General features: G+C 37.7%; 2 protein-coding genes across 6 annotated transcripts; both read left to right on the top strand.

The window, feature by feature from the left end:
• The first annotated feature begins 11,748 nt into the window (after positions 1-11,748).
• Positions 11,749-30,949, top strand: LOC133547255 (zinc finger protein 271-like). Its single transcript, XM_061893023.1, has 2 exons — positions 11,749-12,246; positions 27,352-30,949. The coding sequence occupies exons 1-2, from the start codon at positions 12,072-12,074 to the stop codon at positions 29,877-29,879; spliced, it is 2,703 nt and encodes a 900-aa protein (XP_061749007.1). The 5' UTR covers positions 11,749-12,071; the 3' UTR covers positions 29,880-30,949.
• Positions 30,950-51,746: 20,797 nt separating this feature from the next.
• Positions 51,747-112,454, top strand: LOC133547256 (oocyte zinc finger protein XlCOF6-like). 5 transcript variants are annotated; one of them, XM_061893024.1, is made up of 3 exons: positions 51,747-52,191; positions 94,153-94,371; positions 110,635-112,454. In XM_061893024.1, exons 1-3 carry the CDS (start codon positions 52,077-52,079, stop codon positions 112,416-112,418), a joined length of 2,118 nt encoding a protein of 705 aa, XP_061749008.1. In that variant the 5' UTR covers positions 51,747-52,076; the 3' UTR covers positions 112,419-112,454. The 5 variants fall into 5 exon arrangements, with proteins under 5 accessions (XP_061749008.1, XP_061749012.1, XP_061749011.1 ...); XM_061893028.1 differs by lacking the exons at positions 94,153-94,371; positions 110,635-112,454 and adding exons at positions 64,959-65,100; positions 80,858-81,943; XM_061893027.1 differs by lacking the exons at positions 94,153-94,371; positions 110,635-112,454 and adding exons at positions 64,959-65,100; positions 80,855-81,943.
• The last annotated feature ends 31,725 nt before the right edge of the window (positions 112,455-144,179 follow it).

The raw sequence follows: 144,179 nt of genomic DNA, 5'->3' as shown, positions 1-144,179 counted from the left end.
CCTCGCCGTGTTTGGTTCGCGCGCAGTGTTGTCAGATCTCGCGAGAGAAATAAGTAAGCAGCTATTTTCCAAATCTCGCGAGAGAAATAAGTAAAACCAGCTTTCCGCCACCGGTAAAAATATTTTATTATATACTATTGTCACAACCACTGGCTTGTTAGTGGCTGTAACATTAAGGGAGACCACACCGATTTGTACATTTTAGCCAACAGATCTTTTATTTACAACATGTATCAGTGATCAGTAATGTGAATTAACCAAGGAATGTATCAGTAAATGAGTGTTGTCCCAAAAGGGTGCAAGTGTGGTGCTAATCCCGGCCGTCGTTGCCGTGACCATACGGTCACCAAACGAATGTGCCTGTGGGACGAGAGAGAGAGAGAGAGAGAGAGAGAGCATGAGAGAGAGAGCATGCTGATGGTAGGCCTTTTATAGGCCGCCCAATCAGCAGCCCTCTGAGATGTTGCACGTCTTCACAGACCAGCTCCACCTGCGGGTCGGAGGACCAAAGTGCCCCAAACACTAACCGGCAGCAACCGACAGCTCCACCTGCGGGTCGGAGGACCAAAGTGCCCCAAACACTAACCGGCAGAGCCGGGCATGACATCCCCCCCCTTAAAAACAGAGACCCGTGTTAACTGGGTCTCTGAAGCACCATCAAAAAATAGAAAACCAAAACCTACAGTAGCCCCAGTAGCTATATTCTAGTCCCACTGACGCACCTCCCCTCCACCCCAGACCAACCAGAACCCAAACCATCCCAAACACCCTCCTTACCCTCCGACCTTCCCTGCACCCAGCAAATCCTGGTACCCGGACAGCGACCTTTAAGGGAAACAGAGAAAAACCGCAGGTTAGGAGTGAGTGGAGATGATTAGACCTCCTGGTCCAGAGCCCGAGAGAGCGCATCAGCCATTACATTTTCCACCCCGCGAATATGGCGGATCAACAGGTGGAATGGCTGCAGAAACAGTGCCCAGCGCAACAGGCGCTGGTTGGTGGACCCTTTGAAAGACTGTAGAAAAGTGAGAGGGTTGTGATCTGAGTAGACCACAATTGGATGGAGACCCCCTCCCACATAGACTTCAAAGTGTTGCAATGCCCAAATCAATGCTAATGCTTCCTTTTCAATCACTGAATAATTAAATTGGTATTTGTTGAATTTTTTTGAAAAATAGCAAACCGGTCTGGCTACTCCATCATCATCAGCCTGCAGGAGGACCGCACCTGCTCCCACCTGGCTTGCATCCACCTCCAGCTGGAATGGCAGATCCAGTTTGGGTGCAGCCAGGACCGGAGCTGATGTTAACAAAAGCTTTGCATTCTGGAAAGCCTGCTGACACTCCTCCGACCAAATGAATTTGGCGCCACCCTTCAACAAATTGGTCAGAGGAGATACAACAGTTGAAAAATTGCAGCAAAAATTGCGGTAGTACCCGATCATACCCAAAAAGCGCATAAGTTCTTTCTTCGTCGCCGGCACAGGGAAATTATCAATAGCTGCCACCTTTGCGTTAACGGGCCGCACCATCCCCTGGCCGACTACTTTACCCAAATAGACGACTGTGGCACGCGCAAACTCGCATTTCGCTAAATTTACTGTGAGGTTTGCTGCCACCAACCTCTGGAAAAGCGCTCGAATGCGAGCCAAATGTTCGTCCCAACTGTCTGAATGACAAACGGCGTCGTCCAAATAAACCGCGCACCCCTGCAGCCCCCCAACGACCCTATTCATGAGCCGTTGGAAGGTTGCAGGAGCATTCCGCAAACCGAAGCTCATTCGAGTATACGAGTACAAACCGGAAGAGGTAATGAATGCAGATATCTCCTGCGCTCTCTGCGTCAAAGGCACTTGATAGTAACCTTTCAATAAATCAAATTTGCTGACATAACGAGCACTCCCAACCTGATCCACACAGTCCTCGATACGTGGCAATGGAAAAGAATCTGGTCTAGTCACAGCATTTACTTTCCTATAATCCGTACAGAATCTATAGGTGTTATCTGACTTTTTCACCAGTAGACATGGCGATGCCCAACTGGAGTAAGATGGCTTGGCGAGACCATGATCAAGCAGATACTGCACACTGTCCTCCATACTCTTCTGTTTATCGGGAGCCACTCGATAAAATCTTTGTCGTATTGGGCGGGCCCCCTGTGTGTCAATGTCATGTTCAATTAGTGTGGTACAGGTTGGAGTGTCGGAAAACAAAGGCAAAAACTCAAAAATCAAATCCGACAACTGTTTACGCTGTACCTCACTTAAATGACCGAGGAGACTATCTAGCTCCTTTAACTGCTGAGTATTATCTAAGCGCCCGTGTAACACTGAATCATCAGGTGCGCGCACGTCATCCCAAGCTGCCACCTCCGGCCAGTTGAGCGGTTCCCCAACCCCAACGGCTAGACCCACTGGACTCGCAGCAATCCCACCCGCCTTGTCGGAACCTGCAGAGTGGTAAGGCTTGAGTAAATTCACATGACACAGTTGCTGTGATCGTTTACGATCAGGAGTTGACAGTAAATAATTGAGATCTGACACTTGGCTCATAACCGTAAATGGACCAGAGTATTTTGCTGTAAATGGTGACCCCGGAATGGGCAGCAAAGCTAAAACTTGATCACCTGGATTGAAAACTCTGATCTTCGCTTTACGGTCATAACGCAGCTTCATTTTCACCTGAGCTTTAGTCAAATGCTCGGTTGCTTCTTTCCATGCAAGCAACAGCCTACGACGAAAACCATCTACATACTCAGTGAAACTGACGGGAGTGTTCTGCAGATCCAGATTGGCATTTAAAACAGACAGTGAGGTCCGGACTTTGTGGCCAAAGACTAGGTCATTTGGACTAAAACCAGTGCTTTCTTGAACTACACCACGCGCAGACAACAAGAGCCATGGCAACGCCTCCTCCCAATCTCTCCGCATCTCAACACAGTAAGCGCGCAAGAGAGACTTCAACGTGGCATGCCAGCGCTCCAATGCCCCCTGACTCTGTGCGTGATACGCGCTGCTCAAATTGTGCTTCACCTGCATCGACTTCAACGCTGCAGCAAATGTTCTGGAGGTAAAGTTAGACCCTCTGTCGCTCTGAATTACCTTCGGAATGCCAAAGACAGAAATGAATTTAGACAAACATTTCAATATTGACCTTGTGGTAATTGTTCTCAAGGCATACGCTGCTGGATACCGAGTGGCCTGGCACATGATGGTAAAGAGGTACACACAACCAGATTTCGAAGGGGGTAGTGGACCTACACAATCAATAATGAGATGCTCAAATGGTGTGCCAACAGACGGAATAGGTTGAAGTGGTGCAGGTTTAATGGGAGTACTCTGTTTCGCAACCTGGCAAACATGACATGCTTTGACAAATCTAGATACATGGCGTTTCATCCGTGGCCAGTAAAAATGTTCCAAAAGACGTCGGTAGGTTTTCTTAACTCCAAAATGCCCAGACTCTGCTCCATGGGCTGTTCTCAAAATCAAATCACGGTATTTGTCAGGTACCATCACTTGAATCACCTGACCTGCCACTTCAGGATCAACACCTGGCAACCACGTATGCAGCAAAACGCCATTCTGAATGAAGTAACCCATCGTTGGATCAGTAGAAGCTAAGGCAAAATATTTCTCAAAGCTCTGATCATTCTTTTGTGCCTCAATTAAATCTTGACATGACAGAGGTTCGGGCAGCTCAGGAACAAAAATAGGCACAGATTTGGACACATCCGACGATTGCGCCTGCGTGCGAGACATTACTTTACTTTACCATGCTATCCATACTTGACCCGGACAGATTTCCACTAATCTTACCTTCTGACATTAGTTTCAAACGATCCTGTTCAATTTTAATTTTCTCAAGCTGTACTGTAAGGTCCATTTCACCTTTTTTCAAATCCATTTCTTTTTCAAATTTGAGTCTCTCCATATCTGCTTGCTGTTGCAATCCTCGTTCTAATTTGATTTTTTCCAGTTCAAAAAGACGTTCTTTCTCCTTAGCCTGTTGCGCCCACTCAAATTCAAGTGCCTTCATCTCTCTTTGTTGCTCAAAAGTCAGTATGCCTACCCTCTCTGACTGCATAGGCTCTGACATACCCTTCACATGAGCGTCACCACCTTTTCCTGAAGGCAAAATGCTCTGCTCACACAAAAACTCGTGAATGGAGTCACGCAAGGGTCCCTTCTTACCAGCTCTAATGGCTGATGACAATTCCATGCCATACTTTTCTGCCAATTGCAACAACTGTTCCTTATTAAGGGCAAACAACAATTTTTCAGATGGTGCTTCCACAAAAGCCTCCATCCTGCTCAACCCAGGCCGTCAGTACCAATCTGGCTACTGTACCAAACCAACAATGAAACTACTGAAAAAACAACCCAACCAAAAACTAGCTCTAATTACGCTAGGCTCTCTCTCTCCAACCAATCTAACCAGGTCTCTAAAACATTACAGTTATGTTAACACAGCAAACTAACCTCGGAGCATCCCCCTAAACATTTTCCCCCCACTAGACTAATCTATTTTCACACAGAGCCCGAGGACGAGGATCATTTACTCACCAATACCTGTGGAGACGTACCATCCCGACAAAGCCGATTCAGCCGTTTCTCCAAGGCGGTGCCCTCGCCCAGGCTCTGTGACAGCAGGAACCTAGAACCCGTACTAGATGGGGATAAAGGCGACAGCTCCTAAGAGGCTGAATGCAATGCTACAAACTGCAATGAAACTCAACCAAGATGGCTGGAACAAACAATTCAGTGTCTACCTACACTTGCACGGTCAAACAAAGCCTCAAAAGTACAAATCAGCAGATCCCCCAATTAACTAACTGATAACAGGCCCCAACTGACTATCAGCAGTACACAATTAGTAACTCAGCTCTACTCACCTTCCTACGCTCCAAAAGCCAGTAGAAGGAATACTCAATACAAAGAGCTCTACGCACCTTCCTACGCTGCCATAGCCAGTAGAAGGAATTACCATAGCCTAAAGTTACTACCAAAGATCGGACAAGCCCCCATATGTCACAACCACTGGCTTGTTAGTGGCTGTAACATTAAGGGAGACCACACCGATTTGTACATTTTAGCCAACAGATCTTTTATTTACAACATGTATCAGTGATCAGTAATGTGAATTAACCAAGGAATGTATCAGTAAATGAGTGTTGTCCCAAAAGGGTGCAAGTGTGGTGCTAATCCCGGCCGTCGTTGCCGTGACCATACGGTCACCAAACGAATGTGCCTGTGGGACGAGAGAGAGAGAGAGAAAGAGAGAGAGCATGAGAGGGAGAGCATGCTGATGGGAGGCCTTTTATAGGCCGCCCAATCAGCAGCCCTCTGAGATGTTGCACGTCTTCACAGACCAGCTCCACCTGCGGGTCGGAGGACCAAAGTGCCCCAAACACTAACCGGCAGCAACCGACAGCTCCACCTGCGGGTCGGAGGACCAAAGTGCCCCAAACACTAACCGGCAGAGCCGGGCATGACACTATTTACTTATTATGAAAATAAAAGTAAAATTGTCCATTTCAAATTTTCATAGTAAAGACATAAAACTTATTTCTGTAAAAAAAATTCAATATTTAAAAATGTATTCAAACAACAGTAGCATAAGGAATGACAAAAAAGAAACAAAATTAATATTACATTAATGATATTATTTTTGTTTTTGATGTTAATCGTTTTTATAATGTAATTTAGAATGTGGGAGGTTTTCATGTTCTTTTCAAATTTCCTTTGAATAGAATAGAATAGAATATAGTTTTATTGTCATTATTGCAGTGAACAGGTTCAAAGAACAACGAAATTGGAGCAGATCCCCAAAGGTGCATGTACAATATGGTAATATAAATAGTACAAAAAAAAGGTAGATAGAAATAAGAGATGTATCTATATATGTATATATATCCACACAGATGCATACATGCATGCATATGAATATATATACACACATGCATATAACATTATTGCTTATTACAGTCCGAAAAAATTGAAAGAAATTAAAAACATGACACATGAGGACATGAAGGACATATTGTGCTACTATGGCTCTTGGGTAAAAGCTGATTTTTAGTGAATTTGTACCAGCTTTTAGCACCCTATACCGCCTGCCCGAGGGTGGCATTATATATATTATATCCATCTATCGATCGATCGATAGATAGATAGATGGATCTATCTCTCTTTCCATTTTCTACCGCTTATTCCCTTTTGGGGTTGCGGGGGGTGGGGCTGGGAGGGGGGGTGCTGGTGCCTATCTCAGCTACAATTGGGCGGAAGGCGGCGTACACCCTGGACAAGTCCCCACCTTATCGCAGGACCAACACAGATAGACAGACAACATTCACACTCACACTCACACACACACTAGGGCCAATTTAGTGTTGCCAATCAACCTATCGCCAGGTGCATGTCTTTGGAGGTGGGAGGGGCCTATCCCCAGGTGCATGTCTTTGGAGGTGGGAGGAAGCCGGAGTACCTGGAGGGAACCCACGCATTCACGGGGAGGACATGCAAACTCCACACAGAAAAATCCCGAGCCCGGGATTGAACCCTGACTACTCAGGACTTTCGTATTGTGACACAGACGCACTAACCCCTCTTCCACCGTGCTGCCAGATATAGATGTATAGATATAATATATGTAATGCCAATTGAAATTTAAAGAGGACATGAAAACCTCCCACATTCTAAAATACATTATGAAAACAAATGATCATCAAAAACAAAAATAATATCATAAGTGTAATATTTATTTTGTTTCTTTTTTTCTTTCCTTATGCTACTGTTGTTTCAATACATTGTTAAATATCTGAATATTTTTACGAAAATAAGTTGTATGTCTTTGTTTTGAAAATTTAAAATGGAAAATGTAGATCATTTGGTGAAATGACAGTTTTGTTGTTGTTTGTGGTTACCCGTAGGAAGAACTGTGCCGAGCTGCATGAATAAGTTGGCTTTAATTAAGACTTCAGCAGGACAGTAATTGTACATACGCACTGCATGAGAGGGTGGTAGTAACTGACTCCTCGATGTGCACACCCTGGTGGTGTGTTCGAGAATTACAACATGAAAACAGCTGCAAGAAACAAAATCTCTACAAAAAATGCTGCAAGTCAAAGCCACAGAGTCAGTCCAAGTTTACCACAAACAAGTGCTATGGACAGTCTGTGCATGATGTGACAGTGGATCAACACAGCCAAAGTGAAAATGACACATTCTACGTGGATGGCTTGGAAATAGAAAATTGCATTGACTCTGTAAATCCACAACAAAGAGACCAAGATGAAGGATTTGTCACAGTGTGCATAAACGACATGCCAACCGAAATGAAAGTGGATACAGGTGCTAAATGCAATGTAATGTCACTGAAGACTTTCAATAGAGTAAACAGCGGCGTGAAACTCACCAAACAACACAGAAGTACAAATTTGGTTGCTTACGGAGGAGCCAAAATCGAGACACAAGGTGAAGCTACGCTGACATGCTTTTTAAAGGGACAGCGCCACTTACTGCCATTTTTCACAGTGGATAGAATGTGACATCACTGTTGGGCTTCCGTGCATGCCTGCGTACGGGGCTAGTCGAGTTGAGTCCCGATGTGCACCATGTCACCACAGAGAACACTGGAGAGTTCAGCGCACGGATCCTCACACAATACCAAGATATTTTCAGTGAAGAGCTCGGAGAACTACCAGTTGTTTACACAATGACAGTGGACCCCAATGTGCCGCCAGTTGGTAGGCCGGCCCACCGCATCCCAGTAGCGATGCAAGACTGTGTGAAAGCTGAACTTAAACGCATGGAAAGCATAGACGTTATTACTTCAGTCACCGAACCAACAGCTTGGGTGTCATCCATGGTCGCTTGGCACACAAAAGTCAAATCAGAAATCAGATTGTGCATCAACCCCAAAGATTTAAAGGCCTACTGAAATGAGATTTTCTTATTTAAACGGGGATAGCAGGTCCAATCTATGTGTCATACTTGATCATTTCGCGATACTGCCATATTTTTGCTGAAAGGATTTAGTAGAGAACATCCACGATAAATTTCGCAACTGTCGGTGCTAAGAGAAAAGCCAGAAGTCGCAGACGATGACGTCACATGTTTGATGGCTCCTCACATCTTCACATTGTTTTTAATGGGAGCCTCCAACAAAAAGTGCTATTCGGACCGAGAAAACAACAATTTCCCCATTAATTTGAGCGAGGATGAAAGATTTGTGTTTGAGGATATTGATAGCGACGGACTAGAAAAAATAATTTTAAAAAAAGTTTTAAAAAAAAAACGTGATTGCATTGGGACGGATTCCGAAGTTTTTTGACATATTTACTAGGTTAATTCTAGGAAATCCCTTATCTTTCTATTGTGTTGCTAGTGTTTTAGTGAGTTAAATAGTACCTGATAGTCGGAAGTGTGTCTCCACGACTGTCTTGACGCGCAGTGTCTCAGGGGAGTTGACGGCATCTATGGATGGCACAAGCTCAGCTTTTTTCCGGTAAGAACTATCTTTTTAACCACAATTTTCTCACCGAAACCTGCTGGTTGACGTGTGGTCGGGATCCATGTTCTCTTGACCGCGCTCTGATCCACAGGAAAGTTTCAGCTCCAGGAATTTTAAACAAGGAATCACCGTGTGTTTGTGTGGCTAAAGGCTAAAGCTTCCCAACTCCATCTTTCTACTGTGACTTCTCCAATATTAATTGAACAAATTGCAAAAGATTCAGCAACACAGATGTCCAAAAAAACTGTATAATTATGCCGTAAAAGCAGACGACTTTTAGCTGTGTGTGTGTGCAGCGCTCATACTTCCTAAAAACCTGTGACGTCTTGCGTACACGTCATCATTACACAACGTTTCGAAGACGAAACTCCCGGGAAATTTAAAATTGCAATTTAGTAAACCAAAAAGGCCGTATTGGCATGTGTTGCAATGTTAATATTTCATCATTGATATATAAACTATCAGACTGCGTGGTGGGTAGTAGTGGCTTTCAGTAGGCCTTTAAATGAAGCACTAAAACGGCCCCACCACCCCATGAGAAGTGTGGAGGAGGTAGCAGCACAAATGTTTTCAGTGCTAGATGCAAAAAATTCATTCTGGCAGATCCGCCTGGACAAGAAGTCCTCAATGAAGACAACATTCAGTACTCCTTTTGGACGTTACTGATTCCTTCGCATGCCTTTCGGCATTAACTCAGCAAGCAAAGTATTCCAACGCACAATGGATCAGCTCTTTGCTGGATATCCATTCTCAGTCATTGTCGATGACATCATCATCGGAAGCCAAAAAAGGTGCTAGAACGTGTGAAGGAAATAAACCTCAAACTCAACATGCAGAAATGCAAATTTCGACTTGACCAAGTAAACTACGTTGGTCATATCTTCAGAAGTAAAGGTTTGAAAGCTGACCCCTCCAAAACTGCTGCCATCACAGACATGCCAGTCCCCACAGATGTCACTTCACTTCAACGTTTCCTGGGAATGGTTAACTATCTTGGCAAGCACATTCCAAACCTCAGTGACATCGCAACGCCACTGAGGAAGCTGACTCACAAAGAGACCGCATGGTGCTGGTTCCAGCAACACCAAGATGCTTTCGACCGCCTGAAAGCATGTCTCTCCTTTCCACCAGTATTGGCCTACTAAGATGTCAAAGAGCCAGTCAGGCTGACCTGTGAGGCGTCATGCTTTGGACTAGGAGCTGCCTCATGCAAAATGGAAGGCCAGTAGCCTTTGCATCCCGCGCCCTTACAGAAACAGAAAGTCAATACCCTCAAATTGAGAAGGAGCTTCTAGCTGTTGTGTTTGCATGCACCAAGTTCAGAGACTATGTGTATGGCAAGGCCACCACAGTAGAAACTGACCACCAATCGTTGGGGACTATCTTGAAGAAACCAATTCACAATGCCCCGGCCCGTCTTCAGCGGATGCTGCTACGCTTGCAAAGCTATGACATAAGCCTAATCTACAAAAAAGGAAAGCACATGTACTTGGCTGACACTCTTTCAAGAGCCCCTAATGCAACAGACAGTGAGAGCCCATCTGATAGTAGTTCTTTCGACGTCATGTCTGTGAGCTACATTTCTACAGCCCGCCTGGAAGAGCTCAAGAAGCACATGGAGGAGGTTGAAGTAATGCAGACTCAGTGTAGTTATCCAGCGTGGATGGCCTGCCAGAAAGACTCAGCTGCAGCCTGCCATTGAAGTTTTCTTCCCCTACAGAGACAAACTCACTGTGGAAGATGGAATTGTCATGAAAGGGCAGAAAGCAGTCATTCCAACGTCACTACAAAAGAGTACATTAAGATTGTACACAAAGGTCACCCAGGCATTGAAGCAACCAAACGCAGAGCAAGAGGTATCATCTTTTGGCCATCAATGTCACGAGACATCACTAAAGAACTACTTTTTTGCACAGTGTGCAGCAGCACAAAACCACATCAGCAGAAAGAACCACTTCATCTCCATCCAGTTCCAGACCTTCCGTGGTCACAGTTGCTACAGACATTTTTGAATGGCGTGGACAACACTACCAGGTGATAGTTAATTCCTATTCTAGATGTTTGAAATTGACCTTCTACAAAACATCACAGCGACAGTTGTAATTTCCAAAATGAAATAACATTTTTCATTGCACGGTACACCACACACACTGCTATCTGACAATGCAAGACAGTACAAGTGTGAGCAATTCAGGAAATTTGCTGAGGAGCGGGACTTCATCCACACCACCAGTAGCCCAGAGTTTCCCAAGTCGAATGGACATGCGGAAAGAGCTGTCAGGAGTGACAAGCAACTGATGGAGAAATCCCACCGGGACAAACCTTTTTTTTTTCTTTTTTTTTTTTTCTTCTTTGTCATGAAAAAGGGACGTTTTGTCATGAAAAAGGGAGTTTTTTGTGGTTGGTGCACTAGTTGTAAGTGTATATTGTGTTTTTATGTTGATTTAATAAAAAAAAACAAAAAAACATTATTATTATTATTTTTTTTTTTAATAAAAAATTCTTCCGCGGCCCGGTGGTTGGGGACCACTGTTCTAATGTACATACTTGTTCTTATGCTATCTGAACTCACTATGTTCTCTGCTGTCTGTACATATCCTACTTAGTAAGACCTACACTGTTTCAATGTCCACATTTCTCTGTTGATGCAATTGTTGATGACTGAAGTACTGATATCAACCAAAGCTCCTCATCCCACCCCCAGATTGTAAATAATGTAAATAATTAATTGTATATACTATGAGTATTAACCTGTGTGATGACTGTATTATGCTGATAGTATATATTTGTACCATGAATTGATTAACATGGACCCCGACTTAAACAAGTTGAAAACTTATTGGGGTGTTACCATTTAGTGGTCAATTGTACGGAATATGTACTGTACTGTGCAATCTACTAATAAAAGTATCAATCAATCAATCAATCAAAAATTATATTTCAAATATATAAACCGTATTTTACTTTAAATCATATATGTATGAAAATAATTAACTTGTACTGTTTTCAATGCACTTATTGTATTGTCTGTCTAATTGTAATAAATGCAGACGAGGCGTGTTCAACGTTGACTCACACAGCGTGCTCATAACCACATTCTAGCTGTCTGCATGGTGACATACGACACCACTTCACGGGGCTACCGCGCATGCTCGTCACTACTGTTGCATGCTGGGTAGTGTAGTTCTTATACTCCCTAGCTCAAAACATCACAACTATGACTCTTTGGCCCCGCCCCTACGGACGCATGCTTGGAAGACATGCGCTTTGCGGCAAAGTCCTCCTTTTCTCCACACACGCTTCTAAGCCTCGGCACATCTCCTCACATCGCTACTAACTACACTTTATTCATCCTCCGTGTCAGGGTAAACTCCACTCGTCTCAGCCAAATTTGGAGATTATTAGGCCCGTTTAGCTTGATAGTTGTTTGAGCGCGCCAATTAGCTTAGCATGCTAGTTAGCTTAGCTTGTTAGCCGCTAACAAAGAGACGCGGATTTGATCAACACATCGCTTAGTTAAGCTCAAGTGTGAGTGTAAAGTGTTGTGATTGTGTGAAAATGTGCGAAAGAACGATAGCAAAGTATGAGGAAGAACTTTGTTGTGTGAAAATGTGTGAAAGAACGATAGCAGAGTACAAAGAGGAACTTTCTCGTACAAAAGAAGAGAACGAGAGACTACGTCAACTATTGGAGGCTGTTTTCAAGAAACCTCAAGTTGTGTTACACAGAACAGGTTTGTTGACTTCTTACTCTCACATTTTTACTAACTTTATATTTCATCATGAACATGACGTGTTTGCAGCAGTCATTTCCATTAGATCAGGGGTGTCCAAACTTTTTCCACAGAGGGCCGAACACGGAAAAATGTAAGCATGCAGGGGCCATTTTTATATTTTTGATTTTCAAACCATAACAAAATATATGAATTTTTTTTTTAATCCTTAGGGCTCCTGGGGAGCATAAAGGGTCTCAGTCACTAAAATGTTAAAAAAAAGGTCAAAGTATTATTATTTTTTTTAATTTAATGCTTACAGTAAATCTCTATATCAACTTGAGGTTGATATAAAGTAAAACAAATAAGGTTTTGTGCCTTTTCAGTCAAAGACAACTTGTTTTTTCATCGTAAAACTGAAATATGCAGTATTTAGATAGATAGATAGTACTTTATTGATTCCTTCAGGAGAGTTCCTTTATTTAGCAATTCAAGCCCTCAAAGATCAATAATGCAGGACATCATTGATTTTAATTATTTAATATTTTTGAGTAATCACAGTGAAAAGTTAAATAAAATCCTACTAACGGTGGCAGAGGGGTTAGTGCGTCTGCCTCACAATACGAAGGTCCTGCAGTCCTGGGTTCAAATCCAGGCTCGGGATCTTTCTGTGTGGAGTTTGCATGTTCTCCCCGTGAATGCGTGGGTTCCCTGCGGGTACTCCGGCTTCCTCCCACTTCCAAAGACATGCACCTGGGGATAGGTTGATTGGCAACACTAAATGGGCCCTAGTGTGTGAATGTGAGTGTGAATGTTGTCTGTCTATCTGTGTTGGCCCTGCGATGAGGTGGCGACTTGTCCAGGGTGTACCCCGCCTTCCGCCCGATTGTAGCTGAGATAGGCGCCAGCGCCCCCCGCGACCCCGAACGGGAATAAGCGGCAGAAAATGGATGGATGGATGGATAAATATATTTGAGATCCGAAAGGTTCCCCACTCATAAAGTGATTCATTTTTATTAGATTTTTTTTTTTTTACTTTTAACACTTAAATTTAAAGATAAACTTCGGATATATCTGTCGATTTTAAGTTTGAACTATTATTTTGTGTATTTTATGTTCTTTTGTCCAAATTTTGATCTTTTTATATGGCAACCACACAACATATGCAATATTTTTCTACATAAAACATGGAAAAAAAAAAAAAATAAAGACACAAGGAAAAAAAAACTGCCTGCATGGCAGCTTTGTGTCAACATTGCCACGTTTTCTCATTATATTTCACCTCATTCCACTTTTTTTAAATGTGTTTTTGAATTTTTGCAATACTATCAATTTTGCAATTTTTGCAGAATGTGTGGCGGGTGGGTAAACGATTAGCTGCGGGCCGCAAATGGCCCCCAGGCCGCACTTTGGACACCCCTGCATTAGATAATGTCCAAATAGAGGTGATTTGGCACACTTATAATTAAAAAAACAAAAATAATGTTGTTTTTCATCAGATATGTAGTAGTATTGTATACGTCAGTGGTTCTCAAACTTTTTTTGTCATCCCCCACTTTGGACAAGGGGGAGTTTTCAAGCCCCACCTGCCCCCATCGCCACAACAGAACGCTAATGGGGCGGCATAGCTCGGTTGGTAGAGCAGCCGTGCCAGCAACTTGAGGGTTGCAGGTTCGATTCCCGCTTCCGCCATCCTAGTCACTGCCGTTGTGTCCTTGGGCAAGACACTTTACCCACCTGCTCCCAGTGCCACCCACACTGGTTTAAATGTAACTTAGATATTGGGTTTCACTATGTGTGTCACTAGAGAAAAGCGCTATATAAATATAATTCACTAATGCCAAGCTTAACATTTTCAAATGTATTGAACATCAAGTAACATTCATGTCAGGGTTTCCCACACATTCATTTATTTGTGGCGGCTCGCCACGAAAGAATTACGGCCGCCACAAATAAAAAATAAAAAAACATTTTCGGCTTTTGACTCGCTTGACCGCTCATAAAAGCAGTGGGACTCTGTCTGTGAATGGAGCTTGTAGTTACATATTATGTAAATATGATATAAATATGTACATAAAGTGATGTAATTATATTCCAACTCCGCGCTCTTCTTGGTCATTGCCGCCGCAAGAATATAATAATGAAAAAATGTTTTTAAGTGAAATTCCCTCCCGTTCCTCGCGCCCCACCTGTCATGTCTCTATTCCCCACAGGTGGGGCCCGCCCCACACTTTGAGAAACGCTGGTATATGTGGACGGGGGCCCTGCTTTGGTAATAATGTGTACCCCTCTCAGAGATCATATTTAGTTCCACTTCCAACATTCACATGATGGAAAATAAGATGAGATGGTAAAACGTGAACAGTTGTGGAACCTTTTTACTCGGGGGGTGACGGGATCTCGTTGGAAGCGCGATGTATGAGCAGACGCCGTTTAGGTAAAACAAAAAGGTGTCTGCCAATTTAGTTTACAATGTCATTACGTCAGTAGTTGTCAAACTTTTTTAACCAAGTACCACCTCAGAAAATACTTGGATTTCCAAGTACCACCATCATGAACAGCATTAAAATACAGTAGCATAGTAGGCCTTAATTATTCATTAAAAACAAGGAGGACACATTATTTAACGAGTATATTCAATAATTTTAAATACTGTTGCATTACACACAGTTTGAACAGTAACACTGTGTTTGCATGTAGGAATTGATTGAATGATTGATTGATACTTTTATTAGTAGATTGCACAGTTCGGTACATATTCCGTACAATTGAACACCCGAATAAGTTTTTCAACTTGTTTAAGTCGGGGTCCACGTTAATCAATTCATGTTACAAAATGAATTGATTGGAAAATAAAAGACTGTACTTAAATATTACATAGTGCACACTAGATAGATTCTGGTGCGCACCAGATAGTTTCTAGGATGCAGCTTCCTCAGTTGACCTCTGACCTGGTCCACAAAGATGACTAATGTCTGGTGGAGGAGTAGGGGGTTGCAACCATGGCTGGGGGGGAGAAGACGAGGGGGTGGCTGCGATGAGGAAAGGGCTAAAAAGGCAGTAAAAACTTTTTAAACAAAGTGTTTGCTCGTGACGTTTTTTTGAAATTTGTAGGTATATTCTTGCTATCGTTTTCAGAAGGTATAATATTGTGTTTCAGAGATATGCTTTGACATTTTTGCCGATGACATCTATTAAACAAGACAAGGAGCAAAGAAATCAAACACAGACAGGATTCAATTTAGCTCATGAGGAGAAACGTCTGGGCTGCAACTTCGTACAGTTTCCCACCACGCTCTGACGAGGGAGTTCCACGCGTCCTCTTTCCTTTGGGGCTTTTCTGATTACATAGCTTCAGATGTTTCTAAAGGGAGGGGGGTCGTAAATGGCTGTCGCACTCGATCATAAACAGTTCAAAGAAAAGGTGCCTTGTGCTGCGTCAGGTCTGCTCCCTCTCCGCTTTGTAGCTCTCGGGTCAAGAAAAGGTCTCCTGTGGCTGTCAATAGATCAAAGAAACCGACACCTTCATGTTGCATCCCATCGCAGATAGTGGAGTTTTACAAGCCTTTTGTTTGATAAGATGAAAGACAGCTTTGGGTGTTCTCGCAGGGGACCTGAATTCAATGGAAAACAAAGTTGTTTTATAACTTATATACAATTATTCTGACAATTTTGTTATTATTGTTGATATTATCTGGAATCGATTATTGGTCGCAGTAAAGTAGCAAATTGGGTAGTTTTTAGCTCTAAATGGGGTATTTCAACAAGTAAACAGTACAGTAGGTACTAGGTTTATACATGTGTAATGCCCATAAGGGTATTCCAGTACAATATGCCGAGATGAGATGTGTAAATATCAAAATATTACTTGAAATCAATTTTTGGCAGCAGTAAAGTGGTTGTTTTGGTATATATTAGCTTTGTAAAGGGTATTTCTACAAGTATACAGTAGGTAATTGATTTATATATATGTCATGCCCATAAGAGTATTTAGTAAAATATGCAGAGATGAGATGTGTCAGTATCAAAATATCACTTAAAATACATTTTTGGCAGCAGTAAAGTGGCCATTTGGGTAGATATTTGCTCTAAAAATGGTATTTCAACAAGTAAACGGTACAGTAGGTACTTGATTTTGATACATGTAATGCTCATAAGGGTATTTTAGTAAACTATGCAGAGATGAGATTTGTCAGTATCAAAATATTACTTGAAATCAAATTTTGGCAGCAGCAGAGTGGTTGTTTTGGTATATTTTAGCTTTGTAAAGGGTATTTCTACAAGTATACAGTACAGTAGGTACTTTATTTATATATATATGTAATGTCCATAAGAGTATTCTAGTAAAATATGCAGAGATGAGATGTGTCAATATCAAAATATTACTTAAAATACATTTTTGGCAGCAACAAAGTGGCCATTTGGGCAGATATTTGCTCTAAAAAGGGTATTTCAACAAGTAAACAGTACAGTAGGTACTTGATATTGATATATGTAATGCTCATAAGGGTATTCTAGTAAAATGCGTGTGTGTAAATATGCGATGTGTAAATATCAAAATATTACATCAGATCACTTTTTGATTGAAGATTCAAGATAGTTTATTGTCATATGTACAGTTAAACAGACAGTTTGCCGTACAATGAAAATCTTACTTTGCTAGTCCACCCTTCAACAAGTCACACTGTACTTAGCTAAAAATAAAAAATAAAAATGTATATACAAGGCACAGTAAGTAACATAACATTATTGCACATTCTGATTGACAGTCAACAGTATAAATATGGAGGTGACCTTGGGTCACAGCAGCAGTTAAAGTGTCTTTAGTGATCAACGGTGAAACGTGTCTACAGTGATGGTTCACAGTTAGGGGGTGGTCAAGGTAGCTGTCTTTTGTTCAAAAAGACAAAAGTAAAAACGGGGAGTTGGAGGGCGCTAGCATTCACAAGCCTGATGGCCTGTGGGAAGAAACTGTTTGTCAGTCTGGTAGTCCTGGATTTCAGGCTCCTGTATGGTCTGCCTGATGGTAGGAGGCTGAAGAGACTGTGTACTGTCCTTGATGATGTTGTGTGCTCTCCTGGTGGCCCTGGTAGACTACATGTCCTGTAGTGAGGGGAAGGCTGCTCCTGATATGTACTGAGCAGTTTTAATCACTCGCTGGAGTGCCTTCCTGTCCTTAGCAGTGCAGTTTCCATACCAGACCGTGATTGAGCTGGTAAGGACACTCTCAACCGTACTTCTATAGAAGTTGCTGAGAATTTTGGGTGGCATGCCAAATTTTCTCAGCCTTCTTAGGAAGTACAGTCGCTGCTGGGCTTTCTTTATTGTTTGTTGGGTGTTGTGATCCCAGGTGAGGTCCTCGCTGATGTGGGTCCCGGGGAATTTACAGGTTTTCACCCTGTCCACCTTTGTCCCCCCTATGTACAGAGGTGTGTACTGTGCACTCCTTCTCCATGGGTCAATAATCATCTCCTTGGTCTTGTCTGTGTTCAAGAAGAGATTATTATCCTGACACCAGGCCACCAGTTCCGCTACCTCCCTTCTGTACACTGCCTCAGATCCCCCGGTGATCAGTCCGACGACCGTAGTATCCTCTGCTAACTTGATGATAGTGGTCTTGTTCTGGGAGGCCACACAGTCGTGTGTGAAGAGGGTGTACAATAGGGGGCTCAGCACGCAGCCTTGGGGGGTCCCAATGCTTAGAACTTTTGTGCCTGATGTCTGGTTGCTGATTCTGACTGACTGGGGCCGGTTTGTGAGAAAGTTCAGGACCCAGTCACAGAGAGTTGGTGTCAGACAAACAGTGAGGAGTTTAGCAGTGAGTTTTTGTGGGATGACCGTGTTAAAAGTAGAGCTGTAGTCGATGAATAATAGCCTGGCATAGGTGTCCTTGCCCTCTACGTGGGTGAGGGTGGTGTGGATGACAGGGTTGACTTCATCCTCAGTGGACCGGTTCTGCCGGTAGGCAAACTGTAGAGCAGGGGTCACCAACGCGGTGACCGCGGGCACCGGTCACCTGTAAGGACCAGATAAGTCGCCCGCTGGCCTTTTCGAAAAATAGCTCAAATAGCAGCACTTACCAGTGAGCCGCCTCTATTTTCTAAATTGTATTTATTTAATAGCAAGCTGGTCTCGCTTTGCTTGACCTTTTTAATTCTAAGAGAGACAAAACTCAAATAGAATTTAAAAAATCCAAGAAAATATTTTAAAGACTTGGTCTTCACTTGTTTAAATACATTCATTTTTATTTTTTATTTGCTTCCTATAACTTTCAGAAAGACAATTCTAGAGAAAATATACAACCTTAAAATTGATTTTAGGATTTTTAAACACATTCACCTTTTTACCTTTTAAATTCCTTCCTCTTCTTTCCTGACAATTTAAATAAATGTTCAAGTTTTTTTTTTTATTGTAAATAATTTTTATTGTCTGTATTGTATTGTGTTGTAAATATTCATGTTTGAAATAAACTAAAGAAAGAAAGAAAGAAAATAGGAATAATAAATACTTTTTAATTTAATTCTTCATTTTAGCTTCTGTTTTTTCGACGAAGAATATTTGTGAAATATTTCTTCAAACTTATTATGATTAAAATTCAAAAAAATTATTCTGGCAAATCTAGAAAATCTGTAGAATCAATTTTAAATCTTATTTCAAATTCTTTCGAATTTCTTTTAAAATGTTTGATCTAGAAAATCTAGAAGAAATAACGATTTGTCTTTGTTAGAAATATAGCTTGGTCCAATTTGTTATATATTCTAACAAAGTGCAGATTGGATTTTAACCTATTCAAAACATGTCATCAAAACTCTAAAATTAATATTAATCAGGAAAAATGACTAATGATGTAACATAAATAATTTTTTTAATTTTTTCAAAAAGATTTAAATTAGCTAGTTTTTCTCTTCCTTTTTTTTTGTTTGAATTTTGAATTTCAAAGAGTCGAAATTGAAGATAAACTATGTTTCAAAGTTTAATTTTCATTTTTTTCGTATTTTCTCTTCTTTTAAACCGTTCAATTAAGTGTTTTTTCACAATTTATTCTCTACAAAAAAACTTTCCGTGAAAGGAAAAAAAAGTTAGGACGGAATGACTGACAGAAATACCCATTTATATATATATTTATATATATATATATATATATATATAGATTTATATATTAAAGGTAAATTGAGCAAATTGTCTATTTGTGGCAATTTATTTAAGTGTGTATCAAACTGGTAGCCCTTCGCATTGATCAGTACCCAAGAAGTAGCTCTTGGTTTCAAAAAGGTTGGTGACCCCTGCTGTAGAGGGTCCAGTGTGTCTGGGATGGTCTTCTTGATGTGTGACATGACTATCCTCTGGAAGCACTTCATCACTATTGGGGTGAGTGCAACAGACAGGTCACAGTGTTTTTCTTTGGCAGGGGCACGATGGTGGTGGTCTTGAAGCAGGTGGGCACAACAGCTTGTGTTAGTGACAAGTTGTATATGTCAGCAAGTACGTCAGCCAGCTCTGATGAACACACCCTGAGGGCCTGGCCAGGGGTGTTGTCTGGGCCGGCTGTCTTCCGTGGGTTTGTTTTCTTCAGAACTGTACGTACCTCTGCTGTTGTCATAGTGAGCGGTGGGTCCTGCGTGGGCTCCGTGGTCAGAACCCCTCTCTGTTAGTTGGTGTTGAGGATCTCGAAGCGGGCGTAGAACTCATTCAGCTCATCTGGCAGTGATTGTTGGCTGTTTGTGACCCCCCTGCTCCCCTGCTTGTAGTCTGTGATGTGTTGCAGGCCTTGCCACATGCGCCGGGAATCTGTGTTGAAGTGGAATCCCTCCAGCTTTTGTCTGCATTGTCCCTTGGCCTCGCTGATGGATTTACACATGTCATGTCTGGCCTTCTTGTAGTCCTCAGCATTGCCTGAGACAAATGCAGTGGAGCGGGCATGTAGCTTGGACCGAACATTAATCCAGGGTTTTTGGTTTGGGTATATCTTGTATTGTTTTTGGGGAACAATGTTTTCCACACACGTACTGATGTAGCCAGTTACACCGGAAGCATGTTCCTCTATGTCAGGGGTCGGGAACCTTTTTGGCTGAGAGAGCCATTTAAGCAAAATATTTTAAAATGTATTTCCGTGAGAGCCATATAATATTTTTTAACACTGAATACAACAAAATGTCTGCATTATTAAGTAAGATCAACATTTATAGAGTATAATATGTGACAAACTCGCATGGCAGCAGTAGTAGTGGCACCAAGATGCAGGAACCAGGAGAGCGAAGAACAGGTAAGATGAGGAACGCGCAAGACAAGCAGAAATAGAAACATGCTGATTGGCAGCAGGTGTGGACCGGCGGCCAACCAACAGCAGGTAAGGGGAAAAAACACAGCGCTCAGCGGTACAAACAGGAAATGGAAACAAAATAAGAGCACTGATGGAAAGTAAATACAAAACAAAGAAGCACGAACAGAAATGAAGTGACAGATCTTCACACAATAAGTCTCTTATTCTTTTTTAATAAAAGTTTCATTCGGAAGCTCACCGATGATAAATAAAATGCTTCTTACCATTAATGCGACTTCTTGAACAGGTGCGGTAGAAAACAGATGGATGGATTAAAATGTATGAAGTGAAGTGAAGAGAATTATATTTATTTAGCGCTTTTCTCTAGTGACTCAAAGCGCTTTACATAGTGAAACTCATTATCTAAGTTACATTTAAACCAGTGTGGGCGGGCACTGCGAGCAGGTGGGTAAAGTGTCTTGCCCAAGGACACAATGACAGTGACTAGGATGGCGGAAGCGGGGATCAAACCTGCAACCCTCAAGTTGCTGGCACAGCCACTGTATCAACCGAGCCATGCCGCCCCTAATACTGATTTTAAAAGATTCACAGCACAAGACAGAGAAAAAAAGACAAGTAAAATCGTTAAACGTTGACAATCCCTTATATTCCTTAGAACTGACCCATATATTCAAATGCAAATGACAGGTATGATTATTTTGTTGATTTTAAATTCTTAAAATCTGCCTGGAATATTTGTCCTCTATTCTGTTTACAATCATACGGAGCCCCTAAAGGGAGATGGATGTTTTGCGAGATCTTGCAATACTTTGGTATGAGAATGTTTTATATTTTGAACGTTATTTTTAACACTGTGATTACCAGCGGAATTATTCATTACTTATCATGCTAAGCAATGTCAGCTAAGATTTATCTAAGAGCCAGATGCAGTCATCAAAATAGCCACATCTGGCTCTAGAGCCATAGGTTCCCTACCCCTGCTCTAAATACACAGTACCATCATCCCTCTGAGCAGCAGTTTTGAACATGTCCCAGTCTGTACTCCCAAAGCAGTCCTGAAGCACTAGTTCAGTGTCTTCATTCCAAACTTGAACAGTTTTACTCACTGGGGGGGCTTGCTTGAGACGCTGTCTGTACGCTGGATATAGAAAAGCTGAGATGTGATCAGATAGTCCAAAGTGTGGTCTGGGTACAGCCTTGTAGGCTCCCCTCACGTTGCAGTACACCTGGTCCAGGGTGTTTATCTCCCTCGTAGTAAAGTTCACATATTGATGGTATTTTGGGAGGACACTCTTTAGGTGGTTAAAATCCCCAGCTGCCGTGAACGCAGCATCAGGGTGTGCGGTCTCTTGTTTACTGATGACGTCATGCAGCAGCTTCTGGGATGCTGTCCAAAAGCCAGGTTTCCGTGTAAATAAGAGCACAGCATTCTCTCAGTTCACGTTGGGATGTAGTCCTGGTTCTCAGCTCATCCAGCTTGTTGTCGAGTGAGCGCACGTTAGCTAGCAGCAAGCTAGGTAGTGGTGGTTGTGTAGCTCTAGCCTTTAGCCTAGCATGTAGCCCCGCCGTCTTGTTGTTGTTGTTTTGTGGTTAGCTGGCTCTCGTCGTAGCAGAAAGTTGAAGTCCGTCAGACTATAAGTGACCTCTCAGTGAGCTTTTCCAATGTCCAGAAGTGCATCTCTGTTTTATCTCAGTGTTGCGTGCAAAAACTTTGCATTTAGGATGCAAATTAGTACTACAAACCCCGTTTCCATATGAGTTGGGAAATGGTGTTAGATGTAAATATAAACGGAATACAATGATTTGCAAATCATTTTCAAGCCATATTCAGTTGAATATGCTACAAAGACAACATATTTGATGTTCAAACTGATAAACTTTTTTTTTTATGCACATAATCATTACCTTTAGAATTTGATGCCAGCAACACATGACAAAGAAGTTGGGAAAGGTGGTAATGAATACGGATTAAGTTGAGGAATGCTCATCAAACACTTATTTGGAACATCCCACAGGTGTGCAGGCTCATTGGGAACAGGTGGGTGCCATGATTGGGTATAAAAGCTGTTTCCGTGAAATGTTAAGTAATTCACAAACAAGGATTGGTAGAGTGTCATCATTTTGTAAGCAAATTGTCGAACAGTTTTAGAACAACATTTCTCAACAAGCTATTGCAAGGAATTTAGGGTTTTACCATCTACGGTCCGTAAAATCATCAAAAGGTTCAGAGAATCTGGGGAAATCACTGCACATAAGCGATGATATTACGGACCTTCGATCCCTTAGGCCAGGGGTCGGGAACCTTTTTAGCTGAGAGAGCCATACAAGCCAAATATTTTAAAAGTATTTCTGTGAGAGCCATATAATATTTTTTTTAAGACTGAATACAACTATTATTCTATCTTATTTCAATTATTGTGCAGAAATATTGGGAAATACATATCATATCAACATAATGCTTTTATTTCACAGAAACGAGCAATTTGTATAATTTTTAAAGTACGATATAGCGACCACACAAAACCACTTCATTAGGTCACAATTACTAAAACTAAAAGACATTGTAGAATTGAATAGTCTATTAATGATGTTCAAAGCGAGAAATACAATTCTTCCAAAGGACGTACAAAAGTTGTGTGTTCACATCTGGAGATGAGAACCACAGAAGGCCGTATGACTTTAAACATCCAAGAGTGCCAACAAATTTGAAACAAATGTGCTTGTCTGTTGTTGCTGTGAAAGCATGATATTCTCTAAACAAAGACTTAAAAAGCTGTGAGAATACCTTTGTTTTTAAAAAGTTATAAAAAGAGAAAACTGGAATTATATCAAACTGAATTTTGATTTAGATTGGACGTGTCATTGTGAAAATACTTAAAGGAAAATTGAAAAGTATGTTGGAGTTCGGGTGTTGTTGGAGGGAACAGTTATAAAGTCATCGAAAATAATTGGTGTTAAAAAGGGGGGCAGATAAATATAAGAATATTATTCTTCCATCTGCTCCTTTCTGATCATGGAAATGTATAAGAAACAAAAAAAACAATGAAAGTGTCAATTGTACGTGGCTTGTATATATGCATTTTAATGAAAGGAATAACAATAAATGATGATGATGCATTCATTTTTAAGTAAGTCCAACATTTTTTTGAGTATAATAAGTCTCTTATTATTTTTAATAACATTGTTATTCTGAAGCTAACCAACAATAAATAAAATACTTCTTACCATTAATGCGACTTCTTGAACAGGTGCGGTAGAAACCGGATGGATGGATTAAAATGCATGAAAATATTTTATATTTTGAACGTTATTTTTGACACTATGATTACCGGCAGAATTATTCATTACTTACCATGTTTAGCAATGTCAGCTAAGATTTATCTGAGAGCCAGGTGCAGTCATCAAAAGAGCCACATCTGGCTCTAGAGCCATAGGTTCCCTACCCCTGCCTTAGGCGGTACTGCATAAAAAACTGACATCAGTGTGTAAAGGATATCACCACAGGGCCCCCTGGAACACTTCATAAAACCACAGTCAGTAACTACAGTTGGTCGCTACATCTGTAAGTGCAAGTTAAAACTCTACTATGCAAAGCCAAACCCATTTACCAACAACACCCTGAAACACCGCCGGCTTGGCTGGGCCCGAGCTCATCTAAGATGGACTGATGCAAAGTGGAAAAGTGTTCTGTGGTCTGACGAGTCTTCATTTCAGATTATATTTGGAAACTGTGGATGTGGTGTACTCCGGAACAAAGAGGAAAATAACCATCCGGATTGTTATTGGCGCAAAGTTGAAAAGCCAGCATGTGTGATGGTATGGGGGTGTATTAGTGTCCAATGCATGGGTAACTTACACATGTGTGATGGTATGGGGGTGTATTAGTGTCCAATGCATGGGTAACTTACACATGTGTGATGGTATGGGGGTGTATTAGTGCCCAAGGCATGGGTAACTTACACATCTGTGAAGGCACCATTAATGCTGAATGGTCCATACAGGTTTTGGAGCAACATATGTTGTCATCCAAGCAACGTTATCATGGATGCCCCTGCTTATTTCAGCAAAACAATGCCAAGCCACGTGTTACAACAGCGTGGCTTTGTAGTGAAATAGTGCATGTACTAGACTGGCCTGCCTGCAGTCCAGACATGTCTCCCATGGAAAATGTGTGGCGCATTATGAAGTGTAAAATACGACAACAAGACCCCGGACTGGGCTTCACGGTGGAAGAAGGGTTAGTGCGTCTGCCTCACAATACGAAGGTCCTGTAGTCTTGGGTTCAATCCCAGGCTCTGGATCTTTCTGTGTGGAGTTTGCATGTTCTCCCCGTGAATGCGTGGTTTCCCTCCGGGTACTCCGGCTTCCTCCTACTTCCAAAGACATGCACCTGGGGATAGGTTGATTGGCAACACTAAATGGTCCCTAGTGTGTGAATGTGAGTGTGAATGTTGTCTGTCTATCTGTGTTGGCCCTGCCATGAGGTGGAGACTTGTCCGGGATGTCCCACGCCTTCCACCCGATTGTGGCTGAGATGGGTGCCGGCGACCCCAAAAGGGAATAAGCGGTGGGAAATGGATGGATGGAAGACCCCGGACTGTTGAACGACTGAAGCTCTACATAAAACTAGAATGGGAAAGAATTCCACTTTCAAAGCTTCAACAATTAGTTTCCTCAGTTCCCAAACGTTTATTGAGTGTTGTTAAAAGAAAAGGTGATGTAACACAGTGGTGAACATGCCCTTTCCCAACTACTTTGGCACGTGTTGCAGCCATGAAATTCTAAGTTAATTATTATTTGCAACAAAAAAAAAAAGTTTATGAGTTTGAACATCAAATATTTTGTCTTTGTAGCATATTCAACTGAATATGGCTTGAAAAGGATTTGCAAATCATTGTATTCTGTTTATATTTACATCTAACACAATTTCCCAACTCATATGGAAACGGGGTTTGCATAATAAATAAAAAACGTAAATGTTGTCAGGAGGACGACGTAAAGACGTCAGTCACGGGGGGGGCGCCATCTTGAAAAAAAGTCATTGTTGATATAATATGCCTTATTTTTTTGTGAAGTTCAGTGATTATTGACTAGATTATTACTTTGGGAATGTGAGAGAAGAGTTGTGGTCTTGTGAGAATTGTCTGCATTCACACACAATTCCTTGAACAATTGCCTCATCTACTTATTATTATTATTATTATTATTATTATTAAATGTAGCTTACCATATTGCTGAAAGTTTTAACTTCCCCTTGGGGATTAATAAAGTACCGTATTTCCTTGAATTGCCGCCGGGGCGCTAATTAATGTAAAACCTCTTCTCACTCCGGCACTTACCAAAGGCATGCGGTGTATTTAGGCCTGCGCTTAAAAATTTGAGTGTGATGTAAGGATACATCATGAAAAGCACATTTAATAAAAAAAAGTTATTATGGTCTTACCTTTACTTATAAATGATGTCTATGCGCAGCTCCTTCTGATCAAAAGCATCGATAACTTGTTTATAGAAGTCTTCCTTATCTTTCTTCAGTTTTAAAAGTCTCTCTGTCTCGATGGAGATCTTCCATTATTACCTCCTGCTTCGATTGAAAGTCCAGTTTAGAAAACTGTTTTATTTTAGATATATGTAATCCTCCATGTTAAAAGTGCAAGCGAGAGGAAAAAATAAACACACGCTGCTCACTCTTGCTGCTTGTTGTCACTTCTTCTGCAGCCAAGTAGTCGCAAGAAGGATCACTAGCGCCCTCTACCACCAGGAGGCGGGAGTCATTTAATGACTCATATTTGACACACGCAGCTACGGTATATTAATAAAACATAGCTGCTTACTGTTCTTTTTAGCATCTTCAACAGCTTGGACCTTAAACCCTACTGAATAGCTCTTAATCGTCTTCCCTTTATGCGATTTCAAATGATTGAAATCAGCCTCCTCCATTTTGAAAATGATGACAGGTGAAGTGTCACTCGTGACGTGACAAGTTTGACCCGACGGGAATTGTAGGCATATGCTAATTATTTGGCGAAACGAGTTTGACCCGGCTTTAATCCTGAGCCGGCGGTAATGCTAAGCATGCGCTAATTAGTTTGCGAAACGTGTTTGACCCGGCAGTAATTCTAGGCAGGTGCATACTATATACCCGGCGGCAATTCAAGGAAATACGGTCTGTCTGATACTGATTCTGATTGAATGTGTGGACTGCATGAATGATGCCTTCTCAGTTCTCACTCTAACGCAATTTGAATGTCTAGAAACACACTAAATTAATATAATCCATTATTACTAATATTAATAAGGTTAAAAAGTTATCTTTTGAAGGTGTAGTCAGTAATCTGATTACTTCTTCCCAGTTTAACTGTGGTGACACTATCTAAATGAAAGCAAAACAGATGTCTTCTTTCTTGGCCAACATGTTGACTGTGCTCATGGTTCTTTTATAACAGACATGTCTCTTAAGATGAATAGGAAAATGACTAATTATTGTCCACCAGCAGGGGGAGCTCATCACTAGTACTACTGTGTGGAAGCTGGCATGTGGTACATTATTTCCTGTGTGTGTATGACTTATTCAGAGGGAGAACAGCACACTTTTACGTATGGCGTCTACCATTAAGGATTGCAGGAATGACTTTTAGGATGTTTTTATATGAATAAGGAGGATTGGATGTTGGCCTGGGAAGGTATTCCCCTGAAGGTCTTCTGCATGTGTCAGCTGGAAGTACCCTGACTGCTGTGAGGGGAAACTGATGAGATTGTGAAATCATTTCTTGGTGTAGGACAATGTCTCATGTGATTGAGCAAAGCTGGACTTTTCTGAAGAATGTTTGTTTTCTCCTGTTCCACAGACCTCAATAAAGAACATCTTCCTCATGAGCAGGAAGAAGAGCCACAGCCCCACCACATTAAAGAGGAAAAAGAGGTACCACATTCCCAACACATTAAAGACGGAGGAGAGGACCCACAGCCCCCCCACAATAAAGCGAAACATGAGACGCCACAGACCCATAATGTTAAACTGACCCTTCACAATAAAAGGCAAGCGGAGGACCCACTGATCTTACACATCAAAAATGAAGAGGAGGACCCACTGACCCCTCACTTTAAGGAGCAAGAGAACCTGCTGACCCCTCACATTAAAAAGGAAGAGGAGGACCCACTGACACCCTACTTTAAAGAGGAAGAGGAGGACCAAGAGCCGCCGCACATTAGAGAGGAAGAGGAGGAAGAGGGCATCAGTCAGCCTAAATGGTTGGAGGAGTTCCCAGTGACTGGTGTCCCTGTGAAGAGTGAAGATGATGAGGTGAAAGGTGAAAGTGAGGAGAGGGGAGGGGGGGAGCCTCCAAGCAGCAGCTCAACACAACACATGACAACAGAAGCTGATGGAGACCACTGTGGAGGATCACAAGCAGACAAGCTCTTAGCTCCACTATCAGATAGTGAGGACACAACGTCACACTCTCCTGACACTGATGATGAAGACTCTAAAGATGATAAGACATGTCACACTGACAACACTCACTTCACATCTTCTCACTCTCACAAAACTTTTAAATACCATTGTAGTCTGAAAAGACACATGAGAACACACACTGGAGAAAAACCTTTTTCTTGCTCAGAATGTAGTAAAGGTTTTACACGAAGTCAACATTTGAAAGTACACATGAGAACACACACCAGTGAAAAACCTTTTTCTTGTTCAACCTGTGGTAAAGGTTTTACACAAAGTCAACATTTGAAAGTACACATGAGAACACACACTGGTGAAAAACCTTTTTCCTGTTCAATCTGTAGTAAAGGTTTTACACGAAGTCAGAGTTTGAAAGAACACATGAGAACACACACTGGTGAAAAACCTTTTTCCTGTTCAAACTGTGGTAGAGGTTTTACACGAAGTCAGAGTTTGAAAGAACACATGAGAATACACACTGGTGAAAAACCTTTTTCCTGTTCAATCTGTGGTAAAGGTTTTACACATACTAACAAATGGAAAAGACACATGAGAATACACACTGAGGAAAAACCTTTTTCCTGTTCAACCTGTGGTAAAGGTTTTACACGAAGTCAGGGTTTGAAAGAACACATGAGAATACACACTGGTGAAAAACCTTTTTCCTGTTCAACCTGTGGTAGAGGTTTTACACGAAGTCAGAGTTTGAAAGAACACATGAGAATACACACTGGTGAAAAACCTTTTTCCTGTTCAATCTGTAGTAAAGGTTTTACACGAAGTCAGAGTTTGAAAGAACACATGAGAACACACACTGGTGAAAAACCTTTTTCCTGTTCAAACTGTGGTAGAGGTTTTACACGAAGTCAGAGTTTGAAAGAACACATGAGAATACACACTGGTGAAAAACCTTTTTCCTGTTCAATCTGTGGTAAAGGTTTTACACATACTAACAAATGGAAAAGACACATGAGAATACACACTGAGGAAAAACCTTTTTCCTGTTCAACCTGTGGTAAAGGTTTTACACGAAGTCAGGGTTTGAAAGAACACATGAGAATACACACTGGTGAAAAACCTTTTTCCTGTTCAACCTGTGGTAAAGGTTTTACAGTAGGTCAGAGTTTGAAAGTACACATGAGAACACACACTGGTGAAAAACCTTTTTCCTGTTCAACCTGTGGTAAAGGTTTTACACACAGTAGCAAATTGAAAAGACACATGAGAATACACACTGGTGAAAAACCTTTTTCCTGTTCAATCTGTAGTAAAGGTTTTACACGAAGTCAGAGTTTGAAAGAACACATGAGAACACACACTGGTGAAAAACCTTTTTCCTGTTCAAACTGTGGTAGAGGTTTTACACGAAGTCAGAGTTTGAAAGAACACATGAGAATACACACTGGTGAAAAACCTTTTTCCTGTTCAATCTGTGGTAAAGGTTTTACACATACTAACAAATGGAAAAGACACATGAGAATACACACTGAGGAAAAACCTTTTTCCTGTTCAACCTGTGGTAAAGGTTTTACAGAAAGTCAGAGTTTGAAAGTACACATGAGAACACACACTGGTGAAACACCTTTTTCCTGTTCAACCTGTGGTAAAGGTTTTACAGTAGGTCAGAGTTTGAAAGTACACATGAGAACACACACTGGTGAAAAACCTTTTTCCTGTTCAACCTGTGGTAAAGGTTTTAGACACAGTCAGAGTTTGAAAGTACACATGAGAACACACACTGGTGAAAAATCACATTCCTGTTCAATCTGCAACAGAAGCTTTAGTGAGCGATCAACCCTTGTAAGACACATGAGAAAACACCCAGGAGAGAAAGTGTTGAGTTGCAGTGTGTGTGGTGAAAGATTGTCTTCTAAGTACCAGTGTAAGAAACACAAGTGTGCCGGTGAGAACAGCAGCAGCAAATGAAACTGCAGGATTTGAAATAAACTGTCCAGACTTTCATTTTGACTTTCTAACAACATCAGCACATATAACATGTGTGACATTGTTGTTTGTCTAACAATCTTTTTAATATGATCTTTACATTTATAGATTACATAGTTTGAAATATAAAAGTATTACATATTTGTACTTGTAATTGTTGATAACCCCATAGATTATCACCTTTATATGATATACATATGTACTGGTTCACATCTGAAACATCTTCTGGACCACTTCAGGAAGCATATTATTATTTACTTTATACATCATTTGAACAGTTGTCTTTTATACAATTTTAAAATGTGTGACTTTATGAATCATTTGTTGGGTCTCTGTAATCCATGTTATTAATAATCTTCATTACTCTCTTTTGTAATAAGATGATTGTGTTGTGATTATTTTATATGTATGTCCCCAGACCTTTATGCAATATAAAAGTGAGAGAAAATGGCTGAATTGTTTGAGGAAGGATTTATTTTGTTTTTGTTTTTTTTACAAACTGACATTTGTGGATAAAACAAAAATTCCCATTAATGGGTTTCAATTTTTTTTTAATGTATGTATTCTTTTTAAACATCCACAAAACTATATCGACATGAATCAAAGTTCAGAGTGTCAGTAAAAAGCTAATATTGTACATCATCCCACAGATATTTACTTTGCATTCTGTTGGAGCCAAATTTCTTTATTTGTTTATTTAGTTTTTATTTAGTTTTCTGTAATTGATTGCTGGCCTCAGTTGATGCTGAATTTCCTTTTCGGCAGATTGCTCCGCCCACTTCCTCTTGAGAACCAGGAGATGTTGACAGGGATGGGACCGTTGCTATGGTGCGGTTGCTATGGTAACGTCATTTAATTGGGTTCAGGTGGGAACACTGGAGGGGCGACTGCATGGAGGACACAAACTGTTTACAAGCTTGCTGTGTGTGGTCAGGTCTCACTGCTGTGACAATGTTGCATCCAAGTCAAGGTCAGCATACTTTATGTTCTACAGCCTACATGTCATTTCAGTTTGATAGCCAAAAATAAACTGATTGTCATATCCAAACATATTTCCACAGTACTGGACATTGAATCATTTGCACGCTACTACAACTCAACATGTACTACTATCATAAGTCAACTTAACTACTACCATAACTCAACCTGTACTACTATCATAAGTCAACTTAACTACTACCATAACTCAACCTGTACTACTATCATAAGTCAACTTAACTACTACCATAACTCAACCTGTACTACTATCATAAGTCAACTTAACTACTACCATAACTCAACCTGTACTACTATCATAAGTCAACTTAACTACTACCACAACCTGTACTACTATCATAAGTCAACTTAACTACGACCATAACTCAACCTGTACTACTATCATAAGTCAACTTAACGACTACCATAACTCAACCTGTACTACTATCATAAGTCAACTTAACTACTACCATAACTCAACCTGCACTACTATCATAAGTCAACTTAACTACTACCATAACTCAACCTGTACTACTATCATAAGTCAACTTAACTACTACCACAACCTGTACTACTATCATAAGTCAACTTAACTACGACCATAACTCAACCTGTACTACTATCATAAGTCAACTTAACTACTACCATAACTCAACCTGTACTACTATCATAAGTCAACTTAACTACTACCATAACTCAACCTGTACTACTATCATAAGTCAACTTAACTACTACCATAACTCAACCTGTACTACTATCATAAGTCAACTTAACTACTACCATAACTCAACCTGTACTACTATCATAAGTCAACTTAACTACTACCATAACTCAACCTGTACTACTATCATAAGTCAACTTAACTACTACCATAACTCAACCTGTACTACTATCATAAGTCAACTTAACTACTACCATAACTCAACCTGTACTACTATCATAAGTCAACTTAACTACTACCATAACTCAACCTGTACTACTATCATAAGTCAACTTAACTACTACCATAACTCAACATGTACTACTATCATAAGTCAACTTAACTACTACCATAACTCAACCTGTACTACTATCATAAGTCAACTTAACTACTACCATAACTCAACCTGTACTACTATCATAAGTCAACTTAACTACTACCATAACTCAACATGTACTACTATCATAAGTCAACTTAACTACTACCATAACTCAACCTGTACTACTATCATAAGTCAACTTAACTACTACCATAACTCAACCTGTACTACTATCATAAGTCAACTTAACTACTACCATAACTCAACCTGTACTACTATCATAAGTCAACTTAACTACTACCATAACTCAACCTGTACTACTATCATAAGTCAACTTAACTACTACCACAACCTGTACTACTATCATAAGTCAACTTAACTACGACCATAACTCAACCTGTACTACTATCATAAGTCAACTTAACTACTACCATAACTCAACCTGTACTACTATCATAAGTCAACTTAACTACGACCATAACTCAACCTGTACTACTATCATAAGTCAACTTAACTACGATCATAACTCAACCTGTACTACTATCATAAGTCAACTTAACTACTACCATAACTCAACCTGTACTACTATCATAAGTCAACTTAACGACTACCATAACTCAACATGTACTACTATCATAAGTCAACTTAACTACTACCATAACTCAACCTGTACTACTATCATAAGTCAACTTAACTACTACCATAACTCAACCTGTACTACTATCATAAGTCAACTTAACTACTACCATAACTCAACCTGTACTACTATCATAAGTCAACTTAACTACTACCATAACTCAACCTGTACTACTATCATAAGTCAACTTAACTACTACCATAACTCAACCTGTACTACTATCATAAGTCAACTTAACTACTACCATAACTCAACCTGTACTACTATCATAAGTCAACTTAACTACGACCATAACTCAACCTGTACTACTATCATAAGTCAACTTAACTACTACCATAACTCAACCTGTACTACTATCATAAGTCAACTTAACTACTACCATAACTCAACCTGTACTACTATCATAAGTCAACTTAACTACTACCATAACTCAACCTGTACTACTATCATAAGTCAACTTAACTACTACCATAACTCAACCTGTACTACTATCATAAGTCAACTTAACTACGACCATAACTCAACCTGTACTACTATCATAAGTCAACTTAACTACTACCATAACTCAACCTGTACTACTATCATAAGTCAACTTAACTACTACCATAACTCAACCTGTACTACTATCATAAGTCAACTTAACTACTACCATAACTCAACCTGTACTACTATCATAAGTCAACTTAACTACTACCATAACTCAACCTGTACTACTATCATAAGTCAACTTAACTACTACCATAACTCAACATGTACTACTATCATAAGTCAACTTAACTACTACCATAACTCAACCTGTACTACTATCATAAGTAAACTTAACTACGACCATAACTCAACCTGTACTACTATCATAAGTCAACTTAACTACTACCATAACTCAACCTGTACTACTATCATAAGTCAACTTAACTACTACCATAACTCAACCTGTACTACTATCATAAGTCAACATAACTACTACCATAACTCAACCTGTACTACTATCATAAGTCAACTTAACTACGACCATAACTCAACCTGTACTACTATCATAAGTCAACTTAACTACTACCATAACTCAACCTGTACTACTATCATAAGTCAACTTAACTACGACCATAACTCAACCTGTACTACTATCATAAGTCAACTTAACTACTACCATAACTCAACCTGTACTACTATCATAAGTCAACTTAACTACTACCATAACTCAACCTGTACTACTATCATAAGTCAACTTAACTACTACCATAACTCAACCTGTACTACTATCATAAGTCAACTTAACTACGACCATAACTCAACCTGTACTACTATCATAAGTCAACTTAACTACGACCATAACTCAACCTGTACTACTATCATAAGTCAACTTAACTACTACCATAACTCAACCTGTACTACTATCATAAGTCAACTTAACTACTACCATAACTCAACCTGTACTACTATCATAAGTCAACTTAACTACTACCACAACCTGTACTACTATCATAAGTCAACTTAACTACTACCATAACTCAACCTGTACTACTATCATAAGTCAACTTAACTACTACCATAACTCAACCTGTACTACTATCATTAGTCAACTTAACTACTACCATAACTCAACCTGTACTACTATCATAAGTCAACTTAACTACTACCATAACTCAACCTGTACTACTATCATAAGTCAACTTAACTACTACCATAACTCAACCTGCACTACTATCATAAGTCAACTTAACTACTACCATAACTCAACCTGTACTACTATCATAAGTCAACTTAACTACGACCATAACTCAACCTGTACTACTATCATAAGTCAACTTAACTACGACCATAACTCAACCTGTACTACTATCATAAGTCAACTTAACTACTACCATAACTCAACCTGTACTACTATCATAAGTCAACTTAACGACTACCATAACTCAACATGTACTACTATCATAAGTCAACTTAACTACTACCATAACTCAACCTGTACTACTATCATAAGTCAACTTAACTACTACCATAACTCAACCTGTACTACTATCATAAGTCAACTTAACTACTACCATAACTCAACCTGTACTACTATCATAAGTCAACTTAACTACTACCATAACTCAACCTGTACTACTATCATAAGTCAACTTAACTACTACCATAACTCAACCTGTACTACTATCATAAGTCAACTTAACTACTACCATAACTCAACCTGTACTACTATCATAAGTCAACTTAACTACGACCATAACTCAACCTGTACTACTATCATAAGTCAACTTAACTACTACCATAACTCAACCTGTACTACTATCATAAGTCAACTTAACTACTACCATAACTCAACCTGTACTACTATCATAAGTCAACTTAACTACCACCATAACTCAACCTGTACTACTATCATAAGTCAACTTAACTACGACCATAACTCAACCTGTACTACTATCATAAGTCAACTTAACTACGACCATAACTCAACATGTACTACTATCATAAGTCAACTTAACTACTACCATAACTCAACCTGTACTACTATCATAAGTCAACTTAACTACTACCATAACTCAACCTGTACTACTATCATAAGTCAACTTAACGACTACCATAACTCAACCTGTACTACTATCATAAGTCAACTTAACGACTACCATAACTCAACCTGTACTACTATCATAAGTCAACTTAACTACTACCATAACTCAACCTGTACTACTATCATAAGTCAACTTAACACCTACCATAACTCAACCTGTACTACTATCATAAGTCAACTTAACTACTACCACAACTCAACCTGTACTACTATCATAAGTCAACTTAACGACTACCATAACTCAACCTGTACTACTATCATAAGTCAACTTAACTACTACCACAACTCAACCTGTACTACTATCATAAGTCAACTTAACTACGACCAAAACTCAACCTGTACTACTATCATAAGTCAACTTAACGACTACCATAACTCAACCTGTACTACTATCATAAGTCAACTTAACTACGACCATAACTCAACCTGTACTACTATCATAAGTCAACTTAACTACGACCATAACTCAACCTGTACTACTATCATAAGTCAACTTAACTACTACCATAACTCAACCTGTACTACTATCATAAGTGAACTTAACTACTACCATAACTCAACCTGTACTACTATCATAAGTCAACTTAACTACTACCACAACCTGTACTACTATCATAAGTCAACTTAACTACTACCATAACTCAACCTGTACTACTATCATAAGTCAACTTAACTACTACCATAACTCAACCTGTACTACTATCATAAGTCAACTTAACTACTACCATAACTCAACCTGCACTACTATCATAAGTCAACTTAACTACTACCATAACTCAACCTGTACTACTATCATAAGTCAACTTAACTACGACCATAACTCAACCTGTACTACTATCATAAGTCAACTTAACTACGACCATAACTCAACCTGTACTACTATCATAAGTCAACTTAACTACTACCATAACTCAACCTGTACTACTATCATAAGTCAACTTAACGACTACCATAACTCAACATGTACTACTATCATAAGTCAACTTAACTACTACCATAACTCAACCTGTACTACTATCATAAGTCAACTTAACTACTACCATAACTCAACCTGTACTACTATCATAAGTCAACTTAACTACGACCATAACTCAACCTGTACTACTATCATAAGTCAACTTAACTACTACCATAACTCAACCTGTACTACTATCATAAGTCAACTTAACTACTACCACAACCTGTACTACTATCATAAGTCAACTTAACTACTACCATAACTCAACCTGTACTACTATCATAAGTCAACTTAACTACTACCACAACCTGTACTACTATCATAAGTCAACTTAACTACTACCATAACTCAACCTGTACTACTATCATAAGTCAACTTAACTACTACCATAACTCAACCTGTACTACTATCATAAGTCAACTTAACTACTACCATAACTCAACCTGCACTACTATCATAAGTCAACTTAACTACTACCATAACTCAACCTGTACTACTATCATAAGTCAACTTAACTACGACCATAACTCAACCTGTACTACTATCATAAGTCAACTTAACTACGACCATAACTCAACCTGTACTACTATCATAAGTCAACTTAACGACTACCATAACTCAACCTGTACTACTATCATAAGTCAACTTAACTACTACCATAACTCAACCTGTACTACTATCATAAGTCAACTTAACTACGACCATAACTCAACTTGTACTGCTATCATAAGTCAACTTAACTACTACCATAACTCAACCTGTACTACTATCATAAGTCAACTTAACTACTACCATAACTCAACCTGTAATACTATCATAAGTCAACTTAACTACTACCATAACTCAACATGTACTACTATCATAAGTCAACTTAACTACTACCATAACTCAACCTGTACTACTATCATAAGTCAACTTAACTACGACCATAACTCAACCTGTACTACTATCATAAGTCAACTTAACTACTACCATAACTCAACCTGTACTACTATCATAAGTCAACTTAACTACTACCATAACTCAACCTGTACTACTATCATAAGTCAACATAACTACTACCATAACTCAACCTGTACTACTATCATAAGTCAACTTAACTACGACCATAACTCAACCTGTACTACTATCATAAGTCAACTTAACTACTACCATAACTCAACCTGTACTACTATCATAAGTCAACTTAACTACGACCATAACTCAACCTGTACTACTATCATAAGTCAACTTAACTACTACCATAACTCAACCTGTACTACTATCATAAGTCAACTTAACTACTACCATAACTCAACCTGTACTACTATCATAAGTCAACTTAACTACGACCATAACTCAACCTGTACTACTATCATAAGTCAACTTAACTACGACCATAACTCAACCTGTACTACTATCATAAGTCAACTTAACTACTACCATAACTCAACCTGTACTACTATCATAAGTCAACTTAACTACTACCATAACTCAACCTGTACTACTATCATAAGTCAACTTAACTACTACCACAACCTGTACTACTATCATAAGTCAACTTAACTACTACCATAACTCAACCTGTACTACTATCATAAGTCAACTTAACTACTACCATAACTCAACCTGTACTACTATCATAAGTCAACTTAACTACTACCATAACTCAACCTGCACTACTATCATAAGTCAACTTAACTACTACCATAACTCAACCTGTACTACTATCATAAGTCAACTTAACTACGACCATAACTCAACCTGTACTACTATCATAAGTCAACTTAACTACGACCATAACTCAACCTGTACTACTATCATAAGTCAACTTAACTACTACCATAACTCAACCTGTACTACTATCATAAGTCAACTTAACGACTACCATAACTCAACATGTACTACTATCATAAGTCAACTTAACTACTACCATAACTCAACCTGTACTACTATCATAAGTCAACTTAACTACTACCATAACTCAACCTGTACTACTATCATAAGTCAACTTAACTACGACCATAACTCAACCTGTACTACTATCATAAGTCAACTTAACTACTACCATAACTCAACCTGTACTACTATCATAAGTCAACTTAACTACTACCACAACCTGTACTACTATCATAAGTCAACTTAACTACTACCATAACTCAACCTGTACTACTATCATAAGTCAACTTAACTACTACCACAACCTGTACTACTATCATAAGTCAACTTAACTACTACCATAACTCAACCTGTACTACTATCATAAGTCAACTTAACTACTACCACAACCTGTACTACTATCATAAGTCAACTTAACTACTACCATAACTCAACCTGTACTACTATCATAAGTCAACTTAACTACTACCATAACTCAACCTGTACTACTATCATAAGTCAACTTAACTACTACCATAACTCAACCTGTACTACTATCATAAGTCAACTTAACTACTACCATAACTCAACCTGTACTACTATCATAAGTCAACTTAACTACGACCATAACTCAACCTGTACTACTATCATAAGTCAACTTAACTACTACCATAACTCAACCTGTACTACTATCATAAGTCAACTTAACTACTACCATAACTCAACCTGTACTACTATCATAAGTCAACTTAACTACTACCATAACTCAACATGTACTACTATCATAAGTCAACTTAACTACTACCATAACTCAACCTGTACTACTATCATAAGTCAACTTAACTACGACCATAACTCAACCTGTACTACTATCATAAGTCAACTTAACTACTACCATAACTCAACCTGTACTACTATCATAAGTCAACTTAACTACTACCATAACTCAACCTGTACTACTATCATAAGTCAACATAACTACTACCATAACTCAACCTGTACTACTATCATAAGTCAACTTAACTACGACCATAACTCAACCTGTACTACTATCATAAGTCAACTTAACTACTACCATAACTCAACCTGTACTACTATCATAAGTCAACTTAACTACGACCATAACTCAACCTGTACTACTATCATAAGTCAACTTAACTACTACCATAACTCAACCTGTACTGCTATCATAAGTCAACTTAACTACTACCATAACTCAACCTGTACTACTATCATAAGTCAACTTAACTACTACCATAACTCAACCTGTACTACTATCATAAGTCAACTTAACTACGACCATAACTCAACCTGTACTACTATCATAAGTCAACTTAACTACGACCATAACTCAACCTGTACTACTATCATAAGTCAACTTAACTACTACCATAACTCAACCTGTACTACTATCATAAGTCAACTTAACTACTACCATAACTCAACCTGTACTACTATCATAAGTCAACTTAACTACTACCACAACCTGTACTACTATCATAAGTCAACTTAACTACTACCATAACTCAACCTGTACTACTATCATAAGTCAACTTAACTACTACCATAACTCAACCTGTACTACTATCATTAGTCAACTTAACTACTACCATAACTCAACCTGTACTACTATCATAAGTCAACTTAACTACTACCATAACTCAACCTGTACTACTATCATAAGTCAACTTAACTACTACCATAACTCAACCTGCACTACTATCATAAGTCAACTTAACTACTACCATAACTCAACCTGTACTACTATCATAAGTCAACTTAACTACGACCATAACTCAACCTGTACTACTATCATAAGTCAACTTAACTACTACCATAACTCAACCAGTACTACTATCATAAGTCAACTTAACTACGACCATAACTCAACCTGTACTACTATCATAAGTCAACTTAACTACTACCATAACTCAACCTGTACTACTATCATAAGTCAACTTAACGACTACCATAACTCAACATGTACTACTATCATAAGTCAACTTAACTACTACCATAACTCAACCTGTACTACTATCATAAGTCAACTTAACTACTACCATAACTCAACCTGTACTACTATCATAAGTCAACTTAACTACTACCATAACTCAACCTGTACTACTATCATAAGTCAACTTAACTACTACCATAACTCAACCTCTACTACTATCATAAGTCAACTTAACTACTACCATAACTCAACCTGTACTACTATCATAAGTCAACTTAACTACTACCATAACTCAACCTGTACTACTATCATAAGTCAACTTAACTACGACCATAACTCAACCTGTACTACTATCATAAGTCAACTTAACTACTACCATAACTCAACCTGTACTACTATCATAAGTCAACTTAACTACTACCATAACTCAACCTGTAATACTATCATAAGTCAACTTAACTACTACCATAACTCAACATGTACTACTATCATAAGTCAACTTAACTACTACCATAACTCAACCTGTACTACTATCATAAGTCAACTTAACTACGACCATAACTCAACCTGTACTACTATCATAAGTCAACTTAACTACTACCATAACTCAACCTGTACTACTATCATAAGTCAACTTAACTACTACCATAACTCAACCTGTACTACTATCATAAGTCAACTTAACTACTACCATAACTCAACCTGTACTACTATCATAAGTCAACTTAACTACTACCACAACCTGTACTACTATCATAAGTCAACTTAACTACTACCATAACTCAACCTGTACTACTATCATAAGTCAACTTAACTACTACCATAACTCAACCTGTACTACTATCATAAGTCAACTTAACTACTACCATAACTCAACCTGCACTACTATCATAAGTCAACTTAACTACTACCATAACTCAACCTGTACTACTATCATAAGTCAACTTAACTACGACCATAACTCAACCTGTACTACTATCATAAGTCAACTTAACTACGACCATAACTCAACCTGTACTACTATCATAAGTCAACTTAACTACTACCATAACTCAACCTGTACTACTATCATAAGTCAACTTAACGACTACCATAACTCAACATGTACTACTATCATAAGTCAACTTAACTACTACCATAACTCAACCTGTACTACTATCATAAGTCAACTTAACTACTACCATAACTCAACCTGTACTACTATCATAAGTCAACTTAACTACGACCATAACTCAACCTGTACTACTATCATAAGTCAACTTAACTACTACCATAACTCAACCTGTACTACTATCATAAGTCAACTTAACTACTACCACAACCTGTACTACTATCATAAGTCAACTTAACTACTACCATAACTCAACCTGTACTACTATCATAAGTCAACTTAACTACTACCATAACTCAACCTGTACTACTATCATAAGTCAACTTAACTACTACCATAACTCAACCTGTACTACTATCATAAGTCAACTTAACTACTACCATAACTCAACCTGTACTACTATCATAAGTCAACTTAACTACTACCATAACTCAACCTGCACTACTATCATAAGTCAACTTAACTACGACCATAACTCAACCTGTACTACTATCATAAGTCAACTTAACTACGACCATAACTCAACCTGTACTACTATCATAAGTCAACTTAACTACTACCATAACTCAACCTGTACTACTATCATAAGTCAACTTAACTACTACCATAACTCAACCTGTACTACTATCATAAGTCAACTTAACTACTACCATAACTCAACCTGTACTACTATCATAAGTCAACTTAACTACTACCATAACTCAACCTGTACTACTATCATAAGTCAACTTAACTACTACCATAACTCAACCTGTACTACTATCATAAGTCAACTTAACTACGACCATAACTCAACCTGTACTACTATCATAAGTCAACTTAACTACGACCATAACTCAACCTGTACTACTATCATAAGTCAACTTAACTACTACCATAACTCAACCTGTACTACTATCATAAGTCAACTTAACGACTACCATAACTCAACCAGTACTACTATCATAAGTCAACTTAACTACTACCATAACTCAACCTGTACTACTATCATAAGTCAACTTAACTACTACCATAACTCAACCTGTACTACTATCATAAGTCAACTTAACTACGACCATAACTCAACCTGTACTACTATCATAAGTCAACTTAACTACTACCATAACTCAACCTGTACTACTATCATAAGTCAACTTAACTACTACCATAACTCAACCTGTACTACTATCATAAGTCAACTTAACTACGACCATAACTCAACCTGTACTACTATCATAAGTCAACTTAACTACTACCATAACTCAACCTGTACTACTATCATAAGTCAACTTAACTACTACCATAACTCAACCTGTACTACTATCATAAGTCAACTTAACTACTACCATAACTCAACCTGTACTACTATCATAAGTCAACTTAACTACTACCATAACTCAACCTGTACTACTATCATAAGTCAACTTAACTACTACCATAACTCAACCTGTACTACTATCATAAGTCAACTTAACTACTACCATAACTCAACCTGTACTACTATCATAAGTCAACTTAACTACTACTATAAGTCATGTTTCCTTTGATGTAAAGGTTGCAGAGCACTGTCATTAATGAAGGCATTTATATAATTTACATATTAGTTTTACATTTGTTATACTTTTGAGTACACATAAATCCCTCTAAGTTCATATTTACTGGTTCACATCTGAATCATCTTCTGGAAGCATTTTATTATTTACTTTATACATCATTTGAGCAGTGGTGTTTTATACAAGATCATTTAATTTAAAAATGTGACTTTTGAAGTAATGTTGCTGGGAAGTATAATGAATGAAAAAAGAGGGGGGAATATAGGCAGTGATTTAATAAATGTCTATCAAAAGAACCCCAAACAATTGAAGAATGTGAACAAAATATCTGATTATTTACAATTTGGAACAAATTTAAATCCTTGAGAAGATTCGTCACCAAAAAAAGAAAAACTTACAGAAAAAATTTAATTTAAAAAAATGATTATTAGTAATAAAAACACTAGTATATGTACATATCATGTATAATTGTGTGTGTATACACTTTGGAGGTGTAAGAGAACAACAATAATATGATTATTAGTAATAAAAGACACTAGTATATGTACATATCATGTATAATTGTGTGTGTATACACTTTGGAGGTGTAAGAGAACAACAATAATATGATTATTAGTAATAAAAGACACTTGTGTATGTACATATCATGTATAATTGTGTGTGTATACACTTTGGAGGTGTAAGAGAACAACAATAATATGATTATTAGTAATAAAAGACACTAGTATATGTACATATCATGTATAATTGTGTGTGTATACACTTTGGAGGTGTAAGAGAACAACAATAATATGATTATTAGTAATAAAAGACACTTGTGTATGTACATATCATGTATAATTGTGTGTGTATACACTTTGGAGGTGTAAGAGAACAACAATAATATGATTATTAGTAATAAAAGACACTTGTGTATGTACATATCATGTATAATTGTGTGTGTATACACTTTGGAGGTGTAAGAGAACAACAATAATATGATTATTAGTAATAAAAGACACTTGTGTATGTACATATCATGTATAATTGTGTGTGTATACACTTTGGAGGTGTAAGAGAACAACAATAATATGATTATTAGTAATAAAAGACACTAGTATATGTACATATCATGTATAATTGTGTGTGTATACACTTTGGAGGTGTAAGAGAACAACAATAATATGATTATTAGTAATAAAAGACACTTGTGTATGTACATATCATGTATAATTGTGTGTGTATACACTTTGGAGGTGTAAGAGAACAACAATAATATGATTATTAGTAATAAAAGACACTTGTGTATGTACATATCATGTATAATTGTGTGTGTATACACTTTGGAGGTGTAAGAGAACAACAATAATATGATTATTAGTAATAAAAGACACTTGTATATGTACATATCATGTATAATTGTGTGTGTATACACTTTGGAGGTGTAAGAGAACAACAATAATATGATTATTAGTAATAAAAGACACTAGTATATGTACATATCATGTATAATTGTGTGTGTATACACTTTGGAGGTGTAAGAGAACAACAATAATATGATTATTAGTAATAAAAGACACTTGTGTATGTACATATCATGTATAATTGTGTGTGTATACACTTTGGAGGTGTAAGAGAACAACAATAATATGATTATAAGTAATAAAATACACTAGTATATGTACATATCATGTATAATTGTGTGTGTATACACTTTGGAGGTGTAAGAGAACAATAATATGATTATTAGTAATAAAAGACACTAGTATATGTACATATCATGTATAATTGTGTGTGTATACACTTTGGAGGTGTAAGAGAACAACAATAATATGATTATTAGTAATAAAAGACACTAGTATATGTACATATCATGTATAATTGTGTGTGTATACACTTTGGAGGTGTAAGAGAACAACAATAATATGATTATTAGTAATAAAAGACACTTGTATATGTACATATCATGTATAATTGTGTGTGTATACACTTTGGAGGTGTAAGAGAACAACAATAATATGATTATTAGTAATAAAAGACACTAGTATATGTACATATCATGTATAATTGTGTGTGTATACACTTTGGAGGTGTAAGAGAACAACAATAATATGATTATTAGTAATAAAAGACACTTGTGTATGTACATATCATGTATAATTGTGTGTGTATACACTTTGGAGGTGTAAGAGAACAACAATAATATGATTATTAGTAATAAAAGACACTTGTGTATGTACATATCATGTATAATTGTGTGTGTATACACTTTGGAGGTGTAAGAGAACAACAATAATATGATTATTAGTAATAAAAGACACTTGTATATGTACATATCATGTATAATTGTGTGTGTATACACTTTGGAGGTGTAAGAGAACAACAATAATATGATTATTAGTAATAAAAGACACTAGTATATGTACATATCATGTATAATTGTGTGTGTATACACTTTGGAGGTGTAAGAGAACAACAATAATATGATTATTAGTAATAAAAGACACTTGTGTATGTACATATCATGTATAATTGTGTGTGTATACACTTTGGAGGTGTAAGAGAACAACAATAATATGATTATAAGTAATAAAATACACTAGTATATGTACATATCATGTATAATTGTGTGTGTATACACTTTGGAGGTGTAAGAGAACAATAATATGATTATTAGTAATAAAAGACACTAGTATATGTACATATCATGTATAATTGTGTGTGTATACACTTTGGAGGTGTAAGGGAACAACAATAATATGATTATTAGTAATAAAAGACACTTGTGTATGTACATATCATGTATAATTGTGTGTGTATACACTTTGGAGGTGTAAGAGAACAACAATAATATGATTATTAGTAATAAAAGACACTTGTATATGTACATATCATGTATAATTGTGTGTGTATACACTTTGGAGGTGTAAGAGAACAACAATAATATGATTATTAGTAATAAAAGACACTTGTATATGTACATATCATGTATAATTGTGTGTGTATACACTTTGGAGGTGTAAGAGAACAACAATAATATGATTATTAGTAATAAAAGACACTAGTATATGTACATATCATGTATAATTGTGTGTGTATACACTTTGGAGGTGTAAGAGAACAACAATAATATGATTATTAGTAATAAAAGACACTTGTATATGTACATATCATGTATAATTGTGTGTGTATACACTTTGGAGGTGTAAGAGAACAACAATAATATGATTATTAGTAATAAAAGACGGACACTTGTGTATGTACATATCATGTATAATTGTGTGTGTATACACTTTGGAGGTGTAAGAGAACAACAATAATATGATTATTAGTAATAAAAGACACTTGTGTATGTACATATCATGTATAATTGTGTGTGTATACACTTTGGAGGTGTAAGAGAACAACAATAATATGATTATTAGTAATAAAAGACACTTGTATATGTACATATCATGTATAATTGTGTGTGTATACACTTTGGAGGTGTAAGAGAACAACAATAATATGATTATTAGTAATAAAAGACACTTGTATATGTACATATCATGTATAATTGTGTGTGTATACACTTTGGAGGTGTAAGAGAACAACAATAATATGATTATTAGTAATAAAAGACACTTGTGTATGTACATATCATGTATAATTGTGTGTGTATACACTTTGGAGGTGTAAGAGAACAACAATAATATGATTATTAGTAATAAAAGACACTTGTGTATGTACATATCATGTATAATTGTGTGTGTATACACTTTGGAGGTGTAAGAGAACAACAATAATATGATTATTAGTAATAAAAGACACTTGTGTATGTACATATCATGTATAATTGTGTGTGTATACACTTTGGAGGTGTAAGAGAACAACAATAATATGATTATTAGTAATAAAAGACACTTGTGTATGTACATATCATGTATAATTGTGTGTGTATACACTTTGGAGGTGTAAGAGAACAACAATAATATGATTATTAGTAATAAAAGACACTAGTATATGTACATATCATGTATAATTGTGTGTGTATACACTTTGGAGGTGTAAGAGAACAACAATAATATGATTATTAGTAATAAAAGACACTAGTATATGTACATATCATGTATAATTGTGTGTGTATACACTTTGGAGGTGTAAGAGAACAACAATAATATGATTATTAGTAATAAAAGACACTTGTATATGTACATATCATGTATAATTGTGTGTGTATACACTTTGGAGGTGTAAGAGAACAACAATAATATGATTATTAGTAATAAAAGACACTTGTATATGTACATATCATGTATAATTGTGTGTGTATACACTTTGGAGGTGTAAGAGAACAACAATAATATGATTATTAGTAATAAAAGACACTTGTGTATGTACATATCATGTATAATTGTGTGTGTATACACTTTGGAGGTGTAAGAGAACAACAATAATATGATTATTAGTAATAAAAGACACTAGTATATGTACATATCATGTATAATTGTGTGTGTATACACTTTGGAGGTGTAAGAGAACAACAATAATATGATTATTAGTAATAAAAGACACTTGTGTATGTACATATCATGTATAATTGTGTGTGTATACACTTTGGAGGTGTAAGAGAACAACAATAATATGATTATTAGTAATAAAAGACACTAGTATATGTACATATCATGTATAATTGTGTGTGTATACACTTTGGAGGTGTAAGAGAACAACAATAATATGATTATTAGTAATAAAAGACACTTGTGTATGTACATATCATGTATAATTGTGTGTGTATACACTTTGGAGGTGTAAGAGAACAACAATAATATGATTATTAGTAATAAAAGACACTAGTATATGTACATATCATGTATAATTGTGTGTGTATACACTTTGGAGGTGTAAGAGAACAACAATAATATGATTATTAGTAATAAAAGACACTTGTGTATGTACATATCATGTATAATTGTGTGTGTATACACTTTGGAGGTGTAAGAGAACAACAATAATATGATTATTAGTAATAAAAGACACTAGTATATGTACATATCATGTATAATTGTGTGTGTATACACTTTGGAGGTGTAAGAGAACAACAATAATATGATTATTAGTAATAAAAGACACTTGTGTATGTACATATCATGTATAATTGTGTGTGTATACACTTTGGAGGTGTAAGAGAACAACAATAATATGATTATTAGTAATAAAAGACACTTGTGTATGTACATATCATGTATAATTGTGTGTGTATACACTTTGGAGGTGTAAGAGAACAACAATAATATGATTATTCATCATTTGCCACACTGATCGATAACATTTTCACCGATCAACCGGAGAATCAAATAACAGCAGGATTACTATTTAATGACATAAGTGATCATCTACCTGTATTCAGCATTTTCCACGATTTCTTTGATAGGAGAAAAGATAAAAAAGCTGTCCAATATAGATTTATTAGACATCAAACACACGAAACTATGGCAGCATTCAAGTCTGAGTTATGGAGGGAGGTTTATACCTCCACAGACCCGGATGAGGCATATGAAACTTTCCTTAATGTTTTCATAAAACTGTACGATAAGCACTGTCCAAATAAAAAACGTGTCATTAAAGACAGCACCGTTAAAGACAAACCGTGGATCACAAGAGGAATACTGAAGTCTTGCAAAAAGAAAAATTATCTTTACAGAAGACATTTAAAGTACAGAACCAAAGAAACTGAACACAAATATAAAACGTACAAAAATAAGTTAACACAAATAATAAAGCACTGCAAGCGAACATATTACTGTAACCTATTAGAACAACACCAAAATAGCATCCAGGGTACGTGGAAAGTTTTAAATGGTATCATTAAAAAAAAAGACATGACACATAAGGAACATCCTAGCTATTTTATAGAAAATAATCAAACTATAAATGACCCTAAAGGGATAACTGATGCTTTTAACAACTTTTTTGTAAATGTTGGACCTCATCTAGCAAATGAAATTGTACAACCTGAAAACAGTGCAAAATTTAATGAACAAACCATTCAAAACAATTTAGAATTGTTTTTTATTTCCCCCGTTAATGAAAGTGAAATCAAAACAATTGTAAATTCTCAGGAAAACAAGAAGTCAACAGACTGCTGTGACTTGGACTTTTCTCTGATCAAGGTAGTTGTTGATTTTATAGCTGTTCCCTTCACTTATATTTGCAATATTTCTTTTATAAAAGGTGTCTTCCCAAAGAAAATGAAAACGGCAAAAGTCATTCCCATCTTCAAAAGTGGAGATAAGCATCAGTTCACAAACTATAGGCCTATTTCTTTACCCTCACAATTTTCAAAAGTCCTTGAAATATTATTTAAATAAATAAATGATAAATGGGTTGTACTTGTATAGCGATTTTCTACCTTCAAGGTACTCAAAGCGCTTTGACACTACTTCCACATTCACCCATTCACACACTGATGGAGGGAGCTGCCATGCAAGGCGCCAACCAGCACCCATCAGGAGCAAGGGTGAAGTGTCTTGCTCAGGACACAACTGACGTGACGAGGTTGGTTCTAGGTGGGATTTGAACCAGGGACCCTCGGATTGCGCACGGCCACTCTTCCACTGCGCCACGCCGTCCACGCCTTGTGTCAAGACTTGACAGTTTTATTGATAAGCATCACTTGCTAAGTGAACACCAATACAGTTTTCGATCTAAGAGGTCCACTTCCATGGCAGTGATGGAAGTAGTTGAGGAGGTAACCACTGCAATTGATAAGAGGGACTTTGCTGTTGGTGTTTTTATTGACCTGAGCAAGGCCTTTGACACCATCGATCACACATTGCTTTTAAACAAAATGCAGAGGTATGGTGTCAGAGGTCTTGCTCATGATTGGTTGAAAAGTTATCTTGGTGGCAGAGAGCAGTATGTGTATATGAACAATGTAGATTCAGACTAAAAAGATCATAACACATGGAGTACCCCAAGGTTCTGTACTGGGACCAAAATTGTTTTTACTATATATTAATGATATTTCCAAAATCCTTAAAAAACTCAACTGTATTCTTTTTGCTGATGATACAAGTCTGTACTGTTCTGGACAAGACCTTGACCAACTCCTAGAGACTGTAGAGATTGAACTCCACATACTAAAGCAATGGTTTGATGGCAATAAACTATCAATCAACCTAAATAAAACTAAATATATAATTTTTGGAAATAGGAAAAATAACATACAGCGTCATATAAGAATTGATGATATGGAGATAGAAAGGGTGTATTCAATAACATTTTTGGGAATCTATATAGATGATAAATTAAATTGGAAACTGTACATAAATATACTTAAGACAAAGATGGCAAAAAATATTGCTATGTTACATAAAATTTAAAACTCTGTGAATCAAAAGGCTCTTATCATGTTATATAATTCTTTCATACTCCCATATCTTAATTATTGTGTTGAAATCTGGGGAAAGAATTACAAATCAAACATCAACTCTATATTTTTACTTCAAAAGAAAGCGATTAGAATTGTAACTTATGCGAATTATCATGACCATACCAATGCTCTGTTCATTCAATTAAAAACATTAAAACTGCACCATCTTGTTGACCTCAATTCTACTATTGTGGCTTTCAAAGCTCATAACCACATGCTGCCTGGGTGTCTACAAGTGAGATTTAAACCCAGAGAGAATCCCTATGACCTCAGAGGTTCAGCTTTCTTTCAGAAAGCCAAAATAAGAATGAGCTTAAAAAGTAGATGTGTTTCTGTTAGAGGAGTTCAACTGTGGAACAGCTTGGATGATTCCTTCAAATGTTCCAGTTCCATTCACACATTGAAAAAACACTTTAAGACCAATGTCTTGAAAAAATATATCACTCTTGAATTAACATTGTAGTTAATACTATGATGAATGTTAATTAAAAATTAAACATGAGATATAAATAATAATAGAAGTACAATTGTTTGTATATATTGTATATATAATTAGTGCGAAGGTCTTATATGTACACAGGGATATTTCACATGCCTGTACTGTGTAGAAAATTGAACTACGTTCATGTTGTTTATAATGTTGTTTATAATAACTTGTGCAAAGGACATTTTGTAATTTTCCGAAGTTTATTTTGTACTTGAAATTGTTTACAGGGTTAGGCACAATAAGTGTTTAACTTCAGCCTAAACCCTTTCGGTCTGTAACATTTTTAATTTTCAATCTCTGAATGTACAACTTTTTATTTTCAATCTATGAATGTACAACTGTTTGTTTGCTTTGTTGACCATTGACCGAAGAACAATAAACTTGAACTTGAACTAATTATTAGTAATAAAAGACACTTGTATATGTACATATCATGTATAATTGTGTGTGTAAACACAATAAGAGAAGAAGAATGGCGCCACATATGCTGTGTCCACATGTTGTCTGCTCACTATACATCCATTCATTGTTACCTCAGCAAACATGACGCAAAATACTTGCATATGTTTTTGAGAACGACAACGACTGAATGTCTGACGACAAACAAAAATAGAAATGTTGTATTATTACATGTTATAACATTCTTTGTACAGTAGATGACGCCCTTGTATTGTGCAAATGATCAAAGAGGGAAAAAACACCTGAAGTCTTGTGACTGACATCTATTCTGCTTCACTGGATCACACTTGGGAGAGTTTTGCATCATAATAAAGTACATTCAATACTTGTTGAAATTCCCTTTTAAAAGACTTCAAAATGTAACGCTTGCCAAAAAGTAATTTGGAGTATTGAAAAAAACATAATGAACTTCAATATGATTTATTTCATTAAAATAACTGAGATTTAGGTTGTTTTTATTCCAGAAAAGATGTGTCAGTAAGTAAATATTTTCCACATCACTTTATGTTAAGTGCCATAATGTTTAGTTTTTGGGCTGATTCCAGGTTTTAAAAAGGTATTGCAACAAGTCAACAGTACTGAATAAGTTGTATTATATTTTTTAATTTTTTCCAATATTGATGCAGCAACTATAAAGCAGAAAATATGTGTCAATAATTTAGAAGATACTGCAAGTCACTTTTTTGCTGGCATCATGTCGTAATTAAGGGGTTATATTTCACATAAAGTCTATTTTTTAACGTTAAGAGTACTTATAGTGCTATAATATTTTAACATATTTCTGAAAAATATAACAATACATAATATAAGACTACTAGATAATACAATTTATTATATCGCTTTTTTAAAGCACGAAACATCTCGCGAGAGCAGAGCAGCGGCGTCTCGTGACGTCAAGTGTGCCAACTGTCGTAAAAGCACATGGAAGAAGGACAAAGAAGTGAAGGCGGACGCTAATAAGTTAGTGTTGTTATTTGTTCGCTATGATGTAAATATTTATGTCGTAAAGAGACATATTTAATTATTTATTTCAGGGTAGAACGTCTCAGTCTGCGAGAATCTTTTCGTTGCTTTGCTAGTCAGGACTATAAAGCTGAGAAGCGTCACGTGCTAGTTAGCTTAGCTTGTTAGCTTAGCGTGTTAGCTGCTAACAAAGAAACGCGGACGTTATCAACACTTCGCTAAGTAGAAATCAAATGTGAGTGTAAAGTGTTGTGATTGTGTGAAAATGTGCGAAAGAACGGGAGCAAAGTGTGAGGAGGAACTTTCCAAAAGAAAAGAGGAGGACAATCAGCTACTGGACGCTGTTTTCAAGAAACATCAAGTTGTGTTACACATAAAAGGTTTGTTGACTTCTTACTCTCACATCTTTACTAACTTTATATTTGATTATTAACACTATTCTTAAACATATTATGTATAAGAAAGTAAATTGTCTCATTGGGATGATGCACTGCCTCCAACTCGTACCTTTTTAAATGTCTTAATACTTTTAAATACATTGCCTCTCAATTTGTAACCTGTAAATATTAAGAAGCTTACAGAATATGTTTTTCTTATTCTTATTATTATTCCACAGACATTATTACATGTCAAATTTAGAGGAAAAAAACCCCAGCATGTTTAAAGGAGATCAAATAAAAAGACTGCTGAGTACATTTTGTTAATCAACTAATTCTAAATTGGATGTTATTTTAGAATGCTTAAGTGCAGTTCCCCTCTAATAATTTTGATTGACGGTACAGTTTGATGATTGATAGGCGGAACCTTTTAATTGGCTATTGTCTACAGACGTGCACAAATTCAGAACACTCGATGTTTCCACAGACAAATACATATACATTCTCAGATGAAACAGTCTAGAGAGCCAATTCCAATTCACTAGATAGTCAAAGTTAATGTAAACTTTTCAACTATTCAACATCATCATTGTCAAATGCTTACAATTACCGTATTTCCTTGAATTGCCACAGGGCATATAGTATGTGCCTGCCTTGAATTACTGCCGGGTCAGACTCGCTTGGCAAAATAATTAGCGCATGCTTAGTATTACCGCGGGCTTCACGGTGGCAGAGGGGTTAGTGCGTCTGCCTCACAATACGAAGGTCCTGCAGTCCTGGGTTCAAATCCAGGCTCGGGATCTTTCTGTGTGGAGTTTGCATGTTCTCCCCGGGAATGCGTGGGTTCCCGCCGGGTACTCCGGCTTCCTCCCACTTCCAAAGACATGCACCTGGGGATAGGCTCCTCCCACTTCCAAAGACATGCACCTGGGGATAGGTTGATTGGCAACACTAAATTGGCCCTAATGTGTGAATGTGAGTGTGAATGTTGTATGTCTATCTGTGTTGGCCCTGCGATGAGGTGGCGACTTGTCCAGGGTGTACCCCGCCTTCCGCCCGATTGTAGCTGAGATAGGCGCCAGCACCCCCCGCGACCCCAAAAGGGAATAAGCGGTAGGAAATGGATGGATGGATGGATGGATAGTATCACCGCCTGGTCAAACTCATGACGTCACGAGTGATCATTTTGAAAATGGAGGAGGCTGATTTCAATACCTGTAATTTTAAATCGCATAAAGGGAAGAAGATTAAGAGCTATTCAGTAAGATTTAAGGTCCAAGCTTACATCACACTCAAATTTTTACTGCATGCCTTTGGTAAGTGCCGGAAGGAGAAGAGGTTTTAAAATAATTAGCGCATGCTTACTTTTACCGCATCCCTTTTGATAAGCGCAGGAGTGAGAAGATGTTTTAAATTAATTAGCGCCCCGGCGGAAATTCAAGGAAATACGGTATACAGTATGTATACAGACAAAATTACCAGAAATATCATTTTGTATTTCAACTATTTTCCCTCAAAGAAGCTTTGAGGCTATAATGTGTGTTTTTTTATTACTCGATTAATTGAGCAAATAAATCAATGGATTAGTTGATTACTAAGATCATGGATAGCTGCAGCACTAATTATATGTGATCATGTGGGATCTCTTTGTGCAGCCCTTTGAGACACTCGTGATTTAGGGCTATAAAAGTAAACATTGATTGATTGATTCATGAAAACGAGACCGTTTAGCCACACACTATTTATTAGAGGTTTATGTCAGTGGCGTGTAGACTTTTTTTGAAGCAGTGTAACATTTCATCTGGTCTGGTTTTATTATTTATGTATGGAAAGTCTGGAATCTATACCAAAATGTATGTTGATTCTTTTCGGTACTTTTTGATACTTTTCTAAATAAAGGGCACCACAAAAAAATGCATTACTGGCTTTATTTTAACACAAAATATTAGGGTACATTAAACATATGTTTATTATGCAAGTTTGTCCTTAAATAAAATAGTGAACATACTAGACAACTTGCCTTTTAGTAGTAAGTAAGCAAACAAAGGCTCCTAATTTAATCTGCTGACATATGCAGTAACATATTGTGTCTTTTATATTCTATTATTTTGTCAAAATTATTAAGGACAAGTGGTAGAAAATTAATTATTAATCTACTTGTTCATTTACTGTCAATGTCTGCTTGCTTTATATCTTAACATGTTTTATCTACACCTCTGTTAAAATGTAATAATCACTTATTCTTCTGTTGCTTGATACTTTACATCAGTTTTGGATGATACCACGAATTAGTGTATCAATCCGATACCAAGTAGTTACAGGATCATACATTGGTCATATTCAAAGTCCTCATGTGTCTAGGGACATATTTCCTGACTTTATAAATATAATATGAAATAAAAAAACTAAAGAAGATTTTGTGATGATAAATATCGATGTAATCATAGTATCGACGAGATACATTCCTGTACTTGGTGGCTTGCTTATGGTTGTCCATCGATTCGATGATGACCATCTTCTTTTATTTGTGAGTCTGCTGATGTTTGAACAGTCCGATCCTGGATCCACAGATGCGGTTACAGACCGGGCATGTGAAGGAGGTGCTGGGGGGAGCAGGGGTGGCTCGGCAAGCATGCCTCTTCGCACGCTTTGCTGCACGGTGTTGTGTGCGCTGTTCCTCTATATAATCCACTCCCTGTGAGGAGTGGGAGCGCCAGAGGTCTCGGCAGGAAGCAAGTTCCTCCAGTGAAGAGGGGTTGATCTGGCATCTCTTCAGTGTGGTCTTCATTTGGTCTTTGAACCGCTTCTTCTGCCCACCAGCACTGCGTTGGCCTAGGTGCAACTGACCATAGAGGATTTTGCGTGGGAGTCCATGGCTGGGCATTCGGATGACATGCCCCAACCACCTGAGTTGATGTCGGGTCATGATGGACTCCACACTGCAGCTGCCTGTGGAGTTTGAGGTTGCTGTTCTGAAAAACCCTTCTCCTTAGACGACCAAAAGATGCTGATGCTTGCTGGAGGCGGTTCTGGATCTCGTCATCCATTGAGCAGGTGTCAGACATTATGCTCCCCAGGTATTTAAAGGTGGGCACCGTGAGCAGCTGTTGCCCTGCTGCTGTGAGGGTTATTGTGGGGCTTTGTGGGAGGTCAGCACTAGACTGACAGAGTACCTCTGTCTTCTGGGTGTTGATCGTCAGTCCCATTCTGGTATATGCAGTTACAACTGCCGAGAGGATGTTTTGCAGAGCCTGTGGTGTATGGGCAACCAGGGCACAGTCATCGGCGTATTGCAGCTATATGATGGTCTCTGAGGTCCGCTTGGTAGTTGCCTGTAGCCTCCTAATGTTAAACAGGTTACCATCAAGCCTGAAGTCTATGGTAACTCCAGCCTGCTCCTCCATCCCCCTACGTAGCAGTGTTGTGACACAGACGAGGAAGATATTGAAGAGAACTGGAGCCAGCACACAGCCCTGCCTCACTCCGGTTTTCACACCAAAGGGATCTGAGCGGTGTCTTCCCACTACCACTCGGGCCATCATCCCAGAATGGAACTGTGCAAGGATAGTGAGAAACTTGGGTGGACACCCAAATCTCTTCAGGACTTGCCACAGTATGTCCCTGTTTACTTTGTCAAATACCTTTGAAAGGTCGACAAAGGCAATGAACAAGTGTTTGTACTGCTCCCGGCATTTCTCTTGGAGCTGACGTGTCACAAAGATCATGTGAACTCTCCCCCTGTCCTTCCGAAAACCACACTGCGACTCTGGGGTGACCCGTTCTGATATTGCGGGGATGAGTCTGCGGAGCATGACCTTGGCAAGGACCTTTCCAGCAATGGCCAACAGAGAGATACCCCTACTATTGGAGCAGATGGATTTGTCTCCTTTGTTCTTGTAGATGGTCACAATGTTGGCATCTTTCCACTGTTGCGGGGCACACTCTCGTCTCCACACCTCTGAAATGTAGAGATGCAGTGTCCGTGTACAGAGGTAGCCTCCTTCCTTGAGAAGTTCAGCCGGGATGCTAACGGGTCCAGGGGATTTATTGTTTTTCAGGGTTTTGACTGCATGCAGGATTTCTTTGAAGGTTGGGGGGAGGTCAAGATCTGGCAAGCTAGGATGTTCAGGGAGCTCTGCAAGGACAATTGGGTCCACTGGGGTAGGCTGGTTGAGCACGGTGTTAAAATGCTCAGCCCACCGCTCCACTATCATAGCCTGATCCTTGATTAAAGATGTTCCATCAGCAGATCTAACAGGTGCCAGGGAGCAGTTTCTGGGGCCGTAGATTGTTTTCACTGCATCATAGAAACTGTGCATATCATTTCTATCAGCGTGAGACTGGATTTCATTGGCCTTTGAGATCCACCAATCATCTTTCAGTTTTCTGAGAGTTGTTTGGGCCTCAGAACGAAGGGTTTGCCATTGCCTTTTATGGAATTGGGATTGTGGGTTGTTCAGGGTGGCTCTGTGTGCCTTGTGCATTCTGTACAGGAGGGTGGAGATCTCTCCAGCATTCTGGTCAAACCAGTCCTGGTGTTTCTTAGCTTTGAAACCAATGACTTGGGCTGCAGTGTCAAAGAGGATGGTGGATAGGGAGGTCCACTTCTCATCCATCCCAGACTCTGAGGTGATCAGCGGCTCAATGTCTGCCAGCTTCTCAGCTAGGGAGCGACGGAAGTTGTCACGGGTGTCGCTGCTGGAGAGTCTGGCACAGTTGAGTGTTTTCCTCTTAGGTGCACCGTGACGTGTTAGGGGCCGAACATGCATTCTGACCTTTGTCAGAATCATGCGGTCCAGCAGTCTGCCCCTCGCATAGCTCTTGTAATGAGCACGTCCTTGAGGTCAGCCCTCTTCACGAACGCAAAGTCGATCAGGTGCCAGTGTTTGGACCTGGGATGCATCCAGGATGCCTTATATTTGTTCTTTTGTTGGAAGATGGTGTTTGTGATGGTAAGATTGTGTTCCGCACAGAGACTAAGGAGTCTCCTGCCACTGGGGTTGACTTTTCCAATGCCGTGGGCGCCTGTCACACCATTCCAGTTTTGCGTGTTCTTTCCGACTCTTGCATTGAAATCACCAAGCAGCATGATTTTGTCACTCCTCGGGATGTGACTGAAGATGTCATCGAGTGCCTGGTAGAAGCAATCCTTCTCTTCATCATTGGATGGCAGAGTTGGTGCATAGGCACTTACCAAAGTGACATGTCTGGATTTTGCAAGGGAGATGCGAAGAGTCATGAGCCTTTCACTTACACCCACTGGTGATTCTGTGAGCTTGAGCAGAAGGCTGTTCTTGATTGCAAAACCAACTCCGTGAAGGTGTGGTCCGCCCATGGGGTATCCTTTCCAAAATAATGTATAACCCTCTCCTACTTCATTGAGTGAGCCTTCCTCGAGGAATCGGGTCTCACTGAGTGCTGCCACATCCACATTGTAGGGCTTTAGCTCGCTGGCAACAAGTGCTGTTCTGCGCTGTGGTCTGTCCGGACTGGCATCCAGGAGTGTCCTTATGTTCCATGCTGCAATTCTAAATGGTATAATCTTTGTATTTCGACCGCGTAATGGAATGTCCCGACAGGTGCGGTTTCCTGCCCGGGTACTGTGTTGAGTGGGCAATCTTTAGGCCACCTTTTCTTGGCCTTTCCCCAATTGGGGTGAGCAGTGCGGTCCCTAAATAGGGGCTGCTCAGACGCACAGGAGTCTGCCGGAAACAGCTGCCACTCAATCCCAGCTGCTAACGACCGTTGTCCTGTGCCGCTGACGTGCAGAGTTCCAGCTAAGAACTTCCAGCTCATTCAAACCTGCCCCCGTTACTGGACGCTCCATCGCCGTCAGACTTTTGGGGTCGGAGACTCAGGTAAAGAAGATACCTGCGCAATGATGGTTTTTAGAGTGGCATGAAGGGTGCGCTTTTCCCAACGCCACTACCTTGATTGTAAGAAGATCGTTCCAGTGGCAAGGGAGACCCTAGACGACCGGCATCTTCTTACAGCTGCAGGAAGCTGCCGGAATCCAGGTTTTTGGGAAACCGCCTCAAAGCTTGCCGCCACCAGCTTGCTTTTCTGTCGGGGTGTGCTCCCTTAGCCTTCATCCACTTTTACAGCCATTGTGGTGCTTCTCGCTGCTACCATCTTCTGCCTGCTCCATCGTTGAGGTCTTCGGGATCACTCTTAGTCTGGCCTCTACCCTTCGACCTGTTCGACTTGGGTAACCCTGCCAGGAGTACAAGACTCCAGCCGACATAGCTCTAGGGGTCATGGAGACATGCAAAGTGCCCCACCACGATAAGGTGGTGATCATGTTAGACCTGCTCGACATCCATTGCTTTCCTCCTCTCTAAGGTTCTCATAGTCATCATTGTCACCAATGTCCCACTGGGTGTGAGTTTTCCTTGCCCTTATGTGGGCCTACCGAGGATGTCGTGGTGGTTTGTGCAGCCCTTTGAGACACTAGTGATTTAGGGCTATATAAGTAAACATTGATTGATTGATTGATTGATCCTTTGTTTACATTGTGACTCTGGTGAGCTATTGTATCTTCCTACAGTGTGTAGTAAAGCATGTTTAGCTATTCCTCATCCTGCAGTGATGATAATACTTGTAAGAAACTTACTTTATTTGTCGCCATGGAGGCGACGATTAGTGATTTAGAAGTAGCTAAAATATTGTCGACTACAGAATGGGCTTTAGCTGCTAGCTAGCTTGCAATGTCTTAAAGCACCTCTTCCTCAGGGTGTTACAGTTATAACTTTACCTTTGTTAGTTTTAGACCAAAATGCGTCCATTCTCCTTTCTCTGTTTACACACTGTGTCTGCTTGTAAGTGCTGTGTGTGTGTGCGCTGCCGAACATGCTCCTCTGCCCGTAAACCAGCAATGACACGGCATGACAACAGGGGACAAGGGGGGACCGGTACTTTTTCGAGGCGGTATCGTACCAAATATGATTCATTAGTATCGCGGTACTATACTAATACTGGTATACAATACAACCCGAGAAAGTCATTTACAGTATGATGTGCAGGACTTCTTATTTAGATGTTATTGGATCAGTTCACTGTCATTTTCATGTAACACATGTTGTATTTGTTTTGTTCATACCACGGGTGTCAAACTCATTTTAGATGGGGGGCCACATGGAGAAAAGTCTACTCCCAAGTGGGCCGGACTGGTAAAATCACGGCACAATAACTTAAAAACAGAGACAACTTCAGATTTCACAACAAAATTAGGCATAATAATGTGTTAATTCCACAACTGTATATATCGGTATCGGTTGATATCGGAATGGGTAATTAAGAGTTGGACAATATCGGAATATCGGATATCGGCAAAAAAGCCATTATCGGACACCTCTAGTCGTTATTTATACTTTCTGAATAAATTATTTGATCATGTTCATCAGTCCACTTATTGGTGTTTATTCTCAATCTATCAAGATAATAAAATATCAACATCAAATTACAGGATGTTATTTATGTAGTCTGCTAATTTTCCTCGACTGCTGCATTAACATTGTGTTTTTGTTTTTTTCCCATATGTAGCATCATCTACAACAGGGGTCGGCAACCTTTACCACTCAAAGTCCCATTTTGACCCCTTTACAAAATAAAAAAAACAATGGGAGCCACAAAACCCATTTGGAATTTTAAATGAAATAACACTGCAAACAGAGTTTTTTTTTGCTTTGTGTTATGTATAAACCAGAGGTCTCAGACACGCGGCCCGCACCTTAATATGAAAATGTAACGTTAGTGCGACCTGCAAGATTTATATGAATGCCGCTTGACGGCATCACACTAGCCAACCCTCCTAATTCTCCCGGGAGACTGTTGAATTTCAGAGCATCTATTCTCGTGAATGTCGGCTGGTTTTCACCCTGACAACAATAATAAGGGCATGCTATGATGGTGGTATCTTTAATGGCCCCTGCAACCTGTGCTAACAGCTTACCGGCCCAGTCGCATGTTGATGTGTCTGCAGTGCATACTTGTTCAACAGCCATCCAGGTCACACCGACGGTACCCGTTTAAACAACTTTAACACTCTTACTAATATGCGCCACACTGTGAACCCACACCAAAGAAGAATGACATCCGGAGAACATCTGCAGTGTAACACAACATGAACACAACCAAACAAATACCCAGAATACTATGCATCACTGACTGTTCCGGGTAGATTATACACCCCCCCCCCCCCCCCCCCAACCCCGCCTACCTCAACCGACGCACAGGGGGGGGGGGGGGGGGACATAATCCATACTTGCCAACCCTCTCGGATTTTCCGGGAGGCCCCCGAAATTCAGCGCCTCTCCCGAAAACCTCCCAGGACAAATTCAGGCGGAGCTGGAAGCCACGCCCCCTCCGCGTCGACAGCCTGTTTTCACGTCCACTTTCCCACACTATAAAGAGCGTGTCTGTCCAATGATGTTATAACTGCAGAATGATGGAGGGCGAGTTCTTGGTTTCTTATGTGGGTTTATTGTTAGGCAGTTTCATTAACGTCCTCCTAGCGCGGTAATAACACACCACAACAGCAGTCACGTTTTCGTCTACCGTAAAGCTGTTCGTCTGCCGTAAAGCAATGTTGTGACACTCTTAAACAGGCAATACTGCAATCTAGAATAGAATGTAGAATAGAATGTACTTTATTGATCCCTGGGAGAAATTCAGCTCCACAGTTCACTCACAATAAACAATTATTATGAAAAATAATATATTACATATATTACATATATGATATATGAAAAATATACATTTATTCTACATATATTCTACATTCTAGGAGCTTTGCTGGACTTCTTCTCTCTGACACCACCGACAGGATCACCACTGCCAGCTTCAGAGTTTCACACAGTTTTATTTTCCTTTTCCACACAACAGTTGGACTTCTGCTTTTCAGCTCCCACACAACAGTTCTCGTCCTGCTGTGCAGCTCTCTGCCTCCTTCCTCCCTCATGGTCTCCAGGGCTGCCAAATAAAGGAACTGGTGATTAGATAACTCATTCCAGCTGAGGTATCCACTCACCTGTTGCCGCTTCGTGGCCGGCCCCTGCACATACCCCACCCGCAGGGAACGCATGCGTCACGCCCCCTCTCCACATCAAGTATTTTTTATATATTTATGTATGTATATATATATATATATATATATATATATATATATATATATAAAATAGTTGACTCTTAACCACACCCCGCCCCCCAACCACGCCCCCCACCTCCCGAAATTGGAGGTCTCAAGGTTGGTAAGTATGGTATAATCTACCCGGAAGAGTCAGTGATGCATAAGATTCTGGGTATTAGTTCTGTTGTGTTCATGTTGTGTTACAGTGCGGCTGTTCTCCCGAAATGTGTTTGTCATTTTTGTTTGGTGTGGGTTCACAGTGTGGCGCATATTAGTAAGAGTGTTAAAGTTATTTATACCACAACCATCAGTGTAACCTGTGTGGCTGTTGACCAAGTATGCCTTGCAGTCGATGATGTGTGCTATCAGGGGTCACATGCTACATGTGACCTGCCAGCACGCAGATAGCATGGCGTGAAGGCGGGCACGACGAAATGTTTTAAAGATCGTTAAAAGCATTGTCACCATGACACACCCTCAAAACAATTATGCGGGTGTAAACCGGAGAATGTTAGCCCAGGGATATTTCTGGGAAAGGTACTGCAATCCGGACAACGTCCGGGAAAAATTTTGAGGGTCGGCAAGTACGCAGCTTAGCCACATCAGAGTGATCAAAGAACCAGCATGCGAGAGCGGTTGCCAACCCCTGATCTACAAAGATACACAGAATTTCTATTGTGACATCTAGTGGACGCATTCAGAACAGCCGTTTCTTTCATTAAAACATTTCGGCTCATTTTTATGTTTAGCAAACTCATTCCGCGGGCCGGATAAAACCTATTCATGGGCCTAATCTGGCCCGCGGGCAGTACGTTTGACACCCTTGGTTTATACAGTTTATACTTTGGTTCTTTCCGGTTGTTTCCGTGTGCCCAAATAGGATCGGCCGGATAAGAGGAAAAAAAACAAGAGAGCGGGAGACTTGTGAAGACAACAAAACTATTCTAAACTCAACTGTAACTGGCATTACTTTGCTAGCGTGACAAATGAGGCTGATGGTTCTGTAATTTTGGCACTGCCTTGAATTCTCTTTCTTAGGGAGGGGGGTCAATTTTTGGGGCCACTGCTTTGTTTCCCAAATCTTTTGGCAGAAGTGTGTCAGTGCTCTTATAGTGCTTTTTATATATATATATATATATATATATATATATATATATATATATATATATATTTAAAGTTAAAGTAGCAATGATTGTCACACACACACTAGGTGTGGCGAAATTTGTCCTCTGCATTTGACCCATATACTGGATACAATCATGTTCTGCTAAAATACATCAACTAATAGTTAATAAGTTTCTTAACTAAATTGCCGACAAATTTAAAGTGCACATAAAAAACAGTTTCACCACTTTTGTCAGAACTTCTCTGTGACTTCTTTTGTTTGTTTGAGGTTGTCAATACTGCCACAACTGGTGGAAAAGTGTATTACAATTGAGTACCATACCATTTCCCCATTTTTCTGCACAATAACTCAGATATGGTAACACCAGTGAACAGTAGAGAATATGAAGTGATTTTTGGGCCAGAACATGTTTTGCTTCATGCATTATTGCCGTGTTTCTTGCTACTTTATGTTGTATATTTTTTATATGAGATTTCCAGTTCATTTTATCACCAATCATTATACCTACAAATTTGGTTTCATTTACTCTTTTAATTTCTATTCCGTCTATTTGTAATTGTGTTTGACATTTCTTTTCTACTGTTACCAAATAGCATTATTTTAGTTTTACCGAGATTCAAAGAGAGTCTGTTTTTGTCAAACCATCTTTTTAATTTGTTCATTTCTTCTGTTATTATTTGTATTATCTTCTGTGTGTTCTCTCCTGAACAAAACACTGTTGTATCATCCGCAAATAATACTAACTTTCAATATTTTATAACTTTACAAATGTCATTTTCTATAAAGATTGAATAATTTTGGTCCTAGTATTGATCCCTGAGGTACACCACAGGATATATTTAGTGTTGTAGAAGTGTGTTTGCCTAGCTTCACGTATTGTTTCCTGTTCGTTAGATAACTTCTTATCCAGTTTAAGACCAGCCCTCTGGTGCCATATCGTTCTAGTTTTTTGATGAACATATTGTAATTAATTGTGTGAAATGCTTAGGTTGGATCAATAAACACTGCTGCCGCATATTTTTTTTTTTACTATCTATTGCATTGGTCATTTCTTCTGTCATTTCTATTACAGCCATCGTAGTTGAAATATTAGCTCTGTATCCATATTGGTTCTCATCTAATATTCTATGTTTGTCTGTAAAACTCTCTGATCTGTTATTGGACAGTTTTTCAATAATTTTAGAAAATTGTGGAAGTAAAGAAACAGGTCTATAATTTGTAAATTGGTGTTTGTCTCCAGTCTGATGAATTGGTGCAATTTTAGCTATTTTCATTTTGTTTGGGAATTTACCTGTTTGAGATGATGGGTATTTTTACGCTGCTTTTGCAGTGTAGCGTGTAGTGTAGCTTGCTACAATCCTCTGAGGATAGCTTAGCTACATTTAATGGAGAGTAACTTGTAGCCTAGCTTACTACATTTTCCAGGTAGTTTGCCCATCACTGTCTATTTGGCCTAGATTAGATAGTACTTTATTTATTCCGTCAGGAGAGTTCCTTCAGGAAAATTAAAATTTTCAGCACAATCCCATTCAAGATCAGACAAACATTAAAGGGAGACAGAACAGGATCGTTGACGGGTCTGCCGGCTTCCAGCGCCCCTTACAAAAAAGATGAGATACAGGTAAACAAGGGCGGGGAATGGGAGAAAAAAATAGAAGATTAAAATAAAATAAAATAAAAATCGGTCTTAGCCTGGGCCCTGGAGAGGGGGTGCAGACTGAGGCCAAGGGAAAAAACAACAACTCATAGCCATAGTACACATCCCTCTTCCATGTGTGTAAGAGGGAAACATCAAACATCAAAGAACACAGAGGACATTAAAGACATTAAAGCAGCAGATACAACCAGACACTTCTACATACAGCTATGAATAACAAGTAAAAGAAACATATACACTTTGGTGGCCTCTGCGGTGTTCCACGCCATCGTCTGCTGGGGTGGAGGGAGCATGGCCAGAGACAGAAGCAGACCCAACAAAGCAACCAAGACAGCCGACTCCACTCTCGGCCAGTGTCCAGTCCACATGGATGAGCGAGGATACGTCCAAGGTGACTGAGGTGTCCGACACCTGCTCACCCAGCCAAGACACCTTGAAGCCTCTCTGTCCCAGTGCTCAGTGCTAGCTCCGCAGACCTGTCCCCTCATCCGCATCTCCTCCAGTCCCTCCAAACAGACTCCGGTGTGGCAGAGACCCAGCAGCTGGTCTCCATGGCCAAAAGGCTCCCGGGAGGCAGATCCAGAAGTCCCCAAAAAAAGCACCACAGAGGTCACGAAAGTGCCACCCCTTGTCACACAGTCCCGAAAGGTCCTGTACCAAAAAGCAAAAAAATATATAATAACACATGAAAACAAGAGGGAAACACAAAAGGATGACACAAGAGCACAGAGATCCTGCCAACAGCAGCCACTACTGCAGCGCCATCTTGGAAAAAAAAAAAAAAAAAGCTCACATGTGAATCGTTTGAATACTGCAAACTTCAATACAGTAACACCTCATTTGTGTTTTATGTTCTGCAGACGTCCAGCAGGTGTCAGCAGAGAGTCAAGAAGAGATTCCCTCTAAGCAGCAGGAGTGGAGCTCCAGTGTGGGACAGAAGGAGCTAGAGGCCCCCTCCCACATTAAAGAAGAAGAGGAGGAACTGTGGAAGCAGCTTCAAAGGTTGGTGGAGGATAATGATGAAGCTGAAGCTCAGTCCTTACAGCTTCATCACAGTCAAAGTGAGGAGAACAGAGGGGCGGAGCTTGTAAGTCAACACATCACAGAAGCTGATGGAGAGCATTGTGAAGATATAAAGTCAGAACCAGACAGCATCTTTGCTCCACTGTCAGACATGGACCACATGATGTCACACTCTTCTGATCACAGTGACCACATCCAAAAACCTTTGAAGAGTAAAAATGACTCTAAAGGTGATACGAGACATCACACTAACAACAAACACTTTGACTGCTCTGAATGTGGGAAATCATTTAGACTGAAGACTGATTTTACAAGACACATGAGAATACATACTGGAGAGAAACCTTTTACTTCCTCTGTTTGTAAGAAGAGTTTCTCCATTAAGCCTGCCATGACCAGACACATGAGAACACACACTGGAGAGAAACCTTTTACTTCCTCTGTTTGTAAGAAGAGTTTCTCCGTTAAGCCTGCCATGACCAGACACATGAGAACACACACTGGAGAGAAACCGTTTACTTGCTCTGTTTGTAAGAAGAGTTTCTCCAGAAAGTCTAACATGTCCTCACACATGAGAACACACACTGGAGGGAAACCTTTTACTTGCCCTGTTTGTAAGAAGCATTTCTCCACAAAGCCTAACATGTCCGCACACATGAGAACACACACTGGAGAGAAACCATTTAGTTGCACTGTGTGTGATAAGATGTTCTGGCATAAGTATCAGGTCAGTAAACACAAGTGTGTAACAGTCATGGAAGCTGCAGGGATTTAAAAACACTTAGTGATTGTGCTAAATGTACTTTAAAAACACAGCATGTATAATATGAATGTATATTTGATGTTGTATGTAGTGCCTCTCATCTTCTACTGTTAAATTTAAAGGCCTACTGAAAGCCACTACTACCGACCACGCAGTCTGATAGTTTATATATCAATGATGAAATATTAACATTGCAACACACCAATACGGCCTTTTTAGTTTACTAAATTGCAATTTTAAAGGAGAACATTATCACCAGACATATGTAAGAGTCAATATATATCTTGATATTGCAGAAAAAAGCCCATATGTTTTTTTAACGGATTTCGGAACTCTAAAAGGGTGAATTTGGCGATTTAAACGCCTTTCAATTGTTCGCTGTCGGAGCAATGACCTTTCACCTGTGACGTTACAACGGGAAGCAATCCACTATTTTCTCAAACACATTACACACACAAGTCAAATCAGCTCTGTTATTTTTTGTTTTTTTACTACTGTTTTCCGTCCCTTGGAGACATCATGCCTCGTCGGTGTGTTGTCGGAGGGTGTAACAACACGATCAGGGACGGATTCAAGTTGACTTACGTGGCGTGTGCATCGATTAGCATGGCATGCTAATCGATGCTAACATGCTATTTAGGCTAGCTGTATGTACATATTGCATCGTTATGCCTCATTTGTAACTATATTTGCATCCAGCCTTTCCCTCCACCCACATTTAATGTCAAACAAACACATACCAATCGACGGATTCAAGTACACCAAAGGTCAAAAGATGCGAAAGTCCCTTGTTTGTTCTGCACACCTTACCGACGACAGCTATGCTACGACAGATGGCACAGAGATGTGTGGATATCCTGCGACACTCAAAGTAGATGCATTTCCAATGATAAAGTCTACGAAATCCCAAAGGTGAGTTTTGTTGATGTTATTGACTTATGTGCTAATCAGACATATTTGGTCACGGCATGACTGCCAGCTAATTGATGCTAACATGCTATTTAGGCTAGCTGTATGTACATTTGTAGCTATATTTGCCTGCAGCCTTTCCCTCCACCCACATTTAATGCCAAACAAACACTTACCAATCGACGGATTTAAGTTGCTCCAGTGGTCAAAAGATGCAATCGTCGGTTAGAAGGTGATAGCCGAATAGCTTCAATAGCTATTCACTCAAAAGCTTCAGTTTCTTCTTCAATTTTGCTTTCGCTATCTGCCTCCACACTCCAACCCTCCGTTTCAATACATGCGTAATCTGTTGAATCGCTTAAGCCGCTGAAATCCGAATCTGAATCCGAGCTAATGTCGCTATATCTTGCTGGTCTGTCCGCCATGTTTGATTGTATTGGCATCACTATGTGACGTCACAGGAAAATGGACGGTGGATTTACAGAAAGCGAAAATCAGGCACTTTTAAGCCTTTTTTCGGGACATTCCATGATTGGAAAAATTTTGAAAAAAACTTTGAAAAATAAAATAAGCCACTGGGAACTGATTTTTGTTGGTTTTAACTCTTCTGAAATTGTGATAATGTTACCCTTTTATATGAATGTATATTTGATGATGTATGTAGTGCTTCTCATCTTCTACTGTTATATGTTGTCTTGGAGTTTTTAAGTTGTGTGCATGTATTGAATATCATATATGTAGCTACTAATTTATTTGATTTTCTCATTGTCATCTTTATTTCACAAAATGTGGACTCTAGTAGATTAGCAGCATTGTTACATCATGGATGTTAACTACAGCAAAACATCAACAAAGAAGAAAAAGGTTAGCAACACATCACAGAACTTTAGAGTCACCGTGACTGGAGTTGCTTGTTTTTATTGCTGCATTTGTACTTATTTCACCTCACATCTTCACTTTCAACCCTAAAGTCTTCTTCAAATATATTGTTGTATGCTTCTAAGATTGATGTTTACTTTGTGTGTGTAGTCTGTGGAAAGGGTTGTTGTCCCTTGTGGATCCATTTGTTCACCTGAACAGATACAACAACATCATCATCATCATCATTATCAAAATACAGATTTAAGCACTGTATTTGAGTGCCTCTTGTAGTACTCCAACTCGCCACACTGAGAAGTGGGGGCGATCGTGAGCTAGCAGATGCATGTTGCTATCATGTTTTATCAGCGAGGAAGACAGCATTTGTGTTTACTTTTTTGTCAGATTCAAGTTGTATTGCTCTGCTGAATAAATGAATCACTATGGCTGCCAATATAGAGGATTATATATATATATATATATTTATATTTATATTTAAAGGCCTACTGAAATGAGATTTTCTTATCTAAACGATGTGTCATACTTGATCATTTCGCTATATTGCCATATTTTTGCTGAAAGGATTTAGTAGAGAACATCCACGATAAAGTTCGCAACTTTTGCTTGCTAAGAGAAAAGCCTTGCCACTACCGGAAGTCGCAGACGATGACGTCACATGTTGATGGCTCCTCACATCCTCACATTGATTTTAATGGGAGCCTCCAACAAAAACAGCTATTCGGACCGAGAAAATTAAAATTTCCCCATTAATTTGAGCGAGGATGAAAGATTCGTGTTTGAGTATATTGATAACCAAGGACAAGAAAAAAAAAATAAGTTAAAAAAAATGCGATGCATTGGGACGGATTCAGATGTTTTTAAACACATGGACTTGGATAATTCTGGGAAATCCCTTATCTTTCTATTGTGTTGCTAGTGTTTTATTGAGTTTAACAGTACCTGATAGTCGGATGTGTGTGTTCACGGGTGTCTTGACGCCAGTGTCTCAGGGAAGTCGACGGCTGCCTAATGGGCGGCACAAGCTGACCTAAGAAGTGACTTTTTACCACAATTTCTCACCGAAACCTGCTGGTTGACATTCGTTTGGGATCCATGTTCGCTGTGATCCATAATAAAGTTTCACCTCTGTGAATTTTAAACAAGGAATCACCGTGTGTTTGTGTGGCTAAAGGCTAAAGTTTCCCAACTCCATCTTTCTACTGTGACTTCTGCAATATTAATTGAACAAATTGCAAAAGATTCAGCAACACAGATCTCCAAAATACTGTGTAATTATGCGATTAAAGCAGACGACTTTTAGCTGTGTGTGTGTGCAGCGCTCATATTTCCTAACAGCCTGTGACGTCAAGCGCACACGTCATCATTACGCGACGTTATCAAGAAAAAACTCCCGGGAAATTTAAAATTGCAATTTAGTAAACTAAAAAGGCCGTATTGGCATGTGTTGCAATGTTAATATTTCATCATTGATATATAAACTATCAGACTGCGTGGTGGCTAGTAGTGGCTTTCAGTAGGTCTTTAGGTCGGGGTCTGATCATGACTAGTCATAAATATCGACACCAACATCGCCCCCTTGTGGTGGAAAATTATAACAGTCATAACTTCCTTCCTCATTCTCCAATCTTCCTGATTTGTTTATTTATGGTGGGTCGAGATCATCGTCATTCTACATCCTGTACACAAATTCAAAATGACATTTTTCATACTCAGCACATTTTCTAACATAATCTTGTTAATATGCTCAATAAGGTTCTATTCAAATGTAATACAAGTAATACGTAAGACTTTATTTGCACACTTAAGGAGATAAGTTTCCAGGTAAAAAGGATTGTTTATCAATTTATTTTCCATGAATTAATTTAGATCCAGAACACACATTGTTATATATCTTATTATAATGATTATTATAATTGAATGTAAGTTTGTGTAAAATATTTTCACAACAAAGTGTGAATACATGTTGTAAAGTGTGGGGTTGAGTTATAATTGATATAATACAATTAGGTATGGCAAATGCATTTTGTTTACTTGCCAACTATTCAAATTATATTTAATATACATGTTTATATAATGTCATGTAATATGACTTCAACATTATTTTTGTTAATATAAGAGTTTATTTGCTAACCAGTTCTACTTCTGAGTATGTATTTTATTTTGTTATTGAACAATTAAACACACATAAACAATGTTTAGACACATTAAGGTACTTTCAATACAATATGAGTGTCAGGCCTTGACATGGATTGAGTGTGCTCCTTCGACGCAGCGGGATTACAGGACGAGCCAGGCGTGAATTCAGGTACATGTTTTTATTTGAACACTAAGCAAAAATAATCAAACTAAGGGTGCTCACAAAGAGGAAGAAACTTGGCTAAACAGTACAAACGTGAAACAAAAACACCTGCTCAAGGGCATGAAAGAAAATTTAACTATAAACATAAACAGCACGATGGCAAGACTAAAGACATGAAACAAAAGAGTGCACTGTGGCATAAATATATAAACTTACTCGGCATGGAACTGTGGACAGGGCGTAAAGGTTTGGACAGCATGGGTAGGGTGCGTGTGAGTGTGAAGATCCCAGGACGAAGACAAGAAAAAGAGTGACTTAAATAGCTGTGACTATTAGTGAAAACAGGAGTGAGGCTGAGAACAGGGATGTGACAGGTGAAAACTCATGAGGTTGGCATGGAAACAAACAAAACCAGGAAGTGCAAAACGTGACTGATTGTCCAAAATCAAAAACATAACATGACAAAACAAAACATGATCCATAGGTGTGACAATGAGTCAATATTTTTTCAATATTTTACTCAGCAATATAAAAAAAACATCACATTAAATCCAATCCTCTTACAAACAAAACCCGTTAAAGAAAGTAAAAGTAAATATGAGAGACCCTTCGAATAAGATTACAATAAAATATATATAAATAAATGATAAACATAAATCATTTCAGTAAATATAATAAGGTCTTTTTTTATTTTTTACAATCTTCCTAGATTGAATTAATAAATTCAAATCATTAGCACAATGTTAGAATTTGGATTTCACTTCAAGAAAGACACTTTTGTTTATGAGAGCAAATGTTTCACACTTTTTAAAAATGGATATAAATTCACGACACGATCGATCCGCGCATGCGTGAAGAGTACGTCACTTCCTGGACTTACAATTGGTTTTATGTCAGAGTTCGTGTGAAATCACGTTCTGTGATGTTTGAATGTTTTATTAATGTTTTGTAGGAAAATAGATTATCTAGGAGTAAAAAGGAACAACAATAAAAACATGTGGTATCAGGCAGTAATATCGCTACAATTTCTAGCACTTTCACTCTTGTCATTGCAATGAATGTCGCACGGGGGCGCCACTGAACCCCAACATTAAAGCTTTGTTTGATACACTTTGAATTTATTTTTGAAAAACAAGACACTCTTTTATGTCACATTGTTGTTCAAATACATATTACAGGTTATAAAAGCATGGTAACAGTGACAGCAGGCAATATCTTATATAGAGCTACCTCTTCGTCCGCTCGGCTGTGACGTCATTCCCAGCTTCCGGGGAAAACGGAAAACAGCAGAAAATCGTTAGAAGGCAGAACCTTTCTTTCCAAAGCAGAAAGTATCTCCAGGCCTACGTATGCAGCTATTTACTAATACTGGTTGACTTTATTTGGAAAAACACAATTCATTATATAAATAAATCAGTTCTAATGAACAATTACAATCAGGGTGGTCTAAACTTTCTTGACTTCACTACACTAAACAACACCTTTAAAATTAATTGGATAAGACACTACTTGAAAGACCCTACCTCAATTTGGAACTTTATTTCTCATCATGTATTCTCTAACCTTGGAGGCCTAACATTTTTGCTATTGTGTAATTCTAACATTGACAGGATTCCTGTTGCACTCTCAAACTTCCACAAACAAGCCCTTCTAGCATGCTCTCTTTTATACAAGCACAATAATTTTTCACCTACCAAATATATCATCATGAACAATAAAGACATATGTTACAAAAGGAAATCTCTTTTCCTCAACAATTGGTTTAACAATAACATTATTTTAGTGAGTCAGCTTTTCAATAAGGAAGGTCAACTTTTTAATTACCAAGAATTTCTCAACCAATTTAAGATACCTGTGACTCCCAAACAATTTGCTATTGTATTTGATGCCATTCCAACACCTGTTATTATGTTGTACATTCCAACACCTGTTATTATGTTGTACATTCCAACACCTGTTATTATGTTGTACATTCCAACACCTGTTATTATGTTGTACATTCCAACACCTGTTATTATGTTGTACATTCCAACACCTGTTATTATGTTGTACATTCCAACACCTGTTATTATGTTGTACATTCCAACACCTGTTATTATGTTGTACATTCCAACACCTGTTATTATGTTGTACATTCCAACACCTGTTATTATGTTGTACATTCCAACACCTGTTATTATGTTGTACATTCCAACACCTGTTATTATGTTGTACATTCCAACACCTGTTATTATGTTGTACATTCCAACAGGTGTTATTATGTTGTACATTCCAACACCTGTTATTATGTTGTACATTCCAACACCTGTTATTATGTTGTACATTCCAACACCTGTTATTATGTTGTACATTCCAACACCTGTTATTATGTTGTACATTCCAACACCTGTTATTATGTTGTACATTCCAACACCTGTTATTATGTTGTACATTCCAACAGGTGTTATTATGTTGTACATTCCAACACCTGTTATTATGTTGTACATTCCAACACCTGTTATTATGTTGTACATTCCAACAGGTGTTATTATGTTGTACATTCCAACAACTGTTATTATGTTGTACATTCCAACACCTGTTATTATGTTGTACATTCCAACACCTGTTATTATGTTGTACATTCCAACAGGTGTTATTATGTTGTACATTCCAACACCTGTTATTATGTTGTACATTCCAACACCTGTTATTATGTTGTACATTCCAACAGGTGTTATTATGTTGTACATTCCAACAACTGTTATTATGTTGTACATTCCAACACCTGTTATTATGTTGTACATTCCAACACCTGTTATTATGTTGTACATTCCAACACCTGTTATTATGTTGTACATTCCAAAAGGTGTTATTATGTTGTACATTCCAACAGGTGTTATTATGTTGTACATTCCAACAGGTGTTATTATGTTGTACATTCCAACAGGTGTTATTATGTTGTACATTCCAACACCTGTTATTATGTTGTACATTCCAACACCTGTTATTATGTTGTACATTCCAACAGGTGTTATTATGTTGTACATTCCAACACCTGTTATTATGTTGTACATTCCAACACCTGTTATTATGTTGTACATTCCAACACCTGTTATTATGTTGTACATTCCAACACCTGTTATTATGTTGTACATTCCAACACCTGTTATTATGTTGTACATTCCAACACCTGTTATTATGTTGTACATTCCAACACCTGTTATTATGTTGTACATTCCAACACCTGTTATTATGTTGTACATTCCAACACCTGTTATTATGTTGTACATTCCAACACCTGTTATTATGTTGTACATTCCAACAGGTGTTATTATGTTGTACATTCCAACACCTGTTATTATGTTGTACATTCCAACACCTGTTATTATGTTGTACATTCCAACACCTGTTATTATGTTGTACATTCCAACACCTGTTATTATGTTGTACATTCCAACACCTGTTATTATGTTGTACATTCCAACACCTGTTATTATGTTGTACATTCCAACAGGTGTTATTATGTTGTACATTCCAACACCTGTTATTATGTTGTACATTCCAACACCTGTTATTATGTTGTACATTCCAACAGGTGTTATTATGTTGTACATTCCAACAACTGTTATTATGTTGTACATTCCAACACCTGTTATTATGTTGTACATTCCAACACCTGTTATTATGTTGTACATTCCAACAGGTGTTATTATGTTGTACATTCCAACACCTGTTATTATGTTGTACATTCCAACACCTGTTATTATGTTGTACATTCCAACACCTGTTATTATGTTGTACATTCCAACAGGTGTTATTATGTTGTACATTCCAACAACTGTTATTATGTTGTACATTCCAACACCTGTTATTATGTTGTACATTCCAACACCTGTTATTATGTTGTACATTCCAACAGGTGTTATTATGTTGTACATTCCAACACCTGTTATTATGTTGTACATTCCAACACCTGTTATTATGTTGTACATTCCAACAGGTGTTATTATGTTGTACATTCCAACAACTGTTATTATGTTGTACATTCCAACACCTGTTATTATGTTGTACATTCCAACACCTGTTATTATGTTGTACATTCCAACACCTGTTATTATGTTGTACATTCCAAAAGGTGTTATTATGTTGTACATTCCAACAGGTGTTATTATGTTGTACATTCCAACAGGTGTTATTATGTTGTACATTCCAACAGGTGTTATTATGTTGTACATTCCAACACCTGTTATTATGTTGTACATTCCAACACCTGTTATTATGTTGTACATTCCAACAGGTGTTATTATGTTGTACATTCCAACACCTGTTATTATGTTGTACATTCCAACACCTGTTATTATGTTGTACATTCCAACACCTGTTATTATGTTGTACATTCCAACACCTGTTATTATGTTGTACATTCCAACACCTGTTATTATGTTGTACATTCCAACACCTGTTATTATGTTGTACATTCCAACACCTGTTATTATGTTGTACATTCCAACACCTGTTATTATGTTGTACATTCCAACAGGTGTTATTATGTTGTACATTCCAACACCTGTTATTATGTTGTACATTCCAACACCTGTTATTATGTTGTACATTCCAACAGGTGTTATTATGTTGTACATTCCAACAACTGTTATTATGTTGTACATTCCAACACCTGTTATTATGTTGTACATTCCAACACCTGTTATTATGTTGTACATTCCAACACCTGTTATTATGTTGTACATTCCAACACCTGTTATTATGTTGTACATTCCAACACCTGTTATTATGTTGTACATTCCAACACCTGTTATTATGTTGTACATTCCAACAGGTGTTATTATGTTGTACATTCCAACAACTGTTATTATGTTGTACATTCCAACACCTGTTATTATGTTGTACATTCCAACACCTGTTATTATGTTGTACATTCCAACACCTGTTATTATGTTGTACATTCCAAAAGGTGTTATTATGTTGTACATTCCAACAGGTGTTATTATGTTGTACATTCCAACAGGTGTTATTATGTTGTACATTCCAACAGGTGTTATTATGTTGTACATTCCAACACCTGTTATTATGTTGTACATTCCAACACCTGTTATTATGTTGTACATTCCAACAGGTGTTATTATGTTGTACATTCCAACACCTGTTATTATGTTGTACATTCCAACACCTGTTATTATGTTGTACATTCCAACACCTGTTATTATGTTGTACATTCCAACAGGTGTTATTATGTTGTACATTCCAACACCTGTTATTATGTTGTACATTCCAACACCTGTTATTATGTTGTACATTCCAACACCTGTTATTATGTTGTACATTCCAACAGGTGTTATTATGTTGTACATTCCAACAACTGTTATTATGTTGTACATTCCAACAGGTGTTATTATGTTGTACATTCCAACACCTGTTATTATGTTGTACATTCCAACACCTGTTATTATGTTGTACATTCCAACACCTGTTATTATGTTGTACATTCCAACACCTGTTATTATGTTGTACATTCCAACAGGTGTTATTATGTTGTACATTCCAACAGGTGTTATTATGTTGTACATTCCAACAGGTGTTATTATGTTGTACATTCCAACACCTGTTATTATGTTGTACATTCCAACAGGTGTTATTATGTTGTACATTCCAACAGGTGTTATTATGTTGTACATTCCAACACCTGTTATTATGTTGTACATTCCAACAGGTGTTATTATGTTGTACATTCCAACAGGTGTTATTATGTTGTACATTCCAACAGGTATTATTATGTTGTACATTCCAACAGGTGTTATTATGTTGTACATTCCAACAGGTGTTATTATGTTGTACATTCCAACAGGTGTTATTATGTTGTACATTCCAACAGGTGTTATTATGTTGTACATTCCAACAGGTATTATTATGTTGTACAAGGCTTACACACCTCCTCTTTCTGCTGTAAACATTGTGAATGATCCACTTGACACTCATGTGGGGAAACTTTGCTTTGATCAGAAAAATAACATAAAAATCCTCAGCTTATTCCAAAATGATTGTGTGTCTGTCTCCTATGTAATTTCCTTATGGAATAATGTTGTAAATGACATCTGTTGGACCAAAACGTGGTCCCTTCCTAACAGGTATTTACTTAGCAACAAAGTCAAAGAGATATCATTTAAAATCATTCCTGGTTATTACCCTGTAAAGACTGTAATGGTTAAATAGAAGAAGGACATTGATGTTATGTAACATGCACCCAGAGACTGTTAACCACTTGTTTTATACTTGTGAAAACACTCCATCACTATGGCAGGCATCTGTCGCTTCATCCTGGACAATATTTATGACAAATTTGTGCTTTACTTTAAAGATGTGATTTTTGGTTTTACACTGTATGAACAAAAATGTGAAAAGGAATTCTACCTTTGCAACCTCATTATTTTATTGGCTAAGTTTTATATTCATAAATGTAAGTTTCTTAATACCCGACCTATCTTTTGTGCCTTTAAAAAAGATTTTGAACTTTACATTAAAACACTCTCTACCTCTAACAACAAAAAAGCTGTGAAAACGATGATGCTGTGTTCCAAATTTAAGTTATTTAATGAATCTGAATGAACCTATGGCTTTGCACTTTGTTTATTATATATATATATATTTGTTTGTATTCTATTTTTGTTATTTTGAATTTACAACCCCCTGGCGCTGTTTTGTACTGTTTTTATAATGTTTTATAATGTTTTATATTGTTGTTTGGCTTACTGTTTGTAATTGTTGAAATGTATAAATAAACATTTAAAAAAAAAAAAAAAAAGGAAGGCAGCTGAACAGAGCAGTACAGCTTTGTAACGTCAAGTGTGCCAACTGTCGTGAAAGCACATGGACTGAGAAAGACGTGAGCAGGACGCTAATAAGTAGTGATGGGTTGATGAGGCTTCATGTATCGTTTGGACACATTGCAAAACTGCATTGATACTGTGTCAATACTGAGTCACTAAATAATGACATCTGCTGGACAGTAAAAATCTCTACAGGCAGTACATCTAAGAAGGACAGCTCCAGACTTGAGAAACTGATCAGGCGGGCCGGTTCTACAATGGGAATATAACTGGACTCACTGGTGAGGGTGGCAGAGAAGAGGACTGTTGACAAACTAGTGAGCATCCTGGATGATTGTATACTCTAGCCTTTAAATAGACTCCCTTTTTAGACCAGTTGATCTGCTGTTTCTTTTCTTTTTCTTCTATGTCCCACTCTCCCCTGTGGAGGGGGTCCAGTCCGATCCGGTGGCCATGTACTGCTTGCCTGTGTATCGGCTGGGGACATCTCTGCGCTGCTGATCCGCCTCCGCTTGGGATGGTTTCCTGCTGGCTCCGCTGTGAACGGGACTCTCGCTGCTGTGTTGTATCCATTGTGGATTGAACTTTCACAGTATCATGTTAGACCCGCTCGACATCCATTGCTTTCCTCCTCTCTAAGGTTCTCATAGTCATTATTGTCACCGATGTCCCACTGGGTGTGAGTTTTCCTTGCCCTTATGTGGGCCTACCGAGGATGTCGTGGTGGTTTGTGCAGCCCTTTGAGACACTAGTGATTTAGGGCTATATAAGTAAACATTGATTGATTGATTGATTGATGATGCCAGTCACCCTCTGCATAGCGTTATTAGCAGCCAGAGGAGCCTGTTCAGTTCTAGACTGCTTCATCCCAAGTGCAGGACTAATAGACTCAAAAACTCCTTTGTCCCACACGCCATTAGACTGTACAACTCCTCTCTGGGACGGGGGCGGGGGGGTACTAGGATGACAGGGGATGCTAAACAATAACAGTGCAATACATTTTCATAACATGGTCACTACTGCCTACTTTGTCTTGTTATATTCTTATTTTACTGTTATATTGTTATTCCCATTGTTGCTTTTTAGTTTTTATTCTCATTGTAATATTTCTCTTTTTTGTTTCCATTTAAACCCCCATTATTTACTTTTTACTTATATTTAAATTGATCTTAACTCTGTACACTGCTGCTGGAATTTTTAATTTTCCTGAAGGAACTCTCCTGAAGGAATCTATAAAGTACTATCTATCTATCTATCTATCTATCTATCTATCTATCTATCTATCTATCTATCTGTCTATCTGTCTGTCTGTCTATCTATCTATCTATCTATCTATCTATCTATCTATCTATCTATCTATCTATCTATCTATCTATCTATCTATCTATCTATCTATCTGTCTGTCTGTCTGTCTGTCTGTCTGTCTGTCTGTCTGTCTGTCTGTCTGTCTGTCTGTCTGTCTATCTATCTATCTATCTATCTATCTATCTATCTGTCTGTCTGTCTGTCTGTCTGTCTGTCTGTCTGTCTGTCTGTCTGTCTGTCTGTCTGTCTGTCTGTCTGTCTGTCTGTCTGTCTGTCTGTCTGTCTGTCTGTCTGTCTGTCTGTCTGTCTGTCTGTCTATCTATCTATCTATCTATCTATCTATCTATCTATCTATCTATCTATCTATCTATCTATCTATCTATCTATCTATCTATCTATCTATCTATCTATCTATCTATCTATCTATCTATCTATCTACTTGTGGACTGGGATTTTTTTTTAACATGCGCTCTGAATACGCACTGTTGATCGATTGATTGAAACTTTTATGTATTAGTAGATTGCACAGTTCAGTACATATTCCGTACCATTTACCACTAAATAGTAACACCCCAATAAGTTTTTCAACTTGTTTAAATCGGGGTCCACGTTAAGCAAGTCATGGTAAAAAGTAACTGGGGCCGAGCTGGACTCGAACAACCGCCCTATGGGATCCAATATGAACACTTGTGGTCCTTCACTCTACCAACTCAGCTACCGGAGAAATCAGTTACTATTGTGTTTTAATGTAATTAATAGGATGGTTGTGTGGGCGGGACAATACCGGAGAGTCTCCAGTGGAGAATTAATGAAACGACAAGAAAATGAACACAAATACCTTTTTTTCCGATATATGATCAAAATATTCCCAGACGGCGGAAATGATCTCCGACGACGATAAATGGCAAAAAAAAAAAAAACAACGACAGAAGTGCGGCGATTCTGTTGGCAGCAGCATCTCCTAAAAGCCAAGTCTTGATCAGACAACTTTGTCAAATTATCGGCCCATTTCCAAATTACCTTTTGTGTCAAACATTTTGGAGAAATGTGTTTTGGCACAACTGCAGCCTTTTTTAGATGAAAATAGCACTTTCGATCCATTTCAGTCTGGATACAAAGCTTTGCACAGTACTGAATCTGCACTTTTAAAGGTTTTTAATGACTTGCTTTTAATGTCTGATTCTGGAAGCTCTGCCATTTTAGTGCTTTTAGATCTTACAGCTGCCTTTGATACAGTCGACCACACAATTCTTTTAGACCGCCTGAGAGACTGTGTGGGTGTCAGGGGGACTGCGTCACAGTGGTTTAGATCTTACCTGTCTGAGAGGTCCTTCTCTGTCAGGCTGGGGGACGCCACCTCCTCTTCTGCCCCGCTTTACTGTGGTGTCCCCCAGGAATCTATTTTAGGCCCCATCCTGTTCGCTCTTTATCTCCTTCCTCTTGGAGATATCTTTAAGAAACATGGAGTGTTTTATCACTTTTATGCAGAAGACTGCCAAATTTATATGCCGATTTCAAAAAGCCACGGCCCCCTGACACCCCTCCTTAACTGTCTATGTGACGTCAAGGCTTGGTTAGCCCAGAATTTTTTAATAATGAATGAGGGAAAAACGGAAATTTTAGTTTTTGGTCCGGCCCTCACTGACTTGGGACCATTGCAAAATGATGTGCGTCCCAAAGTCACCAGCCTTGGCGTCACTATAGACAGCCATTTTAAACCTCACACACAAGTCAATGGCGTTTTAAAACCGTGTTTTTATCACCTTCGTCTTTTAGTAAAGGTTAAACCGTTGTTATTTTTTAACCTTCTTGAACAAGTCGTGCATGCTTTTATTTGAAGTGGCCTGGACTACTGCAATGCACTTTATGCTGGCATTAGCCAAAAAGCTCTCTCCCGGTTGCAGTTAGTCCAGAAGGCGGCAGCAGGACTTTTAACAGGGGCCAGGAAACGCCAGCATATAACCCCAATTCTTCAGAGTTTGCACTGGCTCCCTGTTCATTTTAGAATTGATTTTAAAACATTGCTGTTTGTTTTTAAATCTTTACATGGACTGGCACCTCAATAAATCTCGGACCTCATCCAAATTTACACTCCTGCGCGCGCTCTGAGGTCCGAGAGCCAGTTCCAGCTCATGGTGCCCAAGACCAGACTTAAGACCAGGGGAGACAGGGCCTTCTCTGTGGTCGGCCCTAAGCTCTGGAACACTCTGCCCCTCCATGTTCAAACTGCTTCCACAGTGGAGTGTTTTAAGTCTCGTCTTAACACCCACTTTTATTCTTTGGCTTTTAAAACTATGTGAGTTGTGTGGTCCTCTGTCCTCTGTTGTCCTCTGTGTTTTTTATACACTTTGATTTCTATTTTACTGTTCTAATTGCTTTTACCCTTTAAAATTGTTTTTAATCATATTTTGTTTTTATATTGGTTTTATATTTATTTATTTTGTGTTTTTATTCAGTCATTGGTGGAACATAAAATAGTTTTTTTAATATTGTTTTTAACATGGCTGTGCAGCACTTTGGAAACGTTCTTGTTGTTTAAATGTGCTATATAAATAAAGTGGATTGGATTGGATTGGATTGACAAAGATTGAGAGAAAAGTTGAGAATAAAAGTAAAAATGGGAGAAAAGGAGAGAATGAAGGTGAAAACAGATAGAAAATGAGAGAAAGAAGGTATAGAGTATGAATATTAAATACAATCAGGTGAGCAGATACCTCAGCTGGGACGAGTTATCTAATCACCTGTTTCCTTTATCAGCAGCGTTGGAAACCATGAGAGGGGCTGGCGATTGAGGAGTGAGAGCCAGACGAAGGAGATCAGGAGAAACGCATGTCATTGAGAGCTGAAAAGCTGAAAGAGACATTGAGCACAAAAAGAAATTGTAAACAAATAAAAAGTGTGTAACCACTGAACCAGGCGTGGTGTTTCCGGGGAGGGAATGGAGGATCCAGGACGAGGATCTCCACAGGGCTATACAAATAAACATTGATTGACATTGATTGATTGATATTTGTAGTTGCTCAGGTGGATGGTGGATGGACTGTGTTGGTAAAGCTTGGCTTGACTGCTGCTGTGTGAGGGGTTGATAGTCTTGAGCCTGGGGGTTGAGAGTGACTGCTGGTTCCTTGGTTCTTTTTAAGTAGGAGCTCATGCCATCAGATGCTGTGTGTGAGGAAGCATGAAGGCTGGAAGCTTTTAAAGCTGCTAATTTTGCATCAGCAGCTGCCAATTGAGCATCCAGGTCCATCATTTCCTTTTTCTTTCTGATTCTTTCCCTCTCCTCTTCCAATTTCTTTTTGATCTTTTCCTCCTCCTCTTCCAAGGCAGCGAGGGCAGCCCTGTCGGCCTCTGCCTGTCTGCGAACTGAGGAGGTTCTAGAATTACTAGAACCAGACCGTGTGGGACTCCCATGTGATTTGTGACTTATATTACTAATGCTGTCATTTGGATTAATTTCGTTTTCGAAATCCTCCATATTTTCCAGGGTTGGTGTTTTTATCCAGGTGTTAACATGCTCAATGAATTCATGTAGATTGATTAATTTGGCTTTGTACCATATGTCGTGATTGATTTGGTCCTCTGTTGGTAGAATTGGTAGGAGGGATGTGTGTGCACTTGCGGTTTCCTTTATAACATTGAGATATTTGGTGAAAGCAGATTGCACGTCCATTAGGTCCTCTCCATTTTCCATCATTTCCATGATATGTTTCTGCATGTTGCTTGCCTTGTTTAATTTAGATCTCCTCTCCTTCTCAAGTGTTTCAATTCTGTGCATTAGGGCTTTTGGTGTCATTTTCACTGTGCGTTTTTTTTTTTACATCAGATGTTTGATCTGTGTCATACTTGCCAACCTTGAGACATCCGATTTCGGGAGGTGGGGGGTGGGGGTGGGGGGCATCGTCGGGGTGGGGCGTGGTTAAGAGGGAAGGAGTATATTTACCGCTAGATTCATAGATTTACCAAGTCAAGTATTTCATATATATCAATCAATCAATCAATCAATCAATCAATCAATGTTTATTTATATAGCCCTAAATCACTCGTGTCTCAAAGGGCTGCACAAACCACAACACAAAACACCACATATATATATATATATATATATATATATATATATAGATATATATATATATATATATATATATATATATGTATGTATGTATGTGTATATATATATATATATGTATGTATATATATATATATATATATATATATATATATATATATATATATACATATATAAAATACACACTTGAATTTCAGTGTTCATTTATTTACACATTTACACACACACAACACTCATCTACTCATTGTTGAGTTAAGGGTTGAATCGTCCATCCTTTTTCTAACCATATGCATGTACAGTAGATGGCAGTATTGTCCTGTTTAAGAGTTTCACAACAATGCTGTTTGGCAGACGAACTGCTTTACGGTAGACGAAAATGGACTGCTGTTGTTGTATGTTGTTTTACCGCGCTGGGAGGACTTTAATGAAACTGCCTAAAAATAAACCCACATAAGAAACCAATAACTCGCCATCGATCATTTTACAGTTATAACATCATTGGGCAGACACGCTCTTTATACACGTCACTCAGGTCCGCATGGAGCTGGAGGGGGCGTGGCCTCCAGCTACGCCTGAATTTCGGGAGAAAATTGTCCCAGGAGGTTTTCGGGAGAGGCGCTGAATTTCGGGAGTCTCCCGGAAAATCCAGGAGTGTTGGTAAGTATGATCTGTGTCCACCTGTTTTTCCATCTCTGCAGGTTGTGACTGATTTTCAATCATTTCTGACAGTTCAGCCTGTGAGAGTTCCATTTGACCTTTAATTGTATCACACATTGAATGCGTTACTTTTGATTCCATTAACACATGATCATGCATTTCCAAAGCATTGTATTTTCCTTTCCCAGGATCCATGATTATGCACAACCCACAATTCAAAATCAGATCAAATATATGGAAACCTGGTTAATGTCACTCAAAACACCAAACATCAAAACCGCAATTATTCATTTGCATTTGTTCAAACCAAAACCTCACCCACGAATGGGCTTGCACAAGGAATCATAAAACACCACCTTGTATTTTAAATGTACCCACGAACGGGTTGCAATCATTCACAACATCTCCTGGAAAATACCCACTATCGGGTTCAATAACATTGAATATTAACCACCAATGCATTGGATTTTTGTTGCTGTCTTTGTGTGCACACACTGTTATATGGCCATATATTACATACCTTTACTTCATGCTGGCCTGTGACTTTGTTCTTGTCTTCAAAAGATTTTCTTCGAAAAGAGTTCCATATCTTTGAAAAGAGTACACAACTTCAAACAGCGCTGCTCAGCTGTCGCTCCAAAGTGATATCTGTTTGTCGAGACATTATGTATTTTGCATCTAAAGGTCGGAGGTTCTGATGATAGTGAAAGCTAAGAGATAAACAATGTCTCCCTCGTTCAGAATACGCAAATTCACACTTATTTAGTTAGTTCTCGAATAAAAATTTGAGTTTTGCCCCATTTGAGAAAAATCCCTCAGAGTATTTTACTATTTCTTTTTTTTTAGTTACTTAAGTGAAATGCTTTGAAAATAGAATGTGAGGTTACAGTGCACTTGACCTTAACATATATAATAATCATAGTTTGAGTTTGTGCCAAATTTGAGGAAAATCCATCAAATAATTCTTGAGATATGGCTTTAACAATGTGCTAAGTTAAGACAAAATAATAAAAACAAATATATAAAAAAATACCCAAGACCTGCTGTCACATTGTTTTGTTCATGTAAACATTGTTTTATACCATATTGTGTACAGATTCTAAACTGTAATGCAGTTTTTGGTGTATTTCCATTTTTCGTCATTATTCGATATTTTGATTGTTGTCAGCCATTTTGGGCCAAAGTGTTCTTTATTTTATTTTATTTCTTTACTTCCTCTTACAACAAAGTATCTGCTGAAAATTTTAATGTATAAAACATTATTGTTAAGCAAAATGTACCATGTGTATGTTCAATTGTACAGGTTGCTATTCACTTACTTTGAAGCATTTTTTTCATTTGTTTTATATGTTTCATGGTTTAAATTTAAATTAAAGTATACCAATGCTAAAATACCTGTATCAAATGTTAGGTATATGCATTAATGTCAATTTGTTCGAGAGAGTCTGTTTCCAGAATGAATGTAAATATATTTACAAGAAAAAACAGCTGCATAAGATTTTCGTTTTTTTATCATTCCTATTTTTATACATTTATGGCTCTTAAAAAAACTGCCAGGATATTTTGCGGAGAACGTTTAACCTAATGTCCACAATGGCATTGTGTAGGCAAAAAAAGAGTAGTGCCCAGACGTGGGAACGAAAATCACTTTCTAGCCACTTTTTCCTGGTTCACCTTATGGCCTATAACTAAGAGTTTCCCGCTTGTCTCCAACCTTTCCTCCATGCATTCCTGAGAGTGTGTGCCTCACCGACACTCTGCTGTTAACAGGCGGCCTTTGTCTTTTGAGGCCTCCAATAAATACTAAAACAAAAAGGTATTCTCTGAACATTTCTTCTTAAATAGATTATTACATTGTAAAACAACAGACACTTTACTTTTGTGTGTCCTTATGTCCCTGCAAGATGATGTTACGTTTTGGACGCATGGCTGCAATGGTTGTGATCTCTCGAATGAAGAATTTTAGAATAGAATAGAAAGTACTTTCTTGATCCCTGGTGGAAATTCAGCACCACAGTTCGCTCACAATAGGCAATAATAATTTACACCAGTAAAACCAGCAAACCAGTAATTACAGTCTGCAAATTGTGTTGTTGTTGAATGATATTTATCAGATTTAAAGTCAAATACAGTTGATATACTTGTCTGTCTATCTGTGTTGGCCCTGCGATGAGGTGGCGACCTGTCCAGGGTGTACGCCGACTTCCGCCTGAATGCAGCTGAGATAGGCTCTAGCACACCCCGCCATCCCTAAAGGGACACACAGTCGATAAAGGGATGGATGGATCATTGGTGGCCGTGATTTTTTGTGTAGACACCATGAAAACATACATTTAGATTGAATCGTTCATGACTTGCCCATCACGATGACTCGTTGGCCCCGCCCCTAAGTGACGCATGCGTGGAGGATATGTTCTTCGCAGCAAAGTCCTCCTTTACTCCACACACGCTTCTAAGCCTCGGCACATCTACTAACTACACTTTATTCATCCTCCATGTCAGCATCAACTCCACTCGTCTCACTCAACTTTGGACATTATTGGGCCCGCTTAGATTGCTCCTTGTTTGAGCGCGCTAGTTAGCTTAGCATGCTAGTTAGCTTAGCTTGTTAGCCGCTAACAAAGAGACGCGGATTTGATCAACACATCGCTTAGTTAAGATCAAGTGTGAGTGTAAAGTGTTGTGATTGTGTGAAAATGTGTGAAAGAACCATAGCAGAGTACGAGGAGGAACTTTGTCCAACTAAAGAGGAGAAGGAGCGACAACATCAAAAACATCAAGTTGTGTTACACAGAACAGGTTTGTTTACTTCTTACTCTCACATCTTTACTAACTTTATATTTCATTATTAATATGACGTGTTTGATTAATAATTTATCAATAGGTGTACTCAGACACATGATTGTTATTGTGTTATTAATGTGATTATCAGACAGCAGTCATTTCCATTAGATAATGTTCAAATAGAGGTGATTTGGCACACTTATAATTAAAAAAACAAAAATAATGTTGTCTTTCATACGATATGTAGTAGTATTGTATATGTGGATGGGGGCCCTGCTTTGGTAATAATGTGTACCCCTTTCAGAGATCACATTTAGTTCCACTTCAAACATTCACATGTTGCACAATGAGATGAGATGGTATAACGTGAACAGTTCTGGAACTTTCTAACTCGGGGGAAAGAACGGGATCTGGTTGGAAGCGCGATGTATGAGCAGACGCTGTTTGGGTATAACAAAATGGTGTCTGCCAGTGTAGTTTACAATGTCGCTACGTCAGTAGTTGTCAAACCTTTTTCACCAAGTACCAACTCAGAAAATACTTGGATTTCCAAGTACCACCATCATGAACAGCATTAAAATATAGTAGCATAGTAGGCCTTAATTATTCATTAATAACAAGGAAGACACATTATTTAACAAGTATATTTAATATTTTAGTTACTGTAACATTACACACAGTTTGAACAGTAACACAGTGTTTGCATGTTGGAAAATAAAACAATGTACATAAAAAATGAAATAATATTTGGCGTACCATTAGGTGATACCCGCGTACCACTAGTGGTACACGTACCACAGTTTTAGAATCCCTGCTCGATCGGTTCAAGAAGACATGATCAATGCACGCGTGTACAGAGACAAGGTCACTTCCATTTTATTTGTTTTACGTCAGTTATGTTCCTGCATGTTGTCACTACTATAGTTTTCCTTTTTGCAATCTTTATTTGAATAACAATTTCACATAAAAGATGACATGCTGATCATTTAAAAAATTACAGAGCTCCTAAAGGGACATAGGTACAATTTTTTTGAGATATGTATCTTGTGCGCACCAGAAACTATGATGCCGCTTCCTCAGTTGACCTCTGACCTGGTTCACAGAGATGACTAATGTTTGCGTAGAGGTGGTGGAGGAGGAGGAGGAGGGGGTTGCAACCATGGCTGGGGAGGGGGAGAAGAAAAGGGGGTGGATGCAATGAGGATTGGGGGGTGGGGAGAACAGTACTGGTTAAACCGGTTGAAGAAGTTCTTCATCTCATTGGCCCTCTCTATTGTCCCCCCTACTGCTCTGGTCTTTGTCTTGTGGCCTGTGATGGTTTTCACACCTTCCCAGACCTCCATCATGTTGTTCTGCTCCAGCTTCTTCCTGTAGCTGTCCTTACTCTTCCTCACGCGTCCTCTCACCTCCCGCTGTGCTGCTCTCATTGCCTCCCTGTCTCCACTCCAGAAGGGAGCTTTCTTCTTGTTGAGCACAGCTTGAACCTCCTGTGTTACCCAGGGTTTGTCATTAGGGTAGCACTGAACAATCTTAGCAGGGCAGGTCACGTCTAGGCAGAAGTTGAGGTAATCCGTAGAACAGTGAGTCAGACCATCAATGTCCTCACCATGTGGAAACTGTGTACCATTTGTCTGTCACAGAATGACATCACACTAAGATGTTCAGTGACAGTTTTCTTTAGCTATTTAGCATTTTTGTTCAGTATCAATCAATCAATCAATCAATGTTATTTATACAGCCCTAAATCACATTTGTCTCAAAGGGCAAAAAAAAGGCAGTACACATCTTCCAAACAAAGTGTTTGCGAGCGAAATTTTCTGAAATGTGTAGGTATATTCTTGCTATCGTTTACATTTTCAGAATGTATAATATTGTGTTTTAGAGAAATGCTTTGACATTCTTGTCAGGTTCAAACACCGATGACATCTATTTGACAAGACAAGAAGCAAAGAAATCAAACAGAGACAGGATTCCATTTAGCTCATGAGGAGAAACGTCTGGGCTGCAACTTCGTACAGTTTCCCACCACGCTTTAAATAAATAAATGATAAATGGGTTGTACTTGTATAGCGCTTTTCTACCTTCAAGGTACTCAAAGCGCTTTGACACTACTTCCACATTTACCCATTCACACACACATTCACACACTGATGGAGGGAGCTGCCATGCAAGGCGCCAACCAGCACCCATCAGGAGCAAGGGTGAAGTGTCTTGCTCAGAACACAACGAGGTTGGTACTAGGTGGGATTTGAACCTGTGACCCTTGGGAGAGTGCGCACGGCCACTCTCCCAATGCGCCACGCCTCCCTTTGACGAGGGAGTTCCACGCTTCCTCTTTTATGTGGGCCTTTTCTGATTACATAGCTGCAGCTGTTTTTAAAGGGGGGGGGGGGGGGGGTCGTAAGCAGCTTTTGCACTCGGTCGTAAACAGTTTAAAGAAATGGTCTGCTTTGTAGATCTCAGGTTAGGAAAAGGTCTTCCTGTGGCTGTCAATAGATCAAAGAAACCGACACCTCCATGTTGCATCCCATCGCAGACAGTGGAGTTTTACAAGCCTTTTGTTTGATAAGATGAAAGACAGCTTTGGTCTTCTCGCAGGGGACCTGAACTCAATGGAACACAAAGTTTTTTCATAACTTCCATCCATCCATTTTCTACCGCTTATTCCCTTTTGGGGTCGCGGGGGGCGCTGAACTCATATACAATTATTCTGAAAATTTTGTTATTATTGTTAATATCATATGGAATCAATTATTGGTCGCAGTAAAGTGGCAAATTGGGTACTTTTTAGCTCTAAAAAGGGTATTTCAACAAGTAAACAGTACAGTAGGTACTTGATTTTGATAGATGTAATGCTCATAATGCTCATAGGGACTGCGTGGCGTAGTGGGAGAGTGGCCGTGCGCAACCCGAGGGTCCCTGGTTCAATCCCCACCTAGTACCATCTTCGTCACGTCCGTTGTGTCCTGAGCAAGACACTTCACCCTTGCTCCTGATGGGTGCTGGTTAGCGCCTTGCATGGCAGCTCCCTCCATCAGTGTGTGAATGTGTGTGTGAATGGGTAAATGTGGAAATAGTGTCAAAGCGCTTTGAGTACCTTGAAGGTAGAAAAGCGCTATACAAGAACAACCCACTTATTTTATCATAAGGGTATACTAGTAAACTATACAGAGATGAGATTTTTCAGTATCAAAATATTACTTGAAATCAAATTTTGGCAGCAGCAGAGTGGTTGTTTCGGTATATTTTAGCTTTGTAAAGGGTATTTCTACAAGTATACAGTACAGTAGGTACTTCCATCCATCCATCTTCTTCCGCTTATCCGAGATCGGGTCGCGGGGGCAGCAGCCTAAGCAGGGAAGCCCAGACTTCCCTCTCCCCAGCCACTTCGTCTAGCTCTTCCCGGGGGATCCCGAGGCGTTCCCAGGCCAGCCGGGAGACATAGTCTTCCCAACGTGTCCTGGGTCTTCCCCGTGGCCTCGTACCGGTTGGACGTGCCCTAAATACCTCCCTCGGGAGGTGTTCGGGTGGCATCCTGACCAGATGCCGAACCACCTCATCAGACTCCTCTCCATGTGGAGGAGCAGCGGCTTTACTTTGAGTTCCTCCCGGATGGCAGAGCTTCTCACCTTATCTCAGTAGGTACTTGATATATATATATATATATATATATATATATATATATATATATATATATAATGCTCATTAGAGTATTCTAGTAAAATAAGCAGAGATGAGATGTGTCAATATCAAACTATTATTTAAAATACATTTTTGGCAGCAACAAAGTGGCCATTTCGGCAGATATTTGCTCTAAAAATAGTATTTCAACAAGTAAACAGTACAGTAGGTACTTGATATTGATATATCTGTGAATTGTGAATTATATTATATAGCGCTTTTTCTCTAGTGACTCAAAGCGCTTTACATAGTGAAACCCAATATCTAAGTTACATTCAAACCAGTGTGGGTGGCACTGGGAGCAGGTGGGTAAAGTGTCTTGCCCAAGGACACAACGGCAGTGACTAGGATGGCGGAAGCGGGAATCGAACCTGCAACCCTCAAGTTGCTGGCACGGCCACTCTACCAACCGAGCTAATGGTCATAAGGGCATTCTAGTAAAATGCGTGTGTGTAAATATGCGATGTGTAAATATCAAAATATTACATCAGATCACTTTTTGATTGAAGATTCAAGATTGTTTATTGTCATATGCACAGTTAAACAGACAGTTTGCCGTACAATGAAAATCTTACTTTGCTAGTCCACCCTTCAACAAGTCACACTGTACTTAGCTAAAAATAAAAATGTATATACAAGGCACCGTAAGTAACATAACATTATTGCACATTCTGATTGACAGTCAACAGTATAAATATGGAGGTGACCTTGGGTCACAGCAGCAGTTAAAGTGTCTTTAGTGATCAAAGGTGAAACGTGTCTACAGTGATGGTTCACAGTTAGGGGGTGGTCATTGTAGCTGTCTTTTGTTCAAAAAGACAAAAGTAAAGGGTTGGGGGGGAGCTGGCATTCAAAAGTTAGCATTGACAAGCCTGATGGCCTGTGGGTAAAAACTGTTTGTCTGTCTGGTAGTCCTGGATTTCAGGCTCCTGTATGGTCTGCCTGATGGTAGGAGGCTGAAGAGACTGTGTACTGTCCTTGATGATGATGTGTGCTCTCCTGGTGGCCCTGGTAGACTACATGTCCTGTAGTGAGGGGAAGGCTGCTCCTGATATGTACTGAGCAGTTTTAATCACTCACTGGAGTGCCTTCCTGTCCTTAGCAGTGCAGTTTCCATACCAGACCGTGATTGAGCTGGTAAGGACACTCTCAACCGTACTTCTATAGAAGTCGCTGAGAATTTTGGGTGGCATGCCAACTTTTCTCAGCTTTCTTTGGAAATACAGTCACTACTGGCCTTTCTTTATTGTTTGTTGGGTGTTGTGATCCCAGGTGAGGTCCTCGCTGATGTGAGTCCCGAGGAATTTAAAGGTTTTCACCCTGTCCACCTTTGTCCCACCTATGTACATCATCTCCTTGGTCTTGTCTGTGTTCAAGGAGAGATTATTATCCTTACACCAGGCCACCAGTTCCGCTACCTCCCTTCTGTACGTAGTATCATCTGCAAACTTGATGACAGTGGTGTTTGGCAGTCGTGTGTGAAGAGGGTGTACAATAGGGGGCTCAGCACGCAGCCTTGGGGGGTCCCAATGCCTAGAACCTTTGTGCCTGATGTCTGGTTGCCGATACTGACTGACTGGGGCCGGTTTGTGAGAAAGTTCAGGACCCAGTCACAGAGAGTTGGTGTCAGACCAACAGTGAGGAGTTTAGCAGTGAGTTTTGGTGGGATGACCGTGTTAAAAGCAGAGCTGTAGTCGATGAATAATAGCCTGGCATAGGTGTCCTTGCCCTCTACGTGGGTGAGGGTGGTGTGGATGACGGGGTTGACTGCAACCTCAGTGGACCGATTCTGCCGGTAGGCAAACTGTAGAGCAGGGGTCACCAACGCGGTGACCGCGGGCACCAGGTCGCCTGTTAGGACCAGATGAGTCGCCCGCTGGCCTGTTCTAAAAATAGCTCAAATAGCAGCACTTACCAGTGAGCTGCCTCTATTCTTTAAATTGTATTCATTTACTAGCAAGGTGGTCTCGCTTTGCTCGACCTTTTTAATTCTAAGAGAGACAAAACTCAAATAGAATTTGAAAATCCAAGAAAATATTTTAAAGACTTGGTATTCACTTGTTTAAATACATTCATTTATTTTTTTACTTTGCTTCTTATAACTTTCAGAAAGACAATTTTTTGAAGAAAAAAAACAACCTTAAAATTTATTTTAGGATTGTTAAACACATTCACCTTTTTACCTTTTCAATTCCTTCCTCTTCTTTCCTGTCAATTTAAATCAATGTTCAAGTATTTTTTTTTTATTGTAAGGAATAATAAATACATTTTAATATAATTCTTCATTTTAGCTTCTGTTTTTTCGACAAAGTATCCATCCATCCATTTTCTACCGCTTATTCCCTTTCGGGGTCGCAGGGGGCGCTGGCGCCTATCTCAGCTACAATCGGGCGGAAGGCAGGGTACACCCTGGACAAGTCGCCACCTTATCGCAGGGCCAACACAGAGAGACAGACAACATTCACACTCACATTCACACACTAGGGACCATTTAGTGTTGCCAATCAACCTATCCCCAGGTGCATGTCTTTGGAGACAAAGTATATTAGTGAAAAATTTCTTCAAACTTATTATGATTAAAATTCAGAGAAATTATTCTGGCAAATCTACAAAATCTGTAGAATCAAATTTAAATCTTATTTCAAAGTATTTTGAATTACTTTTAAAATTTTTGTTATGGAAAATCTAGAAGAAATAATGATTTGTCTTTGTTAGAAATATCGCTTGGTCCAATTTATTATATATTCTAACAAAGTGCAGATTGGATTTTAACCTATTCAAAACATGTCATCAACATTCAAAAATTAATATTAATTAGGAAAAATGACTAATGATGTTCCATAAATTATTTTTTTAAATTGTTTCAAAAAGATTCAAATTAGCTAGTTTTTCTCTTCATTTTTTTCGGTTGAATTTGGAATTTTAAAGATAAACTGTTTTTAAAAATTGTATTTTAATTTTTTTCGTGTTTTCTCCTCTTTTAAACTGTTCAATTAAGTGTTTTTTCATCATTTATTCTCTACAAAAAAAAACTTCCGTAAAAAGAAAAAACATTTACGACAAAATGATAGACAGAAATATCAATTTTTTATATATATAGATTTGTTTATTAAAGGTAATTTGAGCAAATTGGCTATTTCTGGCAATTTATTTAAGTATGTATCAAACTGGAAGCCCTTCGCATTGATCAGTACCCAAGAAGTAGCTCTTGGTTTCAAAAAGGTTGGTGACCCCTGCTGTAGAGGGTCCAGTGTGTCTGGGATGGTCTTCTTGATGTGTGACATGACTATCCTCTCGAAGCACTTCATCACTATTGGGGTGAGTTGTCTAGTATGTTTACTATTTTATTTAGGAAAAACTTTCAATAAGAATCATATGTTTAATGTACCCGAAGATTTTTTGTTAAAATGAAGCCAATAATGTACTTTTTTGTGGTCCCATTTATTTAGAGAAGTATTGAAAAGTATCAAAATACATTTTGGTATAGGTCCCGGTACTATAATATTGGTATCGGGACAACACTAGTAAGAGCAGAATTCATTGGTTGATTCTTTGACCACCTTAGTAGTCATTTTTTCACTGGAGAGATTAGTCTCTACGATGCAACCAAGATAGGTAATCTCATTTTTGTTTGTTATTATATTGTCACCCACTTTGACTGTGAAGTTGTCTACTTTTCTGAGGTTAGGAATTGACCCAAAGACCTGTGTACTTGCAAGTACCGAGGCAAGTCTTATTTCGGCAGTTTCTCATTGAAAGCCTTGCTAGTCTAGGTCTTGAGGATTGTAGCTTCGCTTATTTTGTGGCCGTCAGCCTCGGTTCTGTTCTTTATGGGTACAGAAAATGATGGAATGATCACTTAAGCCGCACACAGTTGTTCCACTCGTGGTGATCTGAGACTGGTCAGAAGTAACAAGGAGGTCTATGAAGGTTTAACAGGACTCACTCACCCTGGTAGTTTGCTTAATGAGCTAAGTGAGACAATGTTGGTGGCACAGCTTAGTGAAGGTTTTAAAAATGGGTGCATCCTTTCAGGACATATCTGTGTTCCAGTCCCCAAGAAGTAAACCTGTATCAACATGTTTACATAAAACTCACACACTCACTAAATACATTTTATACTGTAAACAAATCTAATTAAAGTTATAATTTCACTTCCTAAATCTGACTTACAAGTATCAATAAGTGAACGTAAACAATTATTTTCAATAACTAAAGTAGTCAAAACTTGAATTATTAAAAGAACATAAAGGTGACTGACTTTCCTTCAGCGTGTCGTAGATGGTCTCCAATTCCTAAAGAGGAATTGTTGATGAAGATACTCCATAAAACAGCACATAGTAAAACATGTTTTTGTGAAAGTTCCTTTTGGCCCAGGCAACAAAATGACCACCAAAAAATATTTTGCATGATCACAAAAACATACCATGAATGTTTTTGCAGTGATTTTGGAATTAGATTTTTTGAATTTCCATGATATTTTAGTTATAGTAATAACTATGGCATTAAAAGAATATGTTTAAGTTTACAGATAAAGTTTAGGTGTCATAGACCGTATACACAATACAATTTTTACACACTTTACATCAGTGAAGTTAGTAATTGCTTCAATCAATGCTGCCTCGTACTTATAAAAACTTTTCAAATTGCCCCTCATCAAATTTCCAAGTCTGTTTTTGTACTCACTGTACCACTTTTGAATTAATTTTAGGAACCAATTGGGTATTTCCTGTGTTTTTATTGTTTGTTTTGCTACACACTTTTAACACAACACACGGAAGAACACAAATAATGTAATTGTGTCAACAGTGTCAGTTCAAAACTATTTCTATTCCCTCTTGATCTTATTTACTTATTTACCCAACAGATGTCCAGCAGCCCCCTCACATTAAAGAGGAAGAGGAGAATCCACAGCCCCCCCACATTAAAGAGGAAGAGGAGGAAGTGTGGATGAGTCAGGAGGGAGAGTGTCCTGTAGGGCAGGAGGAGGCTGATGTCAGCAAGTTTCCACTGACTGTTGTCTCTGTGAAGACTGAAGAGCATGAAGACAAACCACCTGAGTCCTCACAGCTTCATCACAGTCCAAGTAAGCACAACATTTTATTCTCAGGGCATTCAATCCATCACAACTGGACTCTTCACTTTGTCTTACAAGACCTTTGTCCTCTCATCCAAGTAGGCTTCATCACTTCATGCTCATACACTTCAAGTCTTAAATCTAATCATTGGAATTTAGAGGGGAACTGCACTTTTTTGAGGAATTTTTCTATCGTTCACAATCATTATAAAAGACATGATGGTGGATATATAAAAAAAAATAAATCCCATTCTAACTAGGGCTGGGCGATATGGCCTTTTATTAATATCTCAATATTTTTAGTCCACATCACGATACAGCATATATATGTGGATATTTTGCCTTAGCCTTGAATGAACACTTGATGCATATAATCACAGCAGTATGATGATTCTATGTGTCTACATTCAAACATTCTTCTTCATACTGCATTCATATATGCTACTTTTAAACTTTCATGCAGAGAGGGAAACCACAACTAAGTCAAATTAGCAAAAGTGTATTTATTAAACAGTTATTAAACAGTGGCACAAACATTCATGTCATTTCCAAAGGAAAAAGTGCAAGATTGTCAGAGACATTTTAAAACAAGCTATGAGTGCACTTTTGTGCATGATGTCACTAAGATGACATAGCAAAACAACACTATATTAAAGTGCACCTGTTGTACAGAACACCACTACAATAGTTTAAAACAAATAAAGTGCACTTTTCTGCATGATGTCACACAAGATATTTCAATAAGTGTCAAATAAAAATGTGCTGCATAATAGGAAATCAAATAGTGTATGTCCTTCACTATGTGGTAGGTTCCTACGGACGTTATCTCCTTCTGTTGTTGACCAGTTTTTTCATATGGGGTTGATGTGGAAATGTTTGCTTGGGCATTTTGTGGGTGTGGCACCAAACTGAGATGTTGACATGCAGAGTTTCAAGCACTCCTCATTCTCTAGCGGGTGACTTTTCAAATGATGCTACACATTAGCAGTGCTGCTACTTTTTGTAGCAACGCTTTTGCCGCATACTTGACATATTACGGTTGTCTTTTCAACATCTTCCCTTTTGAAACCAAACCACCGCCAGACAATGGACTCTGTGCTGCTTTTCTTGGGAATTAATTATTCCTTCATTTGTTACCAGACTAGCACCTTCTTTCTCTCGTATTACCACTAGCACCACCCCGTTAGCACCACAGCTAACGTTATAATGCCGCTACCTGTCTGCTCTGCGAGGGCGTATGACGTTGCACACGCGACAGTATGTGACGTATGTGAGAAGGTGCGCTTGTTTTATGTCTCTGTGAGAAGGAGAGACAAGAAAGAGTGAGAAGAGGATGTAGTGTAATGCCCGCGGCTAAAAGCAACTGAGTGAGAACATATACTCCAATACTAACAATATAGTCATTTTCTATAGCGCACAGAGACAAACCCACAATATATGGAGTATATTACATATATATCACCCAGCCCTAATTCTAACTCATAAATGTAAATAAAAGTCCACTTGCAATGGAGCCAATGGGAGGTCCTCTCTAATCATCCAAAAAACGCCAACCAAGTATTGAGTTGAGTTGAGATGAGTATGACTTTATTTGGAACATGCAAGCATACAACATGATACATCACACATGCATGCATACAACATGATACATCACACATGCATGCATACAACATGATACATCACACATGCATGCATACAACATGATACATCACACATGCACGCGTACAACATGATACATCACACATGCATGTATACAACATGATACATCACACATGCACGCATACAACATGATACATCACACATGCATGTATACAACATGATACATCACACATGCATGCATACAACATGATACGTCACACATGCATGCATACAACATGATACATCACACATGCATGCATACAACATGATACATCACACATGCATGCATACAACATGATACATCACACATGGATGCATACAACATGATACATCACACATGCATGCATACAACATGATACATCACACATGCATGTATACAACATGATACATCACACATGCATGCATACAACATGATACATCGCACATGCATGCATACAACATGATACATCACACATGCACGCATACAACATGATACATCACACATGCATGCATACAACATGATACATCACACATGCATGCATACAACATGATACATCACACATGCATGCATACAACATGATACATCACACATGCATGCATACAACATGATACATCACACATGCATGCATACAACATGATACATCACACATGCATGTATACAACATGATACATCACACATGCATGCATACAACATGATACATCACACATGCATGCATACAACATGATACATCACACATGCATGCATACAACATGATACATCACACATGCATGCATACAACATGATACATCACACATGCATGTATACAACATGATACATCACACATGCATGTATACAACATGATACATCACACATGCATGCATACAACATGATACGTCACACATGCATGCATACAACATGATACATCGCACATGCATGCATACAACATGATACATCACACATGCACGCATACAACATGATAATCACACATGCATGTATACAACATGATACATCACACATGCATGCATACAACATGATACATCACACATGCACGCATACAACATGATACATCACACATGCATGTATACAACATGATACATCACAATTGCATGCATACAACATGATACATCGCACATGCATGCATACAACATGATAAATCGCACATGCATGCATACAACATGATACGTCACACATGCATGCATACTACATGATACATCACACATGCATGTATACAACATGATACATCACACATGCATGTATACAACATGATACATCACACATGCATGCATACAACATGATACATCACACATGCATGCATACAACATGATACATCACACATGCATGTATACAACATGATAAATCACACATGCATGCATACAACATGATACATCGCACATGCATGCATACAACATGATACATCACACATGCATGCATACAACATGATACATCACACATGCATGCATACAACATGATACATCACGCATGCATGCATACAACATGATACATCACACATGCATGTATACAACATGATAAATCACACATGCATGCATACAACATGATACATCGCACATGCATGCATACAACATGATACATCACACATGCACGCATACAACATGATAATCACACATGCATGTATACAACATGATACATCACACATGCATGCATACAACATGATACATCACACATGCACGCATACAACATGATACATCACACATGCATGTATACAACATGATACATCACAATTGCATGCATACAACATGATACATCGCACATGCATGCATACAACATGATACATCGCACATGCATGCATACAACATGATGCGTCACACATGCATGCATACTACATGATACATCACACATGCATGTATACAACATGATACATCACACATGCATGTTTACAACATGATACATCACACATGCAAGCATACAACATGATACATCACACATGCATGCATACAACATGATACATCACACATGCATGCATACAACATGATACATCACACATGCAACATGATACATCACACATGCAAGCATACAACATGATACATCACACACGCATGCATACAACATGATACATCACACATGCAAGTATACAACATGATAAATCACACATGCAAGCATACAACATGATACATAACACATGCAAGCATACAACATGATACATCCCACATGCATGCATACAACATGATACATCACACATGCATGTATACAACATGATACATCACACATACAACATGATACATCACACATGCATGTATACAACTTGATACATCACACATGCATGCATACCACATGATACATCACACATACAACATGATACATCACACATGCATGTATACAACTTGATACATCACACATGCATGCATACCACATGATACATCACACATGCATGCATACAACATGATACTTCACACATACAACATGATACATCACACATGCATGCATACAACATGATACATCACACATGCAAGTATACAACATGATACATCACACATGCATGCACACAACATGATACATCACACATGGATGCATACAACATGATACATCACACATGCAAGTATACAACATGATACATCACACATGCATGCATACAACATGATACATCCCACATGCATGAATACAACATATACATCACACATACAACATGATACATCACACATGCATGCATACAACATGATACATCACACATGCATTCATACAACATGATACATCACACATACAACATGATACATCACACATGCATGTATACAACTTGATACATCACACATGCATGCATACCACATGATACATCACACATGCATGTATACAACATGATACATCACACATACAACATGATACATCACACATGCATGTATACAACTTGATACATCACACATGCATGCATACCACATGATACATCACACATGCATGCATACAACATGATACTTCACACATACAACATGATACATCACACATGCATGCATACAACATGATACATCACACATGCATGCAGACAACATGATACATCACACATGCATGCATACAACATGATACATCACACATGCAAGCATACAACATGATACTTCACACATACAACATGATACATCACACATGCATGCATACAACATGATACATCACACATGCAAGTATACAACATGATACATCACAATTGCATGCATACAACATGATACATCGCACATGCATGCATACAACATGATACATCGCACATGCATGCATACAACATGATACGTCACACATGCATGCATACTACATGATACATCACACATGCATGTATACAACATGATACATCCCACATGCATGAATACAACATATACATCACACATACAACATGATACATCACACATGCATGTATACAACATGATACATCACACATGCATTCATACAACATGATACATCACACATACAACATGATACATCACACATGCATGTATACAACTTGATACATCACACATGCATGCATACCACATGATACATCACACATGCATGTATACAACATGATACATCACACATACAACATGATACATCACACATGCATGTATACAACTTGATACATCACACATGCATGCATACCACATGATACATCACACATGCATGCATACAACATGATACTTCACACATACAACATGATACATCACACATGCATGCATACAACATGATACATCACACATGCAAGTATACAACATGATACATCACACATGCATGCATACAACATGATACTTCACACATACAACATGATACATCACACATGCATGCATACAACATGATACATCACACATGCAAGTATACAACATGATACATCACAATTGCATGCATACAACATGATACATCGCACATGCATGCATACAACATGATACATCGCACATGCATGCATACAACATGATACATCGCACATGCATGTATACAACATGATACATCACACATGCATGCATACAACATGATACATCACACATGCATGCATACAACATGATACATCACACATGCACGCATACAACATGATACATCACACATGCATGTATACAACATGATACATCACACATGCATGCATACAACATGATACATCGCACATGCATGCATACAACATGATACATCGCACATGCATGCATACAACATGATACATCACACATGCATGCATACTACATGATACATCACACATGCATGTATACAACATGATACATCACACATGCATGTATACAACATGATACATCACACATGCAAGCATACAACATGATACATCACACATGCATGCATACAACATGATACATCACACATGCATGCATACAACATGATACATCACACATGCAAGTATACAACATGATACATCACACATGCAACTATACAACATGATACATCACACATGCATGCATACAACATGATACATCACACATGCAAGTATACAACATGATACATCACACATGCAAGCATACAACATGATACATAACACATGCAAGCATACAACATGATACATCCCACATGCATGAATACAACATATACATCACACATACAACATGATACATCACACATGCATGCATACAACATGATACATCACACATGCATGTATACAACATGATACATCACACATACAACATGATACATCACACATGCATGTATACAACTTGATACATCACACATGCATGCATACCACATGATACATCACACATACATGCATACAACATGATACTTCACTCATACAACATGATACTTCACACATACAACATGATACATCACACATGCATGCATACAACATGATACATCACACATGCATGCATACAACATGATACATCCCACATGCATGAATACAACATATACATCACACATACAACATGATACATCACACATGCATGCATACAACATGATACATCACACATGCATGCATACAACATGATACATCACACATGCAAGTATACAACATGATACATCACACATGCATGCATACAACATGATACATCCCACATGCATGAATACAACATATACATCAATCAATCAATCAATGTTTACTTATATAGCCCTAAATCACTAGTGTCTCAAAGGGCTGCACAAACCACCACGACATCCTCGGTAGGCCCACATAAGGGCAAGGAAAACTCACACCCAGTGGGACATCGGTGACAATAATGATCCAGTGGGACGTCTGTGACAATAATGATTATGAGAACCTTAGAGAGGAGGAAAGCAATGGATGTCGAGCGGGTCTAACATGATACTGTGAAAGTTCAATCCACAATGGATCCAACACAGTCGCGAGAGTCCCGTTCACAGCGGAGCCAGCAGGAAACCATCCCAAGCGGAGGCGGATCAGCAGCGCAGAGATGTCGAGGCGGATCAGCAGCGCAGAGATGTCCCCAGCCGATACACAGGCAAGCAGTACATGGCCACCGGATCGGACCGGACCCCCTCCACACGGGAGAGTGGGACATAGAAGAAAAAGAAAAGAAACAGCAGATCAACTGGTCTAAAAAGGGAGTCTATTTAAAGGCTACAGTATACAAATGAGTTTTAAGGTGAGACTTAAATGCTTCTACTGAGGTGGCATCTCGAACTGTTACCGGGAGGGCATTCCAGAGTACTGGAGCCCGAACGGAAAACGCTCTATAGCCCGCAGACTTTTTTTGGGCTTTGGGAATCACTAACAAGCCGGAATCCTTTGAACGCAGATTTCTTGCCGGGACATATGGTACAATACAATCGGCAAGATAGGATGGAGCTAGACCGTGTAGTATTTTATACGTAAGTAGTAAAACCTTAAAGTCACATCTTAAGTGCACAGGAAGCCAGTGCAGGTGAGCCAGTACAGGCGTAATGTGATCAAACTTTCTTGTTCTTGTCAAAAGTCTAGCAGCCGCATTTTGTACCAACTGTAATCTTTTAATGCTAGACATGGGGAGACCCGAAAATAATACGTTACAGTAGTCGAGGCGAGACGTAACAAACGCATGGATAATGATCTCAGCGTCTTTAGTGGACAGAATGGAGCGAATTTTAGCGATATTACGGAGATGAAAGAAGGCCGTTTTAGTAACGCTTTTAATGTGTGCCTCAAAGGAGAGAGTTGGGTCGAAGATAATACCCAGATTCTTTACCGTGTCGCCTTGTTTAATTGTTTGGTTGTCAAATGTTAGAGTTGTATTATTAAATAGAGTTCGGTGTCTAGCAGGACCGATAATCAGCATTTCCGTTTTTTTGGCATTGAGTTGCAAAAAGTTAGCGGACATCCATTGTTTAATTTCATTAAGACACGCCTCCAGCTGACTACAATCCGGCGTGTTGGTCAGCTTTAGGGGCATGTAGAGTTGGGTGTCATCAGCATAACAGTGAAAGCTAACACCGTATTTGCGTGTGATGTCACCTAGCGGCAGCATGTAGATGCTGAAGAGTGCAGGGCCAAGGACCGAACCCTGGGGAACTCCACACGTTACCTTAACGTAGTCCGAGGTCACATTGTTATGGGAGACACACTGCATCCTATCAGTAAGATAAGAGTTAAACCAAGACAGGGCTAAGTCTGACATACCAATTCGTGTTTTGATACGTTCTAATAAAATATTATGATCGACGGTATCGAAAGCAGCGCTAAGATCGAGGAGCAGCAACATAGATGACGCATCAGAATCCATCGTTAGCAATAGATCATTAGTTCACACATACAACATGATACATCACACATGCATGCATACAACATGATACATCACACATGCAAGTATACAACATGATACATCACACATGCATGCATACAACATGATACATCCCACATGCATGAATACAACATGATACATCACACATGCATGCATACAACATGATACATCACACATGCAAGTATACAACATGATACATCACACATGCATGCATACAACATGATACATCCCACATGCATGAATACAACATATACATCACACATACAACATGATACATCACACATGCAAGTATACAACATGATACATCACACATGCATGCATACAACATGATACATCCCACATGCATGAATACAACATATACATCACACATACAACATGATACATCACACATGCATGCATACAACATGATACATCACACATGCATTCATACAACATGATACATCACACATGCATGTATACAACTTGATACATCACACATGCATGCATACCACATGATACATCACACATACATGCATACAACATGATACTTCACGCATACAACATGATACTTCACACATACAACATGATACATCACACATGCATGCATACAACATGATACATCACACATGCTTGCATACAACTAGATACATCACACATGCATGCATACAACATGATACATCACACATGCATGCATACAACATGATACATCACACATGCATGTATACAACATGATACATCACACATGCATGCATACAACATGATACATCACACATACAGCATGCATACAACATGATACATCACACATACAACATGATACATTACACATGCATGTATACAACATTATACATCACACATGCATGCATACAACATGATACATCACACATACATGCATACAACATGATACATCACACATGCATGCATACAACATGATACATCACACATGCATACAACATGATACATCACACATGCATGCATACAACATGATACATCACACATGCATGCATACAACATGATACATCACACATGCATGTATACAACATGATACATCACACATGCATGCATACAACATGATACATCACACATACAGCATGCATACAACATGATACATCACACATACAGCATGATACATCACACATGCATGTATACAACATTATACATCACACATGCATGCATACAACATGATACATCACACATACATGCATACAACATGATACATCACACATACAACATGATACATCACACATGCATGCATACAACATGATACATCACACATGCTTGCATACAACATGATACATCACACATGCATGTATACAACATGATAAATCACACATGCATGCATACAACATGATACATCACACATGCATGCATACAACATGATACATCACACATGCATGTATACAACATGATACATCACACATGCACGCATACAACATGATACATCACACATGCATGTATACAACATGATACATCACACATGCATGCATACAACATGATACATCACACATACACGCATACAACATGATACATCACACATGCATGTATACAACATGATACATCACACATGCATGCATACAACATGATACATCGCACATGCATGCATACAACATGATACATCACGCATGCACGCATACAACATGATACATCACACATGCATGTATACAACATGATACATAACACATGCATGCATACAACATGATACATCACACATGCACGCATACAACATGATACATCACACATGCATGTATACAACATGATACATCACACATGCATGCATACAACATGATACATCGCACATGCATGCATACAACATGATACATCGCACATGCATGCATGCAACATGATACATCACACATGCATGCATACTACATGATACATCACACATGCATGTATACAACATGATACATCACACATGCATGTATACAACATGATACATCACACATGCAAGCATACAACATGATACATCACACATGCATGCATACAACATGATACATCACACATGCATGCATACAACATGATACATCACACATGCAAGTATACAACATGATACATCACACATGCAAGCATACAACATGATACATCACACATGCATGCATACAACATGATACATCACACATGCAAGTATACAACATGATACATCACACATGCAAGCATACAACATGATACATAACACATGCAAGCATACAACATGATACATCCCACATGCATGAATACAACATATACATCACACATACAACATGATACATCACACATGCATGCATACAACATGATACATCACACATGCATGTATACAACATGATACATCACACATACAACATGATACATCACACATGCATGTATACAACTTGATACATCACACATGCATGCATACCACATGATACATCACACATACATGCATACAACATGATACTTCACGCATACAACATGATACTTCACACATACAACATGATACATCACACATGCATGCATACAACATGATACATCACACATGCAAGTATACAACATGATACATCACACATGCAAGCATACAACACGATACATCCCACATGCATGAATACAACATATACATCACACATACAACATGATACATCACACATGCATGCATACAACATGATACATCACACATGCATTCATACAACATGATACATCACACATACAACATGATACATCACACATGCATGTATACAACTTGATACATCACACATGCATGCATACCACATGATACATCACACATACATGCATACAACATGATACTTCACACATACAACATGATACATCACACATGCATGCATACAACATGATACATCACACATGCATGCATACAACATGATACATCACACATGCTTGCATACAACTAGATACATCACACATGCATGCATACAACATGATACATCACACATGCATGCATACAACATGATACATCACACATGCATGCATACAACATGATACATCACACATGCATGTATACAACATGATACATCACACATGCATGCATACAACATGATACATCACACATACAGCATGCATACAACATGATACATCACACATACAACATGATACATCACACATGCATGTATACAACATTATACATCACACATGCATGCATACAACATGATACATCACACATGCATGCATACAACATGATACATCACACATGCATGCATACAACATGATACATCACACATGCATACAACATGATACATCACACATGCATGCATACAACATGATACATCACACATGCATGCATACAACATGATACATCACACATGCATGTATACAACATGATACATCACACATGCATGCATACAACATGATACATCACACATGCATGCATACAACATGATACATCACACATGCATGCATACAACATGATACATCACACATGCATGCATACAACATGATACATCACACATACAACATGATACATCACACATGCATGCATACAACATGATACATCACACATACAACATGATACATCACACTTGCATGCATACAACATGACACATCACACATGCATGCACACAACATGATACATCACACATGCATGCATACAACATGATACATCACACATGCATGCATACAACATGATACATCACACATGCATTCATACAACATGATACATCACACATACAACATGATACATCACACATGCATGTATACAACTTGATACATCACACATGCATGCATACCACATGATACATCACACATACATGCATACAACATGATACTTCACACATACAACATGATACATCACACATGCATGCATACAACATGATACATCACACATGCATGCATACAACATGATACATCACACATGCTTGCATACAACTAGATACATCACACATGCATGCATACAACATGATACATCACACATGCATGCATACAACATGATACATCACACATGCATGCATACAACATGATACATCACACATGCATGTATACAACATGATACATCACACATGCATGCATACAACATGATACATCACACATACAGCATGCATACAACATGATACATCACACATACAACATGATACATCACACATGCATGTATACAACATTATACATCACACATGCATGCATACAACATGATACATCACACATGCATGCATACAACATGATACATCACACATGCATGCATACAACATGATACATCACACATGCATACAACATGATACATCACACATGCATGCATACAACATGATACATCACACATGCATGCATACAACATGATACATCACACATGCATGTATACAACATGATACATCACACATGCATGCATACAACATGATACATCACACATGCATGCATACAACATGATACATCACACATGCATGCATACAACATGATACATCACACATGCATGCATACAACATGATACATCACACATACAACATGATACATCACACATGCATGCATACAACATGATACATCACACATACAACATGATACATCACACTTGCATGCATACAACATGACACATCACACATGCATGCACACAACATGATACATCACACATGCATGCATACAACATGATACATCACACATGCATGCATACAACATGATACATCACACATACAACATGATACATCACACATACAACATGATACATCACACATGGATGCACACAGCATGATACATCACACATGCATGCATACAACATGATACATCACACTTGCATGCATACAACATGATACATCACACATGCATGCATACAACATGATACATCACACATGGATGCATACATCATGATACATCCCACATGCATGCATACAACATGATACATCACACATGCATACAACATGATACATCACACATGCATGCATACAACATGATACATCACACATGGATGCATACAACATGATACATCACACATGCATGCATACAACATGATACATCACACATGCATGCATACAACATGATACATCACACATGCATGCATACAACATGATACATCACACATACAACATGATACATCACACATGCATGCATACAACATGATACATCACACATGCATGCATACAACATGATACATCACACATACAACATGATACATCACACTTGCATGCATACAACATGACACATCACACATGCATGTATACAACATGATACATCACACATACAACATGATACATCACACTTGCATGCATACAACATGATACATCACACATGCATGCATACAACATGATACATCACACATGCATGCATACAACATGATACATCACACATGCATGCATACAACATGATACATCACACATGCATGCATACAACATGATACATCACACATACAACATGATACATCACACTTGCATGCATACAACATGATACATCACACATGCATGCATACAACATGATACATCACACATGCATGCATACAACATGATACATCACACATGCATGTATACAACATGATACATCACACATACAACATGATACATCACACTTGCATGCATACAACATGATACATCACACATGCATGCATACAACATGATACATCACACATGCATGCATACAACATGATACATCACACATGCATGCATACAACATGATACATCACACATGCATGCATACAACATGATACATCACACTTGCATGCATACAACATGGTACATCACACATGCATGCATACAACATGATACATCACACATGGATGCATACAACATGATACATCACACATGCATGCATACAACATGATACATCACACATGCATGCATACAACATGATACATCACACATACAACATGATACATCACACTTGCATGCATACAACATGATACATGACACATGCATGCATACAACATGATACATCACACATGCATGCATACAACATGATACATCACACTTGCATGCATACAACATGATACATCACACATGCATGCATACAACATGATACATCACACTTGCATGCATACAACATGATACATCACACATGCATGCATACAACATGATACATCACACATACAGCATGATACATCACACATGCATGCATACAACATGATACATCACACATGCATGCATACAACATGATACATCACACATGCATGCATACAACATGATACATCACACATGCATGCATACAACATGATACATCACACATGCATGCATACAACATGATACATCACACATGCCTGCATACAACTTGATACATCACACATGCATGCATACCACATGATACATCACACATGGATGCATACAACATGATACATCACACATGCATGCATACAACATGATACATCACACATGCATGCATACAACATGATACATCACACATGCCTGCATACAACTTGATACATCACACATGCATGCATACCACATGATACATCACACATGGATGCATACAACATGATACATCACACATGCCTGCATACAACTTGATACATCACACATGCATGCATACCACATGATACATCACACATGGATGCATACAACATGATACATCACACATGCATGCATACAACATGATACATCACACATGCATGCATACCACATGATACATCACACATGGATGCATACAACATGATACATCACACTTGCATGCATACAACATGATACATCACACTTGCATGCATACAACATGATACATCACACATGCATGCATACCACATGATACATCACACTTGCATGCATACAACATGATACATCACACATACATGCATACAACATGATACATCACACATACAACATGATACATCACACATACAACATGATACATCACACATACAACATGATACATCACACATACAACATGATACATCACACATGCCTGCATACAACTTGATACATCACACATGCATGCATACCACATGATACATCACACATGGATGCATACAACATGATACATCACACATGCATGCATACAACATGATACATCACACATGCATGCATACCACATGATACATCACACATGGATGCATACAACATGATACATCACACTTGCATGCATACAACATGATACATCACACTTGCATGCATACAACATGATACATCACACATGCATGCATACCACATGATACATCACACATACATGCATACAACATGATACATCACACATACATGCATACAACATGATACATCACACATACAACATGATACATCACACATACAACATGATACATCACACATACAACATGATACATCACACATACAACATGATACATCACACATGGATGCATACAACATGATACAGTCAGGACAAAAAAAGCATGTTGGTTTGAGAACTTAAAAAAATCCCAGTTTTCCCGAGATTCAAACTCTTCAACATTCAAACTATTCTTACATTCATACTACATTCTGTCAACCTTTCAGTTCAGCTTCAGCATTGGAGCATTCACACACAATTCTTTCAGGAATTTCTTCATCTACTTAATATTATTATAATAATTAAATGTAGCTTACCACATTGAGTGGGTGGACTGCATGAATGATGTCTTCTCAGTTCTCACTGCAACGCAATTTGAGTGTCTAGAAACACTTTAAATTAATTCAATATTACTATTATTAATAAGGTAAACAAGTTATCTTTTGAAGGAGTAGTCAGTAATCTGATTACTTCTTCCCAGTTTAACTGTGGTGACACTATCTAAATGAAAGTAAAACAGATGTCATCTTTTTTGGACAACATGTTTGACCTCGAACAGTACAGTAGAAAATGGATGGATGGATGTTGACTATACTCATGCTATTTTTAGTGTGACATGTCTCTAAAGATGAATGTGAAAATGACAGTAATTATTGTCCACCAGCAGGGGGAGCTCATCACTAGTACTACTGCGTGGAGGCTGGCATGTGGTACATTATTTCCTGTGTGTGTATGACTTATTCAGAGAGAGAACAGCACACTAGTATGGATTGCAGGAATTAATTTGAGGATGTTTTTATATGAATAAGGTGGATTGGATGTTAGCCTGGGAAGGCATTCCCCTGAAGGTCTTCTTCATGTGTCAGCTGAAAGTACCCTGACTGCTGTGAGGGGACACTGATGAGATTGTGAGATTATATGTTGGTGCAGGACAATGTCTCATGTGACTGAGCAAAGCTGGACTTTTATAAAGAAAGTTTGTTTTCTCCTGTCCCGCAGACCTCAATGAAGAACATCTTTTTCGTGAGCAGGAAGAGGAACCACAGCCCCCCCACATTAAAGAGGAAGTTGAGACGCCACAGACCCATAATGTTAAACTGACCCTTCACAATAAAAGGCAAGCGGAGGACCCACTGATCTTACACATCAAAAATGAAGAGGAGGACCCACTGACCCCTCACTTTAAGGAGCAAGAGAACCTGCTGACCCCTCACATTAAAAAGGAAGAGGAGGACCCACTGACACCCTACTTTAAAGAGGAAGAGGAGGACCAAGAGCCGCCGCACATTAGAGAGGAAGAGGAGGAAGAGGGCATCAGTCAGCCTAAATGGTTGGAGGAGTTCCCAGTGACTGGTGTCCCTGTGAAGAGTGAAGATGATGAGGTGAAAGGTGAAAGTGAGGAGAGGGGAGGGGGGGAGCCTCCAAGCAGCAGCTCAACACAACACATGACAACAGAAGCTGATGGAGACCACTGTGGAGGATCACAAGCAGACAAGCTCTTAGCTCCACTATCAGATAGTGAGGACACAACGTCACACTCTCCTGACACTGATGATGAAGACTCTAAAGATGATAAGACATGTCACACTGACAACACTCACTTCACATCTTCTCACTCTCACAAAACTTTTAAATACCATTGTAGTCTGAAAAGACACATGAGAACACACACTGGAGAAAAACCTTTTTCTTGCTCAGAATGTAGTAAAGGTTTTACACGAAGTCAACATTTGAAAGTACACATGAGAACACACACCAGTGAAAAACCTTTTTCTTGTTCAACCTGTGGTAAAGGTTTTACACAAAGTCAACATTTGAAAGTACACATGAGAACACACACTGGTGAAAAACCTTTTTCTTGTTCAATCTGTGGTAAAGGTTTTACAGAAAGTAATAATTTGAAAAGACACACTAGAACACACACTGGAGAAAAACCTTTTTCCTGTTCGACCTGTGGTAAAGGTTTTACAAGAAGTACAGATGTGAAAACACACATGAGAACACACACTAGTGAAAAACCTTTTTCTTGTTCAATCTGTGGTAAAGGTTTTACAGAAAGTCAGAATGTGAAAATACACATGAGAACACACACTGGTGAAAAAACTTCTCCCTGTTCAATCTGTGGTAAAGGTTTTACAAGAAGTACAGATGTGAAAACACACATGAGAACACACACTAGTGAAAAACCTTTTTCTTGTTCAATCTGTGGTAAAGGTTTTACAGAAAGTCAGAATGTGAAAATACACATGAGAACACACACTGGTGAAAAAACTTCTCCCTGTTCAATCTGTGGTAAAGGTTTTACAAGAAGTCAGAGTTTGAAAGTACACATGAGAACACACACTGGTGAAAAAGCTTTTTCTTGTTCAACCTGTGGTAAAGGTTTTACACAAAGTCAACATTTGAAAAGACACATGAGAACACACACTGGTGAAAAAGCTTTTTCTTGTTCAACCTGTGGTAAAGGTTTTACACAAAGTCAACATTTGAAAGTACACATGAGAACACACACTGGTGAAAAAGCTTTTTCCTGTTCAACCTGTGGTAAAGGTTTTACACACAGTCAGAGTTTGAAAGTACACATGAGAACACACACTGGTGAAAAATCACATTCTTGTTCAATCTGCAACAGAAGCTTTTGTGACCGATCAAACCTTGTAAGACACATGAGAACACACCCAGGAGAGAAAGTGTTGAGTTGCAGTGTGTGTGGTGAAAGATTGTCTTCTAAGTACCAGTGTAAGAAACACAAGTGTGCTGGTGAGAACAGCAGCAGCAAATGAAACTGCAGGATTTGAAATAAACTGTCCAGACTTTCATTTTGACTTTCTAACAACATCAGCACATATAACATGTGTGACATTGTTGTTTGTCTAACAATCTGTTTAATATGATCTTTACATTTATAGATTGGATAGTTTGAAATATTGAAGTGTGACATATTTGTATTTGTAATTGTTAATAATCCCATAGATTATCACCTTTATATGATATACATATGTACTGGTTCACATCTGAAACATCTTCTGGACCACTTCAGGAAGCATATTATTATTTACTTTATACATCATTTGAACAGTTGTCTTTTATACAATTTTAAAATGTGTCTTTTTAAACCATTTGTTGGGTCTCTATAATCCATGTTATTAATAATCTTTACTACTCTCTTTTGTAATATGATGATTGTGTTGTGATTTTTTTATACTTTAACTTAATATGTATGTACTTGTACGTTTATGCAATAAAAAGTGAGAGAAAATGGCTGAGTTGTTTGTGGAAGGATGTTTTGTTTTTACTAACATACATTTGTGGGTTAAAAAAAAATCCCCACTATTGTGTTTTAAACATTCTTTACCTTTTTTAACATCCCCAAAACAATATCAATCAAAGTTTGGAATGTCAGGCAAAAGCCAATATTGTACATCATCTCACAGAGCTTTATTTTGCATACATTCATGAAAAAAAAAAGTTTAATTTGTTTCCCTATCACAGAACGAACAAGTGTTGTCTTCAATTGCAAAACAACATCTTAAAAAATATTTTAAATTTTTTCCTTAAATTAACTCCTTGGCGTTTGGAAGAATGGAAACTTTCAAATTATGAGTTTTATTTTTTTGTTCCGGAGAAAATACAATAAAGAAGAAATGGTAAAGAATTAAAAAAAATATATATATATATATTTACTGGAATTACAATATTTTGAACAAATGCCTTTATAATTGTTTAAAATATTTTGTCTGTTTGCAGGTCATACTTAATGAAATCTTCAAATATTAACATATTTTTATCATTCAATAAGTGCATCAGTGACCAAATACCTTTTTCAAACCATTGCTGTTCAAATATGGATTTGTTTCTCATTTTAATATAAGAACAATTCCATAGTGGAGTATTGTGTGTGATGAAGTTGTGTTTGTAAATTAGTTTCCAGTACAACAACACTTGCTGGTAGGGATGGGTACTGTTCACTTCTAATTCCATGTTTTATGTGTTATATATGTCAATATATTGTGTGTTTGTATTTTGCCAACATGGTAGAATCACATGGGGCTTCACGGTGGAAGAGGGGTTAGTGCGTCTGCCTCACAATACGAAGTTCCTGCAGTCCTGGGTTCAAATCCAGGCTCGGGATCTTTCTGTGTGGAGTTTGCATGTTCTCCCCGTGACTGCGTGGGTTCCCTCCGGGTACTCCGGCTTCCTCCCACCTCCAAAGACATGCACCTGGGGATAGGTTGATTGGCAACACTAAATGGTCCCTAGTGTGTGAATGTGAGTGTGAATGTTGTCTGTCTATCTGTGTTGGCCCTGCGATGAGGTGGCGACTTGTCCAGGGTGTACCCTGCCTTCCGCCCGATTGTAGCTGAGATAGGCGCCAGCGCCCTCCGCGACCCCGAAAGGGAATAAGCGGTAGAAAATGGATGGATGGATGGTAGAATCACATGATAGGCAGATTGGTACCGGGCCGCAGAAGAATTTTTTATAAAAAAAAAAATTCTTAAATCAACAAAAAAACACAATATACACTTACAATTAGTGCACTAACCACAAAAACCTCCCTTTTTCATGACAAAGAAGAAAAAAAGAAAAAAAAAGGACCCCCCTGATTCTAGTGGCATTTAAAAAACTGTTTTTATTCTCTCTCCATATTCCCAACTGACCACAAGACTCAAAAGACAACATTTTCGATGGAGCTTGGGCGGTTTATAAGTTGTCGAATTTCCCGGCAAATCTGTACTGCTTCCTGAAGCGGTCACGGGGCTTCTTACGTCATCATTTCTGGCTCCTCCCCTGAATGAAATAGGCCTCCATACACGCCTGGTGGAAACACCCCCTCCATTAGTCCACACACGCCTCCAAGCCTCCGCACCATCGGAAGCGGACCAAGGATCGCTGGCTGACACCGATATATCAATTTAATAGCATCACACATTGATAGAAAAATACAAAAAAATGGAAAAAAGCCGATAGGGCTGGGCGATCAAACAATGTCAATATATATTGCAAAAGACATCAAATCGAAACCAATTAAAAAAATAGTCATTTGAAAAAAATACATAGGGCTGGGCTGTAAAACAATACAATATATATAATGATAGACACATGACTGATGTTAAAAAAGTAGGAAAATGGCCAATAGGGCTGGCTGATAAAACTAGACAAGGACTGGGGGGAGAGCACGCTAGAGAGAGAGAGGGAGAGAGCGAGAGAGAGAGAGAGAGAGAGGGAGAAAACCAAACTTATGAAGAGGGAACGTGCGCCCTCCTGTGGACTTCTTCCGCAACTGCACACACAAAGAACTTCATTACTTCCAAGTGTGCCTTATTTAGTGTCCCAGACTTCCAATTCCTCCTTTACATGTTTAGTGTATAAGTATTAATTAAACAACTGTTTAATATATGAATATTAAAAAGTTGTTTAGTGTATAAATATTAAATACATGTTTAGCGTATAAATTCCATATATATTTATATATATATTAATATAAATAGAGAGAGAGAGAGAGAGAGAGAGAGAGAGAGAGAGCCTTATTTAGTCTCCCAGACTTCCAATTCCTCCTTTACATGTTTAGTGTCTAAATTATAAATATATATATATATATATATATATATATATATATATATATATATATATATATATATATATATATATATATTTAGAGAGAGAGAGAGAGAGCAAGAGAGAGAGAGAGAGAGAGAGAGAGAGAGAGAGAGAGAGAGAGAGAGAGAGAGAGAGAGAGACCAGACTTATTAAGAGGGAACGTGCGCCCTCCTGTGGACTTCTGCTGCCTCTGCTGTCGTGGAAATTTCCTAAAGACGATCCTTTAGTGACAAATAGCTTTAAAATGATTTATTAGAGTAACAAACAAATAATAACAAGCTTTGCAAAGCGAGACCAAACCAGAACGACACATCCGTTCGTTCCAGCTTGTTCTAACTCTTTTAGAATATGTCATGACAATATTATATTCTCAGAAGTCCCACCCTCCATGCTCATTAACATACAGTATCCCAGTAAAAGAATGCCCAAGGTCCTGTGAAGGGGAGAGGGTGTGGTTTGTCCAGAAGGGTGACACAGAAGACAGAGCTTGATCAGATTAGAGGTCTCCTGCAGAACGTCACATTCCTAAGCCTAATAAACAACTTTTGGCGACCCGTTTAAAGAACATCATCAATTAAAACGAGTACAAGTAATTTTCCTATCACAATCCTCCCTTTTATTACCTATAATAAACTACAAACAACAACATTACTAACTAGCGAAAAAAACACACACCAAATAACCCTTAGAAAGTAATAACATGATTAAAAATAAAATTACAAAACGCCACACAAATACTCAACCTAATCAACATTATAATCAAGTAACATCGCAAAGAACGGATCTTCATTTCCATCCTTGAAATCTACCTCACCTTGTCCCAAGGCTGTGTACTGAACGAACGTAGACGAAATCATACGCGTGATTAGTGATCTTATCAGCGGAATCACACAAACTGACAAGACAAACAATAGAGCTAAGACCACTAGCATAATCGTCCCAAGTTGCATTATCCACGAACGCCAAGTTGCTACTCAGGACGGATCCACCACAAAATCTTCTCCTATTGCGTCTCGCAGAGAAGTCAAATTCTGAATACCCTGCGAAATGACGGAATCATCTCCAGTATTGTCTGGAATGTACGTACAGCACCATGAATTCAGCAGAGCACAAACTCCTCCGACGCTCGCTACCAAATGGTCTAATACTATACGATTTTGCAAAGTCACTGCCCGTAACGCCTTCATTTCCACTCTGCTCGCCTCCGTAATAGTAACTGTCCAATTTACAAAACCTGAAAACCGATGATTCAGCGTCTCCATTCTAAGCATGAGTTTCCCCACGCCCAGCTGTGGAAACAATGACAATGCCACCTTTTCTCCTGGTGTCCAAAGTTCAAGATCTGCAGGCACATTTGTACCCCAAATCGCATCATGGGGTGCATACTCACGCTTACCCCTATGACTCGGAACAGCTGACACAATGTAAGAGTGGTCAGCAGCTGTTATCATAGCACAACGGCCCATCCAATTCTATGGCAATCTAACATAAACGTTAAAGCCACAAAGCCACAGAACATCCTCCTGAGGCCGCGTGCCAGTTTGATCTGTAAAATAGGGAGAACAGCCCCCTCCTTGCGCAGCCTGTGAAATGTTCAAACTAGTGTTACCGTGATATGTAGTGCATGAACTAGTCACATTTAAACAATACATCAGTGGAATTTGTCCCATCTGCACTGGCGGCTCTCTAAGGCTCCAAGATACCGCATAACACGCACATTTCATACCCGGCCTAATATAAACTGGACCAAAAAGCACATTCGTATCATTATCGGACCACAGATCATAAAAATCTAACTTCGGATCTTCAAGCGAAGACAAAGGTGTCCCCGTATGCGCTTTAACCGTATCATTCAGATTTGCTGCAAAAAGGTATAACACATCCTGGGAAAATATCTATAACCCTCCATTACAGGCTTAGGTGTGACATGTGGATTGGACGCCGCTATAGGCATATATGTACAGACATAGCAGTTTGAGACATTATGTGAGTCCGCTACACATTTGTCCTGGTGATTTTGGCCCTCAGCGCCTTCACCTGTGTCTGCAAACTAGTAGTGTTTCTCTAAAGATGTGATGCGAGGGAGGTGTGTGTAACCCTCGTCTCTGCAGCCACGGATCCTGCCGTAGGAGCCAAAAGCGATTTTACAGCTCCTCACTCCTCTGCGGCCACCGCTACAGGGCCCGAAATCGCCTTGCATTGCGAAGCGTGGACCCACGTCGGCCGTTCTTCCACTTTCACTGCAGTGTGGGTGACGAGGAGAACTTGGAACGGGCCGAGCCAGCCTCATTGTTTCCAGCTCTTCCGTCTGAAGTTCTTGATAAGCACGAAGTCGCCCGGCACAATGGTGTGTAGAGGATGATCCGCTCGCCCCGGAAGCGCCAAAGAGACTTGCCTTCAAATATTAGCAAAACACTTTGTTAAAGATATGCAATATCTTACCAGTCCGTGTTCACAGAGGGTCGTCTCAATTGGCGGTCCTGATGGTCCTATCCCCACATTAGGGGGGACTGCAAACAGAATCTCAAAAGGTGACAGGTTATGACACGTGCACACCTGCATAGGCATGTACATGACAACTATCCGCAAACATTTAGGCCAGCTGAGCTTAGTCTCTTCACAACATTTGGCAAGTTTTAATTGAATTGTTCCGTTTTCTCTTTCAACAGCACCTCCGGATTGTGATGGTAGCTGCAATGAGTTCTCAAATCAATTTGCAAATAATCAGACAATTGCTGTATCACCTCATTTACAAAATGTGAACCATTGTCACTCCATAACTTCTTCGGAATGCCCCACTTTGCCACAATTTCAGTTAAAAGTGCTTTTGCCACTGCAGCGGAAGAAGCATGTTTCGCTGGGAAGGCTTCTACCCATTCTGAAAACATATCAACCATCCATCCACCCATCCATTTTCTACCGCTTATTCCCTTTTGGGGTCGCGGGGGGCGCTGGCGCCTATCTCAGCTACAATCAGGCGGAAGGCGGGGTACACCCTGGACAAGTCGCCACCTCATCGCAGGGCCGACACAGATACACAGACAACATTCATACTCACATTCACACACTAAGGACCATTTACACATCACTAGACAATATTTTTTCCCTTCACTGGGTGTAAGTTCAATGAAATCCATCATGACATGCTCAAAAGCCCTACTGTGCTGCTTGTGGTAATGGTCTAAGTTTACCTGGATTATTTTGAGCACAAATCAAACAACTTTTACAGAGATGTTCTGTGAAAGCGTAAAAGCCCTTAGTAAACCAGAATTGCTGTACTGCTGGACACATCCCTCCCTTTGACACATGGTCCAACCCATCACTCAATTTCACATAACAATCAAACAAGCCTTTAGGAAGACAAGGCTTCCCATCCATCCATCCATTTTCTGCCGCTTATTCCCTTCGGGGTCGCGGGGGGTGCTGGTGCCTATCCCAGCTACAATCGGGCGGAAGGCGGGGTACACCCTGGACAAGTCACCACCGCATCACAGGGCCAACACAGATAGACAGACAACATTCATACAAAGCTTCAGGCGTCAGGGCCAAACCCGGCTCCATCCCGGAAAACAGCACCAGAATTAGCCCATGCCTGTCGTTCCTCGCCCACAAACAACTCGTCACTTGCGCCAACAAGGAGGAAATCTCAGTCGGAGAAGTCACCGCAGTCAAAGTCAGGTGTGCGTCATACTTTTCGTCAGTCGGAGATGCTAATTGCACCGAACGTAGCAAATGAATTTTTGCCGCATAATTAATTCTATATGCATCAACTGATTGTGAATAGAATACATTTTTTCCCGCGTGCACACGGTTGCCAATCCTTTGCCAAAAAACAGTCATGCATAAAAGGATTTAAATCCCGCCAATTATCAGATTTAGCTTTTGCTATCGGAATGTGCGGACTGGAATTTTCAACATGATCCAATATTTCTTGTGATGGAGTTAATTTTACTGCAACTGCACATTTGCATCCATCAAAATAGACGTCATTAATAAACAAACTATCATTCAAACCATGATAGAATGAAGCTTCATATTCTTGGTCCGGACCTTCACGAACATGTGACACACAATACATGCTTTCAGATTCAATTCTGTCAGATACTGGATTCAAACAGGGTGATATTGTGCTCTCTAGATCCGGCAAAGCAGTGGTCGTTACCCACCACTGATAGATATAGAGCGGACAATTCACCTCCAATGAGACAAAATTCGACCCATTTGCATTCCTCTCCACTTTGAGGCCTTCTGGCATCGGAGTGATTCCGATACCCCATTTTAACATTAAATCACGACCCAACAGATTGATTGGACAAAGATCAGACATTAAAAACAAATGTTTTGTTGTCATTGTACAATCAGCCGTCGCCCATGTACAACGAATTGGTATTGAAAACTTTTCAAGACAGTTTGCCCACTTACACTAGTGGAAAACATAGTTCTACCACTCAATTTTGTAGAGAATTCACTCGTTTGAATTACGCTGTTTGTCGCTCCAGAATCGACAAGAAACGTCAATGACCTTCCACCCACATCACACACAATCATCGGCATTTTCTTATAGGCTAAGTCCTCACAAAAAGCATACGTCCCAATCATTGGCTGTTCACACTCTTCTAATTCCCTAATTCTGTCCTGCACCTTAGAAAGCAGCAATGTATCAGTAAAAGCAAGTGCGTCTTCGTTGCGGTTAGCGGTTAGTATGGTGTTGTCGTAAGAGGGTGTGGGTGCAACACTTATCTGTTTCGTTGTCTCAGGTCCCGAGCCGGTCAGTCAATCTGAATTGTTTCTGAGTTGGCCTCCATCCGCTCTGCCCCAATAGTCCCGCTGTCCATCCCGTTTATTCTCAGGACAGTCTCGCCTCCAGTGACCTTCCTTTCCGCACGTGAAACAATAGTTACGGCCACGTCCATCTTTCTTCTTGCCTCCATCCCGCGTTCATTTCACAGTGGCAGTCCTCAAAGTGTTCAGAAATCAGTCCTTGGTGGGGTCCCACAAGTCCCCCATGTCCCAAAAATGCAAAAAAATGAATAAAAAAAACAGGGGCCGGATTTGGACCCCGGCGTGCCATAGCTTGGACACCTATTTCAAAAATTGCCCCCGGCCGGGTATCTTTTCCTTGGAGTTCATAGAGAGCAAATCTAGCAGAAAATTGGCATTTTAAACAAAGAGAGGGAGTTTGGAGGGGGCAAAACGTCCCGCGTGCACCTCTGCTGCTATCTTTGCCAACTGCTCCGGTCCCAGATGCACCAGCAGAAGTTTTTGTATTTCTGCTCCTGTGGGACGCCATGCCCGACAGAAAGCCTGGAATGCGGCTGCAAGCGCGTCTCCACCTCTGTGTGGTGACGGCCAGTCTCTGATCGCTTCACGCATTTCCTGGTCCATCTGGTGTAAGACCAAAGCGGGAGTCCCTTGCGGTCCTGGATATTCCATCATCGGAGCCTGGAAGGTTCTGCCACTTCTCAGAGTCCTGCCAGCACTGTCCTCACTCAGAGACATTTTGTTCACTTTATCGGTCACATGTTGAATTGATGAGCCCGATGCTCCTTGATTGTCATCCTGATGTGAGTGGGAGGACCCCGCCGGGGCTGCTGCGCCGTGCCCCGAGACTGCCCGCTGGTAGTTAGTGGGCGGAAACGGCGTTGTGAGGGGTAGAGTTGGGAGCTGCTGAAGCTGGAGCTGGAGGGGTGACATCGGCGGGTGCTGTTGTTGGTGCTGGTGCTGCTGTTGCTGTTGTTGGTGCTGGTGCTGTTGTTGGTGCTGGTGCTGCTGCTGCTGCTGCTGGTCGTAGTGCGGGGGCAGAGTGGGGTAAAGTGGCGTCCAGTCCTCAGAAACCCTTCGACTGCGACTCAGGCCCTGAGATTGGCTCGAAAACAGAGTACTGGGAAAAATATCAGTTGCAAGATCGATCTTTTCTTTATTTTCTGCTTCACTCATCTAATGTTTCTTTATGTTGTTCAAACAATTCAAATCTTTCACACCCACAGTCTTTCCCTTTCGCATGTTGACCTCTTGTAGCGCCAACCTTTTTTCTTTAATTTTACTCAATTGATTCATCCTAAATGAACCAGTCTTGGGAAATCCCAATTCATTCACCCATACTTTCACACACATTAGGGCTCCCTCTACATATTTTCTTTCATTGTGCACATACATGGGAAATCACAATCGAATACCTCAGGCTTAACTTTCCTGGACTACATATTCGAGCTCGTTTTAATTTTCCGCTCTTTTTGTTTAAACTTAACATACTAAAATGTGTGTTGTTTCTTCCGGCCTCTAACCGGGCATACATTCACGGCCTTATAGACACTGTTAATCATCGGGACTCTAACCCATTAAAATTTATGACGAGACGGCTCCAACCCTAAATCCGTGTAATTTGTTCCGGCCTCTAACCGGGCATATAGATACGTTTTTATGAAGACACGGCTACTTTCATTGGGACTCCAACCCGGCATTAAAATCGGGACTCTAACCCAGGGACTCTAACCCAGCGCTACATTTTGGGACTCTAACCCAGCGCTACAATTGGGACTCTAACCCAGGGACTCTAACCCAGCGCTACAATTGGGACTCTAACCCAGTGCTACAATTGGGACTCTAACCCAGGGAGTCTAACCCAGTGCTACAATTGGGACTCTAACCCAGGGACTCTAACCCAGCGCTACATTTTGGGACTCTAACCCATTGACTCTAACCCAGCGCTACATTTTGGGACTCTAACCCAGGGACTCTAACCCAGCGCTACATTTTGGGACTCTAACCCAGGGACTCTAACCCGGCATTAAAAATCGTAGGGAGACGGGAAAAGAACGGCTAATTTCCCATGTATGAAACATATAAATCACTCAAGCTTTGTCACACAAAAAAACCTTTTGTGGAATCGTCTTTTGTTTGAAATTCAAATGTCAGAGATTCGTCTTAAAATTTCAGTCAGGATGATTCAATTAATTTACCGTTACGATGTTGCAGCGGGTTAAAGGTGATCTCGAAGAGACGGCCGTCCGATTCGCAGGGGCCTCGAAAACTCTCCCGTCCTTTCAAATTTCTGGGAAGGAGAAGTCAGCTTTTTTGTGCTGCCGGGTTGATTAGTCCATTTCAGCGGCCTCTGCCAACGGGAACAGCGATCTTCTTGGGATCCCGCTTCTGCACACCAACTTGTCGTGGAAATTTCTTAAAGACGATCCTTTAGTGACAAATAGCTTTAAAATAATTTATCAAAGTAACAAACAAATAATAACAAGCTTTGCAAAGCGAGACCAAACCAGAACGACACATCCGTTCGTTCCAGCTTGTTCTAAATCTTTTAGAATATGTCATGACAATTATACATTCTCAGAAGTCCCACCCTCCATGCTCATTTACATACAGTACACCAGTGGAATGAATACCCAAAGTCCTGTGAAGAAGGAGAGGGTGTCGTTTGCCCAGAAGGGGGGGGGGGTCACTCGGGAAAGGGCAACAGTTTAGCAGGGGGGGGGTACCAGGGAGAGAAAACACACATGTCCAGGTCAACTAAAGTCCACATGTCACATCAAAGACACAGGAGCCAGACCTTGATCAGATAAGAGATCTCCTGCTGAGTGTCACATTTCTGAGTCTAATAAACAACTTTTGGTACCCAGTTCAAAGAAAATCATCTATTTAAACGAGTATAAGTATTTTTTTTATCACACTGTCCTAGGTAAATACATTATAATAATAATAATGGATTAGATTTATATCGCGCTTTTCTATTATTAGATACTCAAAGCGCTCACAGAAAAGTGGGAACCCATCATTCATTCACACGATGGTGGTGGTAAGCTACATCTGTAGCCACAGCTGCCCTGGGGTAGACTGACGGAAGCGTGGCTGCCAGTTTGCACCTACGGCCCCTCCGACCACCACCTATCATTCATTCATCATCTATTCACCAGTGTGAGCGGCACCGGGGGAAAGGGTGAAGTGTCCTGCCCAAGGACACAACGGCAGCGATTTGGATGTCAATAGGTGGGAAGCGAACCGGCAACCCTCAGGTTTCTGGCACGGCCGCTCTACCCACTACGCCATGCCGCCCCCAACTGCCAACCACATGTACTCTGCCTCACATGTGGATAAAGCAACAGTAGCTTGTTTTCTTGTTTTCCATGAGATTAGAGAGCTACCTCCGCTTAGACTAGCACAATAACCTGATGTGCTTCTCCTGTCAGACACATCTGAAGCCCAGTCAGCGTCACTGTACACTCTCAATCCCAGTTTTTCACTTTCATTTCTTTTGAAACATAACTTGTTTTCTGCTGTACCTTTGAGGTATCTAAAGACATATTTTACTGTGTTGGCTCAGCAAAGTGTTGGGATAACTTCCTGACCACAAAACTTCTGTCTGGACGTGTGCATGGTGACAAGTAAATTAGGCTTCCAACTGCCTCCCTGAACCTTCTTTGATCTGTCGTTTTGTCTGCAACATCTGTGTACTCTAGTTTTGGTTCACATGGAGTCTCTCTGGACTTGCAATTTTGCATTTCAAATCTCTCTAAGATGTTGTGAACATATCTCTCTTGAGACATTGTGACTTTACCATTTGTTTGGTCAAAATCTATTCCCAGAAAATGTTTCAATTTTCCTAGATCCTTCATTTTGAATCTTTCAGTGAGCATCATTTTCACACTGTTGAGTACACCATTGTTTTTAGATGCTACGATGAGATGGTCTACCCATACTAGTAAAATCACGTTCTCATAATACTTCTCTCGTAAGTACACACAATGATCAGCAGAATTTTGTACAAAACCATTCTCAGTTAGACATGTGTGCAACATTGCATTCCAATTTCTACCGGACTGTTTCAAGCCGTAGAGAGACTTGTGCAATTTACACACTAGCTTTTCACCTGTGACTGATTCTTTGTCGTAGCCTTCTGGCTGTTCGATATGAATTTCACAATCGATCGGAGCGTGAAGATAAGCAGTCTTCACATCAAGCCGGTGCAGCACTAGCTCCTCTTGTGCCGCCTTTTGCATGATCACCCTCACACTTGTCATGTCTGCTGTGGGTGAAAATGTCTCTTTGTAGTCAGTTCCCTTTTCTGACTGTAGCCTTTCGCTACGAACCTCGCTTTGTATTTATCTGTTCCGTCAATGTCACTCTTGAGGCCATAGACCCATTTTCCCCCCACTGTCTGGTGGCAAATGGGTGAGGGTAAAGGTGTCGTTTTCCTCCAGTGACTTTACCTCATCATCCATAGCATTTTTCCACTGCCCTGATTTGTTTGACATTATCGCTTCCTTGTAGGTTTGAGGAATGTCACATACTGCTCTGTAGCAAGAGTCCACGCATGTTACAAATTTGTCCAATGTTTTCAAAGTCCTGTAAGTGAACCGGCCTCCTCCGGGTTCGTGGTGGGTTCCTTCCATTTACAGTGTCAGGGACTCTGTGCGTTCAGTCTGTTCAGGTAAAGTCTGAGAAACACCCTGTAAACCTTGATCTGGTACATTTTCAACCTTGTCATCATCAACACAAATTTCTCTTTCATTAACCCTGGGGTTTACATCACCATACCCCGTGTATGACTCACATGTTTGTGTTTCTTTTTCTGTTGCAGTTTTGGTTGTGAATTTTACCAATCTGTGTTTCTGAACTTTCTCTTGTTCTGGGTAGTACACTAGGTAGTCTGGGCAGTTTTTATCATAACCCACAAAAACACCCTGCTCACACCTAGAGTCTAGCTGGCCCTTGGCTTGTTGCTGGTAAGCATAGCACACTGATCCAAATGTTTGCATTTTGGAAACGTTTGGTTCTTTCCCTACGAACAACTAGTATGGCGTTTTCTGTGTACGCCTAGAGTAGCATCTGTTCCGTACAAAGGCTGCCGTCTGTACAGCGTAGTTCAATCAATCAATCAATGTTTACTTATATAGCCCTAAATCACTAGTGTCTCAAAGGGCTGCACAAACCACTACGACATCCTCTGTAGGCCCACATAAGGGCAAGGAAAACTCACACCCAGTGGGACATCGGTGACAATAATGACTATGAGAACCTTAGAGAGGAGGAAAGCAATGGATGTCGAGCGGGTCTAACATGATACTGTGAAAGTTCAATCCACAATGGATCCAACACAGTCGCGAGAGTCCAGTCCAAAGCGGATCCAACACAGCAGCGAGAGTCCCGTTCACAGCGGAGCCAGCAGGAAACCATCCCAAGCGGAGGCGGATCAGCAGCGCAGAGATGTCCCCAGCCGATACACAGGCGAGCAGTACATGGCCACCGGATCGGACCGGACCCCCTCCACAAGGGAGAGTGGGACATAGAAGAAAAAGAAAAGAAACGGCAGATCAACTGGTCTAAAAAGGGAGTCTATTTAAAGGCTAGAGTATACAAATGAGTTTTAAGGTGAGACTTAAATGCTTCTACTGAGGTGGCATCTCGAACTGTTACCGGGAGGGCATTCCAGAGTACTGGAGCCCGAACGGAAAACGCTCTATAGCCCGCAGACTTTTTTTGGGCTTTGGGAATCACTAATAAGCCGGAGTCCTTTGAACGCAGATTTCTTGCCGGGACATATGGTACAATACAATCGGCAAGATAAGATGGAGCTAGACCGTGTAGTATTTTATACGTAAGTAGTAAAACCTTAAAGTCACATCTTAAGTGCACAGGAAGCCAGTGCAGGTGAGCCAGTATAGGTATATATGTATGTATATATGTATATAAAGGTATATACAGTACAGGCGTAATGTGATCAAACTTTCTTGTTCTTGTCAAAAGTCTAGCAGCCGCATTTTGTACTAACTGTAATCTTTTAATGCTAGACATGGGGAGACCCCAAAATAATACGTTACAGTAATCGAGACGAGACGTAACAAACGCATGGATAATGATCTCAGCGTCTTTAGTGGACAGAATGGAGCGAAGTTTTGCGATATTACGGAGATGAAAGAAGGCCGTTTTAGTAACATTACGGAGATGAAAGAAGGCCGTTTTAGTAACATTACGGAGATGAAAGAAGGCCGTTTTAGTAACGCTTTTAATGTGTGCCTCAAAGGAGAGAGTTGGGTCGAAGATAATACCCAGATTTTTTACCGTGTCGTCTTGTTTAATTGTTCGGTTGTCAAATGTTAGAGTTGTATTATTAAATAGAGTTTTGTGTCTAGCAGGACCGATAATCAGCAATTCCGTTTTTTTGGCGTTGAGTTGCAAAAAGTTAGCGGACATCCATTGTTTAATTTCATTAAGACACGCCTCCAGCTGACTACAATCCGGAGTGTTGGTCAGCTTTAGGGGCATGTAGAGTTGGGTGTCATCAGCATAACAGTGAAAGCTAACACCGTATTTGCGTATGATGTCACCTAGCGGCAGCATGTAGATGCTGAAGAGTGCAGGGCCAAGGACCAAACCCTGGGGAACTCCACACGTTACCTTAACGTAGTCCGAGGTCACATTGTTATGGGAGACACACTGCATCCTATCAGTAAGATAAGAGTTAAACCAAGACAGGGCTAAGTCCGACATACCAATTCGTGTTTTGATACGTTCTAATAAAATATTATGATCGACGGTATCGAAAGCAGCGCTAAGATCGAGGAGCAGCAACATAGATGATGCATCAGAATCCATCGTTAGCAATAGATCATTAGTCAATTTTGCGAGGGCTGTCTCCGTGGAGTGATTTGCCCTGAAACCGGATTGAAAGGTTTCACATAGATTGTTAGACGCTAAGTGTTCATTTAACTGCTCCGCAACAATTTTTTCAAGGATTTTTGAAATAAAGGGAAGGTGAGACACCGGTCGGTAGTTTACCATGAGGTCAGGATCGAGGTTAGGTCTTTTAAGAAGAGGATGAATAACCACTTTTTTGAATGCTAGGGGAACAGTGCCCGAGGAGAGTGATAAGTTTATAATATTTAGCACTGATGGACCTAATAATACAAAGAGCTCCTTGATCAGTTTCCCAGGAAGAGGGTCAAGTAAACATGTTGTTTGTTTTATTCCATTTACACGTTGTAACAATTCCTCTAATGTTATTTCCTCAAAACGAGAGAAACTATTTTGGAGGGCAGTATCCGCCGTATATACCATCGTGTCAGTGTTAATAGAACCCCGTTGTAGCTGGGACGCATTGTCTTTAATCTCCTTTCTAATGACTTCAATTTTCTTTCTAAAGAATTGCATAAAGTCATCAGCTGAGTGGGTTAAGCTACTGGAAGGAGTCCCTTGTTGGGTTAGCGATGCTACCGTACTAAACAAAAATTTAGGATCGTTTTTATTACGGTGGATGAGATTTGAGTAATATTTAGCTTTAGCTAAGGTAAGCATGCGTTTATAAGTTATTAAACCATCACTCCATGCTTGATGGTGCACCTCAAGTTTAGTCGTGCGCCATTTGCGTTCCAGCTTTCTGCATAATAATTTCTGAGCTCTAGTTTCTTCTGTAAACCACGGGGTGCGCTTTTTTGGAGCCTTTTTTAACTTTAGCGGTGCTATGTTATCAATGGTTTCGCGCAGGGCGTCGTTAAACAGGTAAGTTACTTTCTAGCAGTAAGCGTCTACCCATCTCATGAAGGGTTCTCCACCCTCTCTAGGCCGTGCCATTTTAGTGTGGTGAATAGGGTGAAGACGTTTCATGTCTAATCCTATTCTTTATTAACAGTGCCTGGAACTCTTTGCTTGTATACTCAGAAGCATTATCTGATCTGATGCACCGAACCTCACTGTATGGTGCTACGTCAGCTAAGAACCGTTCTGTTGCGAGACCTGCATTACTCTTAGACCTTAGAAAGTACACCATCATGGTACCAGAATAGTCATCAGTAAATATTTGTGCATATTTGTGACCATTGATGCTAGGCGTTTGCATGAGACCGGCTAGGTCAGTGTGGACTAGCTCCAAGGGTTTCTTAGCCCACCTGTCAGGCTCCTTGTTTCTCGTCTGGGTAAATTTGCCTTTTGTGCACACTTCACATAATTGTGCTGGTTTAGCCACACTCCCTATTATCTCCATGCCTCTCACTACACCTTATAATTTCTGCACATCTTCATAATTACAATGGCCCAACATTTCATGCCAGGTTTGTACATCATGACACACTTTACATTGATCAATATCAGTTTGAACAGTAGGCAAGTAATACAGATGACCACTTTGGTGTATGTCAAACCTGCTACCGTCCCTTGTGACCATGCAATTGTCCCCTTTCTCGAAGGTGATCGTCGCTCCTCCATTTGTGGCACGCGGCATGGAAAATATGTCATGTGGATATGTGGGTATCATCATTTAATATTTATACACTAAACATGTATTTAATATTAATACACTAAACATATTTAATTATGTACTAATTATATATTTAATATTCATACAGTATACATGTATTTTTTTAAACATGTATCTAATATGTATACACTAAACATGTATTTAATATCAATACGCTGAACATGTATTTAATATTAATACACTAAACATATGTTTAATATTTATACACTAAACATGTATTTAATATTAATACACTGAACATGTATTTAATATTAATACACTAAACATATGTTTAATATTTATACACTAAACATGTATTTAATATTAATACACTAAACATGTATTTAATATTAATACACTAAACATGTAGTTATTATTCATACACTAAACATTTATTTAATATTCATACACTAAACATGTAGTTATTATTCATACACTAAACATGTATTTAATATTAATACACTAAACATGTATTTAATATTAATACACTAAACATGTAGTTATTATTCATACACTAAACATGTATTTAATATTCATACACTAAACATGTAGTTATTATTCATACACTAAACATGTATTTAATATTCATACACTAAACATTGATTTAATATTCATACACTAAACATTGATTTAATATTAATACACTAAACATGTATTTAATATTCATACACTAAACATTGATTTAATAGTAATACACTAAACATGTATTTAATATTCATTCACTAAACATTGATTTAATATTAATACACTAAACATGTATTTAATATTCATACACTAAATATGTATTTATTATTTATCCACTAAACATGTATTTAATATTCATACACTAAACATGTATTTAATATTTATACACTAAACATGTATTCAATATTCATACACTAAATATGTATTTGATATTATCCACTAAACATATTTTTAATATTAATACACTTAACATGTATTTAATATTTATACACTAAACATGTATTTAATATTCATTAACTAAACATGTATTTCATATTCATACACTAAACATTGATTTAATATTAATACACTAAACATGTATTTAATATTCATACACTAAACATGTATTAAATATTCATACACTAAACATGTATTTAATATTTATACACTAAACATGTATTTAATATTCATACACTAAACATGTATTTAATATTCATACACAAAACATTGATTTATTATTAATACACTAAACATGTATTTAATATTAATACACTGAACATGTATTTAATATTCATACACTAAACATGTATTTAATATTCATACACTAAACATGTATTTAATATTCATACACTAAACATGTATTTAATATTCATACACTAAACATTGGTTTAATATTAATACACTAAACATGTATTTAATATTAATACACTGAACATGTATTTAATATTCATTAACTAAACATGTATTTCATATTCATACACTAAACATTGATTTAATATTAATACACTAAACATGTATTTAATATTCATACACTAAACATGTATTAAATATTCATACACTAAACATGTATTTAATATTTATACACTAAACATGTATTTAATATTCATACACTAAACATGTATTTGATATTAATACACTAAACATGTATTTAATATTCATACACTAAACATTGATTTAATATTAATACACTAAACATGTATTTAATATTCATACACTAAACATGTATTTAATATTTATACACTAAACATGTATTTAATATTTATACACTAAACAAGTATTTAATATTAATACACTAATCATGTATTTAATAATCATACACTAAACATGTATTTAATATCCATACACTAAACATGTGTTTAATATTCATACACTAAACATGTTTTTAATATTAATACACTAAACATGTATTTAATATTTGTACACTAAACATGTATTTAATATTCATACACTGAACATGTATTTAATATTAATACACTAAACATGTATTTAATAATCATATACTAAACGTATATGTAATTATACACTAATCATATATTTAATTTTCATACACTAAACTTATATTTAATATTCATACACTAAACATGTATTTAATATTATACACTAAACATGTATTTAATATTTATACACTAAACATGTATTTAATATTAATACAGTAAACATGTATTTAATATTTATACACTAAACATGTATTTAATATTCATACACTAAACATGTATTTAATATTTATACACTAAACATGTTTTTAATATTTATAAACTAAACATGTATTTAATATTAATACAAAAACATGTATTTAATTTTAATAAACTAAACATATTTAATATTAATACACTAAACATGTATTTAATATTCATACACTAAACATGTATTTAATATTTATACACTAAACATGTATTTAACATTAATACACTAAACATTAATTCAATATTAATACACTAAACATGTATTTAATATTAATACACTAAACATGTATTTAATATTTATACACTAAACATGTATTTAATATTAATACACTGAACATGTATTTAATATTTATACACTAAACATGTATTTATTATTAATACAAAAACATGTATTTAATATTTATACACTAAACATGTATTTAATATTAATACAAAAACATGTGTTTAATTTTGATAAAGTAAACACATATTTAATATTAATACACTAAACATGTATTTAATATTCATACACTAAACATGTATTTAATATTCATACACTAAACATGTATTTAATATTTATGCACTAAACATGTATTTAATATTAATACAAAAACATGTGTTTAATTTTGATAAACTAAACATATATTTAATATTAATACACTAAACATGTATTTAATATTTATACACTAAACATGTATTTAATATTAATACACTAAACATGTATTTAATATTAATACACTAAACATGTATTTAACATTAATATACTAAACATGTATTTAATATTAATACACTAAACATGTATTTAATATTAATACAAAAACATCTATTTAATTTTAATAAACTAAACATATATTTAATATTAATACACTAAACATGTATTTAATATTCATACACTAAACATGTATTTAATATTCATACACTAAACATTGATTTAATATTCATACACTAAACATGTATTTAATATTTATACACTAAACATGTATTTAATATTCATACACTAAACATGTATTTAATAATCATATACTAAACGTATATGTAATTATATACTAATCATATATTTAATATTCATATAGTAAACATGTATTTATTATCCTCTAAATAAGGCACACTTGGAAATAATGAATTTCTTTATGTGTGCAGTTGCGGCAGAAGTCCACAGGAGGGCGCACGTTCCCTCTTAATAAGTCCGGTCCTCTCCGTCTCTCTCTCTCTCTTTTTCCTTTTTTTTTGTTTCTTTTATTTTTTTTTACATAAGTTTGGTTTCTCATGCACTTATGTTAATACACTAAACATGTACTTAATATTAATACACTGAACATGTATTTAATATTCATACACTAAACATATATTTACTATATGTACACTAAACATATATTTATATTAATACACTAAATATGTATTTAATATTAATACAAAAACATGTATTTAATTTTAATAAACTAAACATATATTTAATAATAATACACAAAAAATGTATTTAATATTAATACACTAAACATGTATTTAATATTTATAAACTAAACATATATTTAATATTTATACACTTAACATGTATTTAATATTTATACACTAAACATGTATTTAATATTCATACAAAAACATGCATTTAAGTTTAATAAATTAAACATATATTTAATATTAATACACTAAACATGTATTTAATATTTATACACTAAACATTGATTTAATATTAATACACTAAACATGTATTTAATATTCATACACTAAACATGTATTTAATATTAATACACTGAACATGTATTTAATAATCATATACTAAACGTATATGTAATTATATACTAATCATATATTTAATATTCATACAGTAAACATGTATTTAATATTAATACACTAAACATGTATTTAATATTTATACACTAAACATGTATTTAATTTTAATAAACTAAACATATATTTAATATTAATACACTAAACATGTATTTAATATCAATACACTAAACATGTATTTAATTTTAATACAAAAACATGTATTTAATTTTAATAAACTAAACATGTATTTAATATTAATACACTAAACATGTATTTAATTTTAATACAAAAACATGTATTTAATTTTAATAAACTAAACATATATTTAATATTAATACACTAAACATGTATTTAATATCAATACACTAAACATGTATTTAATATTCATACACTAAACATGTATTTAATATTAATACGCTAAACATGTATTTAATATTAATACACTAAACATGTATTTAATATTTATACACTAAACATGTATTTAATATTTATACACTAAACAAGTATTTAATATTAATACACTAATCATGTATTTAATAATCATACACTAAATATGTATTTAATATCCATACACTAAACATGTTTTTAATATTAATACACTAAACATGTATTTAATATTTGTACACTAAACATGTATTTAATATTCATACACTGAACATGTATTTAATATTAATACACTAAACATGTATTTAATATTAATACACTAAACATGTATTTAATATTAATACACTAAACATGTATTTAATATTAATACACTAATCATGTATTTAATAATCATATACTAAATATGTATTTAATATTTATACACTTAACATGTATTTAATATTCATACACTAAACATGTATTTAATATTCATACACTAATCATGTATTTAATAATCATACACTAAATATGTATTTGATATTCATACACTAAACATGTATTTAATATTCATACACTAAACATGTTTTTAATATTAATACACTAAACGTGTATTTAATATTTATACACTAAACATGTATTTAATATTCATACACTAAACATGTTTTTAATATTAATACACTAAACATGTATTTAATATTTATACACTAAACATGTATTTAATATTCATACACTAAACATGTATTTAAAATTAATACACTGAACATGTATTTAATATTAATACACTAAACATGTATTTAATATTAATACACTAAACATGTATTTAATATTTATACACTAAACAAGTATTTAATATTAATACACTAATCATGTATTTAATAATCATACACTAAATATGTGTTTAATATTTATACACTTAACATGTATTTAATATTCATACACTAAACATGTTTTTAATATTAATACACTAAACATGTATTTAATATTCATACACTAAACATGTATTTAAAATTAATACACTGAACATGTATTTAATAATCATATACTAAACGTATATGTAATCATACACTAATCATATTTTTAATTTTCATACACTAAACATGTATTTAATATTCATACACTAAACATGTATTTAATATTTTTACACTAAACGTGTATTTAATATTTATACACTAAACATGTATTTAATATTAATACACTGAACATGTATTTAATAATCATATACTAAACGTATATGTAATTATACACTAATCATATATTTAATTTTCATACAGTAAACATGTATTTAATATTTATACACTAAACATGTATTTAATATTCATACACTAAACATGTATTTAATATTAATACACTGAACATGTATTTAATAATCATATACTAAACGTATATGTAATCATATACTAATCATATATTTAATATTCATTTAGTAAACATGTATTTATTATCCTCTAAATAAGGCACACTTGGAAATAATGAATTTCTTTATGCGTGCAGTTGCAGCAGAAGTCCACAGGAGGGCGCACGTTCCCTCTTAATAAGTCCGGTCCTCTCCGTCTCTCTCTCTCTCTCTTTTTCCTTTTTTTTTTTCTTTTTTTTTTTTACATAAGTTTGGTTTCTCATACACTTATATTTATACACTAAACATGTATTTAATATTCATACACTAAACATGTATTTAATAGTAATACACTAAACATGTATTTAATATTTATAAACTAAACATGTATTTAATATTAATACAAAAACATGTATTTAATTTTAATTAACTAAACATATATTTAATATTTATACACTAAACATGTAGTTAATATTAATACACTAAACATATATTTAACATTAATACATTAAACATGTCTTTAATATTAATACACTAAACATGTATTTAATATTTATACACTAAGCATCTATTTAATATTAATACACTAAACATGTATTTGATATTAATACAAAAACATGTATTTAATTTTAATAAACTAAACATATTTAATTTTCATACACTAAACATGTATTTAAAATTAATTTAAAAAAATTTATTTAGGTTTAATAAACTAAACATATATTTAATATTCGGACACTAAACATGTATTTAATATTTATACACTATAATAATAATAATAATAATAATAATAATAATAATGATAATAATAATAATAACTACATGTTTAGTGTATGAATATTAAATACATGTTTAGTGTATAAATATTAAATACATGTTTAGTGTATGAATATTAAATACATGTTTAGTGTATTAGTATTAAATACATGTTTAGTGTATAAATATTAAATACATGTTTAGTGTATTAATATTAAATATATGTTTAGTTTATTAAACTTAAATACATGTTATTGTATTAATATTAAATATATGTTTAGTGTATAAATATTAAATACATGTTTAGGGTATTAATATTAAATATATGTTTGGTTTATTAAAATTAAATACACGTTTTTGTATTAATATTAAATACATGTTTAGTGTATAAATATTAAATACATGTTTAGTGTATTAATATTAAATATATGTTTAGTTTATTAAAATTAATACATGTTTTTGTATGAATATTAAATACATGTTTAGTGTATAAATATTAAATACATGTTTAGTCTATTAATATTAAATATGTGTTTGGTTTATTAAAATTAAATACATGTTTTTGTATTAATATTAAATACATGTTTAGTGTGTAAATATTAAATACAGGTTTAGTGTATTAATATTAAATACATGTTTAGTGTATGAATAATAACTACAGGTTTAGTGTATTAATATTAAATACATGTTTAATGTATTAATATTAAATACATGTTTAGTGTATAAATGTTAAATACATGTTTAGTTATGAATATTAAATACATGTTTAGTGTATTAATATTAAATATATATTTAGTTTATTCAAATTAAATACATGTTTTTGTATTAATATTAAATACATGTTTAGTGTATAAATATTAAATACATGTTTAGTGTATTAATATTAAATACATGTTTAGTGTATGAATATTAAATAAATGTTTAGTGTATAAATATTAAATACATGTTTAGTGTATTAATATTAAATACACTTTTTGTGTATAAATATTAAATACATGTTTAGTGTATTAAAATTAAATATATGTTTAGTTTATTAAAATTAAATACATGTTTTTGTATTAATATTAAATACATATTAAGTGTAAGAATAATAACTACATGTTTATTGAATGAATATTAAATACATGTTTAGTGTATAAATATTTAATACATGTTTAGTGTATTAATATTAAATATATGTTTAGTTTATTAAAATTAAATACATGTTTTTGTATGAATATTAAATACATGTTTCGTGTATGAATATTAAATACATGTTTAGTGTATAAATATTAAATATATGTTTAGTGTATTAATATTTAAATACATGTTTTTTGTATTAATATTAAATACATGTTTAGTGTATAAATATTAAATACATGTTTAGTGTATGAATATTAAATACATGTTTAGTTTAGAAATAGTAAATACATGTTTAGTGTATAAATATTAAATACATGTTTAGTGTATAAATATTAAATACATGTTTAGTGTATGAATATTAAATACATGTTTAGTGTATGAATATTAAATACATGTTTAGTGTATAAATATTAAATACATGTTTAGTGTATAAATATTAAATAGATGTTTAGTGTATTAATATTAAATGCATGTTTAGTGTATTAATATTAAATACATGTTTTGTGTATTAATATTAAATGCATGTTTAGTGTATTAATATTAAATACATGTTTAGTGTATAAATATTAAATACATGTTTAGTGTATGAATATTAAATACATGTTTATTTTAGAAATAGTAAATACATGTTTAGTGTATAAATATTAAATACATGTTTAGTGTATAAATATTAAATACATGTTTAGTGTATGAATATTAAATACATGTTTAGTGTATGAATATTAAATACATGTTTAGTGTATAAATATTAAATACATGTTTAGTGTATAAATATTAAATAGATGTTTAGTGTATTAATATTAAATGCATGTTTAGTGTATTAATATTAAATACATGTTTTGTGTATTAATATTAAATATATGTTTAGTTTAATAAAATTAAATACATGTTTTTTGTATTAATATTAAATACATGTTCAATGTCTTTGGAGCGCCTTCCGCCCGATTGTAGCTGAGATAGGCGCCAGCGCCCCCCGCGACCCCAAAAGGGAATAAGCGGTAGAAAATGGATGGATGGATGTTCAATGTATTAATATTAAATACATGTTTAGTGTATTAATATTAAATACATGTTTAGTGTATAATTAATAAATACATGTTTATTGTATTAATATTAAATACATGTTTAGTGTATTTATATTAAATATATGTTTAGTTTATTAAAATTAAATACATGTTTGTTGTATTAATATTAAATATATGTTTAGTTTATTAAAATTAAATACATGTTGTTTGTATTAATATTAAATACATGTTTAGTGTATTAATATTAAATATATCTTTAGTTTATTAAAATTAAATACATGTTTTTTGTATTAATATTAAATACATGTTCAATGTATTAATATTAAATACATGTTTAGTTTATTAATATTAAATATATGTTTAGTTTATTAAAATTAATTAGATGTTTTTTGTATTAATATTAAATACATGTTTAGTGTATGAATATCAAAAATACATGTTTTTGTATGAATATCAAATACATGTTTAGTGTATGAATATTAAATAAATGTTTAGTGTATAAATATTAAATACATGTTTAGTGTATGAATATTAAATAAATGTTTAGTGTATAAATATTAAATACATGTTTAGTGTATTAATATTAAATATATGTTTAGTTTATTAAAATTAATTTGATGTTTTTGTATTAATATTAAATGCATGTTTAGTGTATTAATATTAAATACATGTTTAGTGTATTAATATTAAATACATGTTTAGTGTATAAATATTAAATATATGTTTAGTGTATTAATATTAAATACATGTTTTGTGTATTAATATTAAATATATATTTAGTTTATTAAAATTAAATACATGTTTTTTGTATTCATATTAAATACATGTTTGGTGTATAAATATTAAATGCATGTTTAGTGTATAACTATTAAATACATGTTTAGTGTATTAATATTAAATACATGTTTTGTGTATTAATATTAAATATATGTTTAGTTTACTAAAATTAAATACTTGTTTTTTGTATTAATATTAAATACATGTTTGGTGTATGAATATTAAATACATGTTCAATGTATTAATATTAAATACATGTTTAGTGTATTAATATCAAATACATATTTAGTGTATAAATATTAATTACATGTTTAGTGTATTAATATTAAATACATGTTTAGTGTATAATTAATAAATACATGTTTATTGTATTAATATTAAATACATGTTTAGTGTATTAATATTAAATATATGTTTAGTTTATTAAAATTAAATACATTTTTTTGTATTGATATTAAATACATGTTTAGTGTGTAAATATTAAATATATGTTTAGTGCACAAATAGTAAAAATATGTTTAGTGTATAAATATTAAAAACTATGTTTAGTGTATGCATGACCAGACTTATTAAGAGGGAATGTGCGCCCTCCAGTGGAAATCTGCCTTAACTGCACACAAATAAATTAATTATTTCAGTGTGCCTTATTTAGAGAATAATAAATACATGTTTACTGTATGAATATTAAAAAATATGATTAGTATATGAATATTAAATGTGTTTAGTATATGATTATTAGATACATGCTCAGTGTATGAATATTAAATGCATGTTTAGTGTACGAATATTTCAGTGTATAAATATTAAATACATGTTTAGTGTATAAATATTAATTAAACAATATATATATATATATAGAGAGAGAGAGAGAGACAGAGAGAGAGAGAGGGAGAGAGAAAGACATAGATAGAGAGAGAGAGAGAGAGAGGGGGGTGGTGGGGGGGGACCAGACTTATTAAGAGGGAACGTGCGCCCTCCTGTGGACTTCTGCTGCAACTGCACACAGAAATAAATTCATTACTTCCAAGTGTGCCTTATTTAGTGTCCCAGACTTCCAATTCCTCCTTTACATGTTTAGTGTATAAGTATTAATTAAACAACTGTTTAATATATGAATTTTAAAAAATGTGCTTAGTGTATACATATTAAATTCATGTTTAGTGTATGAATAAATACATATAAATATATATATATATATATATATAGAGAGAGAGAGAGAGAGAGAGAGAGAGAGAGAGAAAGAGAGAGAGAGAGAGAGAGAGAGAGAGAGAGAGAGAGAGAGAGGGAGAGAGGGGGGGGGGGGGTGGGGGGGACCAGACTTATTAAGAGGGATTGTGCGCCCTCCTGTGGACTTCTGCTGCAACTGCACACACAAAGAACTTCATTACTTCCAAGTGTGCCTTATTTAGTGTCCCAGACTTCCAATTCCTCCTTTACATGTTTAGTGTATAAGTATTCATTAAACAACTGTTTAATATATGAATTTTAAAAAATGCGTTTAGTGTATAATATTAAATACATGTTTAGTGTATAAATAAATAAATATATATATATAGAGAGAGAGAGAGAGAGAGAGAGAGAGAGAGAGAGAGAGAGAGAAAGAGCCACCGGAGCAGAGACTGTGAACAACAGGTACCCTGTTTATAATTGACACCTGTGTAATATACATCACTTATGTTTTTATTTCAGTTTATTTTGCCAGCGACATTAAGTCATGACCGTGGTTAAGCGTCTGTCGTGTGTGTGTGTGGCCTCTTCAATGCCCAAGATGGCGGTCGCCGTTAGCAATGACTGCTACATGTAAAGCTGATCACTTTCTGTGTGGGTCCAAACCAGGCTAATCCGTGTTTATAGCTATGTATGCTTAAGACATTGTGGACATAACAAACTGTGTGAATGATGAACCGGCTAAATATTTTGGGATACTGAATGAGCAGTGTGTATTGACGGAAGAGCTAAGCTAATTATTATCCCGCCAGAATGCTCTAGCCCAGGGGTGTCAAACGTCCGGCCCGAGGGCCGCGTAAGGCCCGCTAACAAATTGTATCAAGCCCGCAGGATGAGTTAAAGTATAAAAATGTACCTGACATTTTTAAATGAAAGAAACAGCTGTTCTAAATGTGTCCACTGGATGTTGCAATAGCAATTCTTTGTAGTTGATGCAACATATGTACAAAATAAAGCACATGATGTTAGTACATCAGTCGAGGAAAATGAGCAAACTACACGAATAACATCCTGTAATTTGACTTTGATATAATTTGTTTTATCTTGAAAGACACCAATGAGTTGACTGATGAACATTATCACATAATGTGTTCAGAAAATATAAATAACAACAAACAAAATGATTAACCACAGCATGTCAATGTAAAAAAAACTTTTTACACTTGTTTTATTTTCAAACAATGAAAAACAGTCTGAAGTTGTCTTTATTTTTAAGTTATCGTGCTGTGATTTTACCAGTCCGGCCTACGGCTAGAGCAGAGGTGTCAACCCTCCGCCCCCGTTCAAATGTGTTGTGGGTACTAGTGCTGCCGTGATTAGTTGGCTAGGAATTCACACGGTTTTGATTGATTGATTGAAACTTTTATTGACAGATTGCACAGTACATATTCCGTACAACTGACCACTAAATGGTAACACCCCAATAAGTTTTTCAACTTGTTTAAGTCTGGGTCCACGTTAATCAATTCATGGTGGGCGAGAGAGAGACGTGAGTGTAACGTAGGCGTATCAATTAACACCGCCGCCCTTTATTTCTCTATATTTTCAAGATAGTCGACCATGAAAAGGCCATTTTTTTTTTAGCCGACGGGTTGTTCTACTATTGACCGCCTATTTATTTTTGTTCTCCCGTCCCAAACGGCTCACTGTAATTCACTTCCACAAGTCTGTGCCCTGCTGGAAAAGCAGATCAACTGAGAACAAGAGAGTATTAAGACACGTTAATACAATTATTCAGTGTGGAGTAATGGTCTATTACTGAACTGTCATTTTCACCTTTTATGTCATTCATGTTTATGCATTACTTACCTGCACTTATGTTCAAAGGGGTGACTCTACACTAAACACAGTATTTCCATAGCTAATATTACTTGCTAATACTTACCTGTAGGACCTGTTGAGTAAAGTTAACATGTATTTGAGTAAAGTTAACATGTATTTGAGTACTTACCATGAATATGTAGACAAAGTAACTGATATAATACTGAGTATGGTAAGTGTAGCATGTCTGCGTGGTGTAGCCTATACTATTTATGTGTAATATAAAGTGTATGAAGTATCTGTTGAACATAGAGGTGGTGGGAAAAAAATGGATAATTGTCTGCAGCTAAATGCTTTTAGTGAAACCAAATATTTCCATTTCATGTTTCTTGTGTTTCAGAGGAGGATTGAATGCAGTGCAAATATTGCAAATTGGAAAGCTCCAATCAAGAGGTATGGCTGTCATTTATTTATTAACTGTGGTACTTATATGTTCATTGCCCTGTATGGAATAGGTGTAGGAGTGTACACATTTATTGACACGCTGCACTATACCTGCCCTCCCACTCCACTACATGCTCCTCCAACATAAAGCACCCCACTATACCATCAGCCCTGAAATCTCAAGTCAAAAGCTCACATTGTGATTAAAGTTAAATGCCATTGCTCCACTGATTGTGTTTTTCAGATATCTGAAAAATGTCATGGCATCACCAGCAAAGACCTCCTGAAGACTTTCAATGAGTGCCTTGAGAATTATGTGGCTCGCCTGCTCAGACTGTACCGGGCTAGAAAGGAAGCTATTGGTCAGCAAATAGAAGACTTCCTGGATAAGCTTGATGAACAAGTAAGTGATGGACATGTGTCAGTAAAATGGATCTTATCAGTCATTGCTATATGTTCTTAGTTTGTGCTATTTGATAATTATAACTGTTTTTAATTTGCAAAAGTAGAAAATGCTTTAGTCTGAAGGCTTGAAGTGTTTTTTTTCCCCTTTTCTTGAGCATGCTACTGGTCAGACTTGCGGTCTACTGGTCATTACTAAAAACAACTTTTGATTTTGCCATTTGTATAAATCCACTATGGCGCTTCACTAATGTATATGCTTATGTCTTCCACTGTATACTCTATAGACATCAGACATTGTGTCTCACCGAAAGATGACAGCACTGAGATGCCTCCCCGTTTTTGTCTGGGACGACACAACTAAGTGTGGAGAGACGCAGCCGACGGGCCGACAGCGGGCGGACAGAGGCGTTCTGGACCAAGATGAAGGCCAGGAGGCGGGGCATGCGGCGTGACGCACGCGGAGCGGCAGGAGGACGGCAATCGGAGTCAGGTGCGTAGGACACACATCTGCTCACAATCTGCGCATCTGCTCCTAGACTTTAAGAGAGGCGAGGGGGGCACGATTGCGAGAGGGAAGACAGGAAAGGAAAGGAAACCATGGCAGCCCGACCACGAGCCCGACGACAGAGAGCAGTCCGCAATGAGTCCCTGCCACAGACGCAGCAGGCGAGCACCAAAGGGTGCAGCGCGACCAGGAAGAGGTGCCAGCGCACTAGAAATGGGTGCGCCCGACTGGCCCGAAGAAAGGTTGATTGAACCAATAAATGGGAATCAAACCTGCTACGATGCGTCGTGTGTTCAATGTCACAGCAACCCACACGAGGACGGCTGGGAGTTTGTCACATACGTTTTTCCTGCAGCATTTGGTAAGTAATAATAATAATAGGACATTTACTTGAAAATTAAAAGTAATTTGGCCTAATGTAGCTTCAATGGAATAGTTCAACATTTTCATATTCTAGCTTGTTGCCCTGCTCTCTGGTTTAAGATCCGTCGATAGAAACCATTCCTTTAACTGTGGATGTATTTTTGAAGAAGAATCAGCCAATGTTTCCTCATCGCTTGTTAGATTAGCTCAAATACTGGTAGTCTATTGGTAGCCTGCCTTCGCCAACAGTCAGAAGATAAACTTTACAACTCTATTCCGACGACATGCTGTTAGTTTTAAGTTGCAGAAGAGAAAACGACGTTGCTGATGAATGTCTGTTGAATATAAACTAAATTCACCCTGGCTCACAGTCGGCGGCGGCATACTAACACTTACAATTGACTGCTAGTTTTTGAGCTAAGCTTACTTGCGATGAACAATCTTCGCCTATTCCTTCCAAAATGCACAAACAGTTAAAATGAATGATTTCTGTTGCCTTGCCTTGAACCAGAGAGTGGAGCAACAAGCTAAACAACTATTACTATTTTAACATTTTGAGTAGGATCTGATTGTAGCTGAGATAGGCACCAGCAACCCCCGCGACTCCATAGGGAATAAGCGGTACACAATGGATGGATGAATGGAGTAGGATCTCATAGCTGATGACAAAGATTTTATGCATAATACACTTTGTGTAGATTTCATTTTGTGCCCAGATTTGTTTTTGAATGCCCAAATGTCATATTCTTTAACCAATGCATATAATCATAAAGAAAAGTTCTTGCCCCATTTTTTTTTAAATATTTAATGGTTAATGTTCTACCTTCAATTCATTTGAAAGTAATTTAAGGGTTTTTCCCATTTTTTTGAACATTGTAAAATTGTAATCGTTCCCAGAAGATCCACACAATGACATCCTTTTGTTGGACCTAACACTCAATCATGCATGTGTTACTTACCCTCAGGAAAGTGACCCTGAAGAAAGAGTGCTCAGAGGCATGTCTGTTGGCATCCTTACAATCCTTGAAGAAGATGATCCTGCTGTATCACCCAACTTACGGGACTGGGCTGTTGTGTTGGAAGGTTCCATGGTGCTACATGACCTGCCAGACCTCGGTACCGCCTTTGCATACCTCTTTGGCCTACTGTATGCCATCAACATTGATTATCCAAAGGAGATGACGTACACCTTTGAAGCAATTCAGTCTATCTTTTTCCAGCTTGGCTCTCAGTGCGGCCCTGCGATGAGGTGGCGACTTGTCCAGAGTGTACCCTGCCTGGCGCCCGATTGTAGCTGAGATAGGTGCCAGCGCCCCCCGTGACTCCAAAAGGGAATAAGCGGTACAAAATGGATGGATGAATGGAGTAGGATCTCATAGCTGATGACAAAGATTTTATGCATAATACACTTTGTGTAGATTTCATTTTGTGCCCAGATTTGTTTTTGAATGCCCAAATGTCATATTCTTTAACCAATGCATATAATCATAAAGAAAAGTTCTTGCCCCATTTTTTTTTAAATATTTAATGGTTAATGTTCTACCTTCAATTCATTTGAAAGTAATTTAAGGGTTTTTCCCATTTTTTTGAACATTGTAAAATTGTAATCGTTCCCAGAAGATCCACACAATGACATCCTTTTGTTGGACCTAACACTCAATCATGCATGTGTTACTTACCCTCAAGAAAGTGACCCTGAAGAAAGAGTGCTCAGAGGCGTGTCTGTTGGCATCCTTACAATCCTTGAAGAAGA

This window comes from Nerophis ophidion, unplaced genomic scaffold (genome assembly GCF_033978795.1).
Source record: "Nerophis ophidion isolate RoL-2023_Sa unplaced genomic scaffold, RoL_Noph_v1.0 HiC_scaffold_83, whole genome shotgun sequence".
In the NCBI taxonomy this organism is placed as follows: domain Eukaryota; kingdom Metazoa; phylum Chordata; class Actinopteri; order Syngnathiformes; family Syngnathidae; genus Nerophis; species Nerophis ophidion.
Note: the sequence above shows the minus strand (reverse complement) of the source record. Positions and strands in the feature narration are given on the sequence as shown.

What these genes read in the sequence shown, in the direction of transcription:
- LOC133547255 (XM_061893023.1), top strand. Translation starts at nt 12,072, where the DNA reads ATGTGCGAAAGAACGATAGCAAAGTATGAGGAAGAACTTTGTTGTGTG. An exon ending in AGTTGTGTTACACAGAACAG is followed by an intron (nt 12,247 to 27,351) that starts GTTTGTTGACTT and finishes CCTGTTCCACAG; the next exon opens with ACCTCAATAAAGAACATCTT.
- LOC133547256 (XM_061893024.1), top strand. Translation starts at nt 52,077, where the DNA reads ATGTGCGAAAGAACGGGAGCAAAGTGTGAGGAGGAACTTTCCAAAAGA. An exon ending in AGTTGTGTTACACATAAAAG is followed by an intron (nt 52,192 to 94,152) that starts GTTTGTTGACTT and finishes TTTACCCAACAG; the next exon opens with ATGTCCAGCAGCCCCCTCAC. An exon ending in ACAGCTTCATCACAGTCCAA is followed by an intron (nt 94,372 to 110,634) that starts GTAAGCACAACA and finishes CCTGTCCCGCAG; the next exon opens with ACCTCAATGAAGAACATCTT.